General features: G+C 42.7%; 5 protein-coding genes across 16 annotated transcripts in view; 4 read left to right on the top strand and 1 right to left on the bottom strand.

The window, feature by feature from the left end:
- The window catches only part of LOC106611252 (coiled-coil domain-containing protein 85C-A-like), an 84,337-nt gene extending 70,241 nt beyond the window's left edge, over positions 1 to 14,096 (bottom strand). Inside the window, exon 1 of one of the 2 annotated variants that reach the window (XM_045723610.1) lies at positions 12,582 to 14,096. In XM_045723610.1, the coding sequence (XP_045579566.1) occupies positions 12,582 to 13,287 (706 nt within the window). In that variant the 5' untranslated portion in view covers positions 13,288 to 14,096. The remainder of the gene's footprint in view (positions 1 to 12,581) is intronic. The other variant, XM_014211269.2, reaches the window with a different exon arrangement.
- A 1,825-nt stretch (positions 14,097 to 15,921) lies between these two features.
- On the top strand, positions 15,922 to 31,163 carry LOC106611251 (HHIP-like protein 1). Its single transcript, XM_014211265.2, has 12 exons — positions 15,922 to 16,724; positions 20,278 to 20,510; positions 20,640 to 20,793; positions 21,031 to 21,290; positions 26,246 to 26,389; positions 26,599 to 26,745; positions 27,120 to 27,301; positions 28,261 to 28,387; positions 28,588 to 28,733; positions 28,963 to 29,044; positions 29,803 to 29,885; positions 30,218 to 31,163. Exons 1-12 carry the CDS (start codon positions 16,434 to 16,436, stop codon positions 30,835 to 30,837), a joined length of 2,469 nt encoding a protein of 822 aa, XP_014066740.1. The 5' UTR covers positions 15,922 to 16,433; the 3' UTR covers positions 30,838 to 31,163.
- A 15,841-nt stretch (positions 31,164 to 47,004) lies between these two features.
- On the top strand, positions 47,005 to 53,130 carry LOC106611250 (leucine-rich repeat-containing protein 57). 3 transcript variants are annotated; one of them, XM_014211262.2, is made up of 6 exons: positions 47,005 to 47,216; positions 47,565 to 47,811; positions 49,404 to 49,539; positions 49,736 to 50,004; positions 50,117 to 50,302; positions 50,927 to 53,130. In XM_014211262.2, exons 2-6 carry the CDS (start codon positions 47,728 to 47,730, stop codon positions 50,966 to 50,968), a joined length of 717 nt encoding a protein of 238 aa, XP_014066737.1. In that variant the 5' UTR covers positions 47,005 to 47,216; positions 47,565 to 47,727; the 3' UTR covers positions 50,969 to 53,130. The 3 variants fall into 3 exon arrangements, with proteins under 3 accessions (XP_014066737.1, XP_014066739.1, XP_014066738.1); XM_014211264.2 differs by having other exon boundaries at positions 47,020 to 47,216; positions 47,696 to 47,811; XM_014211263.2 differs by having other exon boundaries at positions 47,020 to 47,216; positions 47,493 to 47,811.
- A 111-nt stretch (positions 53,131 to 53,241) lies between these two features.
- Positions 53,242 to 85,136, top strand: LOC106611249 (tyrosine-protein kinase receptor TYRO3). Of its 2 annotated transcripts, none has more exons than XM_014211260.2 (19): positions 53,242 to 53,689; positions 57,085 to 57,268; positions 61,234 to 61,334; positions 61,476 to 61,646; positions 64,574 to 64,660; positions 64,846 to 64,961; positions 65,483 to 65,663; positions 67,222 to 67,364; positions 70,198 to 70,336; positions 71,187 to 71,310; positions 71,692 to 71,786; positions 72,029 to 72,124; positions 75,151 to 75,234; positions 75,662 to 75,754; positions 76,633 to 76,754; positions 78,038 to 78,147; positions 82,692 to 82,851; positions 83,181 to 83,317; positions 83,515 to 85,136. In XM_014211260.2, the coding sequence occupies exons 1-19, from the start codon at positions 53,632 to 53,634 to the stop codon at positions 83,933 to 83,935; spliced, it is 2,622 nt and encodes an 873-aa protein (XP_014066735.1). In that variant the 5' UTR covers positions 53,242 to 53,631; the 3' UTR covers positions 83,936 to 85,136. The 2 variants fall into 2 exon arrangements, with proteins under 2 accessions (XP_014066735.1, XP_014066734.1); XM_014211259.2 differs by having other exon boundaries at positions 71,184 to 71,310.
- Positions 85,137 to 86,443: 1,307 nt separating this feature from the next.
- LOC106611247 (MAX gene-associated protein) lies at positions 86,444 to 121,672 on the top strand. Of its 8 annotated transcripts, XM_014211251.2 has the most exons (25): positions 86,914 to 87,433; positions 89,417 to 89,493; positions 98,664 to 100,606; positions 100,699 to 102,820; positions 104,270 to 104,357; positions 104,448 to 104,558; positions 104,765 to 104,890; positions 105,037 to 105,150; positions 105,425 to 106,155; positions 106,448 to 106,727; positions 106,897 to 107,045; positions 107,142 to 107,271; positions 107,445 to 108,052; positions 108,474 to 108,774; positions 111,877 to 112,167; positions 113,052 to 113,989; positions 114,234 to 114,356; positions 114,659 to 114,770; positions 114,840 to 115,246; positions 115,902 to 116,039; positions 117,931 to 118,042; positions 118,128 to 118,472; positions 118,621 to 118,779; positions 118,889 to 118,972; positions 119,070 to 121,672. In XM_014211251.2, the coding sequence occupies exons 3-25, from the start codon at positions 98,736 to 98,738 to the stop codon at positions 119,960 to 119,962; spliced, it is 10,233 nt and encodes a 3,410-aa protein (XP_014066726.2). In that variant the 5' UTR covers positions 86,914 to 87,433; positions 89,417 to 89,493; positions 98,664 to 98,735; the 3' UTR covers positions 119,963 to 121,672. The 8 variants fall into 8 exon arrangements, with proteins under 8 accessions (XP_014066730.2, XP_014066728.2, XP_014066726.2 ...); XM_014211255.2 differs by lacking the exons at positions 86,914 to 87,433; positions 89,417 to 89,493 and adding an exon at positions 86,444 to 86,475; XM_014211253.2 differs by lacking the exon at positions 89,417 to 89,493 and having other exon boundaries at positions 86,910 to 87,053.
- The last annotated feature ends 212 nt before the right edge of the window (positions 121,673 to 121,884 follow it).

The following is a 121,884-nucleotide window of genomic DNA, read 5'->3' as shown; positions in this document are numbered from 1 at the left end:
CCAGGAGACTCTCTCTCTCTCTCTCTCTCTCACCCTCTACCCCTACTGGAAACCCCAGGAGACTCTCTCTCTCTTCTCTCTCTCTCACCCTCTACCCCTACTGGAAACCCCAGGAGACTCTCTCTCTCTCTCTCTCTCTCTCACCCTCTACCCCTACTGGAAACCCCAGGAGACTCTCTCTCTCTTCTCTCTCTCTCTCACCCTCTACCCCTACTGGAAACCCCAGGAGACTCTCTCTCTCTTCTCTCTCTCTGTGGGAAGTGGGGGCTGAAACGTTACCTGAAAGTTGAAACAGGACCCAAAACCCAATCCGACCCCAAATGGAGTGGCAGATTGAGCCCCCTCTGTCCCTAGGTTGGCTAGCTGGGGGGTCTGGATGGTCTCATTTCTAGACGCCTTTTTTCTGGAACGCTCTCCTGATTGAAATGTTCATGCCTTTCCAGATGAACAGAGCCGCAGAATTACAGAGTCAGAGAGAAATATAGAGGCCGTAACTGCCGATTCATTCCACAATGACTTGCGAACAATTTGACTGTTGTAAAACAATAACAGACACACACTATAGTAGAAAGAGGGCCACAGCTGTTACAGCAGTTTTGGCACGAGACTGGCTAGCTGGATAGTGTGACATATTTGAAAAGCTTTTAATTTCATTGCTGTGTCTGGATGTGTATTGACTTTCCCATTAAGCCTAATCGTTGTGGGTTTCAGAATGATTTACGGCGCTAAGTGCCAAGGTGGGCTAAGTGAGTCGGGAGAATGAAACCAATAATTAAATACTACATGTACAGAAACAGACACTTTTAAAAAAATCTATCCACAAATACAGTGCCTTCGGAAAGTATTCAGACACATTGACTTTTTCCACATTTTGTTACGTTACAGCCTTATTCTAAAAAAATATATATACATATTCTTCAGCAATCTACACACAATATCCCATTATGACAAAGTGAAAATAGGTTTTCAATATTTTTGCAAATATATATTTTTAAATACCTTATTTACATACAGTTGAAGTCGGAAGTTTACATACACTTAGGTTGGAGTCATTAAAACTTGTTTTTCAACCACTCCACAAATTTCTTGTTAACAAACTATAGTTTTGGCAAGTCGGTTAGGACATCTACTTTGTGCATGACACAAGTAATTTTTCCAAAAATTGTTTACAGACAGATTATTTCACTTATAATTCACTGTATCACAATTCCAGTGGGTCAGAAGTTTACATACACTAAGTTGACTGTGCCTTTAAACAGCTTGGAGAATTCCAGAAAATGATGTCATGGCTTTAGAAGCTTCTGATAGGCTAATTGAAATTATTTGAGTCAATTGGAGGTGTACCTGTGGATGTATTTCAAGGCCTAACTTCAAACTCAGTGCCTCTTTGCTTGACATCATGGGAAAATCAAAAGAAATCAGCCAAGACCTCAGAAAAGAAATTGTAGACCTCCACAAGTCTGGTTCATCATTGGGAGCAATTTCCAAATGCCTGAAGGTACCACGTTCATCTGTACAAACAATAGTACGCAAGTATAAACACCATGGGACCACGCAGCCGTCATACCGCTCAGGAAGGAGACGCGTTTTGTCTCCTAGAGATGAATGTACTTTGGTGCGAAATGTGCAAATCAATCCCATAACAACAGCAAAGGACCTTGTGAAGATGCTGGTGGAAACAGGTACAAAAGTATCTATATCCACAGTAAAACGAGTCCTATATCGACATAACCTGAAAGGCCACTCAGCAAGGAAGAAGCCACTGCTCCAAAACGCTATAAAAAAGCCAGACTACGGTTTGCAACTGCACATGGGGACAAAGATCGTACCTTTTGGAGAAAACAAAAATATAACTTTTTGGCCATAATGACCATCGTTATGTTTGGAGGAAAAAGGGGGAAGGTTGCAAGCTGAAGAACACCATCCCAACCGTGATGCACAGGGGCGGCAGCATCATGTTGTGGGGGTGCTTTGCTGCAGGAGGGACTGGTGCACTTCACAAAATAGATGGCATCATGAGGGAGGGAATTTATGTGGATATATTGAAGTAGCATCTCAAGACATCAGTCAGGAAGTTAAAGCTTGGTCACAAATGAGTCTTCCAAATTAACAATGTCCCCAAGCATACTTCCAAAGTTGTGGCAAAATGGCTTAAGGATAACAAAGTCAAGGTATTGGAGTGGCCATCACAAAGCCCTGACCTCATTCCTAAAGAAAACTTGTGGGCAGAACTGAAAAAGCGTGTGCGAGCAAGGAGGCCTACAAACCTGACTCAGTTACACCAGCTCTGTCAGGAGGAATCGGCTAAAATTCACCCAACTTATTGTGGGAAGCTTGTGGAAGGCTACCCGAAATATTTGACCCAGGTAAAACAATTTAAAGGCATTGCTACCAAATACTAATTGAGTGTATGTGAACTTCTGACCCACTGGGAATGTGATGAAAGAAATAAAAGCTGAAATAAATAATTCTCTCAACTATTATTTTGACATTTCACATTCTTAAAATAAAGTGATGATCCTAACTGATCTAAGACAGGGATTTTTTACTAGGATTAAATGTCAGGAATTGTGAAAAACTGAGTTTAAATGTATTTGGCTAAGGTGTATGTAAACTTCCGACTTCAACTGTAAGTATTCAGGCCCTTTGCAATGAGACTTGAATTTGAGCTCAGGTGCATCCTGTTTCCATTGATCATCCTTGAGATGTTTCTACAACTTGATTGGAGTCCACCTGTGGTAAATTCAATTGATTGGACATGATTTGGAAAGCCAGAGCTCCGAGACAGGATTGTGTCGAGGCACAGATATGGGGAAGGTTACCAAAAAATGTCTGTAGTATTGAAGCTCCCCAAGAACACAGTGGCCTCCGTAATTCTTAAATGGAAGACGTTTTGAACCACCAAGACTCTTCCTAGAGCTGGCCGCCCCGGCCAAACTGACCAATCAGTGGAGAAGGGTCTTGGTCAGGGAGGTGACCAATCAGGACTTTATGGTAGAGTGACCAGCGGAAGCCACTCTTCAGTAAAAGGCACATGACAGCCTGCTTGGAGTTTGAAAAAGGTACCTAAAGACTCTCAGACCATTTTTTTTTTTTACATTTAAAAAAAACAAAACATTTTTCTTTATTTAACCTTTATTTAACTAGGCAAGCCAGTTAAGAACAAATTATTATTTACAATGACAGCCTCCCCTGGCAAAACCATTACCCGGACGACGCTGGGCCAATTGTGCGCCACCCTATGGGACTCCCAATCACGGCCGGTTGTGATACCGCCTGGAATCAAACCAGGGTCTGTAGTGACGCCTCTAGCACTGCTATGCAGCGCCTTAGACCACAGTGCCACTCGGAAGCCCACAAAACAAGATTCTCTGGTCTGATGAAACCAAGATTGAGCTCTTTGGCCTGAATGCCAAGCGTCACATCTGGAGGAAACCTGGCACCATCCCTATTGTCAACATCATGATGATTATCACTTGGCTGGAAAACAACATCAGATTTAGGATAAATAGCGTCAGCGTAGATGAGGCCCATAAATTGACATCCACATGTTTTATATAAATCCAAAGACTTAACAGTGTTTTTTCTGAGACTTAACAGTGTTTATTCTGAGACTTAACAGTGTTTATTCTGAGACTTAACAGTGTTTATTCTGAGACTTAACAGTATTTATTCTGAGACTTAACAGTGTTTATTCTGAGACTTAACAGTGTTTATTCTGAGACTTAACAGTGTTTATTCTGAGACTTAACAGTGTTTATTCTGAGACTTAACAGTGTTTATTCTGAGACTTAACAGTGTTTATTCTGAGACTTAACAGTATTTATTCTGAGACTTAACAGTGTTTATTCTGAGACTTAACAGTGTTTATTCTGAGACTTAACAGTGTTTATTCTGAGACTTAACAGTATTTATTCTGAGACTTAACAGTGTTTATTCTGAGACTTAACAGTGTTTATTCTGAGACTTAACAGTATTTATTCTGAGACTTAACAGTGTTTATTCTGAGACTTAACAGTGTTTATTCTGAGACTTAACAGTGTTTATTCTGAGACTTAACAGTGTTTATTCTGAGACTTAACAGTATTTATTCTGAGACTTAACAGTTCCATATGGTGACATGGTTCATAGGAGAACATAAGACTACAGTATTTACTGTTGAGGGTTCAAGCCAGGCCACATTCTCCTATTACTGTACATACTGTAGGTCATGGGATGTTTGAATAGACTGTACTCAATGTTCAAGCTTTCATGGTTAATGCTCCCATTTAGGTCAAGACATTCTTTCAAAAATACTGAATAAGATTTCTGCAATCAAGAAATAATCTAGATTTTTCATTTTTCCCCCAGATATTTTATTTATTTTGATCTGCCACGGGGGTCATAACGCACAAATATTTCAGCTCAACATCCTAACTAAACTCAGTGTGCAGGCGAGAGACGGGTTTCTCACATTGAGCCATCATTATAACGTGAGTTGGTGAATCTATAACGCTACTGTATAGTTAATGAGGAAGTGACCTAGATGGTGTAACATTTCAATTAAAACCACCGGTGTGTTTATTCAAATAAACAGACGCATACTGTCTCCTGTGTTACTGAAGGACGTTTTATAGAGAATGTCACCAATGTCAGGTATGTGTTAGTTGAAGCTACCTAGATTCAAATTCAAACTCTTCACCAACTGATAACAGCCACTGTAAAAAGTCTTATCTCCAGAGAGGTATCCTTGGTTGTTCACAAGGGTGGGGCCTGAGCTTGCCATTGTGCAGATTGCCTGTAGACCTTGGTCAAATACATTATGTATGAGAAAGGATTTGATTTGCCATGGTTTAAGCTCTCTCCATCTCCAACCCAGCTAGCCAGAGAGAGACAGTCACCACTCAGGCCTGGGAGGGAGAAACAGGACACATTTCCACATGTTGTTAGGTTACAGCCTTATTCTAAAGTGGATTAAATAAAAACATATCCTCAGCGATCTACACACAATACCCCATAGTGACAAAGCGAAAACAGGTTTTTTGAAATATTTGCAAATGTATTACAAATAAAACTGAAATACCTTATTTACATAAGCATTCAGACCCTTTGCTATGAGACTCGAAATTGAGCTCAGGTCCATCCTGTTTCCATTGATCATCCTTGAGATGTTTCTACAACTTGATTGGAGTCCACCTGTGGTAAATGAAATTGATTGGACATGATTTGGAAAGACACACCTGTCTATATAAGGTCCCACAGTTGACAGTGCATGTCTGAGCAAAAATCAAGCCATGAGGTCGAAGGAATTGTCCGTAGAGCTCAGAGACAGGATTTCCCCTTACTGCCACAATGGCTTGCATATTATAATGCATATACTGTATATTCCTTCGTCCCATTCCTCCAGCCAAATTACATGTAGGCCTTTGAAAATATGAGCAAATCAGCCATTCTATGCAGTATTCTATTATACACTGAAGAGTGTGAAGTTAGAATCAATGTGTTGCATTGAGTAGATAGGCTATGTGCACACTGCCCACAAAATGAGGTGGAAACTGAGCTGCACTTCCTATCCTCCTGCCAAATGTATGACCATATTAGAGACACATATTTCCCTCAGATTACACAGACCCACAAAGAATTCGAAAACAAACCCATTTGTGATAAACTCCCATATCTATTAGGTGAAATACCACAGTGTGCCATCACAGCAGCAAGACTTGTGACCTGTTGCCACAAGAAAGGGCAACCAGTGAAGAACAAACACCATTGTAAATACAACCCATATTTATGTTTATTTAGTTTTCCTTTTGCACATGATATGACATTTGAAATGTCTTTATTATTTTTGAAACTTTTGGGAGTGTGATGTTTGCTGTTCATTTGTATTGTTTATTTCACTTTTGTTTATTATCTAGTTCACTTGCTTTGGCAATGTAAACATATGTTTCCCATGCCAATAAAGCCCTTGAATTGAATTGACAGGAGGAATGAGGACTTGATAGGGAGGGCGAACAAGTGCAACAGGGGAAGAGAGAGAGAGACAGAGAATAAATGAGAGTAAATGAGTGACTGTGTGACTGTGTGACTGTGTGAGTGAGTGAGTGACTGTGTGAGTGACTGTGTGAGTGAGTGAGTGAGTGAGTGAGTGAGTGAGTGAGTGAGTGAGTGAGTGAGTGAGTGAGTGAGTGAGTGAGTGAGTGAGTGAGTGAGTGAGTGAGTGAGTGAGTGAGTGAGTGAGTGAGTGAGTGAGTGAGTGAGTGAAAGAAAGAAAGAAAGAAAGAAAGAAAGAAAGAAAGAAAGAAAGAAAGAAATAAAGAAAGAAAGAAAGAAAGAAAGAAAGAAAGAAAGAAAGAAAGAAAGAAAGAAAGAAACCCATTGATAAACGTTTGGGGGGTAGTGGGTGGAGGAGGAGAAGGGCAGCTGGGAAGCAGGGCACAGAGCTGAACACAACAGAGATGGCTGAACAAAGACCTCCACAGGCGCATACAGCCTCACACACAGCCCCCAAACCTGACTCTACAGTGCCTGATCAAACACATCATCCAGGAAGTGAGCCAGGACCCGAGACAGGGCAAAACCAAACACACACAGAGCCATAACTCAGAGCACACAGAGCCATAACTCAGAGCACACAGAGCCATAACACAGAGCACACAGAGCCATAACACAGAGCACACAGAGCCATAACACAGAGCACACAGAGCCATAACACAGAGCACACAGAGCCATAACACAGAGCACACAGAGCCATAACACAGAGCACACAGAGCCATAACACAGAGCACACAGAGCCATAACACAGAGCACACAGAGCCATAACACAGAGCACACAGAGCCATAACACAGAGCACACAGAGCCATAACACAGAGCACATAGAGCCATAACTCAGAGCACACAGTGCCATAACACAGAGCACACAGAGCCATAACACAGAGCACACAGCTTAACAGCACAAGTGTTCCAGCAGGACCATTAGACAGGAGGACCAAACCAAGAGGCAAAGCCAACCAAACACACCATAGTCCTAAGAGCAACCGGAACCCATGCACCAAAAATATCTCAAGGTGCATTAAAAGTACAGTATTACTGAATACTGATGATTCTGCCCTAATGGAGGTACAGTAATCAGACACAACCCAGCAAAGCTCAGTGCTTTCAGGGCCCCACCACACCTCCCCACTGTACTGCTGGGTGTCTCAGCCAAAGTCAACCTCCCCCTCACCTCCCCTCTCTCCAAACAAGATAAGAGTTATCACTGCATTGCCAACTATGTAGACTGTCTAATCACCTCAAAACGGTATGAAGTGAACAGAGTAGGGGAAAATATTTAGCCAGTTATCCGTTACGACCAAACCCTTTCCTGAAAGGCATTCTTGTAATGGACAAGTTTATTATTCCTGATTATCATTATGAAATAATTAAAACAACTTCTAAAGTGTATAAGTGAGTGGGAAAGCTTAAGAACAATAGAACAAAAGAGTGAAGTCATTGCAATTCCCAGACTGTAGAAGAGACAACAAAAAAAGCAAGATGGATGGACAGAGAACCCTTTTCAGAGAGAATCCTGTTTAGTCTCATGAGAACTACTGTAAGCTTTTAGTCCAGTGATGTGTTTAAGTCATAAATAAACATAAAGCTGTGTACTTGCTGATTGACAAGCACCTTAGTGGTGTACAGTAGGTTGTATATAAGATGGTCTCACACTCAAGCACACACACGGTGTGCCACCTTTGCGATAGAACAGGCCTGAATTCTTCAGGGTGTCGGAAACGTTCCACAGGTATGTTGGTCCATGCTGATGTGATGGCATCACTCAGTTGTTGCAGATTGGACGGCGGTACATTTATGCTGTGAACAGCCCGTTCCATCTCATCCCAAACATGTTCTATTGGGTTGAAGTCTGGGGACTGACCAGGTCTGGGGACTGACCAGGTCTGGGGACTGACCAGGCCAGTCAAGTAAACTGAACTCACTGTCATGTTCCAGGCCATGTGTTTCCACTCCTGAATTGTCCAGTGTTGGTGATGGCGTGCCCACTGGAGCCTCTTCTTCTTGTTTTTAGCTGATAGGAGTGGAACCCGGTGTAGTCGTCTGCTGCAATAGCCCATCTGTGACAAGGACCGACAAGTTGTGTGTTCCAAGATGCCGTTCTGCACACCACTGTTGTACTGCGCCGTTATTTGCCTGTTTGTGGCCCGCCTGTTAGATTGCATGATTTTTGCCATTCTCCTTTGACCTCTCTCCTCAACGAGCTGTTTTAGCTCACAGGACTGCCGCTGAAAGGATATTTTTTGTTTGTCGCACCACTCTCTGTAAAACCTAAACACTGTCATGCGTGAAAATCCCAGGAGGGGGGTCATTTCTGAGATGCTGGATACGTCGATCGATCCACACTCAAAGTCGCTTAGGTCACTTGATTTGCCCATTCTAATGTTCAATCGAACAGTAACTGAATGCCTTGATGCCTGTTTTATATAGCAAGCCACGGCCACATGACTCATTGTCTGTAGGGTAAAGGGGAACCTAATAAAGTGTGCCTAATAAACTGTCCGGTGAGTGTATATAACACACACACACACACACACACACACACACTGTAACTGTAAGAGGGCCGACTGCCACTTTTAAGATGAGAGGAGTGTATAACACACACTGCTGTGAGAGAGAGTGCCCGCGCCAAGCCTTTTCCTCTGAGGCAGCGTTGAAATGAATCCTCTGATTTTACAGTCGGACTAATCTCAACCAGTGGGCTCTCTCACCGTACATATCCCTCTACACACACGCACGCACGTGCACGCACGCACACGCACACACAGAGACAGAGAGAGAGAGAGAGTCTAAAACTGTGACTGATACCCCTCCCACATAGCCCGGTTAGTACATAAAAGCATAAAAGTAAAACTGACAGCGACACTGGGGCACCTCGTTCCCCTCAGCTTCAGCGGCTGATTTAATAGGCCAGAGAGCAGAGAGAACCAATAAACTGGCTATAACGCTTTGATTGATCCCACCATGACCACTGCATCACACACAGATGAGAGAATGCTGGAGGAGAAACATTAGTCTACACCCGTTGTGACACTGTGACAATGAACCAACCAGAATACAACAGCCAGCCAGGCTCTGACCGAGCAGCTTGTGCCAAAACCAGACCACATTACTATTCACACAACAATGGCACTATGATTAATACAGTTTGTCCATCATAGTATTATTAACAAAGGCCACACGCAGGGCTGTATGCCCACTGTAACAATGGCTTTGTCACAGCGACCACCAGCCAGTCACAGACCTGACACTGCAAATTTCACACATTGGATGCGTTCCAAATGGCACCCTATTCCCTATTTAGTCCACTACTACTGGTCAAAAGTAGTGGACTAAATAGGGAATAGGGTGCCATTTGGGACACAATCACATTGATTAGCCTTAGCCACATGGACAAAAGAGACATGTCTGTACTGTAGCTGTATTGATGAGATGGTCTGTACTGTAGCTGTATTGATGAGACGGTCTGTACTGTAGCTGTATTGATGAGATGGTCTGTACTGTAGCTGTATTGATGAGATGGTCTGTACTGTAGCTGTATTGATGAGATGGTCTGTACTGTAGCTGTATTGATGAGATGGTCTGTACTGTAGCTGTATTGATGAGATGGTCTGTACTGTAGCTGTATTGATGAGATGGTCTGTACTGTAGCTGTATTGATGAGATGTGATGTATGTCCAGCCAACTGTCCTTACTGTAAGAGTAGCATATGGGCCACAGAGTTTATCATCTGGTGAAAAGAGGGGTTGATGGAGTAGGGAGTAGGAGTAGTGGAAAGATAGGATAGAGGTAATTTAGAAGGAGTGAGTGGAGAGCAGTGGATAGCGATAAGTGCATATCTAAGATAAGATAAAGACTTGGTTTATAGGGAGGATCCATTAGGAGACTGGGTCCTTTCAACTTTTCAACACAGCTAGATTACTATGTTAAACATAGCTTGTCTAAAAGTTGAATAGAGTTTGACTACTATGAGGCCTGGCGTGGGTCCTACTTACTGCTCAGGCAGTGCACTGTAACAGAAAACTGTCAATTATACGCTAATTTGGGGTATTATAAACAGTAAAATACTCTGAAACGTTTTACTGCTGCATACTGTAAATTATGGTGCATTGTGGGAAAATGTTGTGGGTGTGGAAATAATTGCTGTAGTTCCAATGGTACTGGAATTTTTGGAGAGCCAAAAACCTTTTGACCACTACTGGGTGCATGGTATTGTTGTTTCTGGCTCATTAACATATTTTGAGGCGTGCCTTGAAGAGGATATATTTGTTGCACCCATGAGTGAGAACGCTGTACCAACTTAACTCATAAGTGGTTATAGTGTCCCACAACTTGTGTAGGGGACAGATTGGTGTAGCAGCAAGTCGTAACCCTTTCCTGCAGTCAACAACCAAAGGTTCTCTCTTTGGCCTCATGGGTGAAATGTACATAATTAATACTTTTTTAAATTAGCTATGTATTTTGTTATATGTGATGTATATAAAGTGTAATATTGGGATGCAAACTCAAAATGTAATACATTTCAAAGCTTTAAAATGGTTGAGCATTTTTGGGTCTGGTTTGCCTTGTAGTCACTGCCAGTTTAGTAAACCTTTGTTAAGGCCTCTAGAAGTACAGGTGATATAGAACACCAAATATTTATTCATGTACTGTAATGTGTAAACACTTTACCTAGCAGCCAACCTGCTCTCACCAATCCCTTGTAATTCCAGTAAAATACTGTAAAATACAAACCCCTCCCCTCAATGAACCCATTCATTCAATCATTTATTAAGATTACAGTATACAGTATAATATTACATTTTACGGTGTGGTACTGGGTGTCATTACACAGTACTTGCTTTGATACTGTATGTATATTACAGTCAGTGTACTGTAATATGAAATCCAGAATTTGACTCGCCACTGAGCTGCCTGTAAGCTACTGTCAAATTCATGTTTTTTTTTAAATAAACACCACAGTGTGGATCCCACCGTGAAGCATGGAAGAGGAGGTGTGATGGTGTGGGAGTGCTTTGCAGGTGACAGTCTGTGATTTATTGAGAATTCAAGGCACACTTAACCAGCATGGCTACCACAGCATTCTGCAGCAATACGCCATCTCATCTGGTTTGCGCTTAGTGGGACTATAATTTGTTTTTCAACAGGACAATGACCCAAAAACACATCTAATTGAGATGGTTTGGGATGAGTTGGACTGCAGAGTGAAAGATAAGCAGCCAACAAGTGCTTAGCATATGTGGGAACTCCTTCAAGACTGTTGGAAAAGCATTCCAGGTGAAGCTGGTTGAGAGAATGCCATGAGTGTGCAAAGCTGTCATCAAGGCAAAGGGTGGCTACTTTGAAGAATCTTAAATATAAAATATATTTTGATTTGTTTTTGGTTACTACATGATTCCATATGTGTTATTTCATAGTTTTGATGTCTTCACTATTATTCTACAATGTAGAACATTGTAAAAATAAAGAAAAACCCTGGAATGAGTAGGTGTGTCCGAACTTTTGACAAGTACTGTACCTTGGTGGTCAGGGTGTGTGGAGAGGGGTGAGGGTGGGGAACCCACTGGAAATACCCACATCCACATATCTCTACATCTCTTATCTACTACTCAACACTAACAGCAGCAGTAATGTAAACTTCCTCTGAACCCAGTCAGCCACCATGTTATTACTATGTAACAGGGCATGACAGAAATGCCTAGTTCACCTTCCAAGGAGGTGTTTATGTATAGCATACTAGCTGACCATGAACCGATAAATAAGCATTTATCACATTTTACACTAGGTTGCACATGAGTCTCTTGTGATATGAAATAAGATACAGGGCAAGGTGTGGTTATGGGTGCACAGATTAGATTGAAATGCAGACCGCATTCAAAGGTGGGAGGGACATTGTTTTAAGACAGTCTGGTTTCGGGGTGATAGGTCCTTATCGGACTCTCCATGTCTCCTTGTGGACCATTAACAGGTCAGGAGGTCATGATGACCTGGGCATGTTCCAAACTGGCCTGACTCCTTCCTGATAAGACTGCTTTTATCATGATGTCACTGGAACACTCTGATGTCAGAGGTGTGAGTTATGGGCATCAGTGTGACAAGTGGGGTTCTATCATTCTAAGATGGCTCCCTATATAGTGCCCTACAAGACTCAAAAGTACCCCTAATGTATGTTTTTTTGGGGCAGGGCTTCAATTCAAACCAATTCTATCACACACTTACAAGTAACTTGTGTTCTTGATGATATGTATATTAAACTCTCACTCACTTTCTCTACTCACACAGCCAGCTAGGGCAGATTTCAGAATGGATAATATCTGTAGGCTATACATTTAATACATCTGCATAGAAGGACAGCACTAGGCCCCCTACCAACCATTCACACATTGGAGTCCTATATATCAAACTAAAGATGTAGCCTATAAAATGAAGCTTCCCATCATCTTCAATAATAAGGCAAACTGCACAAGTTGGGGGTCTTGTGGCACTCTAGGGAAACTCACCCACACAGATTCTATAATTCATAGGATTTTATGTCTTTCTATGGACTCACCATGCAGTTCATTAGGGATGCTCCTGTGGATGTGTGACACCGGCGACAGGTCGTCCATAGACCTCCGCAGGGATGCCATCTTCCCCTCGGTCGGCGTGTGGATGTGGTTGTGGTCAGGACTACCGGCACTGCCGGTGCTGGAGGTACTACTCCCGTCCCCGACGTCCCTAATGGTTCTGGTGCCCCCGTTCAGGTTGGTCAGGCTGGACTGGGAGTCTATAGAGCTCCGTGACCCAGCTCCGTTCCTCTCCTCCTCCAACATCAGAATGATCTCCTTCAGTTCCAGGTTCTCCCGCATCACAGAGTCCTGGTTGGCTTCCAGATCCTTCAGCTTCTGATGGTACACCCCGACATCCTTCCACATCGATTCGGTGGTGTAGCGGCCGAAGTGTTGCCACTCCCGAGACAGCTTCTTGCCCTTCTGCCTGTCGTCGTCCAGGAAACAGCAAAGCTCCCGGAGCTCGTGGTTGTCGTCCTGTAGCTTCTGGTTGATCTCCTTGAGGCTGCGGATCTCGTGAAGGTGGACCTGTAGTCTCCGGTTCACATCTTTCATCATGTTCCCGTGCTCCACCATTAAGTTCATTTTCTCGTTATCCGTTCTCCGTAGCCTCCTGATGAGCTCATCTTTTCCGAGCCTAGAGAGCTCCTCGTCCGTGAGTTTTCTCAAGTCATCCAGCAACGGTCCGTCTGGGGCATTTCTGTCCATGTTCCCCTCCTGGTGTTGGCTGCTACGTGGGTTCGATTGCACTCTACAGTGTCCGAATCTATAGGATGTCTAACCGAGCCTAAACGGTGACTTTGTAAAGAAAATAAAATCCATGATAGATGAAGTTATTCCAATGCGACATGAAGGAAGGATAACGATGAATTCAACAGGCCAGGAATCTGTAGCCTAATAAAAACGCGTCGGAGCTAAGCAAGTCACCCAAATAGGCAGGCAAGTAAGCAGGCAGGCACGCAGCCGTACCGAAGATAATCCCCTTGTAAAATTCAGCAAAATCGCAAAAAGCATATTTTCATTTTCATTCCGGTAACTGCTCTCAGAGTGGAGTTTGGAGAGACACCGTGCCCGCTTTTACGCACCGGACAGACCGGAAGAGAAGTGGTTCTCTTTGGACATCTGATTCGCCGAATTACTTGAAAAGATCTCCCACAGCCTCGCTGATCCACAGCAAGCACTGCATCAACTCGCAATGTCAGAGCTTTTGTGTCCACAGCGCAGGTTTGCTTTCAGCCAGGCAATATTCATTCAAAAAACAGAAATGTTCACGCTAACAAGCGCAGACGAGCTCATAAAGCAATTCCTCCGTTACAAGCAAGGCCGACATGCACTAAAGTGACAGTATTCTGATCAAATTATGTCCTCAATCAAGGCAGCAAGGTTGGAATCAGACTTCGTTGAATTCGCCCTCTGATCTCAGCATCCTGTCAGCTTCAAGCTTGACGCAACCAACTCAAGAAGATTTGTTCGGGCGACCAATCAGGGACTAGTAGAAACCAGTAACCTAGTCGTTGGAGCAGGTAGATAAAAGTAGAGCCTTGTAGTTTGACTCCACTGTTCAGTCTTCTTAAAGGGCCAGCTGGCAGATTTCATGAGGTGAACATCTCCCATTGGAGTTTCAGAAAGTAAACTGAAGTGCATTTGTTCGTAAACAAAAAATGAGTGGGCCTATTTGGAATGCAAATTAATACGAGGCCATAGGCCTATTGCCCATCATTTTCTGGATAATAAAAAAAACGAATGAAATACTCTTTAGGCTACTGGCTAATAATAGAGTTATAACAGAGTAGCCTATGCCTAACTTTGATACTATGATATGTTATGGAATGTGACAAATGGGAGTCTAATTAACAAATACAAATAGTATATTGTAGAACAATTATTAGCTATGGCTGTAGATACAGATTTTGTGTCTTCTCATTATTTGCCTGGGAGTTTGATGCATAGTTATTATGCATATATGCATATATTCTTCCTCATTCACCCCAACTTAAATTACCACAAGTGTTGACTGTCAGGATTTTCAGGGGGGAGAGGCCACTAAGAACTATAGGCCTATGACATTGATCTTAAAGCTTAAAAGCTTTTTTAAAAATCATATTGTGTCATATTTGTACTGTGTACTTGAGCTTGTGTCCTCAAAAGTGACTACACATTTTACCAGAAAGGTGAGATTTGAACCTTTATTGGAGTATGCAGCATTACTAGTTATTTTTTATGGTCCTCATGATAAATAATTACTTTAGAGGATTATGTAGATTACATTTTAGATTACATTTAGTTCCTACATTTAAGAGGTTAATAGCTGACCATAAATAGTATGATCAATAATAAAATAATGATACAATAATGTGAAAGTTGTTGATAGTTTACTAAAGTTCAACAAGTTGTGGGGCCATGGGTTGGGGCCATGGGTTGGGGCCATGTTGGGGCCATGGGTTGGGGCCATGTTGGGGCCATGGGTTGGGGCCATGTTGGGGCCATGGGTTAGGGCCATGGGTTGGGGCCATGGGTTGGGGCCATGTTGGGGCCATGGGTTGAGGCCATGGGTTGAGGCCATGTTGGGGCCATGGTATGAGGCCATTGGTTGGAGCCATGTTGGGGCCATGGGTTGGGGCCATGGGTTGAGGCCATGGGTTGGGGCCATGTTGAGGCCATGGGTTGGGGCTATGTTGGGGCCATGGGTTGGGGCCATGGGTTGAGGCCATGGGTTGGGGCCATGTTGAGGCCATGGGTTGGAGCCATGTTGGGGCCATGGGTTGGGGCCATGGGTTGGGGCCATGTTGGGGCCATGTTGGGGCCATGGGTTGGGGCCATGTTGGGACCTTGTGCCAAAACAATATTTCAAGAATATTGTGTGAACAGGTTGCCATCTAGTGGCAAAGACAACATTGCACCAAAAACTGCAACGATGTTGCAACAAGACAATTGCATAAATGTTTTATTCCACCATGAAACACTATAGGCTACATTGTTGCAAAACCTCTTCATGCATACGATGCATAATTTTGAAAAAAATCCTGAGAATATCCGGACCAAATATAAATAAATGCTAGAACGAAATGGTTCTATCAAAGAAATACAATTATTGGTGTGGAATTAGAAATATATATTATTTGCATTCATGTGGAACATAATAATAAATTATCTAATTTAGCTATATTAATACTGTATTAACATATCTAAATGAGATTATTAGAATAATACAAGAGTGAGTTAATTGACTGACAGTAACAGAAGTCATATTTAGCATCTCTTAAGAACAGACACCAATTGATGTCATCCACAGAAGTGGAAAAACTCCGGTGGATTTGTCTTCTGTTTATTTCATTAGCCCTCTTCTCAATGTTTTGATGCCTATCTGAAAACACAACCGTCTCAGACAGGACTGTTACCATGACTTCCTCTCCTATTGTTGTGTTTTGTGCGGGTATCAAGGCAGACAGGGGATATGAATAGTAATAGTGGAGCAAAGATGAGTTACGTCTGCGATCAAGCACACTTACAAAACGGAGGAAACAGACAGCAAAATACTCTGCTGCATTTCTTAAGACGGGGCCGGGACGGGTAGCACGAGAACTCTAAACTAGCCTAAAGATAGGCTACAAAGAGACGGAGACGACGTAATGTCTTGCGCGGTGGAATAACACATTAAATGGACTGCATTCCGTCGAAAGTTGATTATTAAAGAAATAGAACAAAGTGCAGTGAACCGATCGCTCTCTCTCAAACACACAAGGCGTCTACGGGACTGTAGAACCGGAGGGAGCCTCGTTTTTTGCTGGTTTGCATACATTTCTGATCCATGAGGTTCAAGTGGGGCACTTTAATTGACCTGAAGCAACGTCAGAATGTTGTATTGTTGTGATTTACTCGGCCGTGTTTGGCACTCACCGATCATTCGGTTATATTTGTTGGCATTTTTTATAGCACCTGTGTTCTTACACCCACAATGTTTGGATTTCAAGCCCCCCTTCAAGCCTAAAGATGACCTCCAGTTCTGCGCAATGTACAGGAACTTCGGCTGCTGCGACTCTGCCAAGGACAAGGAATTGATGGCTAAATTCTATAAGATCATGGACAATTTCGACTATTATGGATATGCCAGCTGTGCTGGGTATGTGCAGGACCTTCTCTGCCAGGTAAGCAAAGCGCGGGTAAGGTCGTTACTTGGTTGTTTTCAGAATTACATCATCCATCTGTTCTTGGCAAGTCCCGGCATGTTTGTAGAGGCATATTCTTGTTATACGGCGGCACTTATTAGAAATAAAATGGTCTGATCTGACTTTCGTTTTTAGGCACTGGCATAGCCTGGCACACACACCCACAAATCGGGCTTTAGGACCCCCAACCCAAAGCTTTGTTGGGGTCCCCGAGGCCTCCCAGATAGCATATGAACACTTCATAAGCCATTATTTATTTTTATTACAGGAAATTAGCTTTAAAACTTAAAAATGTATGCTCTGCCTCATGGCAAAATGTGTAGAATAGCATGAGATTAACTATAGAACGGGTAGAGGCTTTACGGACATGCCTGGTGCCTAAATTTATGATTTTTGTGCAAAATGAAGAGGTTTGTGGAGCAGCGAGAGTCAGGTGGAGACAAACAAATTCAGTTCAGTCAATCATCCCGATGAGCCCTTCCCAGCTAGCTAGTTTATGCTTGTGGATAGAAACTTAAGCGAGAATTTGAAACTTGTTTGCCAAAGTTGGAACTTTGGAGTGTTGAAAATCATTCCGTTTTTACCGGAGTCTTCTTTTATATAAAAACATAACAGTAGACGTTAAGGCTATAGTTGTACATTTTTTGGAGTGATGTCACCCTTGCCACACTATCTAGCAACACTGAACAAAAATATCAATGCAACATTTTACTGAGTTACAGTTTATAACCTTTATTTAACTAGGCAGGTCAGTTAAGAACACCTGTTGGGGCTACAGGTTAGCAATGAACCCCGAGTCGGGATTGCTAACAAGGCTGGAAATTCAAAACATCAAAAATCTAATAATTTCAATTTCTCAAACAATCAACTATTTTACACAATTTAAAAGATAAACATCTCCTTAATCTAACCACATTGTTCGATTTTCAAAGAGGCTTTACTGCAAAAGCATAAAGTTAGATTATGTTAGGACAGTACATAGCCACAAAAGTACAAACATCCATTTTCAATTCAAGGTCAGGCGTCACCAAAAGCAGAAACCAGCTAGAATTATGCACTAACCTTTGTCAATCTCCATCAGATGACACTCCTAGGACATTATGTTATACAATACATGCATTTTTTGTTCCATCAAGTTCATATTTATATCCAAAAACAGCATTTTACAGTAGCGTGAAATTCAGATTTTTTCTTCTCTGAAATGCTTCCGGTGAACATAACAAAATTACTATTCGAAAACATTGGTAAATTATAATATTGTCATTCAAAGAATAATATATTATCATCTCGTAATTGCTACCGAATGGCCAGATCTCAAAATAACTTTACTGGGAAATCACATTTTGCAATAAACGGGGTGCTATGCTAAGAACAATAAGCTATGCTATACAGTTAGCATCATCTAATATCGATAATAACATTGTAAATATCCCCTTACCTTTGATTATCTCCATCAGAAGGCACTGCCAGGAATCCCAGGTCCGGAACAAATGTGGTTTCTTTTGACAAAGTTCATAATTTATGTCCAAATAACACCAAGTAGTTAGCGTTCATTATGCTCCCACAAAACGTGGTGGGGGGGTGTAAAATCACGCCGAAAAGCTAAAAAAACCTAGTAAATAATCTATTTACGTTCGTTCAAACATGTCAAATGTTGTTTAGCATTAATCTTTTGGTCCATTTTTAACGTTAAACATCAGTAATATTTTCACACAACCTATCCTATGTCTAGATAAACAATAATGACAAACTCACGCTTCTCAGATTTATGCGCAGGCGCAAAGAAATGAAGTGACGACATGTCAACTTCCTTGCATTCTAATTTGCTCTCTGTTTATCATAGACGCTTCAAACAACTTTATAAAGATCGTTGACATCTAGTGGAAGCCGTAGGTGTTGCGAAATGAATCCTTTCTCACTATGGTATCTATAAAACAATGACACTAAATAGTACAGTCACAAAATTCACATTTTTTTAAATCTATTTTTCACAGGTTTTTGCCTGCAATATGAGTTTTGTTATACTTACAGACACCATTCAAACTGTTTTAGAAAATTCAGAGTGTTTTCTATCCGAATGTGTTAATAATATGCATATCCTAGCTTCTGAGTTGGTGTAGGAGGCAGTTAAAAATGGGCACATATTTTTTTCAAAATTTCTCAATACTGCCCCCGAGCCCCAACAGGTTATTAAGAACAAACTCTTATTTTCAATGATGGCCTACCCAGCCAAACTCGGACGACGCTGGGCCAATTGTGCGCTGCCCTATGGGACTCCCAATCACAGCCGGATATGATGCAGCCTGGATTCGAACCAGGTACTGCAGTGACGCCTGTTGCACTGAGATGCATTGTCTTAGACCGCTGCGCTACTCAGGAGACCATATAAGGAAACCAGTTAATTAAAATACATAAATTAGGTTCTAATCTATGGATTTCACATGACTGGGGATACAGATATGCATCAGATATGCACCTTTAAAAAAAAGGTAGGGGCATGGATCAGAAAACCAGTCACTATGTGGTGTGACCACTATTTGCCTCATGCAGCGCCACACATGTCCTTCACATAGTTGATCATGATGTTCATTGTGGCCTGTGGAATGTTGTCCCACTCCTCTTCAATGGCTGTGTGAAGTTGCTGGATATTGACGGGAAATGGAACACGCTGTCGTACACGTCAATCCAGAGCATCCCAAACATGCTCAATGGGTGACATGTCTGGTAAGTATGCAGGCCATGGAATAACTGGGACATTTTCAGCTTCCAGGAAATGTGTACAAGTCCTTGAGAAATGGGGCTGTGCATTATCATGTTTAAACATGAGATGATGGCGGCGGATGAATGGCACGACAATGGGCCTCAGGATCTTGTCACAGTATCTCAGTGCATTAAAATTGCTATTGATAAAAATGCAATTGTGTTCGTTGAAGAAGCCGGGTGTGGAGGTCCTGGGCTGGCGTGGTTACACGTGGAGTGCGGTTTTGAGGTCGGTTGGACGTACTGCCAAATTCTATAAAACAACGTTGGAGGTGGCTTATGGTAGAGAAATTAACAATAAATTATCTGGCAACAGCTCTGCAGTAAGCATGCCAATTGCAAGCACCCTCAAAACATGAGACATCTGTGGCATTGTGTTGTGTGGCAAAACTGCACATTTTAGAGTGGCCTTTTATTGTCCCCAGCACAAGGTGTGCCTGTGTAATGATAATGCTGTTTAATCAGCTTCTTGATATGCCACACCTGTCAGGTGGATGGAATATCTTGGCAAACGAGAAATGCTTACTAACAGGGATGGAAACAAATTTGTGCACACAATTTGAGAGAAATAAACTTAAACTGCTAAGATGCATGTTGTCATGACAAGCGTATCTCATCAAATCGAAAGTGTATGTGCTTCACAGAAACAGGCAAAATGTATAAGATGACAGGGGGGCTGCCCAAATGAAAGAGTTTGGTTGGTCCCTGACTCCCTTCTCACTTCTCCATTTTCTCCACCTTCCTCGTTCCCTTTCTTTTTCCCCTCCTTCAGGAATGCTCTCCATATGCAGCTCACCTCTTTGATGCTGAGGACCCCAGCACCCCTATCAGAACCCTCCCTGGCCTCTGCCCTGACTACTGCTCACAGTTCTGGCTCAAATGCCGTTCCACCATCACCTTGCTCTCCGACGACCCGCAGCTAGCCGAAGCCGAGCCGGACCAGGACCGCTTCTGCCAGCACCTGGAGCTGGAGGACCCAGACTACTGTTACCCACACCTTCTCAGGTTGGGCTTCAAAGGGTTTGCTTGGAATTGGGGGTGGGGTAGGGCAAATGTTCAAAATTGTTATGGGATTCTTATTGACTGTACAGTTTAATTGATTGAATGAAAAAACTTTTGTACACACCTCCTCAGCAACGAACAGCTGACACAGAACTTGGGCCGGGTCCGGGCCGACCCCGAGGGTTGCCTGCAGCTCTGCCTGGAGGAAATAGCCAATGGCCTACGGAACCCCCTGGCCATGGTTTACGCCAACGACGGAACACACCGCTTCTTTATAGCGGAGCAGGTGTGTGTGCTCACTTTACTTTAACAGTTTTTGTATTGCATTGTGGTATAATAGGGGCGGTTTCTCATGCAGACACAGATTAAGCCAAGTCCTGATCTGGCCTCAAAAATAAATTCAATGGAGAAAAGTTTAATCTGCATCCTGGAAACCGCCCTATTGATTTTGTGTATTTTGTTGTATGTATATGTTGGCCTCACAAAAATGAATTTCCGTAATAAAGTTATTATCGTATCGTAGGTGGGTCTGGTGTGGACGTACCTGCCCGACCGCTCCAAGCTGGAGAAGCCGTTCTTGAACATCACCAAGGCCGTTCTGACGTCGCCCTGGGAGGGGGACGAGAGGGGCTTCCTGGGCATGACCTTTCACCCCAACTACAAGTACAACAGGAAGCTGTATGTATACTACTCCGTGGAGATTGGCTTCGATGAGAGGATCAGGATCAGCGAGTTCCGCGTCTCCCTCAGCGACATGAACGTGGTGGACCACGGGTCTGAGAGGTACAGTTATGTGCAGTGTGTTGAGTTGTGTTCTGGCCCCAAAAATGGCTGCTGAATGTGCCCCATTAACACACATCCTGATCATTCTTTTTCTCCATGTTCTGTAAAGGGGTCTACACACTCTACGGAGGCAGCCCTTACAGAAAAAACAGGCTTCTGGCAAACTGTTGCGGCAAACCTTTGGGCCAGCTCATATTTTCACATGCAGTTAATTGTGTGGTAAACTGTTGCGGCAAATTTGCGTCGACTTGTGAACTTCTGGCAAACAATTCTGCGAAACTTGTGGCAAACATTCTACCGTTTGCTGCAAATTTGCTGCAAACTCAATATGAATATGTAAATTAGATCAGGTTTTTGGTTACTGTGTGTTAACAACATTGAAATGTTGTATCTACATATACCAATCACATATCGCTTTAAAGGAACTTGCTTCTCACAGAGAACTGAACATATGAAATGTACTAAATATACTAAACAACATGTATTCAATGTCTTAACAGATAAAAATAAATCAAATACAACTTGAAATCGTCTGCATGCTAATGAAGATTAGAGCAAAGACTGGATATTTCCCAAATAAATAGTTTATTTAATATTTTTATGTAGCTACAACATTTACATGAGAGAAATGTGAACACCATGGGTATGTTGACCTTACGATATTTAAAGGGGCAACTACAGAACTTACATGAGCCAAGTGTTAACTGAGAAATAGCTTTCAACCAATGGAAGTGTAAAAGATAATAAACAACATTTTAATAATTAAATCAACAAAAACTCAATCAAACCCAGTTCAGAACTATTGCCTTTTTGAGTGAACTTTGGAGATGGCAGCCCTGTGGAAGTCCTTCGTCCAAAGCTTGTTGAATGTATGCACTGAAACAATCAGTAAACACCAAACTAAAACAAAATTAGGATACTGAAAACAATTGCTGAAAACATTTTCTATTTTGGCATCTTGAAAGGTAGACTCAGCAGCTAATGGGCGGGTTTGGCTTTGTAAAAACGAGGTCAGCTGTTACAAAGTTGCCTTGATGTTGCTATGCTTCTAACTAAAACTGGCATTCTATATATTTTTCAGCAAGGAAACAATGTTTCTGCCTTTCATAAATGCTATATAAACAAACGATGTTGCTAGCATAAACTGGGACTTAAGCCTACTAAATCTACCTTTAAATGTGTGGTCAACTGTTCCTAGAGAACCACAGTATACAAGATTTCAGGTCTCAAAACAATTGATCCAAATGAATCAACTAATTATGATATTCAATCTAGACTGTAACTTCCTTATTAAGAGACAGTTGTCTACTAGTTGTCTCTTCATCCTAGCTCAGGTGTATAAGGCTTGGGTGGAAGAAAAGCAACATAAAATTGAGTTATGCCTAATATGGCAATTCATATTATTTTTCCAAAATGAATTATTGTTAACTGACATCTCAAAGCCATCCATGCAAGAATCCTTGACCTGGTGCACACATATTTCTCTGTCTTCAGTTTGATTGAAGCCCTCAATCGGTCTTTTTTAGTTGTAACTGATTGCTTCTAGAAAGAGAGAAGGAACAACACATGATCAAGATGTGCTAGCTACTAGATTAAAGCAATGAAATATCTAATTGTTACAAAGAATGAATGTATGGGCTACATTTATGAGCATGGTGTAATATTAGCATTATATTTGTCTATTGTTGTATATTTATTATATTTATTATATTATATTTATTATATTGATGAGGATACATTTTTTTAAATCAATTTTAGAATAAGACATAACAGAATATATATATATATATATATATATATATATATATATATATATATATATATATATATATATATATATACACATACATATACACAGTGCATTCAGAAATTATTCAGACCCCTAACCTTTTCCACATTTTGTTATGTCTTATTCTAAAATGGATTTAAAAAATGTATCCTCATCAATCTACACACAATATCCATAATGCAAAGCAAAAACAGGTCTTTACAATTTTTAGCAAATGTATTAAATATAAAAAACGGTAATACCTTATTTACATAAGTATTCAGACCCTTTGCTATGAGCCTGGAATCGTACTACACTGGCTCCGACGCTCATCGGATGTGGCAGGGCTTGTAAACTATTACAGACTACAAAGGGAAGCACAGCTGCGAGCTGCCCAGTGACATGAGCCTACCAGATGAGCTAAATTACTTCTATGCTCGCTTTGAAGCAAGCAACACTGAAGCATGCATAAGAGCATCAGCTGTTCCGGACGACTGTATGATCGTCCGGAACAGTAGCTGATGTGAGTAAGACCTTTAAACAGGTCAACATTCACAAGGCCACAGGGCCAGACGGATTACCAGGACGTGTACTCCAAGCATGCGCGGACCAACTGGCAAGTGACTTCACTGACATTTTCAACCTGTCCCTGACTGAGTCTGTAATACCAGCATGTTTCAAGCAGACCACCATAGTCCCTGTGCCCAAGAACACTAGGGTAACCTGCCTAAATGACTACCGACCCGTTGCACTCACGTCTGTAGCCAAGAATTGCTTTGAAAGGTTGGTCATGGCTCACATCAACACCATCATCCCAGAAACCCTAGACCCACTCCAGTTTGCATACCGCCCCAACAGATCCACAGATGAAGCAATCTCTATTGTACTCCACACTGCCCTTTCCCACCTGGACAAAAGAAACACCTATGTGAGAATGCTATTCAATGACTACAGCTCAGCGTTCAACACCATAGTGCCCTCAAAGCTCATCACTAAACTAAGGACCCTGGGACTAAACACCTCCCTCTGCAACTGGACCCTGGACTTACTGATGGGCCCAGGTGGTAAGGGTAGGTAACAACACATCTGCCACGCTGATCCTCAACATGGGGGCCCCTCAGGGGTGCGTGCTTGGTCCCCTCCTATCCTCCCTGTTCTCTCATGACTGCATGGCCAGGCACGACTCCAACACCATCATTAAGTTTGCCGATGACACAACGATGAGACAGCCTATAGGGAGGAGGTCAGAGACCTGGCCGTGTGGTGCCAGGATAACAACCTCTCCCTCAACGTGATTAAGACAAAGGAGATGATTGTGGACTACAGAAAAAGGAGGACGGAGCACGCCCCCATTCTCATTGACGGGGCTGAAGTGGAGCAGGCTGAGAACTTCAAGTTCCTTGGTGTCCACATCACCAACAAACTGTCATGGTCCAAACACACCAAGACAGTCGTGAAAAGGGCACGACAAAGCCTATTCCCCTTCAGGAGACTGAAAAGATTTGACATGGGTCCTCAGATCCTCAAAAAGTTACATTGACTCTAAAGTCACATTGACTCTATACCAGTACCCCCTGTATATACTGTAGCCTCGCTGCTGTTATTTTACTGCTGCTTTTTGCCTAGTGGTTAGAGCGTTTGGCCAATAACCGAAAGGCATTATCATGCTGAAACATGAGGTGATAGCAACGGATGAATGGCAAGCTAATGGGCCTCAGAATCTCTTCACAGTATCTCTGTGCATTGAAATTGCCATCAATAAAATGCTATTGTGTACATTGTCCGTAGCTTATTCCTGCCAAAACCATAACCCCACTGCCACCATGGGGCACCCTGAACACAACATTGACATCAGCAAACCGCTCGCCCACACGACACTGTCTGCCATCTGCCCGGTAAAGTTGAAACTGGGATTCATCCATGAAGAGCACACTTCTCCAGCATGCCGGTGGCCATCGAAGGTGAGCACTTACCACAGAAGTCGGTTGTGACGCCAAACTGCACTCAGGTCGAGGACACAGAGGAGCTTCCCTGAGACGGTTTCTGACAGTTTGTGCAGAAATTATTTGGTTGCGCAAACCCACAGTTTTATCAGCTGTCTGGAGGGCTGGTCTCAGATGATCATGCGGGTGAAGAAGCCGTATGTGGAGGTCCTGGGCTGCCATGGTTACACGTGGTCTGGGGTTGTGAGGCCGGTTGGACGTACTGCCAAATTTTCTAAAATGACAATGGAGGCGGCTTATGGTAGAAAAAATAACATTCAATTTCTGGCAACAGCTCTGGTAGACATTCCTGCAGTCAGCATGCCAGTTGCATGCTCCCTCAACTTGAGACATCTATGGCATTGTGTTGTGTGACAAAACTGCACATTTCAGAATGGCCTTTTATTGTCCCCAGCACAAGGTGCACATATGTAATGATCACGCTGTTTAATCAGCTTCTTGATATGGCACACCTGTCAGGTGGATGGATTATCTTGGCAAAAGAGAAGTGCTCACTAACAGGGATGTAAACAAATTTATGCACATTTGAGAGAAATACACTTTTTGTGCGTATGGAACATTTCTGGGATCTTTTATTTGAGCTCATGAAACATGGGACCAACACTTTATATGTTGTGTTTACATTTTTGTTCAGTGTAGAATCCCCCCCAAAATCTCATTTGTTGAGAAGTAATAACTAATGCTACATGGTAAAAATAGCTGGTAGCCATGTGCCATTTCTCCATGATATGATGATTCTATTTTTAGCTGATATGGGAGCAAGGTTGTAGGTTACCCTGGCGAGTAGACAATAAGAATATTTGCCAGTGCTAATTATTTATAAATCTTGTTATTTCATATGGAGGAGATGTGGGAAGCTTAAAGGCCTGCTTTATTGCTGTTTTTAGCCAGCTGGCTAGCAAGCTGCTTGCGGATATATCTACAGCCTAAACTTTCATTACATAGGCCTAGCTATTCCTTAAATATGCAGTTAGTTTTCTTTCAAATTGAAAACATTACACATGGACCGGCGAGGTATCATGTTTCCAAAAGGTGTCTGCTTCTCCAAAAATCGGACAGTGTCATTGCACAGGAATTCAATGGGAGGTTTCTCTATAAGACGTTTTGCTCAAACAAAATCTATGCCAATACTTTTACTGTATGATTTTCTTTCACTGATTTCTCTGTGTCCAACACTTTCTCAGGATCATTCTGGAGGTTGACGAGCCTGCGTCCAATCACAATGGAGGAATGGTGATGTTTGCTGATGACGGTTACCTGTACATTTTCACTGGAGACGGGGGCATGGCTGGTGACCCCTTTGGGAAATATGGAAACTCTCAGAACAAGTGAGAGAAGAGAGGAAAACTTGTGGAACTCACATTGAATCATATAACTTGAACAATTAGTTACAGCTGTTAACATTAACACTGTTGCTAATAATACGTTGCTTCCATTTACATAAAAAAAAACATTAAAAACCACAAAGACAATCAGTAATCATACTTACAGAAAGACACAGTGTTATGTTCCACATTAATGCTGCTGTCTTCTGCAGGTCAGCCCTGTTAGGCAAAGTTCTCCGGATCGATGTTGATGACAATGACAGAGGTCCCCTGTACCGGATCCCTTCTGACAACCCGTTCGTGCATGAGCGTGGGGCGCGCCCTGAGGTCTATGCTTACGGGGTGCGCAACATGTGGAGGTGCTCCTTTTTCCCACCACTTTACAACGTAATATGCTTTCATTCATGAAACATTACACTGACAACTAAAAAAGTCTGGTAAGAGTTTACATTAGTGCATGGAATAAATAAGTAATAACTTAGTTATAAAGTGTAAACTAGTTGTAATTATTTAAGTATATATATTTTTTTTGGTGTAATTATTGCATTTTTTAAAGGTATTTTCTGACTTTATTGAACACATAGAGAGAGGATGACAGTGGGGAAAGATAGAGAGAGGTTGTGTCAAAGGGAAGTAGGTCAGATTCAAACCTATGCCGACACGGTAGACCGCTAGACCTAGGCCACACTTAAGTTGTTTTATTGGTCGACTTGTTCTTGTTTCTCCCATGGAGGTGTTCTGTGGACCGGGGGGACCCCCTGACTAAGGAGGGCAAGGGACGCATCTTCTGCGGGGACGTGGGACAGAACAAGTTTGAGGAGATCGACATCATAGAGAAGGGAAGGAACTACGGCTGGAGGGCCAAAGAGGGGTTCTCCTGTTATGACAAGAAGCTGTGCACCAACAGCTCTCTAGGTGGGCATCCTGTAGTTTAGCCTAATCCAAGATGAGTTTGTGCTGTATAGCCAACTCCAATGCTAATTTTCTTGCCGGCATCCTGTAGTTTAGCCTAATCCAAGATGTATTTATTTATTATTTCACCTTTATTTAACCAGGTAGGCCAGTTGAGAACAAGTTCTCATTTACAACTGCGACCTGGCCAAGATAAAGCAAAGCAGTGCGACACAAGCAACACAGAGTTACACATGGAATAAACAAACGTACAGTCAATAACACAATAGAAAAGTCTATATACAGTGTGTGCAAATGAAGTAAGATTGGGGAGGTAAGGCAATACATAGGCCATAGTGGCGAAATAATTACAATTTAGCAATGAAACACTGGAGTGATAGATGTGCAAAAGATGAATGTGCAAGTAGAGATACTGGGGTGCAAAGGAGCAACAACAACAAAAAATCACAATATGGGGATGAGGTAGTTGGGTGGGCTATTTACAGATGGGCTATGTACAGGTGCAATGATCTGTGAGCTGCTCTGACAGCTGATGCTTATAGTTAGTGAGGGAGATATGAGTCTCCAGCTTCAGTGATTTTTGCAATTCGTTCCAGTCATTGGCAGCAGAGAACTGAAAGGAAAGATGAGTTTGTGCTGTATAGCCAACTCCAATGCTCATCGCCATGCTGGAATCCTGTGGCTGGGTCACGGTGTGTTTTGTTCTGTGATTTCCTTCAGTTGTTTTATTTTGAACTGTACTTTATTTATCCTTAGACAGTAATGGAACCAGAGTGGGAAGAGATGGGAAGGGTGGACGTGACGTGGGGATTGAACCCCGGTCTCCAGGGTCATTATGTGCTTAGAATGGAAGTGCTCAGGAGGGAATAAGCAGGAAATCCGGGAATCCTCCAGATCAGGATTTCTGGAAAATCACAGGCTCTGCACGAAGTCTCTTATCTCCTGCTTCTGTTCTCTTCCAGATGATGTACTCCCCATCTATGCCTACCCTCACAAGATGGGCAAGTCTGTGACTGGTGGTTATGTGTACAGAGGCTGTGAATACCCCAATCTGAACGGCATGTACATATTTGGAGACTTTATGAGCGGGTAAGACTCCGTGTACGTGTTCATCATTTTAAGTTCAATCCAAATCCTAAAAGGGTTTATGGATGTTGATACTGTATAGCAGGTGTTTTTTTTAAAATATATATTCAGAAGGTTGTGTTTTATGTTTTCGTATATAGCCTATAAGGAAATCAAACAGAAAAATGTAATACATTCTAACATGTAGAGTCTCTTCCCTATAGGCGTATGATGAGCCTCCAGGAGAATAAGAACACGGGTCAGTGGGACTACCATGAGATCTGTATGGGTATGGGTCTGACCTGTGCCTTCCCTGGCTTAATCAACAACTACTACCAGTACATCATCTCATTTGCGGAGGACGAGGCAGGTAGGAGGAGTCACATTAAAGCTATCTTTGTTTGCCCTTGGTCACAGGCAATGGAAAAGGTTTTTTAAGCATCAGGTCTCTAGGCTGCAGACATTATGCCATTTTCCCAAACCAAGATTAAGCCTAGTCCTGGACTAAAAATCATGCTCATTAGAGAATCAAATCAAGTCCAGGAAACTAGATAGATTTGAAATTACTGAAGGTGACTTTTTTTTTTCTGTCTCAACAGGAGAACTGTACTTCATGTCAACTGGAGTGCCCAGTGCCACATCTCCCACCGGTGTGGTTTACAAACTGGTGGATCCCTCAAGGTAAGGATTTAAAGCCATAATCTGCCATTTCAACAGCCTGACCCTGCCACTGTTTGGTTAGGTGAGGTTTTAACTAAGTTTAGTGGCCAACTGCTCTTCTCTTGAAGATGGCAGAAGCCAAGCAACACTGTCATAGACACTCTTTTTAAAAGAGACAAAGACTAAACAAATCTGTGAAACATGTTGAGCATCAGTTCATGATTACTGATCTGGTTATTTTAAATCAGAAGAATGTGCCTGTAGTTGTTAATCTGATTTCTATGGTCAATTCAGTCTCTCTGTGTTCTGTGTTCTTATAGCAAAACTGCTGATGAACGGTATTCTTTCTCTGATTTGGTGATTGTTGAGATTTTCTTACCCTCTGTCGAGGTTGGCTCACCCTCCCTTTCACCAGATTTCTAGGTGAAAGAAGTGAAAGAAACGGTGTGAAACTCTCTTTCTCACACTCCCTCTCTCTCTTGTTCTCTCTCCCTGATGGCTGCTGCACTATATACGATTGTGTCAAGTTATTTGTTTTTCACTCACTCATGAAGCTGATTTTAATTAGTCTCTACCACAGCAATGTTTGGAAAGGGAAGAGTAGAATAGGCCTTTAGCCTTATTTTGGCAAAGAGACCAGCTGAAACCTAATCAAATACATCTAAAGAGCCAAGGTCTCAACAGTCTGATGAAACTGGTGCAAACCTCTTACTTCTCACACTCTGATTTAGTTTTCTTCCCTGCTGAAGACTTTTCTTTTTGTCTTTTGTCTGTTTTAGACGGGCACCGCCAAGACAATGCCACTATGACCCGCTGCCTGTCAGAGTGAAGAGCAAGCTTATCAAATTCAAACCGAAGGAAAGTGAGTATGCTGGCTGTCAACATTAATCTCTGTCTATCTGTCTGTCTGTCTGCTTTTATTTAGTTTGTTTTATTTTGCCTCCTTTGCTCAATCAAGCACTTATGTCAGTAAAATACACACTAGACCTCACTGCTTCAATTAGATTATTCACTTCATCGTCAATTCACAGATCATTAAGTCATTTGAGAGATGTTTTTAGGCCTCTGAGAATGCCAGATTCCTATTAAACTTTTATTACACTGTAGATAGGCCTACATGCTAGTTATAACCTAATCTCCCACAACTATACATTCGGCTTGTCCATGTAGTTATCCAATCCTTATATTCTACAGCATTAACAGGAGTTGAACTACCGACCAAGCGACCAAATCTCTCCATGCAAGAAGAGCCCGTCAGACCCCATCCCACTGAGTATGCAGTAAGCGAGTCCGACAAGGACTGGCTTCAGGAGCTCATGGACATTCTGAAGGAGCAAGAGGCTGCTGCCGTCACCACCACACTTCCTCCAACCACAACCAAACCACCCAGGCACACACGACGGAAAAATCGCAGGAAGAAGGGCAAGCATCGGTCAGAGAGCGGGTCGGCGTCAGCAGCTGTGCCACAGAATGGGGTGGTGAGACTGGCGGGGGACGAGCAGGGGCGGGACGACCGGGGGAGGGTGGAGATCTTCGCCAACGGGGAGTGGGGAACGGTGTGCGACGACCTGTGGAATACGAAAAATGCAGCAGTGGTTTGTCGACAGCTGGGGTTCCGGTTCGCCCTGAAGGCGTCCAAGCACTCGGAATTCGGAGAAGGGAAGAGTCTCCGGATTCTTCTGGATGATGTACAGTGTGAGGGGACAGAGGAGAGCCTGCTGGGCTGTCAACACACAGGTGTAGGTATGCATAACTGTGCCCATTACGAGGACGCGGGGGTGATATGCGGGAACTCGGACTACGTAGATGCCTAGAAATGAGAGTCCATTGAATTTATTCCTGACTGTGTCCTAAGTGATTATAACTAAAACCAAGGAATATTGTTGTCTAACTTTTGTCTAATTGTTATCAATGGTGGCACTTATAGGTCTACCTCTTTCATTAAGGTAATATAATGCTGATTTAATTGTTGCGTTAAAGTCTTAAAGGATTTCTATTTGAATGGAAGGTTTTGCTAATGCAAGACATTGTCTTCTCTAAAGCAAATTCATCTAAACAGTATTTCAATGAATGTATAAGGAATACCAGGTTATTTAATACTCACTCATGATCACATGCTGAAATAAATTATCCAACCAGACTCGCAAGATATGTGCTCAGTTGGCATGGAAAAAACATACAGTATATATATACAGTACCAGTCAAAAGTTGTGACACACCTACTCATTCAAGGGTTTTTCTATATTTGTACTATTTTCTACATAGTAGAATAATAGTGAAGACATCAAAACTATGAAATAACACATATGGAATCATGAAGTAACCAAAAGAAGTGTTACACTTCTTCAAAGTAGCCAACCTTTGCCTTGATTGCAGCTTTGCACACTCTTGGCATTTTCTCAACCAGCTTCATGGAATGCTTTTCCAACAGTCTTGAAGGAGTTCCCACATATGCTGAGCACTTGGCTGCTTTTCCTTCACTCTGCGGTCCAATTCATCCCAAACCATCTCAATTGGGTTGAGGTCGGGCGATTGTGGAGGCCAGGTCATCTGATGCAGCACTCCATCACTCTCCTTCTTGGTCAAATAGCCCTTACTCAGCCTGGAGGTGGGTTTTAGGTCATTGTCCTGATGAAAAACAAATGATAGTCCCACTAAGCGCAAACCAGATGGGATGGCGTATCGCTGCAGAATGCTGTGGTAGCCATGCTGGTTAAGTGTGCCTTGAATTCTAAATAAATCACTGACAGTGTCACCAGCAAAGCATCCCCACACCATAACACCACCTCCTCCATGCTTCAAGCTGGGAACCACACATGCGTAGATCATCTGTTCACCTACTCTGCGTCTCACAAAGACACAGCGGTTGGAACCAAAAATCTCACATTTGGTCTCTTCAGACCAAAGGACAGATTTCCACCGGTCTAATGTCCATTGCTCGTGTTTTCTTGGCACAAGCAAGTCTCTTCTTCTTATTGGTATCCTTTAGTAGGGGTTTCTTTGCGGAAATTCGACCACGAAGGCCTGATTCACACATTCTCCTCTGAACAGTTGACGTTGAGATGTGTCAGTTACTTGAACTCTGTGAAGCATTTATTTCGGCTGCAATCTGAGGTGCAGTTAATTGCCAATTTCTGAGGCTGGTAACTCTAATGGACTTATCCTCTGCAGCAGAGGTAACTTTGGGTCTTTCTTTCCTGTGGGGGTCCTCATGAGAGCCAGTTTCATCATATCGCTTGATGGTTTTTGCAACTGCACTTGAAGAAACTTTCAAAGTTCTTGACATTTTCCGGATTGACTGACCTTAAAGTAATGATGGACTGTCGTTTGTCTTTGCTTATGTGAGCTGTTCTTGCCATAATATGGACTTGGTCTTATACCAAATAGGGCTCTCAACTGTATACCAACCCTACCTTGTCACAACACAACTGATTGGCTCAAACGCATTAAGAAGGAAAGAAATTCCACAAATTAACTTTAACAAGGCACATTTGTTAATTGAAATGCATTCCAGGTGACTACCTCATGAATCTGGTTGAGAGAATGCCAATTGTGTGCAAAGCTGTCAACAATAACGAGGCTATATACAGGGGGCACCGGTACAGAGTCAGTGTGCAGGGGTACAGGCTAGTTGAGGTAATCTGTACATGTAGGTGGGGGCGAAGTGACTGCATAGGTAACAAACAGTGAGTAGCAGCAGTGTACAAGCAGTCTAATGGCTTGGGGATAGAAGCTGTGGAGGAGCCTTTTGGTCCTAGACTTGGCGCTCCGGTACCGCTTGCACAGCGGTAGCAGAGAAACATTCTATAACTTGGTTGACTGGAGTCTGACAATTTTATGGGATTTCCTCTGACACCGCCTATTATATAGGTCCTGGATGGCAGGAAGCTTAGCCCCAGTGATGTACTGGGCCGTTCGCAGTGCCCTCTGTAGCGCCTTACGGTCAGATGCCGAGCAGTTGCCATACCAGGCGGTGATGCAACCGTTCAGGATGCTTTCGATGGTGTAGCTGTAGAACCTTTTGAGGATCTGGGGGCCCATGCTAAATCTTTTCAGTCTCCAGAGGGGGAAAAGGTTTTGTTGTGCCCTCTTCACGACTGTCTTGGTATGTTTGGACCATGATAGTTTGTTGGTGATGTGGACACTGAGCAACTTGAAACTCTCGACCCGCTCCACTACAGCCCCATCGATGTTAATGGGGGCCTGTTCGGCCCGCCATTTCCTGTAGTCCACGATCAGCTCCTTTGTCTTGCTCACATTGAGGGAGAGGTTGTTGTCCTGGCACCACACTGCCAGTTCTCTGACTTCCTCCCTATAGGCCATCTCATTGTTGTCGGTGATCAGTGTTGTGTCATCAGCAAACTTAATGATGGTGTTGGAGTCATGTTTGGCCACGCAGTCGTGGGTGAACAGGGAATACAGGAGGGGACTAAGTACACACCACTGAGGGGCCCCAGTGTTAAGGATCAGCGTGGCAGACATGTTGTTGCCTACTCTTACCACCTGGGGCGGCCCTTCAGGAAGTCTTTGATCCAGTTGCAGAGGGAGGTGTTTAGTCCCAGAGTCCTTAGCTTAGTGATGAGCTTAGTGGCCACTATGGTGTTAAACGCTGAGCTGTAGTCGATGAATAGCATTCTCACATAGGTCTTCCTTTTGTCCAGGTGAGAAAGGGCGGTGTGGAGTGCGGCTGAGATTGTGTCATCTGTGGATCTGTTGGGGCGGTATGCGAATTGGAGTGGGTCTAGGGTGTCTGGGAGGATGGTGTTGATGTGAACCATGACCAGCCTTTCAAAGCACTTCATGGCTACTGACGTGAGTGCCACGGGGCGGTAATCATTTAGGCAGGTTACCTTCGCTTCCTTGGGCACAGGGACTATGGTGGTCTGCATGAAACATATAGGTATTATAGACTCGGTCAGGGAGAGGTTGAAAATGTCAGTGAAGACACTTGACAGTTGGTCCGCGCATGCTTTGAGTACATGTCCTGGTAATCCGTCTGGCCCAGGGGCTTTGTGTATGTTGACCTGTTTAAAGGTTTTGTTCACATCAGCTACCGAGAGCGTTATCACACAGTCATCCAGAACAGTTGGTGCTTTCGTGAATGCTTCCGTGTTGCTTGCCTTGAAGTGAGCATGAAAGGCATTTAGCTCGTCTGGTAGGCTCGCGTCACTGGGCAGCTCGCGTCTGGGTTTCCCTTTGTAGTCCGTAATAGTTTTCAAGCCCTGCCACATCTGATGAGCACCCCAACAGATCCACAGATAATGCACTCTCTATTGCACTCCACACTGCCCTTTCCCACCTGGACAAAAGGAACACCTACGTGAAAATGCTTTTCATTAACTACAGATCAGCGTTCAACACCATAGTGCAGGGTTCCCCAACTGGCCACCCGTGGGTCAAATGTAGTTTTCAGATTTTTTTTTTTTAAATGATAAAAATATTTTAGGGTGAATTTTCATTGTTGGACATAAGACTGTAAAAACACCAGAAAATCATCTCTAATTATGTTTGTCAAGTATATTGGTTTGAGCTGTTTGCGGTCAATTTGCAGTCTACAAATTATTTGTAATTATGTTCAGGCCCCCGATCATCCAGTCTGGATATTTATTTGTATTGGCCCGCGGCTGAATCTAGTTGATGATCCCTGCCATAGTTTAGAGATGAGCTTGGAGGGCACTAAGGACACTGGGATGGAACACCTCCCTTTGGAACTGGATCCTGGACTTCCTGACAGGCCGCCCCCAGGTGGTGAGGGTAGGCAACAATACATCTGCCTCGCTGACCCTCAATACGGTTAGTCCCCTCCTGCACTCCCTGTTCATCCACGACTGCGTGGCCATGCACGGCTGCAACACCGTCATTAAGTTTGCTGGCGACAGGACGGTGGTAGGTCTGACCACCGACAATGATTAGACAGGCTATTGGGAGGAGGTCAGAGACCTGGCAACCTCTCCCTCAATGTGAGCAAGATAAAGGAGCTGATCGTGGAATACAGGAAAAGGAGGGCCGAGCACTCCCCCATTCACATAAACGGGGCTGTAGTGGAACAGGTCGAGCTCTTCAAGTTCCTTGGTATCCACATCACTTAGAACCTATCGTGGTCCAAACAAACCAACACAGTCTTGAAGAGGGCACGACAACGCATTTCCCCCTCAGGAGGCTGAAAAGATTTGGAAAGGTAGCTCAGTTCCTCAAAACGTTCTACAGCTGTCGAGAGCATCCTGACTGGTTGCATCACTGCTTGGCACGGCAACTGCTCAGCATCCGACAGCAAGGTACTACAGAGTGTAGTGCGTATGGCCTAGTACATCACTGGGGCTGAGCTTCCTGTCATCCAGGACCTCTATTCCAGGCGGTGTCAGAGGAAGGCCCTAAAGTCATAGGCTGTTCTCTCTGCTACAGAATGGCAAGCAGAACTGGGGGGCCAAGTCTGGGACTAAAAGACTCCTTAATAAGGCTAGGCATCCCGCTAGCGGGACACCTGTCGACAGCATCCGGTGAAATTGGAGGGTGCGCAATTCAGATAAATAATCGTAATATGAAACATTTATGAACATACAAGTATCTTATATCTTTTAAAAGCTTAAATTCTTCTTAATCTAACTGCATTGTCCGATTGTCACGTCCGGACCATAGAAAGATGTTATTTTCTATGGTAGGGTAGGTCAGGGCGTGACAGGTTTTTCTTCTTCTATGTTTTCTATTTCTATGTTTAGGTTCTAGTTTTGTATTTCTATGTTGGGGTTTTGTTTGGGATGATCTCCAATTAGAGGCAGCTGGTCCTCGTTGTCTCTAATTGGAGATCATACTTAAGTAGGGGTTTTTCCACCTAGGTTTTGTGGGTGATTAATTTTGAGTTGTGTATGTGTTCATCTCTGCGTCACGGTTTGTTGTTTTTTCATTCAGTGTATTTATGTATTGTGTAGTTTCACAGTATAAATAAAATGTGGAACGACACACACGCTGCACTTTGGTCCTCTTCTCCTTTCGACAGCCGTGACACCGATTTACAATAGGCTTTCCAGCGAAAGCATACCATGCGATTGTTTGAGGAAGGCGCCCCACATCAACATATTTTTCAACCAGCACAGGCTTCATAAAATCACAAATAGCGATTAAATAAATCACTTACTTTTAAAAATCTTCTTCTGTTTGCAATCCCAAGGGTCCCAGCTACAACATGAATGGTGATTTTGTTAGATAAAATCCTTGTTTATATCCCAAAATGTCAGTTTAGGTGGCGCCATCAATTTCAGTAATACATTCGTTCAACATGCAGACAAAGGAGTCCAAAAAGCTACCGCTAAACTTTGTTCAAACAAGTCATACTAGACAAGACAAACGTTTCTATTTAATCCTCGGGTACCTTAAAATGTAATTAAACTATACAATTTAATACGGGAAGAAGTATGTTCAATAGAAAAGTAAAATTAGCAGGTGCGCCTCTTCTTCGTCGCGCACTGACAGACTGATTTTCCACTGGAAATCTGTACCAAAACTCCAAATTCTTCCTCGTTTTGGAAGAAACAAGCCTGAAACCTTAAGCAAAGACTGTTGACATCTAGTGGAAGCTATTGCAATCTGGGAGCTAGAATTGCATAGGACCCATAGCTTTCCATTATAAGAGCCTGGGACCTCAAATGTAAATTTCCAGTTGGTTTTTCTTTGGATTTTCGCCTACCATATCAATTGTGTTATAGTCTCATACATTATTTTACAATTTCTACAAACTTCAAAGTGCTTTCTATCCAGGGCTACCAATTATATGCATATCCTGGCTTCTGGGCCTGAGTAACAGGCAGTTTACTTTGGGCACATCAGTCAGGCAGAAATTCAGGAAAATAGACCCTAGCCCTAAGAAGTTTTAACAGCTTCTACCCCCAAGCCATAAGACTGCTGAACAGTTAATCAAATGGCTACCCAGACTATTTGCATTGACCCCCTTATTTTATTGTTATTATGTTTTGCACTAAGTCTCTTGCACAGTCTCGATGTACACTCACTGGACTTTAATCACACACTCACACATACTACACTGACACTCCAACACACACATTAATATTTACGCACACACATATATTCACACTCTTCACGTACGCTGCTGCTACTCTCTGTTTATTATCTATGCATAGTCACTTTACAGTGACAGCAGTCTGAAATAGCCCAAATGTACCACTTTTCAAACTCCTAAGTCAATGACACCCTGCTCATATGAATCAGCCTGCTGTCGTTGTGAGAGTGACCCCTCTTCCGCTTTGACTAGGGTCATTGATATGCCAAGCATTAAGTAACACAGCTAGTGCCAGGCTTTCCCTGCCAACAAGAGACAGAGTGTGTGTAGTGGAAAGAAAGGCAACCTGTAGATTTTTTTAATTCACTCTACTTTATTGCTGTTGGCTCTGATCCTATGGCACTCAGTCTGTAGTCAAGTGTGTATCTGAATTTGTGGATTTATTTATATTCTGCTTTACACTAATTATGCTTTTGAGCTCTGGGTCCACAAAGACTTGCTAATAAAGTGTTTATTCTCCAGTATTTTTCTCTCTCTGGTTTCATAGACCCCCATCAACAATGACAATTTGAGAGAGAGACCTGTGGTCAGACAGGGGACACCAAACAAAAACATTAGGGTCATATTCACTAGAAACCATAACCTCGGCAGCTAAGAACGAAAATCTGGCACCAGGTACTCGACTATTTTGCTACAATACTATTTATGTTATGTGCGTCCGTCCACAAGAAATGACTAGGAACGAAACGGAATAAATTGGAAGGAAACAGGAAGGGACTATGTGGATTTGTCCAATAAGAAACTTGTGTGCATTAATCAATACAACCCAGGGAATATTTAGTTTAAAGTGAAAACACATGTGATGCTACACTGGGGGGTACACTCAAATGACAAGTTCCAGATACCACTAGGTGACAGTGTTGCCTTACACTTTATGAAACAACAGGTCCATTGTACCTCATAATAACAAGATTTATTTACAAAGATACCATTAGTTAGGACAGACATTGCACATTGAGGGGGGATGTTGTAAACTAACACAAAACATTTTCAGTCCACACAATCTTCTTGTCATGTATATACAGTGCATCTGGAAAGTATTCACACCCCTTGACTTTTTCCGCATTTTGTTACATTACAGCTTTATCCTAAAATGGATGAAAGAAAAAAAAATCCTCATCAATCTACACAAAATATCCATAATAACAAAGCGACAAAGTCTTGGAGGTTCCAAACTTCTTGCATTTAAGAATGATGGAGGCCACTGCAGAATGTTTTGGTACCCTTCCCCAGATCTGTGCCTCTACACAATCCTGTCTCAGCGCTCTACGGACAATTCCTTCGACCTCATGGCTTGGTTTTTGCTCTGACATGCACTGTCAACTGTGGGACCTTATATAGACAGGTGTGTGCCTTTCCAAATCATGTCCATTCAATTGAATTTACCACAGGTGGACTCCAATGAAGTTGTAGAAATATCTCAAGGATGATCAATGGAAACAGGATGCACCTGAGCTCAATTTCGAGTCTCATAGCAAAGGGTCTTAATACCTACACTACCGTGAAGAGGCGACTCCGGGATGCTGGCCTTCTAGGCAGAGTTCCCCTGTCCAGTGTCTGTGTTCTTTTTCCCATCTTAATCTTTGATTTTTATTGGCCAGTCTGAAATGTGGCTTTTTATTTGCAACTCTGCCTAGAAGGCCAGCATCCCGGAGTCACCTCTTCACTGTTGAAGTTGAGACTGATGTTTTGCGGGTACTATTTAATGAAGCTGCCAGTTGAGGACTTGTGAGGCGTCTGTTTCTCAAACTAGACACTCTAATGTACTTGTCCTCTTGCTCATTTGTGCACCGGGGCCTCCCACTCCTCTTTCTATTCTGGTTAGAGCCAGTTTGTGCTGTTCTGTGAAGGGAGTAGTACACAGCGTTGTACGAGATCTTCAGTTTCTTGGCAATTTATCGCTTGGAATAGCCTTCATTTCGCAGAACAAGAATAGACTGACGAGTTTCAGAAGAACGTTCTTTGTTTCTGGCCATTTTGAGCCTGTAATCGAATCCAGAAATGCTGATGCTCCAGATACTCAGCTAGTCTAAAGAATGCCAGTTTTATTGCTTCTTTAATCAGAACAACAGTTTTCAGCTGTGTGAATATAATTGCAAAAGGGTTTTCTAATTTTTATTTCACCTTTATTTAACCAGGTAGACAAGTTGAGAACAAGTTCTCATTTACAATTGTGACCTGGCCAAGATAAAGCAAAGCAGTTTGACACATACAACAACACAGAGTTACACATGGAGTAAAACAAACCTACAGTCAATAATATAGTAGAAAAATAAGTCTATATACAAAGTGAGCAAATGAGGTGAGATAAGGGAGGTAAAGGCAAAAAAGGCCATGGTGGCGAAGTAAATACAATATAGCAAGTAAAACACTGGAATGGTAGATTTGCAGTGGAAGAAAGTGCAAAGTAGAAATAGAAATAATGGGGTGCAAAGGTGCAAAATAAATAAATACAGTAGGGGAAGAGGTAGTTGTTTGGGCAAAATTATAGATGGGCTATGTACAGGTGCCGTAATCTGTGAGCTGCTCTGACAGCTGGTGCTTAAAGCTAGTGAGGGAGATAAGTGTTTCCAGTTTTAGAGATTTTCGTTCCAGTCATTGGCAGCAGAGAACTGGAAGGAGAGGCGGCCGAAGGAGGAATTGGCTTTGGGGGTGACCAGAGAGATATACCTGCTGGAGCGCGTGCTACAGGTGGGTGCTGCTATGGTGACCAGCGAGCTGAGATAAGGGGGAACTTTACCTAGCAGGGTCTTGTAGATGACCTGGAGCCAGTGGGTTTGGCGACGAGTATGAAGCGAGGGCCAGCCAACGAGAGCGTACAGGTTGCAGTGGTGGGTAGTATATGGGGCTTTGGTGACAAAACAGATGGCACTGTGATAGACTGCATCCAATTTGTTGAGTTAGGGTATTGGAGGCTATTTTGTAAATGACGTCGCCGAAGTCGAGGATCGGTAGGATGGTCAGTTTTACGAGGGTATGTTTGGCAGCATGAGTAAAATAGGCTTTGTTGCGAAATAGGAAGCCAATTCTAGATTTAACTTTGGATTGGAGATGTTTGATGTGAGTCTGGAAGGAGAGTTTACAGTCTAACCAGACACCTAGGTATTTGTAGTTGTCCACATATTCTAAGTCAGAACCGTCCAGAGTAGTGATGCTGGACGTGCGGGCAGGTGCAGGCAGCGATCGGTTGAAGAGCATGCATTTAGTTTTACTTGTATTTAAGAGCAGTTGGAGGCCACGGAAGGAGAGTCGTATAGCATTGAAGCTCGTCTGGAGGGTAGTTAACACAGTGTCGAAAGAAGGGCCAGAAGTATACAGAATGGTGTCGTCTGTGTAGAGGTGGATCAGAGACTCACCAGCAGCAAGAGCGACATCATTGATGTATACAGAGAAAAAAGTCGGCCCAAGAATGGAACCCTGTGGCACCCCCATAGAGACTGCCAGAGGCCCGGACAACAGGCCCTCCGATTTGACACACTGAACTCTATCAGAGAAGTAGTTGGTGAACCAGGCGAGGCAATCATTTGAGAAACCAAGGCTATTGAGTCTGCCGATGAGGATGTGGTGATATACAGAGTCGAAAGCCTTGGCCAGGTCAATGAATACGGCTGCACAGTATTGTTTCTTATCGATGGCGGTTAAGATATCGTTTAGGACCTTGAGCGTGGCTGAGGTGCACCCATGACCAGCTCTGAAACCAGATTGCATAGCGGAGAAGGTGCGGTGGGATTCGAAATGGTCGGTAATCTGTTTGCTGACTTGGCTTTCGAAGACTTTAGAAAGGCAGGGTAGGATAGATATAGGTCTGTAGCAGTTTGGGTCAAGAGTGTCCCCCCCTTTGAAGAGGGGGATGACCGCAGCTGCTTTCCAATCTTTGGGTATCTCAGACGACACGAAAGAGAGGTTGAACAGGCTAGTAATAGGGGTTGCAACAATTTCGGCAGATCATTTCAGAAAGAAAGGGTCCAGATTGTCTAGCCCGGCTGATTTGTTGGGGTCCAGATTTTGCCGCTCTTTCAGAACATCAGCTGACTGGATTTGGGAGAAGGAGAAATGGGGAAGGCTTGGGCGATTTGCTGTGGGGGGTGCAGTGCTGTTGACCGGGGAAGTGGTAGCCAGGTGGAAAGGATGGCCAGCCGTAGAAAAATGCTTATTGAAATTCTCAATTATAGTGGATTTATCGGTGGTGACAGAGTTTCCTATCCTCAGTGCAGCGGGCAGCTGGGAGGAGGTGCTCTTATTCTCCAAGGACTTTACAGTGTCCCAGAACTTTTTTGAGTTTGTGTTGCAGGAAGTACATTTCTGCTTGAAAAAGCTAGCCTTTGCTTTTCTAACTGCCTGTGTATATTGGTTTCTAACTTCCCTGAAAAGTTGCATATCACGGGGGCTGTTCGATGCTAATGCAGAACGCCACAGGATGTTTTTGTGTTGGTTAAGGGCAGTCAGGTCTGGAGAGAACCAAGGGCTATATCTGTTCCTGGTTCTAAATTTCTTGAATGGGGCATGCTTATTTAAGATGGTGAGGAAGGCATTTAAAAAAAATAACCAGGCATCCTCTACTGAAGGGATGAGGTCAATATCCTTCCAGGATACCCGGGCCAGGTCGATTAGAAAGGCCTGCTCGCTGAAGTGTTTCAGGAGAGTTTGACAGTGATGAGTGGTGGTCGTTTGACCACTGACCCATTACGGATGCAGGCAATGAGGCAGTGATCGCTGAGATCTTGGTTGAAAACAGTAGAGGTGTATTTAGAGGGCAAGTTGGTTAGGATGATATCTATGAGGATGCCCGTGTTTACAGCTTTGGGGTGGTACCTGGTAGGTTCATTGATAATTTGTGTGAGATTCAGGGCATCAAGCTTAGATTGTAGGATGGCTGGGGTGTTAAGCATGTCCCAGTTTAGGTCACCTATCAGCACGAGCTCTGAAGATAGATGGGGGGCAATCAGTTCACATATGGTGTCCAGAGCACAGCTGGGGGCAGAGGGTGGTCTATAGCAGGCGGCAATGGTGAGAGACTTGTTTTTAGAGAGGAGATTTTTAAAAGTAGAAGCTCAAATTGTTTGGGTACAGACCTGGATAGTAGGACAGAACTCTGCAGGCTATCTCTGCAGTAGATTGCAACACCGCCCCCTTTGGCCGTTCTATCTTGTCTGAAAATGTTGTAGTTAGGGATGGCGATTTCAGAGTTTTTGGTGTTCTTCCTAAGCCAGGATTCAGACACGGCTAGGACATCCGGGTTGGCAGAGTGTGCTAAAGCAGTGAATAAAACAAACTTAGGGAGGAGGCTTCTAATGTTAACATGCATGAAACCAAGGCTATTACGGTTACAGAAGTCATCAAAAGAGAGTGCCTGGGGAATAGGAGTGGAGCTAGGCACTGCAGGGCATGGATTCACCTCTACATCGCCAGAGGAACAGAGGAGGAGTAGGATGATGGTATGGCTAAAAGCTATGAGAATTGGTCGTTTTGGACGTCCGGAACAGAGAGTAAAAGAGCAGGTTTCTGGGGGCGATAAAATAGCTTCAAGGTATAATGTACAGACAAAGGTATGGTAGGATGTGAATACATTGGAGGTAAACCTAGGCATTGAGTGATGATGAGAGAGATATTGTCTCTAGAAACATAATTGAAACCAGGTGATGTCATCGCATGTGTGGGTGGTGGAACTGAGAGATTGGATAAGGTATAATGAGCAGGGCTAGAGGCTCTAAAGTGAAATAAGCCAATAAACACTAACCAGAACAGCAATGGACAAGGCATATTGACATTAAGGAGAGGCATGCTTAGCCAAGTGATCAAAAGGGTCCAGTGAGTAGTGAGGTCGGTTGCGGTCAAGGCGATTCAGACAGATAGCCGGGCCGTGGGTAGCAAGTTGGCAGAAGATGGTCTGTTTTTAGCCACCTCGTGCGTTTCCGTCGGTAGATTAGTGGGGTTCCGTGTGGTAGAGGGGACCAATTCAATTGGCAAAAATAGTTATAGTTATAGTGGCCCAAGAAAATTGACCGATAGACCTATTCAGATAGCAGCCGATAAGACAGCTAACGATTAGCTGGCCGCAGATGGGCGTTCAGGTTACGTCGCGATGGAGGGGCCAGTTGGCTAACTCCCTTGGGCAGATAATGTCGGTAGTCCAGTCATGAAGGCCCGATGGGGCTCCGCATCGACAGTAAAACGGGTCCGGATATGTGATTGTAGCCCAGGAGTGGCTGATGGAACTCTTCAGCTGGCTAGTTCCGGAATAATTGATGTTAGCTCCGGGACCAACATTAGCCAATAGTCACTCGGATAGCAGCTAGCTAGCTGCAAGATCCAGGTGTAAATGTCCAGAGCTTGCGGTAGAAATCCGGGGATATGGAGAGAAAATAGATCCGGTATGCTCTGATCTGAATCGCGTTGTACAAAACTGCCGATAGCTTTTCGAGCTAAGGGATAGCTGATGACCGCCAACCGTGGTAAGCTGAATTCTAACGTTAGCTAGTGAACTGGCTAACTTCTGGCTAGCTTCTGTTGTGGATTTCAGATTTGAGGTAAATAATCCTTTTATTTTATTTTTTTAATTGGTCAGGCGGGTTGCAGGAGAGTGTTTTGAAGTTGAGTTTTTAGAAAAAAATATAAAAGATATGCGAAGAAAATATATAAATATATATATAGACGGGACACGACAAGACGAATGATCAATTAGCTTTTTAAAATGATAAACTTGGATTAGCTAACACAACGTGCCATTGGAACACAGGAGTGATGATTGCTGATAATGGGCCTCTGTACACCTATTTAGATATTCCATTAAAAAAATCTGCTGTTTCCAGCTACAATAGTCATTTACAACATTAACAATGTCTACGCTGTATTTCTGATCAATTTGATGTTATTTTAATGGGCAAAAATGTTTGCTTTTCTTTAAAAAACAAGGACATTTCTAAGTGATCCCAAACCTTTGAACGGTAGCGTACATATAGTACCAGTCAAACGTTTGGACACACCTACTCATTCCAGGGATTTTCTTCATTTTTACTATTTTCTAGATTGTAGAATAATAGTAAAAATAAGGGATTTGAATGAGTAGGTGTGTCCAAACGTTTAACTGGTACTGTATGAAATGAGTAAAACGGTATGTAAACATTATCAAAGTGACTAGTGTTCCATTATTAAAGTGACCAGTGATTCCATGTCTATGTACATTGGGCAGCAGCCTCTAAGGTGCAGGGTTAAGTAACCGGGTGGTAGCCGGCTAGTGGTGGCAATTTAACAGTCTCGTGGCCTTGAGATAGAAGCTGATTTTCAGTCTCTCGGTCCCAGCTTTGATGCACCTGTACTGAGCTTGCTTTCTGGATGATAGCAGTGTAAACAGGCCGTGGCTCAGGTGGTTGATGTCTTTGATGATTTTTTTGGCCTTCCTGTGACATCGGGTGCTATAGGTGTCCTGTAGGGCAGGCAGTGTGCCCCTGGTGATGCATAGGGCTGATCGCACCACCCTCTGGAGAGCCCTGCGGTGCAGTTGTTGTACCAGGCAGCGATACAGCTGGGTGTTCTCATTTGTGCATCTGTAAAAGTTTGAGGGTCTTAGTGGCCAACCCAGATTTCTTCAGCCTCCTGAGGTTGAAAAGGCAATGTTGCGCTTTCTTCACCACACTGTCTGTGTGGGTGGACCATTTCAGATTGTGAGTGATGTGTACGCTGTGGAACTTAAAGCCTTTCAGCTTCTCCACTGCGGTCCTGCCGGTGTGGATAGGGGTGTGCTTCCTCTGCTGTCCACAATCAGCTCCTTTGTTTTGTTGACGTTGAGGTCGTTTTTCCTGGCACCACTCCACCAAGGCCCTCATCTGCTCCCTGTAGGCTGTCCCGTCATTGTTGGTAATCAGGCCTACTTCTGTTGTGTTGTCTGCAAACTTGATGATTGAGTTGGAGGTGTACATGGCCACGCAGTCACGGGTGAACAGGGAGTACAGGTGGGGGCTGAGCATGTACCCTTGTGGGGCCCCTGTGTTGAGGATCAGCGTAGTGGTGTTGTTGTTTCCTACCTTCACCACCTAGGGGCGGCCCATCAGGAAGTCCAGGACCAAGTTGCACAGGGCGGGGCTCAGACCTAGGGCCCCGAGCTTAAAGATGAGCTTGGAGGGTACTATGGTGTTGAAGGCTGAGCTATAGTCAATGAATAGCATTCTGACATAGATATTCCTCTTGACCAGATGGGATAGGTCAGTGTGCAGTGCGATGGCGATTGCATCATCTGTGGATCTATTGGCGCGGTATGCAAATTGAAGTGGATCTAGGGTGTCAGGTAAGGTGGAAGTGATATGATCCTGGAGCAAGGTCCCACGCATTAATTTGTAAGGTTGGTGGCGTCGTCAAACTTTGAAAATATGTAGCTGTGAAAAAGCAAAGATGCATAGTCAATATTGCCAGGGGATCTCAGTTAGCTAGCTAGCTATATTTTAGCGAGGGGATCTCAGTTAAGTAGCTAGCTATATTATCTGCTGTAATTAACATTAGCTAGCTAACTTAGTATGTCCAGTCTCGTATTCGTAGAGGCTAGCTAGTTAGCTAGGTTGTGCTAGCTGATAAAGCATTGTTTTGTCTACATTAAGATAGCAAACCTAATTTCACCCCATTCCCACAACTACCAAGTTCTTATACAGCTACCAATATAATGGAACCTGTAACTCAACTTTTCTTAGCGTTTCTCCTTCTTTGGTGGGGTTTATCGGGGGTTGGCATCCAACGTTATGGTGCATTACCGCCACCTACGGTACTGAAGTGTTGGCCAGAGACGGGGAGAAACTAAATCCTACCTGCCAGCCACGTTGCTCTTAAAAAAGATAATAAGATATAGTCTCAAATATTTTGTTAAGTTCTACTCAATATACTCTTTAAACTAATTTCCTGTATCCCCTTCTCCCTCATATTAGATTGCATCCTCTCTCTTTCCCTCTGATACTGCCCACACTGTAGCAATATGCTCCACGGTCTGTTTCCTAGCAAAAATGACACTTTCCTGTTGGATGCTTTCCTATCACATTTAAAGTCTTATTCAAGCGGCTGTGTCCCACCTTTAATCTTGTAAAAATAGCCTCCTCTCTTCTGCCCCTTCCTGCCATCCTCCCCTCCCTGAGTTTCCTCTGTACTTGAAATAAAGGTTCAATAAATAAATGCCTGCCCTTAGTATCTCTATTCCACTGCTCCTGCCATCTCTGCACCATCACTGTCTGTATCAGGCTTTTTGGCTCTGCCTTGCGCATTGACACTACAGCACCAACATCCCGACTACTAAGTGATTGTTTAGCCAGTACATTAACTGCCTCGTTCCCCTCCACCCCCACATGGGCTGGGACCCAAGTAAATCTTATCTGTATACCCATCAGTCTAGTCCTGCCATGGGTTGGTAGTAACTCATAAAACAGGTCATGTCTGCTACGTGACCTAAAGGACTGCACTCATCAACACTGTACATGAAGGCAGAGCAAATAACTACTGTCTGGCTTGACTTCCTTCACCTACTGAAAGGCCAACAGTATGGGCATCAGCTCTGCAATATATACAGCCAGATGATATGTAATACATTTCCTGACTGCCATCCCACATTCATGCACTACAAATGCTGACCCAGTACGTCCTGTTCTTGGATCTTTTGAACCATCTATGTAAATGGACACAAAATCCTGATACACAGTAGCCAGACGTCTATTAATCAAATCAGATGGATCAACACCCTCCCTATCTTTCTGTAGTCTCTCCAACACTTCTCGATCAACTACTGGATACGGGAGTAGCCATGGTGTATTTACAGGAATAGCTTTTTTAGCGATTTTTATTTGCAATTCTACTTTCAAATTTAACCCGCCGATGTAGTTGTTCCTTTTCCATTTGATGAATGAATGGCCTCTGAATTTGTTCTTGCTCTACTGCCAACTAGCGGATTGGCTGAGCGAGCCACATACAGACATATGCATTGACGTCAAGCTGTTAGCTTCCTAACGACATGTTTATTGTTCGAGCAGCACTATGTCCTAGGCTTGTGTTTAGGTTCGACTAGTCCAATAACCCTCATAGTTATCTGTTCCTAATATATAAGTTACAATTTACAGACAAGTATTGCACGAGAAGGACAAATCAGCTCCTGAGGTAAGTAAACTAAAATCCCAGATTGTCTAACGTTAGCATAGCTAGCCAGCGAGTTAACAGCCTCAACAATATCTACCATCCTTGGGAAAATATTATTTAAAAGAACAAATAGGTATGACCCTTTGCTGTTATAGTACTAGATAAATTACTCCCAATTTCAATAATATGCATGAATGTCTCAAAGCTTGCCTCAGACAGTACTAGTAGTAGGGTAGCTAACGTTAGCTAGATAGTGCTAGCTTCTTACATCATGTTCCTCCTTTTCTTGTTTATCAGCAACTGTTAACGGATAGTTAAACGCCGGCAGCAGCAATTAATGATTGATTTGTATAATTGATCTTTTATAAGGGCCGCACTGACAACCAGGGAAGTATCTATCTTAAAGGCACAACCCCAGTATCTGTCACCATCATCACAATAATAGGCTAGCTGATTACATAAGCGTGTGACCAACTGTAAAGTTGAAGATCATCACTTAGGAGAGCCGCATCAGCGGGAAACTACAACAAAGATGGGAAACAGTGCGATCAAAGCCCATCTGGAAAACTCACAGAAGACTGGGATCTTTCAGCTGACAGGGAAAGGTCTCCCTGAGGTAAGAATTGCATGCACACACAGCCCATTATAGTCTGCTTGTTAAAATCAGCACTCCACGGCAGTCTGCTAACTGGTGCTTCGTTTATTTAGCTGAATTCCATTCAGTTGTTGTTGTAGTCGACGGTTTGAATGTATGTATACTGAACAAAAATATAAATGCAAGATGTAAGGAGTTGGTCCTATGTTTCATGAGCTGAAATAAGAGCCCTAGAAATGTTCCATATGCACAAAAAGATTATTTCTCTCAAATTGTGCACACATTTGTTTACATCCTGTTAGTGAGCATTTTTTGCCAAGATAATCCACCCACCTGACAGGTGTGCCATATCAAGAAGCTGATTAAACAGCATAATCATTACACAGGTGCACCTTATGCTGGGGACAATAAAAAGGCACTCTAAAATGTGCAGTTGTCACCCAACAGAATGCCACAAATGTCTCAAGTTTTGAGGGAGTGTGCAATTGACATGCTGACTGCAGGAATGTCCACCAGAGCTGTTGCCAGAGAATTTAATGTTAATTTCTCTACCATAAGCTTCCTCCAACGTCATTTTAGAGAATTTGGCAGAACATCCAACCGGCCTCACAACCGCAGACCACATGTAACCACGCCAGCCCAGGATCTCCACATCTGGCGGATCGTCTGAGGCCAGCCACTCGAACAGAAACTGTGGGTTTGCAAAACCCAATTTCTGAACAAACTCAGAAACCGTCTCAGGGAAACTCATCCGTGTGCTTGTCGACCTCACGACTTCAGTGGGCAAATGCTCACCTTCACTGGCACGCTGGAGAAGTATGCTTTTCACGGATGAATCCCAGCTTCAGCTGTACCGGGCAGATGGCAGACCGCTTGTATGGCGTCATGTGGGCAGGTGGTTTGCTGATGTCAATGTTGTGAACAGAGTTGCCCCATGGTGGCGGTGGGGGTATGGGCAGGCATAAGCTCCGGACAACGAACACAATTGCATTTTATCGATGGCAATTTGAATGAACCGAGATACCCTCACGAGATCCTGGGGCCCAATGTCGTGCCATTCATCTGCCACCATCACCTCATGTTTCAGCATGATAATGCATGGCCTCATGTCGCAAGGATCTGTACACAATTCCTGGAAACTGAAAATGTCCCAGTTATTTCATGGCTTGCATACTCACCAGACATGTCACCCATTGAGCATGTTTGGAATACTCTAGATCAACGGGTACAACAGTGGGTTCCAGTTCCAGCCAATATCCAGCAACTTTTCACAGCCGTTGAAGAGGAGTGGGACAACATTCCACAGGCCACAATCAACATCCTGATCAACTATGTGAAGGAGATGTGTCGCACTGCATGAGGCAAATGGTCACACCATATACTGACTGATTTTCTGATCCACTCCCCTACCTTTTTTTTAAGGTACAGTGCCTGTGACCAACATATTCAGTTTTGTATTCTGTCATGTGGAGTCCATAGATCAGGGCTTAATGAATTCATTTCAACTGACTGATTTCCTTATATGAACTTTAACTGAGTAAAATCTTAGAAATTGTTGCATGTTGTGTTTATCTTTGTTCAGCGCATTTCTTCCCCCCACTAACATATTTCAGTTCCCCGAGGAGCTCCAGAGGTTGACTGGAAACCTACGGACTGTAGATCTGTCTTCCAACAAGATTGAAGTGCTGCCTGCCGCCATAGGAAATTTCCTTCAGATGAAGAGTCTGACTTTAAATTGTAATAAACTCAGTAAGTGGTTGCTACATCTCCTCAGATTCTGTCTTATACTACAGCATCTGTTGATGACAAATTATTAACCCTTTGCTTTCACTGAATAATGAATGCCCATTAGGTGCATTGATTATTGATGTGAATTCCTCTGCTTCAATCAGTCTCTATAGCTAGGCTATATATTAAGTTAGTGTGTCTGTTTTGTGCTACATAGCAAGTCTCCCAGATGAAATTGGGAAGCTTAAGAAACTAGAGACCCTCTTGCTGAATGGGAACCAACTGACGCAGCTCCCTAGCGGTGTAGGGCAGTTGAAAGCGTTGCGCACCCTCAGCCTGTCTGGGAACAAGTTCCGGGAGTTTCCTGGCGGCCTCGGCTCCCTACGACACCTGGACGTCCTGGACCTGTCCAAGAACCACATCCAGGCTGTGCCTGCTGAGGTAGCGGCCCTGCAGGCCATCGAGATCAATCTCAACCAGAACCAGGTAATCAGGTGTTTATGGGTGCATCTCAAATGGCACCCTATTCCCTATATAGTGAACTATTTTTAACCAGGGACCTAATCTAGAATCAAATCTATATAAATTATGATCCCAGATTTCAGTAGTGTCTGCGGAGGTGTCCACCTGCCAGAGGCTAAAGGTGCTGAGACTGGAGGAGAACTGTCTAGAGCTTGCCTCCATCCCTGTGTCCATCCTCACCAGCTCCCAGGTGTCTCTGCTCTCTGTGGAGGGCAACCTGTTCGAGGTGAAAAATATGCGGGACCTGGAAGGGTATGAGAAGGTAAGGCGTGAAACAAATTCTTGTTTCTTTAACTTGCTGCCTACTGCCAAATGAATGGTCATGGTTACAGCAAGGAACAGTCATGCTGCTGCACTAAATCACTAAGCTGTCTTTATATCTATTGTAAACTAAACCACTCATGAGTTTCAAAGGCATTGGTTTGAAATATATCCGTCCCCCATGGTTGACGTAATTTGTTTGTGATCAGTGTGGAAACAAGACTCTTTCCCCAGAGTGGTGGACTACCTCAACAATAATGGGATTTCCTGTTCAACATAAGGAGGATCATGTGAATAAAGTTGTGGCTCAGACAGCTCTAGTATTCTTTCCCAGCCATAATCCCTGCACTTGACATAATCAATGGTCAAATATAGCCCCTGACACTAAATACATCTATGATGATATTACAGTGTTGAAATTATTTTGTGAAGCTTAAAATGACAATTGAATTTCCCAAGCTTGGAATAATCAAGGTCTAATCTGATATGACCACTTACCTATTATAATAGTTAGAACTTGAACCAACCATTCAGTGCTTACACAAATAGCTAATCTCTTCAGTTGTTATGCTGTCCGTAGTGTCCCAGATGTGACTAATGGCGATCTCATTTGTTTACCCCACAGTACATGGAGCGCTTCACTGCAACCAAGAAGAAGTTTGCCTGAAGAGTAGTGAGAGGGAGCATCCCCCTGAGTCCAGCTTGTGCACTACACCCAAGCACCCTCCCTAGTGGTTGTCTTACTACAGTATATATGGCTTCTGCACTACAGCAACAGGTTACAACAGAGCAAGAACCACAGTAGAATGAGTACTGATTGACAGCATGCTATGATCTGTGTATGACAGCAACAGGATACCATGGATGGTTATAGAGAACTATGTGAACAGTGGACGATAGACAGTGCATTCACTTACGATATTCATAGAAATTGCATCTTGAATACTAATTTATGAACGAAAACCTAAGCGGGTTATACTTAAATAGTATAGTGGGCCAAAATGTCCCTCTACATACATTGGCTTTTAACTGCATATAAATGATCAAACAATACAATTGTTGTAGAAGTCAAACACCTCGGTTCAGTATCAAGCAGTGTTTTGCCTGTCAGATAGTATTTGTGCCGTGACCAGCAAGCGAATGAAAACTGTAGTACAGAATGTCAGGCTTACCCTGTGGATCTGGAATGGGACGTCACATTTTTTTTGTAGCTCTGGTCCAGAGTGTTTATTTTCAGCTGAGGAAAGCTGTTTCATCAGCATGCCACACATAAAACCCTGGACCAGAGCTAGATTTTCTGGTACCGTGAAAGAATGAAGAAAAGCACAGCCTAAATGTAAACAAATCTATACTGAACAAAAATATAAATGCAACAATATCAATGATTTTACTGAGTTAGTTCATATAAGGAAATCAGTCAATTTAAATAAATAAATTAGGCCCTAATCTATGGATTTGTCATGATTGGGCTGGGGCATAGGCCCACTCACTTGGGAGCCAGACCCAGCCAATCAAAATGAGTTTTTCTCCTCAAAAGGGCTTTATTAAAGACAGAAATACTCCTCAGATTCATCAGCTGTCTGGGTAGCTGGTCTCAGACGATCCCACAGGTGAAGAAGTCGGATGTGGCGGCCCTGGGCTAGCGTGGTTACACATGGTCTGCAGTTGTGAGGCTGGTTGGACGTACTGCCAAATTCTTTAAAACGATGTTGGGGGTAGCTTATGGTAGAGAAATTAACATTAAATTCACTGGCAACAGCTCTGGTAGACATTCCTGCAGTCAGCATGCTAATTGCATGCTCCCTCAACTTGAAGTCTATGGCATTGTGTTGTGTGTCAACTTACACATTTTTAGAGTGGCCTTTTATTGTCCCCAGCACAAGGTGCATCTGTAATGATCATGCTGTTTAATCAGCTTCTTGATATACCACACCTGTCAGGTGGGTGGATTATCTTGGCAAATGAAAAATGCTCACTAACAGGATGTAAACGAATTTGTGCACAGAATTTGAGAGAAATAACCTTTTTATGTGTATGGAACATTTCTGGGAACTATTATTTCAGCTCATTAAAATGGGACCAACACTTTACATGTTGCGTTTATATTTTTGATCGGAACATTTGGCTCTTCACAAGCATACTCTTATTGCTTTTGAATGCTCAGTAGTTAAATTATTTGGACTTGATTTGTATTCATGTGTTATTTCAGTTGGTCTGTTGAACACATCCTTACTATTTTAGTAATTTAACTCTGTAAATAATTTGTAGACATTTTAAGAAGTGTGTGGGATTGTATCAGATAAAATCCACAAAACAGGATCACCTCCACTGTTCTAAATTTGACCCTCAAAGAAGTGTTGATGGATCCTCTTCATATTATTTTATCGGGCAAGGCTCTAGTAACCTTTATTACTAGATTGAAGACAACCTCACAAAGAGGATCATTCATATCTATTTTCTGATCAGTGTTGCTGATCAAGGGTGCACTTTCTGTGAAAGGAGGAGTTGCATTAGGCTGTCATTAACAAATGTAATTTATCAGGTGTATGTAATTTAATTGTAACAGAATACTCTCCATGAATTGTGTCAATATACTAACACTGATTTATGTAGAATTACTTAACTTTGTTTCATTTGAATGCTTTTATTTAATTTTCCTTAAATATGATTCCATTTTTTGCACAGCTTTGTGCAAGAGTGTACAGTATTCAGACCAATTCATATCAGGTTGCCACAACCTTAATTTTGTGAAAGGAAAGTACACGCAGTAATTTAATAAACCCCGATCTCATCGCAAGTTCTCCTAATAAAAATATAATACATACAATTGCTTATGTGTCGCTGTGCCTTAGTTAAGTTCAATAGGTGTTGTATTGATACTGTGTTTCATACCACTTCATACTGGGAGTCTTATTTCCTGCGCTCTCTCTAGGCGGCGGTAATGTACATTAACATTCCTCAAGAGAGCAGCACTTCGTCCGCTTGTCGTATGAGGCTAGAACAACAACGTGTATATCAGCCTAGAAGACAAAAGTCCACCAACTTATTTAAAGAAGTGTAGCCGGTTATTCACGACGGGAAAGAAAACAATATACTTTGTCTATCATCCCGGACAGGAATTTACTGACAATCTGGTATTGGTGAATTGTGTATCAACGCCGTTGGATAAATCACTGGCGAAAAATCTCAAGCGGTCACTTTCTAGTGTGGAAACCTTTGGAGCCCCGAAAATACGTTTAGTTCAGGGCATCGACTCATTCGACTGTTCAGCACTTGGGATAAGTATATTTGTGGAAAATAGCCTCAAATTGTGAACCAGATGATGAAAAGATGACCATTTATCTTTGGATCATAGTCTTCTTGGCACAAAGTAGTAGAGCAATCCCTGGTAAGTTGGAAAAGTTATCCCTATACTGCAGGACACGGCTACGTTTCAATGTGTAATATATTATTTTATATTGTTACTCAGTACATTTGCGCGGTAAGCGTTTGTCAACACGTCGATTTTAGCCTTTTTCAAGGGTGGATGATAGTCTCGAGACACCGGTGTGTTGAACAACATTAGTGTAAGCAACAATCGTGGAATCGACGGTTCGCCTTCAAAGTAAGTCCCCTCTGAAACATGCAACCTGATAAAAATAGTGAAAACCATCCACAATTGGACTAGATGATAGTGCCAAACAAGGTTAGAATGTTATTACATAAATTCAACAAAAGACAATCATTTAGTTAATTTGACGAATATAAAATCTGTTTCTGTTTTATATTACTACTGCGTTGTTGGGAAAGAGCACTGCTGCAGCAGTGTGACATATATTTAACTATGTATATATTTATTGCATTATGGATGTATTATACTTCATAACGGCATTGGGGGCATACTTATGTTTCAGCCTTACCTATGGATTGTGCACCCATGAAATCTGCTTACTCAGTGACACCAACAGTCAATGTCCTGTCCACCACTATGTAGAGTTTACACAAATATTAGCTTCTTATTACAGGACATTGACTGTGATAAATCACCTTTCCAGTCAGTCTTTTGTGTATTGGACATTCAAATACCCCCATGAAATGTGGTATCAGTCTACTCCGTGACAACCCCACAACACCATAGCAGAGTTCAATTGGTGGCATTCTGAGTTGTAGTGATAATGTCAAGTCATCACAATGGGTCGCCATAGCAGTTGACATGGAGCATAGAGTGATTAATGTGACAACCGTAACATTAAGTTGTGGAATTATGGACTCCTTACAGCACGTGTTTTAAATGTAATGTGTATATAGATTTATTTAACTAGGCAAGTCGGCAAGACCCTGGGCCAATTTTGCACCGCCCTATGGGATTCCCAATCACAGCCGGTTGTGACACAGCCTGGATTTGAACCAGGGTGTATGTAGTGATGCCTCTAGCACTGAGATGCAGTGCCTTAGACCAACACGCCACTCGGGAGACCAATGACTGTCTACGGATTTTTGCTCCTCCCTTGTCCTTGATTGAAGAATTAAGGTCACTGATTAGTAAGGAACTCCCCTCACCTGGTTGTCTAGGTCTTCATTTAAAGGAAAAACCAGCAGACACTAGGCCCTCCATGGAATGAGTTTGACAGCCCTGCCTTACAGTAATACCAAATGGAGATTAATGGCATTCTGTACTGATTCCGCAAATAGCTGGCTGTGCAATACTTGGCATTGAATAGAGTTGTGATGGATATTGTCCTTGATTATGAATTCTGTCATAAAGAATTCAGTTGTGGTATCTACTGTATGTATGTTTGTTTTCCAAAGCAGTCGTTTCAGGGCAAAGCATTAATCAATTCTGCGACAAAGGAATGATAGACTGTTGGTTGTATGAGTTGACAAGATACATTCTGTCTGTGCCCTCGAGCAAGGCACTTAACCCTAATTGCTCCTGTAAGTCACTCTGGATAAGAGCGTCTGCTAAATGACTTTTCTGTCAACATTTTACATTTCAAAGTACTTGTTTAGAAAGCTCTAGCTGAGTGATATCATTTTATTCATTATACTTGTTGTGAAATTATTTTGAATTAATCCTTATTAATGAACTCATCTAATTAACTGTATGCTGTCACTGATTAGGTTGATACCCCATTTCATGAGTGCACAATCCATAGGTTAGCCTGTACAATGCAATATGAATGTCCAATACACACAATAGACTGACTGGGACAGTGATTTCCTACAGTCGAGTTCTGCAATAAGAGCTGAGATGCTAATATTTGTGTAAACTCTACATAATTGTGTTCTGTAGATGTCACTGAGTAGGTTGGTACCACATTTCATAAGTTAGGCATTACAGTGCATGTAAGTATGCCCACAATCGAATTCTGAAGTCTAATACCTTCACAATTTGATTTCAAGCTTGTTTTTTGATCGTCACGTGCACTAGTACTATAAAAATATATTTTTGGGGGTCAAAATAACGAATTATCTTTTGTTGAATTCCAACATTGTTTAGCATTCTATAATCCAATTGTGGCATGTTTTCATATTTTTTTTTATCCGTTTGCATCGGTTTCAATTGGGGACTTTTATTTTCAAGGCAAACCGCCAATTCCACTATTGTTGTTCACCACACAAGTACAAGGGACCACAGTAGAGAAGTTTTGCACAAAATTCAGTAGGATATTCTCAACCTTGTTCTCCAAAAATTATAATACTGAAGTCGGTCTGTTTCTTGTAACAATGTTTATCATAAGAGCAAAATAACCAGTTCAAACTGAGCACCTTTCTCACTGAGATTTGGTCCAATGTGGCTCTGTTGGTAGAGCATGGTGTTTGCAACACCAGGGTTGTGGGTTCGATTCCTATGGGGGACCTGTATGAAAATGTATGCACTCACTACTGTCTTTTGCTCTGGCTAAGAGCGTCTGCTAAATGACTAAAATGTAAAGGTCATTTCCCTTTTCCTTGTCCAGACCAGACCTTGGTCAAATACATAGTCAAGTATTTAAGGTGTGCTTGATTGATTTACACTTTTTGGGACTATTCCATTGGATCCAAATATGTATAAGTATTTTACATAGGCCCATGTATTTGAAGGCTTCCCCCAACCCCCTCTTATATAGCATTTGGGTAACAGGTCATTGGACTGGACATGTACTAATGAGACATTCATTACAGAGTGAAGGTGTGGGAGGATAGGGAGGCCTACAGGCTACATTTAGCTTGATTACATGGACACTCCCCTGCCTCTGAGCACTGCAGTATAATATGGTCATTGATATTACTTCTCTGGCCGTTGGTCTGTTGCAGGCAGCTAAACCCAGCAACAGCAGCTGTAGTGAGCTGCCACAGTGGAGAGCTTTCAGCACTCTACAGCCTTGTATGACGTCTGCTCTGTCTGCACCCAGGCTCAAGTCGGAGCATGCAGATACTCGGCCAAGATGCATGCAATGGCCCGAGCAACACAATGGAGACAAACCGTTCTAAAGACAAAAGACTCTTGCAAAAACAACTCTTTTTCAAATATCTTTGGAAAACCATTTTCATGTGTCACAATTTCTACTTCAACATTTTTTATGCCTGCACATTACAATAACTGAACAAACACCATTTTGTAGGCTACCTTTAAGGGGTATCTAGCTAGCTCTCCTGTAATGCTCACCGCTGCATATGTGTTGGAATCTGATGGAGCCTCAGATCCCGTCCATTATATTTTCTGAATGGCATTTAGAGAAGTGAAGAAGAAATGCCTAGGACTTAGGCTTTTAATGAATGACCCATTCAAGTCTCTGGTGACTCCTACCCCTTGACCTTTAGGACTCAGGTTTACCAAGAACCCCGCCAACCTCACGGTAACCCAGGGCAACATGGTTCGCCTGGGTTGTTCCATCGAGGGCCTGCGTGAGCCGGAGATCGTGTGGATGAAGGATGGGGAGAAGCTGTACAGTACAGACCAGATGTACATCCCACTGGAGCAACACCACTGGGAGACCTTCCACAGGTCAGTGCTTCAGTAGTCCTGACCTACTATTAAGTAGTGTTACCCTTACCACTTTATAGGCTGATTGGAAGATGTCCTCAGACCTTCCATCATATTCATCATAGCATCACATTTGTGTTGCATTTCACCAGAAATGATTGGGAAGCTGTCTTACAAAGCACAAGAAAACTAACCTTGGAGTGTTGCAAAGCACTTAGCTCACAACCCCTAGATCAGCTTCTCAAGAGGTCAGGTGTCCTGACAGTTCTTTACTATTTCGAGAGAAGGTGCTAGTACATTGAATCATTAAGCTAGAAAAACAACATAGTTTTTATCTTTAAACCATGTGGCTGCTTGCATTGCCTTTTACTCTTCAAGATTCTTTGCCCTTGTGTAAATTCAAACTTAGATCAGTCTGCCTTAGATATGCTGTGGATGTTTGGAGGTACAAATACAGGGAATAGCCAACAGCATGTAGGCAGGCACGGTATGTTATGGTATGAGTTTGTTCAGTGTTATGACGAAACATGCAGTGTAATACCGTAAATAGAGTTAGTGATGCTGTCCCTGGCTTTGACTCAACATCAGACCTGGGTATTTGAAATGATTCACATAGTATTTGAACTCAGGTCTGCTCAACATGGCGGAACTGAACTTGTAGTTTTGGGTACTGGTGGTGGCGATGTGGGTGAGGCTTAATAATTGGCTTGGGGAGGCGTTGTCCCTGGCAGAAAGAGAAAAAAACCTGTAAATAACATGGCTGAAGTGGAGAGATGGGGGTCCACCCAGCAGGTAAACCAGGCCCCAAAGAGGGGCAGGCTGGATTGGAATGCATTCAGCTGCCTGTGACTGAGTGACCTAAAGCTTGGTGCAGACTGCTAGACCTAATGGTTAAGTGCACTTGCATTGTCAGTGGCAGCCATTTCTGTTAATCTCATGCACATGCGCTAGGCACTGAAGCTCAAAGATCTTCAGTTTGACCTCTCTGAAGTCTGAAACGTTTTTCTTTCTGTGTGCTAATGCTCATCACACAACAATGTCCTAGATACCACGGACATCCACCATATGCTGTGTCTAGTCTAGGGAACAAGAATGACATGATTGATAGAATGATTAATATCTATGGTCTAGTGACTAGTCCTTCATTGGTTGTTGATTGGAGTGGTGAGTTTGGATCCGATTGTTGTCAGAAGTGGGATACCATACACGGGTTAGGTGACAATGTCACAAACGATGCGTGCGCGTCGATGAGGCAGAAATCTGTGTGTTATGATTCTGGACAGTCAGATACAGTGGCAAGAAAAAGTATGTGAACCCTTTGGAATTACCTTGATTTCTGCATAAATTGGTCAGCAAATTTGATCTGATCATCATCTAAGTCACAACAATTGACAAACATAGTGTGCTTAAACTAATAACACACAAATTATTGTATTTGTCTTGTCTATATTGAATATAACATTTAAACATTCACAGTGTAGGTTGGAAAAAGTATGTGAACTCCTAGGCTAATGACTTCTCCAAAAGCTAATTGGAGTCAGGAGTCAGCTAACCTGGAGTCCAATCAATGAGACCAGATTGGAGATGTTGGTTAGAGCTGCCTTGCCCTATAAAAAACACTCACAAAATTTGAGTTTGCTATTCATAAGCAGAAGCATTGCCTGATTTGAACCATGCCTCGAACAAAAGAGATCTCAGAAGAACTAAGATTAAGAATTGTTGACTTGCATGAAGTTGGAAAGGGTTACAAAAGTATCTCTTAGTCTTGATGTTCATCAGTCCACAGTAAGACAAATTGTCTATAAATGGAGAAAGTTCAGCACTGTTGCTACTCTCCCTAGGAGTGGCTGTCCTGCAAAGATGACTACAAAAGCACAGTGCAGAATGCTCAATGAGGTTAAGAAGAATCCTAGTGTCAGCTAAAGATTTACAGAAATCTCTGGAACATGCTAACATCTGTATTGACGAGTCTACAATGCGTAAAACACTAAACAAGAATGGTGTTCATGGGAAGACACCACGGAAGAAGCCACTGCTGTCCCAAAAAAAACATTTCTGCACGTCTGAAGTTCGCAAAAGTGTACCTGGATGTTCCACAGCGCTACTGGCAAAATATTATGTGGACAGATTAAACTAAAGTTGAGTTGTTTGGGAAAAAAAAAAAAAGACAGCATACCAACATCAAAACCTCATCCCAACTGTAAAGTATGGTGGAGGGAGCATAATGGTCTGGGGCTGCCTCAGGGCCTGGACAGCTTGCTATCATCGACGGAAAGATAAACTTGAGACTTCATCAAGACATTTTGCAGGAGAATATAAGGCTAGCTGTCTGCCAATTGAAGCTACACAGAAGTTGGGTGATGCAACAGGATGACAACCCGAAACACAGAAGTAAATCAACAACAGAATGGCTTCAACAGAAGAAAATACGCCTTATGGAGTGGCCCAGTCAGTCCTGACCTCAACCCGATTGGGATGCCCTCAAGAGAGCACTTCACACCAGACATCCCAAGGATATTGCTGAACTGAAACAATTTGGTAAAGAGGAATGGTCTAAAATTCCTCCTGACCGTTGTGCAGGTCTGATCCACAACTACAGAAAAAGTTTGGTTGAGGTTATTGGTGCCAAAGGAGGGTCAACCAGTTATTAAATCCAAGGGTTCACATACTTTTTCTTACCACTGTAGCTAGCAACAATGACGACAACAAGCTTCCTTATGGGTAATGGTAGGTGGCTTGTTTCAGCTCATTGTATCTTGTTATTGATACCATGTTTTGAGGTGTTTTGACTCATGTCTAGCTAGCTAATCAACAATTGTAATAATGTATTTGAGAGACAAGTGCTCATTGTGCAAACGTATGAATGTTTTCAATAAAGATTTGGAGAGAAAATATACTGGTTTACAAGTTGTCAACAATCCTTTGATTCTAAGCAAACCCCGCCTGTTTTGCTCCACAGTTGCGCATGCATCGATTTTGTTGCTAAACAACTGACCGATCTATGAGTGAGTAGGACCTGTCAATGCAGGCAATGGTTTCCTGAGTGACTCCTAATACAAATACACAGTGTAGTCCTGCTGAGTGAAATTTTCCCCAAGCTAGTTTATTGCTCCAATTAGTTATTGTCCTACTTCCAGTATTTAAAGTACTTAAGTCGTTTTATGGGTATGTTTTACTTAAGTAGTACTTTAAAGTATCTGAAATCTACTTTACTATTTATATTTTTGACTACTTTCACTTCACTACATTCCTAAAGAAAATGATGTACTTTTTACATACATTCTCCCTGACACCCAAAAGTAGTCGTTACATTTTGAATGCTCAGCAGGACAGCAAAATGGTCCAATTCACGCACTTATCAAGAGAACATCGCTAGTCATCCCTACTGCCTCCGATCTGGAGGACTCATTAAACACAAATGCTTAGTTTGTAAATTATGTCTGAGTGATGGTGTGCTCCTGACTATCCTTACATTAAAAGAAAAAGTATGTCTGGTTTACTTTATGGAATTTGAGATTTGTTACTTAAGTATATTTTAGCAATTACATTTACTTTTGATACTCAAATATATTTCAAACCAAATACTTTGACTTTTACTCAAGTAGTATTTTACTGGGTGACTTAACTTTTACATGAGTCATTTTCTATTATCTTTTACTCAAGTATGACAATTGGGTACTTTTTCCACAACCGCCTACTTCATCTCTCAACTCCAGGGGTTCTTTATCTTTATTGTTATATTGTCAATTTTTCTTCTGCTACCCAGTTATATGTAATGGGCTTTTACCTCCATTCAGCCTAGTGGGTTTCCCCTCATCTATCAGTTCTAATCCACATCTTTTTAGGAGAGGTGTTTTTGGGCGTGCTCAGGGAATAATTTGGTTTATAGAATTACTACATCATTTTTAAATGTGATTTCTTTTTTTTGCATCATGTTAAGTACTAGGGGAATCGCTGAGTGTGTCTGTCTGTCCGGGTGGTTTCAGTGTGAAGTCTGTCCAGCAGCAGGATGCAGGGAAGTACTGGTGTGAGGTAGAGTTCCGAGGCTCGACCATCTCTTCGGAGCCCGCCTGGATAACAGTAGAGGGTAAATCAATCAATACGTTGAAATCAATAAATGTTGTCCTGTCTCTTTCTTTCAACACAACGGCCTTTTTTTTTTTTTCCAATAACATGATAAAATGTATTATCCTGATATCGTGGTCATACTTTCTGGTTCTTTCTCAAGGTGTCCCCCACTTTACACTTGAGCCCCAAGACGTAGCTACGATCCCTGGCGTGCCCTTTAACCTGACGTGTACTGCTGTGGGTCCCCCGGGCCCGGTGGAGGTGCTGTGGTGGCTGGGAGGAGTACAGGAGGGAGACGTCACTTCCTCTCCATCTGTACTCCATGTTAACGGTAAGTCTCTACCAGGGCTGTTATTCAATCTTTCCTTGATTCCTTGCATCATCTCCTCTCACCTTCTCAAAATGCATTGTGGGAGATCTGAGGTTCCTCCCCTCAGGCCCTCTCCTCCAATGAGAAGGTTTTTAGGAGGTGGTGAAGAGTGATGATTTGACTACTGAGCAAGATCCTATTTCTGCTGCTTCTCCCCTCCCTCTGGCTGGTTAAATCAACAGTGATATGATGAATCATAAGAATGAGTCAGATCAGAGTGTGTCATTTTCACATACTGTAAGTTCAATAAGGTGGACTGCCGTCTATCTGTTGTAAGAGTGCCATTAGTCATTACAAGGAATGGATTATAGATTTATAGCATTCTCACTGGTCCTTGAGCTCTGCCCATGAGTTGGAAATAGAACTGTTTGAATGCTAGAACTAAGCCAAAGGTTATTCTCAATGGGTGGAAGGCTACTGAAGGGCTGTCTTGCTCTTTCTTGCTTTGTCACGAAGGGTGTAGCCCAAGGCTCAATCCTAGGCCCCACACTCTTCTCAATTTACATCAACAAATAGCTCAGGCAGTAGGAAGCTCTCTCATCCAATTATATGCAGATGATACAGTCTTATACTCAGCTGGCCCCTCCCTGGATTTTATGTTAAACACTCTACAACAAAGCTTTCTTAGTGTCAAACAAGCTTTCTCTGTACTGAACCTTGTTCTGAACACCTCCAAAACAAAGGTGGTTTGGTAAGAAGAATGCCCCTCTCCCCACAGGTGTTATTACTACCTCTGAGGGTTTAGAGCTTGAGGTAGTTACCTCATACAAGTACTTGGGAGTATGGTACACTGTCCTTCTCTCAGCACATATCAAAGCTTCAGGTTTAAGTTAAATCTAGACTTGGTTTCCTCTATCGTAATTGCTCCTCTTTCACCCCAGCTACCAAACGAACCCTGATTCAGATGACCATCCTACCCATGCTAGATTGGAGAGACATAATTTATAGATCGGCAGGGAAGGGTGCTCTCGAGCGGCTAGATGTTCTTTACCATTCGGCCATCAGATCTGCCACCAATGCTCCTTATCGGACACATCACTGCACTCTATACTCCTCTGTAAACTGGTCATCTCTGTATACCCGTCACAAGACCCACTGGTTGATGCTTATTTATAAAACCCTCTTAGGCCACACTCCCAGCTATCTGAGATACAGTTGAAGTTTACATACACTTAGGTTGGAGTCATTAAAGTCGTTTTTCAACCACTCCACAAATTTCTTGTTAACAAACTATAGTTTTGGCAAGTCGGTTAGGACATCGACTTTGTGCATGACACAAGTAATTTTTCCAACAATTGTTTACAGACAGATTATTTCACTTATAATTCACTGTATCACAATTCCAATGGGTCAGAAGTTTACATACACTAAGTTGACTGTGCCTTTAAACAGCTTGGAAAATTCCAGAAAATGTCATGACTTTAGAAGCTTCTGATAGGCTAATTGATATCATTTGAGTCAATTGGAGGTGTACCTTTGGAGGTGTACCTGAGGTGTACCTGTGGAAGCATGTGCGAGCAAGGAGGCCTACAAACCTGACTTAGTCACACCAGCTCTGTCGGGAGGAATGGGCTAACATTCACCCAATTTATTGTGGGAAGCTTGTGGAAGGCTACCTGAAACGTTTGACCCAAGTTAAACAATTTAAAGGCAATGCTACCATATACTAATTGAGTGTATGTAAACTTCTGACCCACTGGGAATGTGATGAAAGAAATAAAAGCTGAAATATGTGAAAGGACAAATGTCTTGACCTGAGATTGGAAATGTGTTGTAATTGGTTGAAAACACATAAGTGTACAAGTTTTTTTTTGACACAAGCCAGTCCTCTGTCACATCCCATCCACAGAAGTAAATTGACTGGATTTGTCATTAGTTGTCTGTTTATTCCGTTCTCGTGATATGCAAGATTTTCATGTTAGTGTCTCTCTTCTTTAATTTCTCCTTTATGTTGAGCTGGTTCTGTTTCAGTAATAAGGAGCCTCCTACAATCTGCCATGTAACTGGACCTGCCTGGCCCTTTCATCTCATTCATCGCAAACAACACTGCTGACCAGAACCTCTCATTATAAGGTTGTGTCCCAAATGGAATCCTATTCCCAATGTAGTGCACTACTTTTGGCCAGGGCCCATAAGACTCTGGTCAAATGTAGTGCACTATATAGGAAAAAGGGTTCCATTTGGGCGCATACAAATAATTTGCTGCTAAGTGCCTACTCTGAGTCAGGAATGCGGCAGCCATATAGTCAACTTAACAGGCTTTGATGTTTTCCTATCTGACTCCGAGACTGATGTTTCCCTGGAATGTGAGAGTAACCAGAAACGTTTCAGCCCAGCTGATGGTTCTCTGTTATGACTCTGACATGTTTTTTTGTGATTGTCAGTCAGTTGATGAATAACCAGGCAGTGTCCCACAGTGCCTGGTAGTAATCACTGTACAGTACACACAAACACCCGCCTTTCTGTAAACATATTTGTCATGAAGGATTAGCCCAAGGACATGTATTTAATGGAGGGATACAACAGGCTTATCAAGACAGTTTAGGAGTTATTCATTGTGCTTGCCTTGTTTCCTTGTGTAGTTTCAGTAGCTGGTTTGTTCAAATTGGTAGTGCCAAAATCTCTTTGATCCTTATGAGCCAAGTGTACTACAAATACTCACAGCACTTCATATACAGTACTCCACTCTGGTATGCATTGCCTACTGTCCAGTGTGTGAGAATTGCTCATTTACATTGGAGAAAGACTGTTGGTCAGGCATGATTGCAGGGGACTGGTTTAACACTCTCTGTTGGCATAAACTGGCAGCTTACCTTTTAAAAGGGCTCTGGCATGCTGTTGAGTACACCACATGAGTGCACCATGTCTCCCTCCTCTGTTCCCTGTAGGTGTTAATAACAGCATCAAGTTCTACTGTGAAGCCAAGAATGCCAGAGGTATCTCAGTATCTCGAACAGGCACTGTGCACATTAAAGGTGAGAAATTCATGAATCATGAGTGTGACTAAGTCATTTTTTCAGATTAGAATACGCTGCCTGATGAAGACCAATGCACGTTACAGTATGCTGTTGTAATTTATCTAGGCTTATCGGCCTCTAGTCCAGCTTCTGTTCAGAGTTGGATGTTTGTAAATCTAAAACCCTTATTTTATTGACTGCAGTCCTCCCAGCAGCCCCTAAAGGTGTGCAGGTGGTCCACATGGTGGAGGACAATGTCACGCTGGCCTGGAGCCCTGGCTTCACTGGACACTCTGACCTGTCAGCCTGCACCATCCAGGTACAGTAACTAAGACTGAACCAACATGACTGAGATGTCCTATGTCAGTACTAAATTCATATAACAAAGAACCCCTTGACCTAATTCTTACATTTAGATTTTCAATAAAGCTACCATAATATGCAGTGGATAAATTAGTTGTTATTACTAAATGTGGTGGATGTTGTCAGTGCTACTTTAAGATGGGAGTGACAACCATCAGAATTCCATTAAAGCCTTGGATGAATGTTTGGCCTAGACTGAGATAATGAAAACCACATACCCGTTCTTTTAAAATGAGACACCCTGAGTATTTAGACCTCGGTTTCAATATTGGAATGAAAGAATTTGGCAATGGAAACATGACCATTTTTAAAGAGATACTTTGAGATTTTGGCAACGAGGCCCTTTATCTACTTCCCCAGAGTCAGATGGACTCATGGATACCATTCTTATGTCTCTGTGTGCAGTATGAAGGAATTTAGAGGTAGTTTTGCCAGCTAATGCTAAACTACCGCTAACTTCCTTCATACCTTTTACAGATGTCTAAGAACTCTGGGAGGAAGGTGGAAGTTCGAGACCAGCGTGTGAAGGTTCCACCGTTCCAACAGATCCTCAGTGGGCTGAGCTGCTACTCCAACTACAGCGTTAGAGTGTGCTGTGACAATGAGGTGGGGACATCCCCGTTCTCTGGATGGCTGGACTTTCAGACACCAGAAGCAGGTGTGCATCCAGTCACTAGAATAGATGATGACATATCTGGGGCTGAACAGGGCTGAGTTCCAAATGGCACCCTATTCCTATGTGCCCTGGTCAAAAGTAGTGCCATTTGGGACTTAGTCCTTTTGTTCATCAACAGTTGTTTTTGTTGTTGTCATTTTCTACCAACTGCACTCACATCACCAGCTGGACATCAATAGCATGTGACGATCCATGCAACAGTATGGCGAGTAGCAACCTTTTCACAATGGGAACATAATGAATCTCTGTGTTTGTGGCCCTCTGTGTCTCACAGTCCCACGGACAACCTTTCAAAGTTGTTACTCTGTCAAAGTAAACATGAAACATTTAGAGGTGGTTAAGCGGACACAGATTAACCCTAATCCTGGACCAAAAAGAATTTGAAGGAGATTCTATTGAGTTGTCTTTTTAGTCTAGGACTAGCATTAGCTTAATCTTTGTCTGGGAATCCACCCCATAATGTTCATATAGGATACGGTCTAAGTTGATATGCAGTTTTAAATGAGGGTTGTAAAGATAAGTGGTACAGGCGGCTGAGTTTAGAGGTGATCATGGGAGCTAGTCTGAGGGGAGCAGTGGAGTGGGGGTTTCTGGTGGCGACCTTGTTTGTATGTTTGTAAACTGCCAGTGCTGGACACAGGCCAGTGGATTCCAGTCCCACTTGTACAATGAACCATTGTGCATGCCCTCAATCCATATCAATGTGCTGCAGTGCTGAACTAAACCCTGTTGTCTCATTGTCGACACACACTGGTCAAGGAGGCCACTGCAGGAATGATTGGGTCTCATTTTAGGGTGACCTGAAGCCGGCCTCAATTTGCTTCAGGATTATCTACTTCCCCAGAGTCAGATGAACTTGTGGATACCATTTTTATGTCTCTGTGTGCAGTATGAAGGAAGTTAGAAGTAGTTTCGCAAGCTATTGCTAACTAGCAATGACTGGAAGTCTATGGATATCTACTAGCATGATAGCAGATATCCATAGATTTCCAGTAAATACCCATAAACTTAGTCATTGCGCTAAAGCTAGTTAGCATTGGCTCGCAAAACTACCTCGAACTTCCTTCATACTGGACACAGAGACATACATTTTTTTTAATCCACGAGTTCATCTGACTGCTGGAGTAGATAAAGGGCCTCATTGCCAAAATCCCGAAGTATACCTTAATCTTGGCCCTTTACCTTATATCCGATTCAGTGTGTTTAATAGTCACATGTACAGGGTTGCAGGTGTGATTGGAGGGTACAATGAAAATCTTAGGCTCCGAGCTCCAACATGCAGGACTAAGTTAAATAAAATAATGTTTTTTTTTAAAGACAATCTGTAGCAGCGATGAATAAATAAATGTCCAAATGTTTGCAGATGTGGAAGCAATACTGCTTATACCTATCCAGACCCTTTAGATCTGTTAACGTTTTTAAGGATTAGGACCAAGGGAGTGATCACAGCATGGACATATACAATGGCAACCCCTTATTGTTCTTTGATGAAATGTAAAGTATTGTCATGACATTGTCCCTGTGTCTTCTTTCTTCCTAGTGCCCTCTGCTGCCCCCCGGAACCTGACCTTTGAACTAACTGAACAGCAGCTGTCCCTAAACTGGGCGAGCTTGGACGACAAGGAGCTGCAGGGGAAACTGATGGCCTACAAAGTCCAGTGGAACCTGGGAGGAGAGGGACAGGTTCAGACCCATACACCTGTACACACTCAAGAAATCTAGTATACACCTCAGATGGTAGCAAAGCTGCAGGAAGAAAATAGTCTCTGGCTGTGCAGATCAATGCACATTTCAGTAATTTAATATGCCAAATTCTCAGTCACGGTAGACATTGGTCAGTGAAGCATATAATAACCACAGCCAACCGACACCAGTCTTCAGCTGCTGTCAACAATCTACTACTTCTTATTCATTACAATCCCTATGTTTCTGTTATTATGGAATGTGGTACATTACAGAATGACTACGTTCACAATCCTATGTTCATACCAGAAGTTGCTATGGCCATACTAGGGGTTTAGTTGTTTTTAATATGGACATTGCTATAGAAAATGGTTCAAAAGTATTTTTACTCTCCTTTCTATGACTCCCAATCTGTCAGGTGTTCAGGTGAAATATCTAAACCCTTTGAGCTAGCTACATGTGTTCTTTTTCTTGGCCACTAGAATTGTATAATGACCATACAGTGCCTCCAGAAAGTATTCACACCAAGATGTATTGTCACTGGCCTAGACACACAGTACCCCATAATGTCAAAGTGGAAATACATTTTTGAAAATGTTACACATTCATTAAAAATAAAGCTGAAATGTCTTGTATCAATAAGTATTCAACCCTTTTATTATGGCAACACTAAATACGTTCAGGAGTAGAAATGTGCTTAACAAGTCACATAAGTTGCATGGACTCACTCCATGTCATGATATTTGAATGACTACCTCATCTCTGTACCCCACACATACAATTACCACAAAGACCAGGGATAAGGGCACCTATTGGTAGATGGGTTAAAAAAAAATAATAAAGAAGACATTGAATATCCCTTTGAGCATGGTGAAGTTATTAACTACACTTTGGATGGTGTATCAATACACCCAGTCACTACAAAGATACAAGCGTCCTTCCTAACTCAATTGCTGGAGAGGAAAGAAACCACTCAGGGATTTCACCATGATGCCAAAACATTTATTACAGTTTATTAATGGCTGTGATAGGAGAATTGAAGATGGATCAACAACATTATAGTTACTCCACAATACTAACCTAATTGACAGAGTGAAAATAAGGAAGTCTGTACACAATACAAATATTCCAAAACAAGCATCTAGTTTGCAACAAGGCATTAAAGTAATATTGATAAAAAATGTGGCAAAGCAATTCACTTTTCCTCCTGAATACAAAGTGTTATATTTGGGGCAAATACAACACATTACTGAGTACCACTCTCCATATTTTCAAGCGTATCTTATATGATTGTAATCGTTAAGAACTGGGCAGTTTATTAGGATATAAAATAAATGTAATGGAGCTAAGCACAGGCTAAATCCTAGAGGAAAACCTACTTCAGCCTGCTTTCCACCAGACACTGGGAGATTAATTCACCTTTCAGCAGGACAATAATCTAAAACACAAGGCCAAATCTACACTGGAGTTTCTTACCAAGAATGGGAATGTTCCTGAGTTGCCGAGTTACAGTTTTGATTTAAATCTACTTTAAATATATGGCAAGACCTGAAAATGGTTGTCTAGCAATGATTGACAGTGCTTAAAGAATAACGAGCAAATGTTGCACAATCCAGGTGTGGAAAGCTCTTAGAGACTTACCCAGGAAGACTCACAGCTGTAATCGCTGCCAAAGGTGCTTCTACAAACTATTGACTCAGGGATGTGAACACTTATGTAAATTAGATATTTATGTATTTAATTTTCAACAAAAAAAATCAAAATTCGAGGAACATGTTTGAATTCAGGCTGTAACACAACCAAAATATGAAATAAGTCAAGGGGTATTAATAAGGATCGGACCCTTTTTTTTTCAATTTTCGCCTAAAATGATATACCCAAATCTAACTGCCTGTAGCTCAGAAGCAAGGATATGCATATTCTTGATACCATTTGAAAGGGAAAAACTTTGAAGTTTGAACTTAATGTAGAAGAATATAACACATTAGATCTGGTGAAAGATAATACAAAGAAACATATTTTTGTTTTTTGTACCATCTTTGAAATGCAAGAGAAATGCCATAATGTATTATTCCAGCCCAGGCACAATTTAGATTTTGGCCACTAGATGGCAGTGTATGTGCAAAGTTTTAGACTGATCCAATGAACCATTGTATATCTGTTCAAAATGTTGTATCAAGATGGCCCAAATGTGCCTAATTGGTTTATTAATACATTTTCAAGTTCATAATTGTGCACTCTCCTCAAACAATAGCACGGTATTCTTTCACTGTAATAGCTACTGTAAATTGGACAGTGTGGTTAGATTAACAACAATTTAAGATTTCTACCCATATCAGATATGGGCAGACGTCCTGGGAAATGTTCTTGTTACTTACAACCTCATGCTAATCACATTAGCTCAACCGTCCCGCGGCGGGGACACTGATTTAATACTTTCTGAAGGTACTATATAAGGATTAACTCAAAAGGTAAACAGCAACATCTAACGTTATGAGACTTCAGTGACACAGTGCCCTTAAAGATCATGAGCATTTGTGTTGCTGAAATTGTAACACCAAATTAATCTGCAAAATGTATTCCAAGTCATCTTGCATGGTCTTCAATGTAATCTTCTCTCATAATGGAGAGAATAAAAAAATTATTAATTAAAAGGTCACATTCATATTTTGTTCCTGTGGTGCCAAAGCATAATGTGTGTCTCTGTGATAAAAGGCTAGCACTTACTTGGATCTAATTTGCAATGGAAGCTTTGTTTTTAAGTTTCTTAAACTCAAAGCAATATGTCTTAATAGAACACACATTGACATACGTTTTGGTTGTTGTGTTCCAGGAGGCGTTGCTCTTTAAAGAGAATATGGCCCACCTGTCTGGTGGAGGTCGTTTCTTCAACGCCACCTTCCAGGTGTCGGCGTGTACAGTGGCCGGCTGTGGGCCCTGGAGCCAGCCCGTACTGGTCATGCCCGCCTCAGGTCAGTGAGCCCTTCTGTCACTCAGCCACTATCAGTCCCTCTGTCACCGCTGGCTGTGTACACTTGACACTTACATGCGACTTCTACTATCAAAATATGAAGATCGCATTGAAAAGACAAACAAGTCACATTGTGGTCGGATTGTGTTCTGGCTGACCACTTCAGGTGGTCAGGGACACATTGCGGGTGGATTTCTCCTCAGTCTGGACGCAATCAGGCTACAGAAAGTGCATACAGTGGGAAACATCATCAGCACTTCACCAACACAAGTCTCCTGAAAACTTGTGTTTTGGAAGCGAAAGGCACCATTTTCTTCATTAAACATTGGAGAAAATACATTCCTAGCATGTGAGGAACGTGTTTCCTGGCTTCATAAATGCTAGCTAATTAGGGAAAAAATATATGTTTGGCTAGGGTTATGCTAACCTGTTTGCAATCCCTTTAGCTTTGCTGGCTGGCTACAGAGGTTAGTTAGCTATAGTAGATGGCTACTGCCATCAAGTTGTTGTGTTATCAAATTTAGCCTTTTCCACCGTTTGCATACTGGCATTTCAATATAAGCTAGAAAAAGGGAATCCGGACACATTTAAATGTAGGTGTAGACGTATACGGGAATTCCATTATCATAACTCTATGATCAGAATACAATCTGTATGAACTGTCGAGTCTAAAAACGGCCTCCGTCACTATCCACTATTTGTCCCTCTGTCACTATTATGTCCTCTGTCACTATCCACTAGTAGTCTAGTTGTTTTGAAACCTATGCTCCAAATTTGAAGGTGACACGGCTTTGTGTTGTATGTAAAGCTAGTTTGTTATACTGTGTGTGTGTTTATGTTCCACAAAGCAGTGGCAGCCCAGACTCAGAGAGGCCATATGTGGGTGGGTCTGTTGCTGGGCCTGCTGGTGGCCACCATGGTAGGGCTTCTCCTGACAGTCCTAGTGCACCGCAGAGGGAAGGAAACACAGTTTGGGTAGGCTATGATTGTCTCTCTCTACTAGAATACAGCCATTCATACTGTATATATCTGTAGACATTTTTTGGGTGAGAAGGATTTATATGGGCTGAAAGCAGCGCACCACCCCCTTCACATACAGGCAGATTTTTCTGCATTATATACCAGAATCCGAGGCATTGTTTGAATACTTTGACAGCATCCTTCTTCACTTTTTTCTTCTGAGCTGACATGATTGGATCAGATTCCCTTCAACAATGTTTTGGTCTGATCGGTGGAATATCTCTAGGAAGGGAGGAAGGATGCATTTTAAAAGTATTTGAACACAGGGGCAATGTATCTACAAGGTTACAACACCAACATAAAGATGGGATAACAGGGCTCTGCTTGTCCTTGCAGGTCTGTGTTCAAGCCACCGGGGACTGAGAGCACGGTCTCCTTCACTGCAGCCAGGTCATTCAACAGGACCTGCTCTGAGCTCCCAGAATCCACCTGTAAGTAAAGTCAGTCATGTTTGGCTCGTAGACTCCACAAATAAATGTTTCTCTATTGACACATAGGGCACAAGCACTACAGTGCGGGTTGCATCCTAAATGGCACACTATTCCCTATATAGTGCACTACTTTTGACCAGAACCTTTTGGGCCCACTACATAGGCAAAAAGGTGCCTCTATTGACCCGTACTGTAGTGGACCTGGGTTGTGAATAAGGAATTGTATCTCTGTCTTCCACCAGTGGACAGCTTGGGTATCAACGACGATCTAAAGGCCAAGCTTCAAGACGTTCTGATCCCAGAAAGGCTACTGACCCTCGGACACATCTTGGGAAAAGGTTGGTGGGACATCCTCTGTTATTTTCACTTAGCTGTGCTCAACAGATAAAGTACATTTAGATAGAAAACCTTTACAATGTATTGTTTGATGCTGCAATGTGCAAAATCAAATCAGTTTATTGGTCGCGTACATAGATTTACAGATGTTATTGCAGGTGCAGCGAAATGCTTGTTTTCTAGCTCCAACAGTGTAGTAATATCTAGCAGTAATATAATACCCTCACACCCACAGTGACCATGCGTACATTTCCCAACCAGAAACAACAGATTACAGGAAACATCTGCACTGAGCTAAAGCTGTCACTTTCAATGAGTGGGACACTAATCCGGACGCTTATAAGAAATCTCGCTATGCCCTTTGACGAACCATCAAACAGACAAAGTGTCAATACAGGATCAAGATTGAGTCTTACTACACTAGCTCTGACGTTCGTCGTATGTAGCAGAGCTTGCAAACTATCAAGGATTGCAAAGAGAAACCCAGCTGCGAGCTGTCGAGTGACGCGAGCCTACCAGTCCAGCTAAATACGTTCTATGTGCGCATCGAGGCTAGGAACACTGAACTATGCATGAGTGCATCAGCTATTCCAGACGACGGTGATCACCCTCTCCGTAGCCGATGTATGACCTTTAAACAGGTTAACATTCACAGGGCCATCCGGATTACCAGGACAAGTACTCAGAGCATGCACAGACCAAATGGCAAGTGTCTTCACCGACATTATCAACCTCTCCCTGTCCAAGTCTGTAATACCAACATGTTTTAAGCAGACCACCATAGTCCCTGTGCCCAAGAACACCAAAGTAACCTGCCTAAATGACTACTAACTTGTAGCACTCACGTCTGTAGCCATGAAATGGTTTGAAAGGCTGGTCATGGCTCATATGAACACCATTATCCCAGACACACTGGACCCACTCCAATTCGCATACCGCCCCAACAGATCCACAGATTATGCAATCTCTATTGCACTCCACACAGCCCTTTCCCACCTGGACAAAAGGAACACCTACGTGAGAATGCTGTTCATTGACTACAGCTCAGTGTTCAAGCTCATCACTAAGCTAAGCACCCTGGGACTAAACACTTCACTCTGCAACTGAATAATGGCCTTCCTGACAGACCGCACCCAGGTGGTGAGGGTAGGCAACAACACATCTGCCACGCTGACCCTAAACACAGGGGCCCCTCAGGGGTGCGTGTTCCAACACCATCATTAAGTTTGCAGAAGACACGATGGTGGTAGGCCTGATCATCGACAACGATGAGACAGACTACAGGGAGGGTGTCAGAGACAAGTGCCAGGACATCAACCTCTCCCTCAACGTCAGCAAGACAAAGGAGCTACAGGAAAAGGAGGGCTGAGCACGCCTCCATCCACATCGACAGGGCTGTTGTGGAACATGACGAGAGCTTCAAGTTCCTCGTTGTCCATATCACAAAGGAACTTGGTCCACGCACATCAACACAGTTGTTAAGAGGGCACGGCAATGCCTCTTCCCTCTCAGCAGGCTGAAGATATTCAGCATGGGCCCGAAGCCACTCCTGCGTGGTCTTGGCTGTGTGCTTAGGATCGTTGTCTTGTTGGAAGCTGAACCTTCGCCCCAGTCTGAGGTCCTGAGCACTGGAGCAGGTTTTCATCAAGGATCTCTCTGTACTTTGCTCCGTTCATCTTTCCCTCGATCCTGACTAATCTCCAAGTCCCTGCCGCTGAAAAACATCCCCACAGCATGTTGCTTCCACCACCATGCTTCACTGTAGGGACGGTGCCAGGATTCCTCCAGATGTGACGCTTGACATTCAGGCCAAAGAGTTCATCAGGCCAGCGAATCTTGTTTCTCATGGTCTGAGAGTCTTTAGGTGCCTTTTGGCAAACTCCAAGCAGGCTGTCATGTGCCTTTTACTGACGAGTGGCTTCCGTCTGGCTACTGTACCATACAGGCCTGATTGGTGGTGCTGCAGAAATGGTTGTCCTTCTGGAAGGTTCTCCCATCTCCACAGAGGAACTCTAGAGCTCTGTCAGAGTGACCATTGGGTTCTTGGTCACCTCCCTGACCAAGGCCCTTCTCCCCCGATTGCTCAGTATGGCCGGGTGGCCAGCTCTATGAAGAGTCTTGGTGGTTCCAAACTTATTCAATTTAAGAATGATGGAGGCTACTGTGTTCTTGGGGACCTTCAATGCTGCAATCAAAATGTTTTTGGTACCCTTCCCCAGATCTGTGCCTCGACACAATCCTGTCTCGGAGCTCTACGGACAATTCCTTCGACCTCATGACTTGGTTTTTGCTCTGACATGCACTGTCAACTGTGGGACCTTATATAGACAGGTGTGTGCCTTTTCAAATCATGTCCAATCAATTAAATTTACCACAGGTGGACTCCAATCAAGTTGTAGAAAGGATGATCAATGGAAACAGGATGCACCTGAGCTCAATTTCAAGTCTCATAGCAAAGGGTCTGAATATTTATGTAAATAAGTTTATTTTGAATACATTTGCAACAATTTCTAAAAACCTGTTTTTGCTTTGTCATTGTGGGGTATTTTGTGTAGATTGAGGGGGAAAAATGTAATCCATTTCAGAATAAGGCTGTAACGTAACAAAGTGGAAAAAGTCAATGGGTCTGAATACTTTCCGAATGCACTGTATAGTACATATCTACCTCAGCTACCGCCGACCCTTGCACATGGACTTGGTACTGGTAACCAGTGTATATAACCAAGTTACTGTGTATTTATTCCTGGTTATTTTTCTATTTATTCCTCATTATTATAATTTTTCACTTTCTATTTTTTCTCTCTGCATTGTTGGGAAGGGCAAGCATTTCACTGTTGGTCTACACCTGTTTACGAAGCATGTGAAAAGATTTGATTTGAAATAGAGAGCATTTACAAAAGTCTGGCATGGCCTATAACCATAACTGTGTATTGCTAAATAACAACACAGACAATGTCTGTATTATATTTTGGAATATGTTGAGTTGTTTGAGGAGTAACGTGCCAGTGATGTATCTGTGTCTGTTTAGGTGAATTTGGCTCAGTGCGTGAGGCCTTCCTAAAGATGGAGGACAGCAATGTACAACAGAAGGTTGCAGTGAAGGTGCTAAAAAGTGAGACTTTAGACTTTACATTTTAACAGCCTCTTATATAATAATAATTTATCAGATTTATATAGCGCTTTTCTACCAACGTAGGAACTCAAAGCACTTTACATAGTAGGGGGAAACTCCCCTCATCCACCACCCACCTGGGTGATGCATGGCGACCATTTTGGTGCCAGAATGCTCACCATACATCAGCTATCATATGGAGAGGTGAGGAGTGATGTATACCAATTAGGAATGAGGGGGATGATTAGATGGCCACGATGGGAATTTAGCCATGATACCGGGGTTAACACCCCTGTTCTTATGAGTGTGTCAGTGGATATTAGTGGATATTACATTGAAACACATGATAATTGTAGCTGTATAATGTGAACTAATAAGTCCTTGGAAGTTATGATTATTGTTATGTTCTCTGTCCTTTTTACATCAGCGGATATCAACTCATCATGTGATATTGAGCAGTGCCTGAAAGAGGCTGCTTACATGAAGGACTTCCACCATCCCAATGTCATCCAGCTCATTGGTTAGTGAAGACACATTTTACTTCCGTCGACTCACTTCAATTAAATCTAACTTTATTTATATCCTTAGGGGCAATTAAGAAAGGCATTGCCAGATTTCAAATACTAACAGCTTGCACATATAATACAACCACAACAACAAGTAGGCTACTTAGGATCAGAAACTGAGTGTTTTAAGAGTTGCCCATCAATCAATGTGCTTTGACCACCTAGCCTTATGGAGGCCCTAAGCGAGATTTGGTTGGGGGGGCCCCCACCTCACGGCAAAACATTTGTGTCCCCCCTCTTGACGTGGAGAGTAAAACATATTACGCTTTAAGTTAATTTCCTCCAATTCTGCACATTTTGCCAAGGGGTATAGAGAAAACGTTGCAGTTTTAAATGAAGTTAACTGCAATTCTACAGATTTTACAATGGCCTGACATTTTTATTTATTTACATTTTATAATGAGTTTCATGCAATTCTACTCATTTTGCCATGGGGTGGATATCTAATATGATATGAGTGAAAATGACAAACAAAATCAATGGGGGCAACCTGGAGGTCAGGGTCCCTGGGCGAATGCTCTGTCAGTATTCGGCCATGATAGCTGGCTAGACAAACTACTCATCTAAAAATTGTTAGTTGACATGGCTAATTGAGTGACTGTCAGTAACTGACATAACAAGAAAAACTGCTGATGCACAACCACATTTTTAAATTGCACCTGGTGTATTCTACTAATCTTACTCTCATTAGTGAGTTCCTAAAAACGAAAGGGGGGGGTTTAGCAGCCTGCGGCCCTAAGCGACCACTTATGTCGCTTATGCCTGGAGCTGGTCCTGGCTTCGACTGACTTGTTCTGCTGAGTTGTTGATTGAATATATTTTTATTCTCTAGGAGTGAGTTTGCACAGGCGGCCTCAGCAACGGTTGCCCATCCCCATGGTTATCCTGCCCTTCATGAAGCATGGGGATCTTCACACCTTTCTGCTCATGTCCCGCCTTGGAGATGAGCCCTTTGTGAGTGTCACCTATACATTTTATCCATACTAAAATAGATACCCAATACAGGGACACAAACACAGTTTATTAGGTATACCCATCTAGTACTGGGTGGGACCCCTTTTCCTCCAGAACAGCCTAAATTCTTCAGGGCATAGAAACGTTGCTCAATTGGTATCAAGGGACCTAACGTGTGCCAGGAAAACATTCACCACACCATTACACCAACAGCCTGTACCATTGACACCAGGAAAGATGAGGCCAGGGACTCATGCTGCTAACGCCAAATCCTGACTCTGCCATCAGGAACTGGGATTCATCGGACAAGGCAATCTTTTTCCACTCATCAGTTGTCCAGTGTTGGTGATTGCCTTCCCATTTTAGCCGCTTCTTCTTGTTTTTAGCTGATAGGAGTGGAACCCGGTATGGTCGTCTGCTGCAATAGCCCATCTGTGACAAGGACCGACAAGTTGTGTGTTCCAAGATGCCGTTCTGCACACCACTGTTGTACTGCCCCGTTATTTGCCTGTTTGTGGCCCGCCTGTTAGCTTGCACAATTCTTGCCATTCTCCTTCAACCTCTCTCATCAATGAGCTGTTTTAGCTCACAGGACTGCCACTGACTGGGTGTTTTTTCTCTCTTGCACCATTCTTGGTAAACCTAAAACACTGTCGTGCATGAAAAGCCCAGGACGACACGCCTGTCACCGACAAACATACCACACGTAGGTCACTTGTTTTGCCCATTCTAATGTTCAATCGAACAGTAACTGAATGCCTGTCTGCTTACTTTTATATAGCAAATCACGGCCACGTGACCCACTGTCTGTAGGAGAGCACCATTTTTGTGAACAGGGTGGTTTACCTAATAAACTGGCCACTGAGTGTATATTGATACAAACAGTAACACTAACAGTAACTTTATACAACGGGTGGGTCTAATCCTGAATTCTGATTGATTAAAACCGTATTCCAGCTGGTGTCTATTCCATCATTCCCACCAGTGACGTTAAAATGCCTATTTACTCTGTTCCATCCACTGTCTCATCAGCCCATCCAGGCAATTTATAAACTTGATCTCCACTATAAAATATATGCATCTAGACATTATCTTACATTCAAGGTTAGTTGTCAGTTTAGATGCATGTTTTAAATCATTCCATAATTTCCTGTTATAGACTGTACTGGAAAGACGAGTCTTAGTGTGGGGTCAAATATTTTTTTCCCAGGACACTTTCTAATTGATGCTTATCTTCAAATCATATTTTAACAAAGTAATGTTGCGGTCTCTCCCTCACACAGACAGTGTCACTGCAGATGCTCATTCAGTTTATGTTGGACATCGCTCGTGGAATGGAGTACCTGAGCAACAAAAGCATCATACACAGGGATCTGGCTGCACGCAACTGCATGTGAGTGAATTACCAGCAGAGTAGACAGTGACTCCATCTCAAATGCCACCCTATTCCCTATAAAGGGCACTACTTTTTATCAGAGCCCTATGGGCCCTGGTCAAAACTAGTGCACTAAATAGCAGGGTTCATACACATTTTGACAGATGGAATATCATAACCTTTCCAAGACTTCTCCATGACGTTTAACCAAATTTCCATGAACAACAATTGGCGGTGTCTATGTACGTATGAAAAATATGCGTAATGTGGTATCAACACTGGGAGGCTGCTCTCTGATCACATGTACTATCTCCTGTTGTTGTGAAAGGCACTTAACCCCCACAAAGTAAAATACCGGTTAGGCAACTATATAAAACACGTGGTCAACCCTAGTCTGGAGAGCTACTGGGTGAAAGCTTTTGATCCAGCCCTGCTCAAACACATCAGAGCCAGTTTATCAAGGTCCAGTTGGGTAGCTAATCTCTAAAATGTGGTTTGTTAGAGGGGGGCTGGAACAAAAGCCTTGTACACCCATTAGCTCTCCTGTAGGATGGTTGACCACCCTTGATGAAAAATATTACAACCAAATACATTTTATGCCTTTTGAAATAATTCGCTCATTCAATATATCAAAGATCAAGTGGCTGTTGTTGGCTACAAATCTTTTTATTCAGCTGAAGCAAACCCACACATTTTCTTCAGGAAATGTACCTTTTTTAGTTAAGTTTCTAAGCTAACTTGGTGTTTACTCTGAAGGCTGACTAGCATCTTGAGTTGAATGTCCCATACAGTGGATGCCCAAAAAAATTACTGTTCGCGATTCACAAATGATTATTATTATGATTCACATGATTCGATTCATTGCAACTGAACCAAAACCCAACTATTACAATGTTGAAGTGAATAATTCCTTTCATCCCAAAAAATGGTTAGCCTGTAGAAAGTTTTTGGTGACATGACGAAAACATGAATACATGCTAATAATAGTTCAACAGTTAACTAGTGCAGGGGTCTTTCACTCGGGGGGCCCCCTTCCAGCATTGGGGAACATCCCGTGATCTGGACAGTTCTTACAAGTTATAAACACCTCTCTAAGGTATGCAATGACTGACAAGAGGAACTGATGATGCACTACCCAATTTCGAAATGTCACCTTGTGCATTCTACTATTACAACTTTCAAGAGTACGTTTAAAGCCGGTTTGAGTTCCTTAAAAACATTTTTTTATATATCTACAGTGCCTTCGGAAAATATTCAGCCCCCTAGACTTTTTCCACATTTTGTTACGTTACAGCCTTATTCTAAAATTGATTAAATAAATAAAAATATTCAGCAATCTACACACACTACCCCATAATGACAAAGCAAAAACATGTTTTTAGAAATTTTTGCATAAGTATTCAAACCCTTTGCTATGAGAATCGAAATTGAGCATCCTGTTTCCATTGAAGAATCCTTGAGATGATTAAAGTCCACCTTTGCTAAATTCAATTCATTGGATATGATTTGGAAAGGCACACACCTGTCTATATAAGGTCCCACAGTTGACAGTGCATGTCAGAGCAAAAACCAAGCCATGAGGTTGAAGGAACTGTCCGTAGCGCTCAGAGACAGGATTGTGTCAAGCCACAGATCTGGGGAAGGGTACCAAAACATTTCTGCAGCTTTGAAGGTTCCCAAGAACACAGTGGCCTCCATCATTCGTAAATTGAAGATGTTTGGAACCACGAAGACTCTTCCTAGAGCTGGATGCCCGGCCAAACTGAGCAATCGGGGGTGAAGGGCCATGGTCAGGGAGTTGACCAAGAACCTGATGGTCACTCTGACAGAGCTCTAGAGTTCCTCTGTGGAGATGGGAGAACCTTCCAGAAGGACAACCATCTCTGCAGCACTCCACTAATCAGGCCTTTATGGCAGAGTGGCCAGACGGAAGCCACTCCTCAGTAAAAGGCACATGATAGCCCGCTTGGAGTTTGCCAATGGGCACCTAAAGACTCTCAGACCATGAGAAACAAGATTCTCTGGTCTAATGAAACCAAGATTGAACTCTTTGGCCTGAATGCGAAGCTTCACATCTGGAGGAAACCTGGCACCGTCCCTACAGTGAAGCATGGTGGTGGCAGCATCATGCTTTGGGGATGTTTTTCAGCGGTAGGGACTGGGAGACTAATCAGGACTGAGGGAAAGATTAATGGAGGAAAGTACAGAGAGAACCTTGACGAAAACCTACTCCAGAGCACTCAGGACCTCAGACTGGGGCGAAGGTTTACCTTCCAACAGGACAACGACCCTAAGCACAAAGCCAAGACAATGCAGGAGTAGCTTCAGGACAAGTCTCTGAATGTCCTTGAGTGGCCCAGCCAGGGCCCGGACTTGAACCCGATGGAACATCTCTGGAGAGACCTGAAAATAGCTGTGCAGCGATGCTCCCCATCCAACCTGACAGAGCTTGAGAGGATCTGCAGAGAAGAATGGGAGACTCCCCAAATACAGGTGTGCCAAGCTTTTAGCATCATACCCAAGAAGACTCAAGGCTGTAATCGCTGCCAAGATATGTATGTATAGCACCAGTCAAAAGTTTGGACACGCCTACTCATTCAAGGGTTTATCTTTATTTTTACTATTTTCTACATTTGCACACTCTTGCTAAGAGTGTGCAAAGCTGTCATCAAGGCGTGGCTACTTTGATTTGTTTAACACTTTTTTGGTTACTACATGATTCCATATGTGTTATTTCATAGTTTGGATGTCTTCACTATTATTCTACAATGTAGAAAATTGTTTAAATAAAGAAAAACCCTGGAACGAGTAGGTGTCCAAACTTTTGACTGGTACTGTATGTACAGTTGAAGTTGGAAGTTTACACACTTAGGTTGGAGTCATTAAAACTTGTTTTTCAACCACTCCACAAATTTCTTGTTAACAAACTATAGTTTTGGCAAGTCGGTTAGCACATCTAGTTTGTGCATGACACAAGTAATTTTTCAAACAATTGTTTACAGGCAGATTATTTCACTTATAATTCACTGTATCACAATTCCAGTGGGTCAGAAGTTTACATACACTAAGTTGACTGTGCCTTTAAACAGCTTGGAAAATTCCAGAAAATGATGTCATGGCTTCAGAAGCTTCTGATAGGCTAATTGACATTATTTGAGTCAATTGGAGGTGTACTTGTGGATGTATTTCAAGGCCTACCTTCAAACTCAGTGCCTCTTTGCAAGACATTATGGGAAAATCAAAAGAAATCAGCCAAGACCTCAGAAAAAAAATTGTAGACCTCCACAAGTCTGGTTCATCCTTGGGAGCAATTTCCAAACACCTGAAGGTACCACGTTCATCTGTACAAACAATAGTACGCAAGTATAAACGCCATGGGACCACGCAGCCGTCATACCGCTCAGGAAGAAGATGCGTTCTGTCTCCTAGGGATGAACGTACTTTGGTGCAAAAAGTGCAAATCAATCCCATAACAACAGCAAAGGACCTTGTGAAGATGCTGGAGGAAACTGGTACAAAACTATCTATATCCACATTAAAACGAATCCTGTATCGACATAACCTGAAAGGCTGCTCAGCAAGGAAGAAACCACTGCTCCAAAACCACCATATAAAAAAACAGACTACGGTTTGCAACTGCACATGGGGACAAAGATCGTACTTTTTGGAGAAATGTCCTCTCGTATGATCAAACAAAAATATAACTTTTTGGCCATAATGACCATCATTATGTTTGGAGGAAAAAGGGGGATGCTTGCAAGCCGAAGAACACCATCCCAACCGTGAAGCACAGGATGGCAGCATCATGTTGTGGGGGTGCTTTGCTGCAGGAGGGACTGGTGCACTTCACAAAATAGATGGCATCATGAGGCAGGAAAATTATGTGGATATATTGAAGCAACATCTCAAAACATCAGTCAGGAAGTTAAAGCTTGGTCGCAAATGGGTCTTCCAAATGGACAATGACCTCAAGCATACTTCCAAAGTTGTGGCAAAATGGCTTAAGGACAACAAAGTCAAGGTATTGAAGTGGCCCTGACCTCAATCCTATAGTGAATTTGTGGGCAGAACTGAAAAAGCGTGTGTGAGCAAGGAGGCCTACAAACCTGACTCAGTTACATCAGCTCTGTCAGGAGGAATGGACCAAAATTCACCCAATTTATTGTGGGAAGCTTGTGGAAGGCTACCTGAAACATTTGACCCAAGTTAAACCATTTAAAAGCAATGCTACCAAATACTAATTGACTATATGTAAACTTCTGACCCACTGGGAATGTGATGAAAGACATTAAAGCTGAAATAAATAATTATCTCTACTATTATTCTGACATTTCACATTCTTAAAATAAAGTGGTGATCCTAACTGACCTAAAACAGGGATTTATTTCTAGGATTAAATGTCAGGAACTGTGAAAAATTGAGTTTAAATGTATTTGGCTACGGTGCACAATTTTAAGACGCAGCCTGTCACTTTACTCTATTTCTTAACTGGAACAGAATTTACTAGAGCTTGGTTCTGCCTCAGGGTTAGATTGTGACCATCTTCACTCCTTTATTCATAGGCTGAGTGAAAACTTGACAGTCTGTGTGGCAGACTTTGGCCTTTCAAAGAAAATCTACAGTGGTGACTACTACAGACAAGGATCCGTCTCAAAGCTGCCTGTCAAGTGGATAGCACTGGAGAGCCTTGCTGACAATGTCTACACTACTCAGAGTGATGTGGTACGTTACGTACAACCAGACGCACCCTCAGTGGTCATAGCATCACTTTCAAAATTATAGTGACACTGTAAGAGCAATATTTTAGTTGGGGATCCCTCTTCAAATCAGCTTTGTGGAAAGGGTTACATTTGTTTTGTAATGTAACTCAATACATCATAGATAAAATGCAGATTTTGTTTTCAGATGTGTCAATTGAATTTTAGCATTTTTAAAACCATGTAGTGGCCTCAGATGTTCACTAAGTCTGTTTCATCGATAAGATGTTTTTCGGGAACTGTCAATTCGTTGCCTTTAGTGCCCCTAGAAGTTAACTGATTGTTTCCCACCAGTGGGCATTTGGAGTCACCATGTGGGAGATCATGGCACGTGGACAGACCCCCTACCCTGGGGTGGAGAACTCTGAAATCTACGAGTACCTCATCAAGGGAGAGAGGCTCAAACAACCACCTGACTGCCAAGATGACATGTGAGTGATCCACTGGATGTGGTAGAAAAAAACTCAGGCATTGACAAATCGTGATGGGTTCTATTATACTTTTCAAATGACTTAAACAATTAAATTATCATTGGTGCCAGAAAATTGTATATTTTACTGTATTTAACCTGGTACCTCATTGAGAAGACTTTTACAATAATGATCTGACAGTTTGAATCTTTTTCCAGTTACGAGATCATGCATAGCTGCTGGAGCCCTGTTCCCAAGTGCCGCCCCAGTTTCCAGCACCTGATTGACCAGCTGGAGGGGCTATGGGCCAGCCTGTCCTCAGGGCCTAATTTTATGAAGGAGGCCCTTCTCTACGTTAACCTGGAGAGTGACGAGGGGGAGCCAGGGTCACTGGGCCCAGGGGAGGACCCCTTGTGGTCAGCAATGCCCTGGCAGTGTGTGGGAATGGAGGAGGATGAGAAAGACTGGCTCATGGTGTCTTCTGGGGCAGCTCTGGCTATTGGTGGAGACTACCGCTACATCATTGGCCCTAACTGCAACTGTACTGAAGAGGAGGGTGGGAGGCAGGGTACCTCAATGGATACCTTGCAGCAAGAAGTCAGGGATGAGGAATATGAAGACACGATCATTAATGTGTGATTTATATTTTGAACAACATGCTGCCTCCCTTGCCCTACAGATTTCAGACTGACCAGTTGGTTGTGGATGGTTGGTCACTCACTACTGCCCTCCAGTGAAGTTTCTGAAAACAACTTACCAGCATTACTTGGATTGAAGTGCATATCTCAATGAACTTTCTACCCATTTTATTGCCAGTCATTTGCAGTGTCATTTTGTACTTTAAACTAAGGACTTCACATCGACACACACAATCAGCCTTATGATTACATTGAACAAAGAACAACACTACTGATATTTAAAATTATACATTTGACTGATAAACAGAACTTTATAATGGAAGATTCTATAGTATTAGGCAGCATTTGATTAAAAAAGCAGTCCCTATGTCCTTAGTGTACACTGTACTGTAGCGGGTAGGTATTGAACATTGGTATTTGCTGCTTTGCGAACGAACTCCCTTATCTCTATGATAAGCATCTCCTGTCCAAAAGTGTGCTACACGTTCTTAATCTGTATTCTCATTTAACCTTAGAATAACATTACACGGGACCACCACTGTAATAATCCCCTAACATTGTGACTGAGTTATTTAGAATTATAAACTGGGTGTTTCGAGCACTGAATGCGGATTGGCTGACACCCGTGGTATAGCAGACCGTATACCATGGGTATGACAAAACATTTATTTTTACTGCTCTAATTATGTTGGTAACCAGTTTATAATAGCAATAAGGCAGACCTCAGAGGTTTGGTATATGGCCAATATACCACACCTCCTCATGCTTTATTGCTTAAGCATACCATTGAGATTTTATGGAAACAGGAATATATGCAGAACATTGTGTATGTATTCAAGAAAAATACCAGAGTGAATATGGATATGTGTTAAGACATTAGCCTGATGAAATGTGAGCTTGTCGTTCACTGATGTTCAAAGTGCTTACACACACCCTTGATTTAGCTTTTGGAGCATTCCGTGTATGGGATATCAAGGGACATGTTTTAATATTTTAAATGTAATTTTTTGTATATTGTGTTAAAATTATTTCCAGAGATACAACCTAGAGAATTAAACAGAGACTGCTGGTGCTTTGTGTTGTGATTCTCTCTGTCCAGTACATCCCAACCAGCAGGTTTATAGTTGTTTTAGAGTTGTGCATCAAGCTACAATGTAATTCTCACCTGAAGTGTAAGTAAATAAAGTATTGGTTGTCTGTGATCGTATGATATATTTTTCTTTGCACCTTTTGGGTGAGCATGGAATAAAACCCATGTGCAGTCTAACTTCTATGTGCCCCATCTGAATAAATGAAGGTCAAGAAAGTTCTATTGTAAATTGTCAGATACTGAGATGTCTTATCACAACTTCAAAAGGTAATTTCAACTGCCTCAAATTGAGTGCAACTGTCTCTTAACTTTAGCCTTCATCCAAAACCACTACTGTGTTGATCTCATGCGCTGTCAGTCTGATTAATCAGGCAGCAATACACAATTAGTATATACAGCCCGAAACTAATGTTTGCAAAATTGTTTAAATGTTCCTTATAAGCCAGAATTGAATAATATTACATTTAAACATACTGTACTGGTTGTCTGTGCAGTTTGTCCTTCCACTTCTCTATTGAGACAATATCTACAGGAAAGTATTGTTTAATGAGAGCTGGTAGTAGGTATATGGTTCTCGATTGAGTTTCATATTGGATATTCTGTTCTCTTTGCCATGGCATGCTTGGTTTAATAGCTATTGACAATGAAAATAATCCAGGGGAGGCTGGAGAACAATCCACCCTTTTAAAAAGGTTTTTTTAAGTCCCCACCCCCACACAAAAAAAGTGTGGATTGTTCTCCATCCTCCCATGATTTAGAATATACCATTTTCATGGCATAGAATATTGACATGTAAACAACATTTCCACAATGAGCACTTGTCCCTCAAATACATCTTTACAGTTGTTTCTTGCATTTTTGCCATATTGTCAAAACAAAACATGGTATCAAGAACAAAATTAAACTAGCCACCTGGCTATCCATAATCTTGACAACTCAGACTTCTGCTCCATTGAAACATGCACATTGTTTTTATGTCAGCTAACCCATCTATAGCTATTGAATAGAACCAAATATCCAATATAAAACTAATTTTACCTCTGTGCCAATACAAACCATATAACTACCTGGTAAACAATACTTTACTGTGGATATTTTGTCTCAAATTTCAAACAGCTAACAGACAAACCACACAGACAACCGGTAGAGTAATTTTTAAAGTAATTTTATTCAACAATCTAGCTTGAAAGGAACATGACACAATTTTGCAGGCATTAGTTTCGGGCTGTATATACCAATTAATATGGTATTACAGCCTGATTAATCAGACTAGACCTGTCTGTGTTTGCATCAAAATGAATGAACATCCCCAGGCCCATCCAACAGCGTTAGACTCAGGAGTGGCTATAAATTCTGTAAATGCCAATCAGCTCGCTAGGTAACTACTGCGGTCTTTACCGCGTGCCAAGATGGATCCGCTAGTCCTACTGTTCTCCTCTCAACAATGATAGGTAACTACAGCTGTAAACAATGTCTTGCGTCGTCGGCGCTTATGACTAACTACAGATCCATAGGCAGTAGGCAACGTTACCAAACCACAGAACAAAATACAAGGTTGCTGGTAAATTCGTGCATTGAACATTTTAAGGTGGTATGCTAGCACGTGTGGCTTCCCCTGAACCAACATGCCCACAAGCATGGTCCGTCATTACACTACAACTGTACAGTCGCTCATGCGCACACCATATCGACATGTTTAACTCATACCTTAGATCCTATTTTTCTACCCCAACCTTCGTCTTTGTTTAAGGTCCCCTACCAAAAAGCGGGGAGTTTCAAACCTCCCCATGGCGGCGTTTGGTTCGGTACCACCACAGCATGCATTTTCACCCTCGGTTTTGAATCATGTGACACAATGGCGCAAAGTCTGCGCAGTAGGACGTGAACGTGCCTAAGTGACGTTGTTCTACAGCACGCATGTTTCCTCCAGCTGGGGGATGCGAGTTTAACTAAGGAAAAATAACTAGAGGATTATACAAAGAATCGACGATTACCATCGCATATTTTGATCTGCTCAAAAGTGCATAAGGTAAACCATGTGTTTAGTAAAACACACGATCCTGCCGAGAAAGACCGAGATGAATTTGCAAGCTCCAAGTCCTCTCTTTCTAGCCTGAGGAGAAGCCCACCATGTTGACTTGGGAATCACACGCAATTGATTTCTATCGTGTTGTGCACGCGCTGGTGTGTTGTTACAAGTCTTGCGTGCTTAGGCCTGCAAGGCCCGAGCCACGTTTTTAGTCGTCGCAGTGCACGGCATCGAGGCTATTGGCAGAGAAAGATCTCGATTCATCGTCTTAATCCACTCATAGTAGTACGGTTGGGAAAGATAACCTACATTACATTCCTGCCACCACTTGGTGTTATCAGCAAACCACAATGTATGCTACCACGGTCCGCCGCAATACAGTAGGTCCGCCAGTTTTGTTTGTTTACTTGTGTTGTCTCGTGTGGAAATGCAAAATGGCCGCCGCTTTTATAGAGGTATTTAATTTAATGATTTATTATTGTGTTTTTGAAATGGAAAAGGTTTTTGCCAGTAGTAACATAGTACATCTCTTAAATTACTATCAAACGCTTATGTTAAAGGTTCAAGTAGGCAGCTATTTTAAGATCTAAACTTGACCCAGAAACTATTATTAAAGAAATTACAGTGTCTGCGACATGTTTGCCAGTGTTTCCATTTTCGATCAAAAGATTGTGTGATATCAACATCAAATTTTGTGTGAGTAATATGATTTTCGATTAGAGAATTTTCAGGCCAAAGTTTGCCATTCATTATCTTCAATAGGCCTACATTAAGGCCTAGCCCTAGCCAGCAGATTCCGACCCTGTAGTTATAATTGTTTACACTGAGTTGCACTGGGGTCGGAATGCAATCATGTGCTGTATCCGAACACCCATACTAGTGTACTACATACTTAGGGTGCATTTGTAAATTCGCTCTGGATTCCAGAGCGCTCTTGTCTGAGTGTGCCAGAGCGTAGAATAACTGATGAATTGAACCCGTTCGATATGACTGGTGTCAGTAAATTTTGGGGAAAAAGTTATTAAATTGTTGCAAGCAGCACAGTTGGTCACCCACGCTCTACACTACATGAAAACAGCCTAACTAGCTCTGCTAGGGTGAGTAAAATGGTCAGTGAGGTATTCTCTCATTTGTGTCTGGAAGTAGCTAGCAAGCTAGCCAACTTTAACCATTTAGCTTGGGTGCTTGACTGCCGTTGTGAGCTCAGAATGCTCAACCCTACGCATCGGCCAGAAAGTCCAGTGTGCGCTTCGAAGGCTCCGAGAGCGCGAAACTCTGAATTTAAACACCTAGAGCACACTCTGGCACTCCAGAGGGATTTTACGAGCACACCCTTAAACTGCATAGTATGTACTCATTGTCGCATACTATTTATGATGTAAAGTTTAGTAAAAAGTTTGCCTGGTTAAAGTTGGCAACGGCTTCACATATATAACTGGCTAGTTAGGTTAAATAGGAAGTTGTCGCTCAACAACAGCAAGCTTATCAAGTCCTACTAAAGCACTTGGGTAACGTTAGCTACGTTGTTTAGCTAAAGTAAAGGCATGGCAGGCTGCAAATAACTGTTTTCAGAGATGTACGATTAAATAGTCGTGATCATTTTAACCTTTCTGACGCAGGCGTTCCGCTAGCGACCCACCTCGACAACATCCGGTGAAATTGCAGAGCGCCAAATTCAAAATACAGAAATAGTCATAATAAACATCCATAGAAAATACAAGTGTTATACATAGGCTTAAAGATGAACTTCTTGTTATTCCAGCCGCTTTGTCAGATTTCAAAAAGGCTTTACGGCGAAAGCATACCATGCGATTATCTGAGGATAGCGCCCCGTTTACAAAAGCATACAAACTAGAGGTCGACCGATTATGATTTTAACACCGATACCAATTATTGGAGGACCAAAAACCCGATGCCGATTGTTTTTTTGGTTTATTTATTTATAATAATGATAATTACAACAATACTGAATGAACACTTATTTTAACTTAATATAATATATCAATAAAATCAATTTAGCCTCAAATAAATAATGAAACATGTTCAATTTGGTTTAAATAATGCAAAACAAAGTGTTGGAGAAGAAAGTAAAAGTGCAATATGTGCCATGTAAAAAAGCTACGGTTTAAGTTCCTTGCTCAGAACATGGGAACATATGAAAGCTGGTGGTTCCTTTTAACATGAGTCTTCAATATTCCCAGTTAAGAAGTTTTAGGTTGTAGGTATTATAGGACTATTTCTCTCTATACGATTTGTATTTCATATACCTTTGACTATTGGATGTTCTTATAGGCACTTTAGTATTGCCAGTGTAACAGTATAGCTTCCGTCCCTCTCCTCGCTCCTACCTGGGCTCGAACCAGGAACACATCGACAACAGCCACCCTCGAAGCAGCGTTACCCATGCAGAGGAAGGGAAACAACTACTCCAAGTCTCAGAGTGAGTGACGTTTGAAACGCTATTAGCGCGCACCCCGCTAACTAGCTAGCCATTTCACATCGGTTACACCAGCCTAATCTTGGGAGTTGACAGGCTTGAAGGGGTGGGTATAATTTGTGGAACGTTCCAACAGGAATCTGTTCCAAAAAACATAAAGTAAAAGGTTGCCAACCAACAACGCATACAAGGTAGCAACGCATACAAACCTAGCTAACTAGCTGCCGAATAGGCATCAACTCACCACGTAGCTTATTCTTAATGTTTGTCTATAGGCAACCAGAGTTAGGACAGACATTTTTCGGAATAAAAGTTGATGAGTGAAAAATGCAATGAAATAGACCACTCCCTACCCGGTATCTTATTCTGCCGCTATACAACTTTGTATGCGTTGTTTTTTTGGCAACCTTGTTATTTACGAAGTTTTTGGAATAGATTCCTGTTGGACCGTTCCACAAATTATACCCACCCGGTTTGAAGTCATAAACAGCTTGAAACACAGCGAAGAGCTGCTGGCAAAATGCACGAAAGTGCTGTCTGAATGAATGCTTACGAGTTATGTTATGTCAATGTTATGTCATAATTACGTAAAATTCTGGCAAATTAGTTCGCAACGAGCCAGGCGGCCCAAACTGTTGCATATACCCTGACTCTGCGTGCAATGAACTCTAGAGATGTGACACAATTTCATGTTAGCAGGCAATATTTACTAAATATGCAGGTTTAAAAATATATACTTGTTTATTGATTTTAAAGAAAGGCATTGATGTTTATGGTTAGGTACATTGGTGCAACGACAGTGCTTTTTTCGCAAATGCACTTGTTAAATCAACACCCGTTTGGCGAAATAGGCTATGATTCAATGATAAATTAACCTCTATGGGCTAGGCGGGACGAATTCGTCCCACCTACGTAACAGCCAGTCTAATCCAGTGGCGCGATTTTTGAATCGTTTGAAATACTATTACTTCAATTTCTCAAACATATGACTATTTTACAGCTATTTAAAGACAAGACTCTCGTTTATCTAACCACACTGTCCGATTTCAAAAAGGCTTTACAACGAAAGCAAAACATTAGATTATGTCAGGAGAGTGCCCAGCCAGAAATAATCAGACACCCATTTTTCAAGCTAGCATATAATGTCACCAAAAACCCAAACCACAGCTAAATGCAGCACTAACCTTTTATGATCTTCATCAGATGACACACCTAGGACATTGTTATACAATACATGCATGTCTGTTCAATCAAGTTCATATTTATATAAAAAAACAGCTTTTTACATTAGCATGTGACGTTCAGAAAAAGCATACCCCCCGCAAACTTCCGGGGAATTTACTAACAGTTTGCTAAATTACTCACGATAAACGTTCACAAAAAGCATAACAATTATTTTAAGAATTATAGATACAGACCTCCTCTATGCACTCGATATGTCCGATTTTAAAATAGCTTTTTGGTGAAAGCACATTTTGCAATATTCTAAGTACATAGCCCAGGCATCACGGGCTCGCTATTTAGACACCCGGCAAGTTTAGCACTCACCATAATCATATTTACTATTATAAAAGTTTGATTACCTTTTGTTGTCTTCGTCAGAATGCACACCCAGGACTGCTACTTCAATAACAAATGTTGGTTTGGTCCAAAATAATCCATCGTTATATCCGAATAGCGGCGTTTTTGTTCGATGCGTTCCAGACACTATCCGAAATAGTAAAGAAGTGTCGCGCGCATGGCGCAATTCGTGACAATAAAATTCTAAATATTCCATTACCGTACTTCGAAGCATGTCAACCGCTGTTTAAAACCAATTTTTATGCCATTTATCTCGTAGAAAAGCGATAATATTCCGACCGGGAATCTGCAATAAACTAAACAGCCGAATTAAAATACTCCACGGGGGCTAATCGCGCACGCGCCTCACTCCATTGTCACCTAATGGGACACTTGAATAAGATGATAATCTGTTTCAGCCTGAGGCTGCCTCGTCAACCTTCATGATTTTCCCGCGTCCTGAGAGCCTATTGGAGCCCTGGGAATTGTCACGTTACAGCTAAGATCCTTACTTTTCAATAAACAGATGCAAGACGCACGACTCCTTGTCAGACAGGCCTCTTCCTGCATGAAACCTTGTCAGGTTTTTGCCTGCCATAGGAGTTCTGTTATACTCACAGACACCATTCAAACAGTTTTAGAAACTTCAGGGTGTTTTCTATCCAAACCTGAACAATAATATGCATATTCTAGCTTCTGAGTTGGTGTAGGAGGCAGTTAAAAATGGGCACATATTTTTTCCAAAATTCTCAATACTGCCCCCTAGCCCAAACAGGTTAACAGGCACCGCATCGATTATATGCAACGCAGGACACGTTAGATAAACTAGTAATATCATCAACCATGTGTAGTTAACTAGTGATTATGTTAAGATTGTTAGTTTTCTTTAAGATAAGTTTAATGCTAGCTAGCAACTTACCTTGGCTTCTTGCTGCCCTCACGTAACAGGTAGTCAGCCTGCCATGCAGGCTCCTCGTGCGTTGGATTGGATTAGTAACCGGAAGGTTGCAAAAACGAATCCCCTAATTCCCCCTGAACAAGGCAGTTAACCCCCGTTCCTAGGCCGTCATTGAAAATAAGAATGTGTTTTTAATCTGACTTGCCTAGTTAAATAAAGGTGTAAAAAAATATATATTTATATATATAAATAAAATCGGTGGCCAAAAATACCGATTGTTATGAAAACTTGAAATCGGCCCTAATTAATCGGCCATTCCGATTAATCGGTCGACCTCTAATACAAACATTTTACAACCAGGTAAAGGAATTACAAAAGTCAGAAATAGCGATGAAGATCTTCATATGGTTGCAGTCACAAGAGTCCCAGCTACACAATAAATGTTTGTTTTCTTCGATAAAGTCCCTCTTTTATATCCCAAAAACTCAGTTTTGTTGGCGTGTTTTGTTCAGTAATCCACTGGCTCAAAGGCGGTCAAAACATGCTGACGAATACATCCAAATAGTACAGGTAAAGTGCATCGAAACATGTCAAACGATGTTTAAAATGAATCCTCAGGTTGTCAATTGTCTAAATAATCGAAAATATTTCAACCGGACAGTAGCGTATTCAATAGAAAGGAAAAACAACAAAGGGCACGCACTCGGTCACGCGTGCAAACCAGCTCTGCATTCTTCCTCAGTTCACTGACAGAAACGTCTCATTCTTCTTCATTTTTCAGAAAACAAGCCTGAAACAATGTATAAATACTGTTGACATCTAGTGGAAGCCATAGGAACTGCAATCTGTGTCCTAACCCATTAGATACTCTATAGGCAATCAATTGAAAATACCCACATAAAAAAAATCCCACTTCCTGAATGAATTTTTCTCAGGTTTTCGTCTACCATATCAGTTCTGTTATACTGACAGACATTATTTTAACAGTTTCGGAAACTTAACCTCTATGGGCTAGGTGGGACGCAGGCGTCCCACCCGTGGTGCACTCCATCAACAGCAGGTGCATTTCAAGAGCGGCAAATTTGAATCCAAATAAATGTCAAAATTCAAATTTTTCAAACATACAACTATTTTACACCCTTTGAAAGATAAACATCTCCTTAATCTAACCACGTTTTACGATTTCAAAAAGGTTTTACGGCGAAAGCATAAATTTAGAGTATGTTAGGACAGTACATTTACAAGAGTTGTGTGTAATGTTTTGTCAATTCAAAGACAGGGTCACCAAAACCATAAAACCAGCTAAAATGATGCACTAACCTTTTACAATCTCCATCAGATGACACTCCTAGGACATTATGTTAGACAATGCATGCATTTTTAGTTCTATCAAGTTCATATTTATATCCAAAAACAGCGTTTTACTATGGCATTGATGTTGAGGAAATCGTTTCCCTCCAATAACCGGCAGTCAAGTCAACACCACAAATTAAATAATTAAAATTAGAAAACATTGGTAAAATATTATATTGTCATTTAAAGAATTATAGATTTACATCTCTTGAACGCAATCAACTTGCCAGATTTAAAAATAACCTTACTGGGAAATCACACTTTGCAATAATCTGAGCACTGCGCCCAGAAAAATACGCTTTGCGATACAGACTAGTCGTCATGTTGGGGAGATCTAAAATCGAAAATACTATGTAAATAATCCATTACCTTTGATTCTCTTCATCAGATGTCACTTCCAGGTATCACAGGTCCATAACGAATGTAGTTTTGTTCAAAAAAGCTCATCATTTATGTCCAAAAATCTCCGTCTTGTTAGCACATGATCTAAGCCCGCCGGACTTCACTTCATGAACGAGGGGAAAAAATATATTTACGTTCGTTCAAACATGTCAAACGTTGTATAGCATAAATCATTAGGGCCTTTTTTAACCAGAACATGAATAATATTCAAGGTGGACGAATGCATACTCTTTTATAACGTATTGGAACGAGGGTACCCAACATGAACTCGCGCGCCAGGTGTCTAATGGGCCATCATCGTTCCATGGCTCTTGTTCGGTCAGATCTCCCTCCAGAAGACTCAAAACACTTTGTAAAGGCTGGTGACATCTAGTGGAAGCAATAGGAAGTGCCAAAATATTCCTCAGCCCCTGTGTTTTTCAATGGGATAGGTTTAAAGGTAATACAACACATCAGGTATCCACTTCCTGTCAGAAAATGTCTCAGGGTTTTGCCTGCCAAATGAGTTCTGTTATACTCACAGACACCATTCAAACAGTTTTAGAAACTTTAGAGTGTTTTCTATCCATATATAGTAAGTATATGCATATTCTAGTTACTGGGTAGGATTAGTAACCAGATTAAATCGGGTACATTTTTTTTATCCAGCCGTGCAAATACTGCCCCCTAGCCCTAACAGGTTTTAAGAGTGTTTTCTATTCAAATATACCAATTATGCATATCCTAGCTTCTGGGCCTGAGTAACAGGCAGTTTACTTTGGGCACGCTTCTCATCCAGACGTCGAAATACTGCCCCCAAGCCATAAGAAGTTTAAAGGACAAAGCGACTTATATTTGAACACTACAGGAGACTCATTGCTCATCTTCTTTGCCATCTTCAATTCCTTTTTTTTTTACTTTCAAAGAACTCTCAAATCTCGAAGCCCTCCTTTTATCTAGTTTGAATACATTGTGGGTGTGAAATTCCCGAAATGTTGAAATTTCCTTCATACTAAAAGCATACTACATTTTCAAAATGTCACGCAAAAAAACTGTACTGAAACAGCCTACTATTTAGGACGCTAGTATGGGTATTCGGACACGGCCGTGGTTAACCTCTTACATCTAGACGTTCCGCTAGCGGAACACCTGCTCCAATATCCAATGATAGGCGTGGCGCGAATTACAAATTCCTCAAAAATACAAAAACTTCAATTTTTCAAACAAATGACTATTTTACAGCATTTTAAAGACAAGACTCTCCTTTAACTAACCACACTGTCCGATTTCAAAAAGGCTTTACAGCGAAAGCAAAACATTAGATTATGTCAGCAGAGTACCCAGCCAGAAATAATCAGACACCCATTTTTCAAGCTAGCATATAATGTCACAAAAAACAAAACCACAGCTAAATGCAGCACTAACCTTTGATGATCTTCATCAGATGACACACCTAGGACATTATGTTATACAATACATGCATGTTCTGTTCAATCAAGTTCATATTTATATCAAAAAACAGCTTTTTACATTAGCATGTGACATTGAGAACTAGCATACCCCCCGCAAACCTCCGGTGAATTTACTAAATTACTCACGATAAACGTTCACAAAAAACATAATTATTTTAAGAATTATAGATACAGAACTCCTTTGTGCAATCGAGGTGTCCGATTTTAAAATAGCTTTTCGGAAAACTTATCTCAATTAGAGGTCGACCAATTATGATTTTTCAACGCCGATACTGATTATTGGAGGACCAAAAAAAGCCGATATCGATTAATCGGCCGATTTTATTTTTATATATATATTTGTAATAATGCCAATTACAACAATACTGAATGAACACTTTTTTATTTTAATATAATGCATAAATAAAAATCTATTTAGTCTCAAATAAATAATGAAACATGTTCAATTTGGTTTAAATAATGCAAAAACACAATGTTGGAGAAGAAAGTAAAAGTGCAATATGTGCCATGTAAAAAAAGCTAACATTTAAGTTCCTTGCTCAGAACATGAGAACACATGAAAGCTGTTGGTTCCTTTTTACGTGAGTCTTCAATATTCCCAGTTAAGAAGTTTTAGGTTGTAGTTATTATAGGACTATTTCTCTTTCTACCATTTGTATTTCATATACCTTTTGACTATTGGATGTTCTTATAGGTACTATAGTATTGCCAGCCTAATCTCCGGAGTTGATAGGCTTGAAGTCATAAACAGCGCTGTGAATCAAGCATTGCTAAGAGCTGCTGGCAAACGCAGGAAAGTGCTGTTTGAATGAATGCTTACGAGCCTGCTGCCCAACTACCACCGCTGAGTCAGACTGCTCTATCAAATCATAGACTTAATTATAATATACTGCTCAAAAAAATAAAGGGAACACTTCAACAACACAATGTAACTCCAAGTCAATCACACTTCTGTGAAATCAAACTGTCCACTTAGGAAGCAACACTGATTAACAATAAATGTCACATGCTGTTGTGAAAATGGAAGAGACAACAGGTGGAAATTATAGGCAATTAGCAAGACACCCCCAATAAAGGAGTGGTTCTGCAGGTGGAGACCACAGACCACTTCTCAGTTCCTATGCTTCCTGGCTGATGTTTTGGTCACTTTTGAATGCTGGCGGTGCTTTCACTCTAGTGGTAGCATGAGACTGAGTCTACAACCCACACAAGTGGCTCAGGTAGTGCAGCTCATCCAGGATGGCACATCAATGCGAGCTGTGGCAAGAAGGTTTGCTGTGTCTGTCAGCGTAGTGTCCAGAGCATGGAGGCGCTACCAGGAGACAGGCCAGTACATCAGGAGACGTGGAGGAGGCCGTAGGAGGGCAACAACCCAGCAGCAGGACCGCTACCTCCGCCTTTGTGCAAGGAGGAGCACTGCCAGAGCCCTGCAAAATGACCTCCAGCAGGCCACAAATGTGCATGTGTCTGCTCAAACGCTCAGAAACAGACTCCATGAGGGTGGTATGAGGGCCCGACGTCCACAGGTGGGGGTTGTGCTTACAGCCCAACACCGTGTAGGATGTTTGGCATTTGCCAGAGAACACCAAGATTGGCAAATTCGCCACTGGCGACCTGTGCTCTTCACAGATTAAAGCAGGTTCCCACTGAGCACGTGACAGAGTCTGGAGACGCTGTGGAGAACGTTCTGCTGCCTGCAACATCCCCAGCATGACCGGTTTGGTGGTGGGTCAGTCATGGTGTGGGGTGGCATTTCTTTGGGGGGCCGCACAGCCCTCCATGTGCTCGCCAGAGGTAGCCTGACTGCCATTAGGTACCGAGATGAGATCCTCAGACCCCTTGTGAGACCATATGCTGGTGCGGTTGGCCCTGGGTTCCTCCTAATGCAAGACAATGCTAGACCTCATGTGGCTGGAGTGTGTCAGAAGTTCCTGCAAGAGGAAGGCATTGATGCTATGGACTGGCCCGCCCGTTCCCCAGACCTGAATCCAATTGAGCACATCTGGGACATCATGTCTCGCTCCATCCACCAACGCCACGTTGCACCACGAGCCTTAGGTCATTTAATATGGTCAAATCCGGAAACTATAATTTTGAAAACAAAACATTTATTCTTTCAGTGAAATATGGAACCGTTCTGTATTTTATGGAATGAGTGGCATCCATAAGTCTAAATATTGCTGTTAAATTGCACAACCTTCAATGTTATGTAATTATGTACAATTCTGGCAAATTAATTACGGTCTTCACACAGTTTGCAAAGAGCCAGGCGGCCCAAACTGCTGCATATATATATATATATCCTGACTCTGCTTGCACAGAACGCAAGAGAAGTGACACAATTTCCCTTGTTAATATTGCCTGCTAACATGAATTTCTTTTAACTAAATATGCAGGTTTAAAAAATATACTTGTGTATTGATTTTAAGAAAGGCATTGATGTGTATGGTTAGGTACATTGGTGCAACGACAGTGCTTTTTTTGCGAATGCGCTTGTTAAATCATCACCGGTTTGGCGAAGTAGGCTGTGATTTGATGGTAAATTAACAGGCACCTCATTGATTATTTGGAACGCAGGACAAGCTAGTTAAACTAGCAATATCATCAACCATGTGTAGTTAACTAGTGATTATGTTAAGATTGTTTTTTATAAGATAAGTTTAATGCTAGCTAGCAACTTACCGTGGCTCCTTATAGCACTCGCGTAACAGGTAGTCAGCCTGCCATGCAGTCTCCTTATGGAGTGCAATGTAATCGGCCATAATCGGCGTCCAAAAATGCAGATTACAGATTGTTATGAAAACTTGAAATCGGCTTTAATTAATCACCCATGCCGATTAATCGGTCAACCTCTAATCTCAATGCAGGGACGGGATATGGCACTGTAGGCAGTTTACCGGAAAACTTGCAGTATTTATATATTTTCAATGTATCACTGTGGATTAAGCTAAAATTTGGAGTACAGTGGCATATCCCATCCCTGCATTGAGGTACGTTTTCCAACCATTATCTCGTGCCGGCTCCACAGTGTCTTAATGTAACCATGATTGCGTTCTGACTCCAGTGCAGCTCAGTGTAAACAAGTGTAATGGTAGGGTGCGAATCTGCTGGCTAGACTGTCCCCAATCAATTTCCTTAGCTATTCGTAGTAAACTGGGGGTTTAATCAAAGGCATGTTCATGTGATATCGATTATTAATTTGCAAAACTGATTTACAGTTCTTTGATGCCCTTAATTTTTTTGTGTTCAACTTTATTGCCAATTGCTCATATTGATACATTTTGATTCATTTTTCTTTTGTAGTTTCATAATGACCGAATGTCTTCGCTATGATGCATGCATTTATTTTCATACTATTTTGTATCGTAATTTAGCCTAGTATTAATAATTTGTAATGAATTTGATATTTCCAAAGTAAACAAATGTGCTGAGAATTGCATGCAAAAGAGTGCATTCCCAGTGAGCAAAATTGGTTGAAAGAAATGTAGCTTTCTTTTTGTTGTTTTTAGGATGCTGAATGAAAACATGAAAGGACAGATGTAAGAGGGCATTCTAACCTCGAAAAGGACTGTGACAAGTTCATGGCTGCCAACAAGGAGAGAATAATGGTTCTTCATGAGGAGGGGGCTGCTGCCCCCATAGCACTGCCCTCGGCTGCCTCTCCCCCTGACCTCTTTGGTGTCCTAAACACAGGGCAAGCAAGTGCAGTTGTAGCCAATGAAGAAGCAAACATTCCAGCAACATCCACTCCAGGTTCTGCAATGGGTACTGGTCAAATGGCTTCTACATTGAACTCTGCTGCCAGGTTTAATAACCAACCAGCGAATTTACCACCAGAGATCACTTACAGCGGTATCAAGGTGATGTTGGACAATAACAACATGTGGAATGAGTTTTTCAAATGCAAAACCGAAATGATAATAACCAAACAAGGCCGGAGGATGTTCCCTTATTGCCGCTTTCGCATCTCTGGTTTGGAGCCCTTCCAGAAGTACACTCTGCTCATGGATATCAACCCTGTGGACAACAAACGTTACAAGTGGACTGGGCAAGACTGGCAAATGAGTGGAAAGGCAGAGGCCCATTTGCTGAGACAGGTTTTCATCCATCCAGACTCTCCATCTTCTGGTCACCAATGGATGCAGAACCCAGTGTCATTCTACAAGCTTAAGCTCACTGACAACACGATGGACCAGGAGGGCAATGTAATTTTGCACCCAATGCACCGCTACTTACCACACCTGCATTTGGTGTCAGCTGAAACGGCTACAGAGGATATTCAGCTCAATGGGCCTGACGTGATAACCTTCACCTTTCCCCAGACTGAATTCTTTGCTGTAACAGCCTACCAGAATGTACGCATGTCTCAGTTTAAAGCAGACTTCAACCCTTTTGCAAGTGGACCCAACTCCCGGGCTCTAAAGCTGAAAATGAGTCCCTCCAATGAGTCGGAGGATGAAACCAGATCTCCCAATGAACTCAAGCCTGTGAAAGGCTTGAATGGCCTGAAATCTTTGATGGCGGCAAAACGCAGATCTAAAGACACTTCAACAGTAGATAATGAACTCCTGAGCCCTGATGCTCAAAATGATTCCCTTGCAGATGGTGACAAAACTGATGGACCCAGCTCCAGGCTGAAATCAAATCCCTCCAATGAGATGAACAAAGACTCAGCCCAATCTCCCAATGAGCTCATGTCTGTGAAAAGCCTGAATAATCTTAAGTCTTTGATGGGGAAACGCACTTCCAAAGATACTTCAGCAGGAGGCCAAGGACTTCTCGCTTCCGATGCCCAAAATGTTATTCTTGCAGAGAGTGATAAGTCCGGAGTCCAAACAAGTCCCTCCAATAAATCAAAAAAAGACACAAACAGTTCTACCAATGACCTCAAGCCTGTGAAAAGCCTGAATAACCTGAAGTCTTTGATGGCAAAACGCAACTCTAAAGGCACATCCACAGTAGATCAGAGAGTCCTCAGTGAAGATGCTCAAAATGTTACACCTGTAGACAGACACACATCTGGAGTCAACGCTAATGGACCCAGCTTAAGCACTCCAAAGCTGAAATCAAGATCCTCCAATGAGTTGAAAAAAGCAGAAACCACATCTCCGAAGGAATTCAACCCTCTTAGAAGTAATCTGTCTTTGATGTCAAAATGCAATTCTAAAGACACTTCAGCAGTAGGTCAAGGACTCCTGAGCTCAGATGCTCAAAGTGTTACACTTGCAGACAGTGAAAAGTCAGGAGTCAAAATGGATAAACCCAGCTCCTGCAAGAAATCAAGTCCCTCCAATGAGACGAAGAAAGATGAAACAATATCCCCCAAGGTGTGCAATTATGTGAAATATTCCCGAAAGTCTTTGCGTAGAAAACGCAACTCCCAAAAGACTTCAGCAGCAGATCATGGACAAAAGTCAGTCAGAAACACAGAGTCCACTGAATTCGATTCTTGGTAAGTTCTCAAGTTCAGTAAGCTACATGTTAGCATTTTTGCTTCTTACTTTAAAATGCCCTTCTAATCTTTTACCTTTCTCTTCTGAGCAGTACAACAGGTCCTCCCCAAAGTAACTTCCCTGAGCTGATTCGGGAGTGTCATCTGAAAATAAGAAGGTGCAATGTTGAGATAACCAATACAACTTGCAGTGTTGAGCAAACAAACACTAAGGGCATGGTTGCCAATGGCAAAATTGTGGAAGTAGCTGTGAATGACAATTTCCCCCAGATTTCTGAACCTGAAGCCTTGTCCGGAAACACTATTGAAAAGGTGGGAACACTGCACAATGGGAATATGATTGACAGTGACAAGGACCTCTTCAATTCATTTCAGTCCCAGGAACCGGTCAAGACCCGTGGGTCAATCAATGGCCATTCAGCAAATGAAGTTGAAAACAGTCAAAAGGCTTCCCAGAGCTCCTCAGTGAGCGCTGAAGCAAAAATGACAGGTTTTGACGAACAGCTGCAGGGGAAGGCTAAACCACACAAACGACCTGAACCTGTGCCTTTGCCCCTTCTTGCACTCTACCTTCAACAGTTGAAGTCAAAAGCCAGATCTGTTAGGACCAAACCAAAATCTCCTCCGGTATTGCCTTCGTCTTCATCCCCATCTTCTGCTGTTCCAACCACCGATCCTGTTATTCCAGCCACCGATCAAACTGGCCCTGCCATGGACTCAACTGGCCCTGCCATGGACTCAACTGGCCCTGCCATGGAATCTACTGACCCTGCCATGGAATCTACTGACCCTGCCATGGAATCTACTGGCCCTGCCATGGAATCTACTGGCCCTGCCATGGAATCTACTGGCCCTGCCATGGAATCTACTGGCCCTGCCATGGAATCTACTGGCCCTGCCATGGAATCTTCTGGTCCATCCAGAGATTCTACTGGATATGCTGTAGTTCCAGCCAGTGGTCCTGCTGATCCAGCTATCAATCACATTGTTCAAGCCATTTCCCCCACTGTGCCAACCACAGACTATGCTGGTCTACCCACTGATATTTCAGTCCCAAACACAGATTTTTTGGTTCCTGCCACAGACTCATTGTTACCAGAACCTGACTCAGTTTTACCAACCGCTGATCATTCGTTTCTTGTCCCTGAGCCTACCTTATCCATTGCACTATCATCCCCCACCCCTGCAACTGTCTTATCACCATTCCCTGACCCAGTGTTACCAGCCCCTTCCTTGTCATCCCCAGCCCAAGAATTGCCACCCCCTTTACCTGTCACATTAAACCTAGCGACTGATTTATCATCACTTACCTCTGACCCTCCCTCAACTGATCCTGCACTGTCATCAACACCTAGTCTTGCCAACTTGGAACCTGAATCTACTCCCTCGTTACCATCCCCTGGTCCTTCGCGAGATGGCTTTGTGCCATCCTCACCTGCATCATTACCAGATCTTGAACCCCCTTTACGTTCCCCTGTTTCATTGAAACCGGAAGCCGCCGCCCCCTCCTTACCTGTACATGCCTCCTCATTCCCAGCCCTTGAACAATTACTGCCCCCTAACCCTTTTGTTCTATCCTCTGAATTTTCATCACATGGATCACTTTTAGGCCTACCTGCCCCTGATCCTTTTTTAACAATACCCTTTATCCCATTGTTGCCTTCTGCTCACCTTAACCCATTACCCTTTGAGGCAACCTCATTTTCCTCTACCTCTCACCCTGGCTCACTTGCTCTGGACACTGCCTTATCCCCATCTCCCTCGGACACTGCCTCATCATTCCAAGTCAATTATGAACCATTAACACACCCGTCTACACCGTCTCCACTCCCATTCCAGTTATCTCCCTTTTCATCGTTAGGTCCTGACCCATTGTCACCAACCCCATCACTGGCCGACCTCACTAACTTTTTCTCCATCGCCGAAGAGCTTGAGATAACTGAAGACTTTCCCAGCAGTGAGGCACCTCCTGTCCCATGTCCTCCTGTCCCACGTTTAAGTACCCCTAGCATACCAGTTAGTTCTACTTTACCGGTTGGTTCTAGTCAGCCAACCCAGAGAAATAAACCCCGGAGATCTAAGAAGAGATCTAGGAAAGGAGTGAAATCTGCCAAGGGTGATCCACTCCCAGTGATTGAGGGATCCACAGATGTCGCCATGCAGCCCAACCTGGAGGAAGTTGAGGAGCAGCTGTTCGTCTCTTTCACCTCCAAGGTACGGCGTAAATAGTCAAATGTATTTTTGTGTTAGTTATTTTGGTAACACTTTACTTACATTCATAACACCTTTATGAGTGTTACAGATCATTCACAAGAACCTTCGTAACACATGTATACACGTTACCCTAAGAGTGCATGTTTTTGGCTTATCTTGGGAGAGAACACATTGTAGGCCTAACATGACATTTACAATTGGTGCTCCTGGCCAGAACTGGCTCTAGGCCAGGCACTCTGTTCACTTAAAATCCACCTTCTCACGGATATTGTCAAAGAAATGTTCATAATTCAATGAGATAATTCCAAGGGCTATTTACCCAGTGGTATCCTGCCAAATTGAGAGATCACGAGAGAAGACGCACAAGGCTCAATGCACACAGTCACTAAATGTTAACCCTTTGCTACTCCCAGACTGTTATGTGAAAGGTGTTCTGAATGCCTTACGTATACCCCCTTCAAGTTAACTATTACCATTACTTCATGGTATGCCACACCACCTGTGTTTCCTTGGTTATTATTTAAGGGGGAGGGAGATCTTTAACAAGGAAATCCTTCTTTTGGTTATGTTTCTTATAGTCCACGGTTTATCCTTAGCTAAAAATTGCATTACGAAAATAGTACAGCATATTATAAGCTGTGCAATAACACATCATAAGGGTTCATACATGCTCACAACAAGTACCGTAATTTCCGGACTATTAAGCGCACTTGCATATAAGCCGCACCCACTGAATTAAAAATTTTATTTTATTTTGAACATAAATAAGCCGTACATGTCTATAAGCCGCAGGTGCCTACCGGTACATTGAAACAAATGAACTTTACACAGGCTTTAACGAAACACGGCTTGTAACAAAAATAAATAGGCTTTAACGAAACACGGCTTGTAACAAAAAAGAAAAAATTTGCAGTAAGCTTTAGTTGTCTTTTTGCACTGAGTCAATTCCTCACGCTGCTGTTTCCAACGTCTTATCATCGACTCATTAAGACCAAGCTCCCGTGCAGCAGCTCTTTCCTTTTCCAACAGCCAGATCAATCGCCTTCAACTTGAAAGCTGCATCATATGCATTTCTCAGTGTCTTTGCCATGATGAGGGTGAAAAAATGACTACCGTAATTAGAATGATGGGAAGTTTGAGAGCGCTCGATTTAATCTAAACAGTAAACAAAAAAGTTGTTTGACCTTAACCCGTTCGGCAATTTCATTGGTCTAATGAAAGCTTCATTCCGGCAAAAAACTGAGCATGTCACAATGTGTTTTTTTGGGAAAATAAAATTTAAAGCGGGAAAGATCCATATATTAGCCGCATCATTGTTTAAGCCGCGAGGTTCAAAGCCTGTGAAAAAAGTTGCGGCTTATAGTCCGGAATTTACGGTAACAAAGCATTAGCTATATCCATTGGATTTAAGGAAAGTGTCATATTTAAATAAAGTCTTGTAAATTACAGGAAGCACTTGAAGTCCACCTGGGAGAGCCTGCACTTTCTGAGACGATGACTGCGCAACCTCAGAAAACCCTAGAGGCCACAGAGAATGGTACAGAAAACAACCAATTTGATTGATCATGCTCCCAAGCTGCTGTTACCTGACGCCTGTTAAAGCAGTTAAACTATTTGTCTCTTTCAGTTGGAGGACTAGAAACCACAGAGGAAAGAATAGTAGCTTTCGAGAAGGTTCTTTTGGGTGACGTAAAAGTTATGAGGCATCGGCAGGTCATTCATCCTGTGTTGCAAGAAGGTAACACAAATAAATGGCTGTTAATGACAGCGTATATACTTTTTATTGTCAATAACTTCCTTGCACACTAGCATGTGACTCATGTTCCACTGTGATTTTCATGACAGTGATCATGTGATGTTTAATCTTACTCATGATGGTAGAATGCTTTAGTATGATGCATAGTCTATGCCTGAAGATTTCTGATCTGTCATCTGTGTTTGAAGTTGGGCTGAAGATGAGTTTACTGGATCCCACTCTGGTCATTGACCTGCAGTACCTAGGTGTTCGTCTACCTCTACCTCCACCCTTTTTATGTCCAGAACCAAACTCTCCAGGGTTGGCTTCTTCAAGTTAGTAGTTATTTCATGTTGGAGTTTCTGTTTTGTTCAAATTGTTGAAGGTATATTTTTAAGTAACCTGTTAAGGGTTTTATTAGGATAATTTAATACATTTTGAAAATAGCAATTGTTATTTGTCATACCTTTTTTTTCTTCAGGTGGTTCAGTCCCCTTTGTTTCCAGGACAGGCAAGACCACAGACTTGACCCAAATCAAAGGCTGGAGAGAGAAGTTTGTCCCCTCGGACTCGCCATCATCCTCCAAGCCTGAAGGTAATATTTGCATTCAAATCCTACATGTCCTCTCTGATTTGATAAGCGAATCCTCAAGACTTCATTCACATCAGCAGTTGTAACCTTTGACCTTGATTTTGTGTGAAATATTGCATGGTGCTTTAACGGTGGCAAAACCAGAGGGGACACGTTTTACCTCTGTCTTTACAAAGGCTTTACATTAAACAGTCTCAGCTATATCCCCTCTTGTGTTTTCTATACTATAGTGTACAATTACTGTGTAGTGCTTATTCAGAATGTTTTTGCTTTAAAGGTTGCCCAAGTTCAGATGTGGTCCCGAAGAACTTGTCGGCCTTCTGCAGTGACATGTTGGATGAGTACCTGGCTAACGAAGGTAAACTCATTGACGAGCGCGCTGCCAGTTTCACCCAGACCACCGTCGTCACTCCTGTGGTCTACCAGCTGCCCACCAAGAGCACCAGCTACGTCCGAACCCTAGACAGTGTGCTGAAGAAACAGGCACCGGCACTTTCTTCCACCTTTGTCCCCCCATCCAAAAAACCCAGACTGCCCCTCACATCCAAAGGACTTAAAAAATCTGAGAAAAGGCAACAAAAACAACAATATTCAAACCAGAATAGAACTAAACCAACTTCTGCAACAACCCCAACACCATTGCCCACTGAGCCACCACCACTATTGATGGATCATGGCGCCCCCATCTCCCACGATGACACAATTGAAACTGTAAAAAGGAGAAGGAGGAAGCTAAGGGTCAAGACTCCTCCACCAGCCCAAGACGTTCCTGTGTCCAGGCCAGAGGTAGAAGAGCCACCTCCCGCTGACCTGGCCCCTGTGGAAGAGGATGACTCGGACCCAGAGGCACAGCCTGCTGCCGAGACCAAGGTCGTGGTTCCTGGGCTGACCAAGGCCCTGCTCCGACAGAGGGATTTGGAAGATGGGGTTGTCTGGGAGGGCAAGCATCGGACCTGCATCACAGACGAGAGGGCGACGGTCGCCCTCACCTCCCTCTTCACCTCAACGGTAAGATCAGTTACACCCCTACACCATTACATCTGCTTATTGACTCATTTGTGTGGTCTCACATGAAGGAGCAAAGATGTGTTGTAGTACATTTTGTAGTTTCGATCTTGTTTAATAAGATTATTTTGTGAGTGTGTTATACCAGCTGTACGGTGGTATCCCTGAGAAATGTGCCACGCTAGCACTAACAGCGCAGGGCTCCTCCCTGCCTCAATGCGTTCTGCCGGCTGGGCTGTGTGTGTGCCAGCCTGGCACAGAACCGTCATATTTTACTTCCCACTTTTCTCTTCAGGGCTTTGTTTGTGAGAACCCTACAGCTCCCATTAGGATCATAAAGTGCAGAGCTCCTCCCTGCCTCAATGCGTTCTGCCGGCTGGGCTGTGTGTGTGCCAGCCTGGCACAGGACCGTCGTATTACCCACTGTGGAAAGATTGAGTGCATCTTTGGCTGCAGCTGCCTCAGGCAGAAAGTGGTCGTCCTCAAGAACTTAAAAGGACCAGATTCCAATGCGTCAGAGGAGGGCCTGTCCAAGAAGCGGAGGAGAAAGTGGAAGAGGATGAGGATGGCATATAGTGAGTGTCCTCTAGTTTAGAAAACCGCACAATAAAACATTGTTCTATGAATAGTAAAAAAAAGTTTCCATACAAAAACAATTTTGCTACACTACATTAGATTAGGTTAAATACGTGACAAAGTGTGTCCATCCTAATGTTGTAGAAAATGACATTTTGCATTAATTAGCTCTCAGGGAGGCTGAGACGGTATCAGAACCTGCTCCGCGTGTGAGAATGTTGTGGAAGCAGACGGATGGAGAGACGGACCCGGAGCCCCTCCGCGCCCCAACACCGGCCTACCTACCACGTCTTCCACTACAGGAAGAACCTTCAGTGGTGAGTCGTAAAAGGGTGTCTATCTATCCATAAGTGTTAGATACACCCCTGTAAAAAATGTGATGTATATTCTCACCCCCTGCCTTTTTTCTAAAGGTGTATTTTTCTCACGTGAGAGAGGAAGGAGGGACCATGACATGTGCCAGAGTGCGTGCATTTCAAAGCAAGAGCACAAACCGACCTGAGGTCATTGACGACCACTGCAAACCAATAGAATCTTCACCAGGTAAGTTCAATGAGTCAAATTTGACCACATTATTTTTTTTAACCCCAAACATCAGTGTCTGTCTGAGAGTATATTTATCAGTAAGTGAAACACATCAGTAATTGGTTGCTTCCAAAAATCATAGCCTACCCTGAAATGCATTTCTAATGGCTGTTGACTTTCTCTTGATGTAGTGAACCCTTCCAGTATGTCAGAGAAGTCGTTGTCCTGCCATGGTCCCGAGTACACGGAGCCCTCCAAGCGTCTGGAGATCGTGTCTAAGTCTAAGTGGAGGAGCCTGGCAGACAGGAACCTGGTGCTGCGAATCGTGTGTGAGCACATGGCCAAGGACCACCTCGACAACCCCTTCTGGGTCAAAGGTTACCTCATAAAACCTGTGTCTAAGACCCTGAGAAATGATGGCGAAAGCTGCTCCGTTCTCTACAAGGTACTCATCTCTCAGGTCCCGAGACCGGACGGAGTGGAGGAGAACAGTGAGGAGGAGGAATGGATGGGAGAGGAAGATGAAGAAGAACTAATGGAAGAGCAGAGAGAGGAGGATAAAAAAGTGGAGGAGGTACCTGTCGTGGAGGAGGTACCTGTCGTGGAGGAGGTACCTGTCGTGGAGGAGGTACCTGTCGTGGAGGAGGTACCTGTCGTGGAGGAGGTGGACAACAAGGCTGTGGGGCGTAGAAAGGATCTGAAATGGCAGGGCCTGCCTTTCTTAACAGGAATTTCTCCTGCTGGCCTCCTTACTGGCAACCTTAAGCTGCCAGAAATCTCAGACCAGGAACTTATCACGGTAAGCATTGTAATTACTTAGTTTCCCCCAAAACAAATCTAATAATCTGTTAATTTTCCTTCTCTTATTGATGTGGAATTGCACCCTATTCCCTATGTAGTGCAAATAAAAAATACATGTTTTATGGTCACATGCACCGGATAAGTGCAGTGAAATGTGTTGTTTTACAGGGTCAGCCATAGTAGTACAGCGCCCTTGGAACAATTAGGGTTAAGTGCTTTGCTCAATGGCACATTGACAGATTTCTCACCTTGTTGGCTCAGGTATTTGAACCAGTGACCACTGTAGTGCACAGGGCTCTGGTCAGAAGTAGTGCATTACATAGGGAATAGGGTGCCATTTGGGACGAACACTCTATCTAGCTCTGAGGAGAATACACACAGTCCATTGCTACTCAGTATTTCCCCCTGTGTGTCTTTAGGTGAATGGCAGGTCCTACCCCCATGCCAAGATACAACTGGGCATGATGGGAGCCATGCACCCAGCCAACCGTCTTGCTGCTTACCTCACGGGCAAGTTACGAAGGCCTGCCTGTCTAAAGCGGTCTATGGCGGCCGCCTCCTCCGTCCCATCACAAAAACACACCTCAGAAACTTCTACAGGTTCCACAGATAAACGGTCCTCTACAGGACAACCAGCCCAACTGGCAGCCACTCCTACCACCATGGTTACCACAAGTGTTCCCTCTACCACTCCAGTTGCTGCTGGCCCCAAGTTCATTGGTGAGAAGCACTCTTTGTAGTGTTTTTTTTAGCTTAGTTTATCATGCTACTGTATTTCAATGTAAGTTTGTTGCGCTGAAAGCTCCCCCCACCCCTCAGAGACATTGAATTCTGATTCATATAAGTAAATAATAGTCAGTCCATTGTGAAAGACAAGTATGGGAGACTGAACCTCTACCTCCATCTCTACTCCACAGTGACTAACCTGCCCCCCAGTGGGAAAGGTCTTCACACGCTTTGTAGTCAACCAGATCAGCTCCTCACAGCAGAGGCTGCCTGTAACTAGTGTTCCACCTCAGTTTCTGGGCAGTGTTCAGACACTTACTCTGCCCTCTTCCTCTCTGGTGGTAGTGAACCCAGGTGCCTGTCTCTCTCAGGGGGCTCAGATGGAGCAGAACACAGTGACTGCTGCTGTGCGGATTCAGGTTGTCACCATGGTCTACCCAACCAAACACCTCATGGGAGGGGTGGCTCCGCAGCCCTGGTATCTGCAGTGTCTGTTAGCTCCAAGGCCCCCTCAGCACCAAGATATTCCACAGGTACACACCCAGTCAGTCCTGCACCACTGTAGCTGTAACTAAGCTAACCAGCTCATCCCATTACTCCTCAGCCTCCCACAGGCTAAGCCCTGGTCCTGTGGCCTGCCACTCTCATGCTCTGTTTGTGGTGGTGACCAATGAGCTTTCCCGGGACTGCCACGCAGAAGAAATATCAGCCCGGCGCAGAGAAGCACGAGATTGAACTTCACTCAACTTTCTAGAGTTTTCCCCGTTAGTTAACACTATAAACGTTTCCCTTTACTGTGGGAATTGTGATCGAATCAACTAAATATTAGCCACATTCAAGGCAATATACAGAATCAAAATGAACTATGCAGGACTTCGTGCTTTTCAGCTAAAATTATTGTACAGAATTCTTGCCACCAACAAAATGTTGAATATTTGGGGCATACAATCATCGCAGCTCTGCAGATTTTGTTGTGAGGATACAGAGTCAATAGACCATTTGTTTTGGTTGCAAAGAAACTGAAGATCTCGTACAATGCTGTGTACTATTCCCTTCACAGAACAGTGCAAACTGGCTCTAACCAGAATAGAAAGAGGAGTGGGAGGCCCCGGTGCACAGCTGAGCAAGAGGACAAGTACATTAGTGTCTAGTTTGAGAAACAGATGTCTCACAAGTCCTCAACTGGCAGCTTCATTAAATAGTACCCGCAAAACACCAGTCACAACATCAACAGTGAAGAGGCGACTCCGGGATGAGTTGCAAAGAAAAAGCCATATCTCAGACTGGCCAATAAAAATAAAAGTTTAAGATGGGCAAAAGAACACAGACACTGGACAGAGGAACTGCCTAGAATACCAGCATCCCTGAGTCGTACATACATGCACTCAAACATATTCAGTTGGCCTTGCTGTTATGATTTTGTTGTCCTTGATGTCTTTTGACGGGGGAATTATTTCATTTTTCTCGTGGGGGGGAGGGGTGAGATTGGTTGAGGGGCAGGTCTTGATGAACTGTGGGCCAGTGGCTAATGGATCTGTCAACGTTCCCTTTAGCAGGGCGTTGACCCTGGTTTCTTCTGTGGGTCGCTCTGGATGGGAGTCTGTTAGATGACTAATGTGCTGAAGATGTTTAGCGGCTTCACTGCATAATATTAAATATTCAATCAAAATTCAATAGAAACTATGCAAGACATTGTATGAAAAATTAACTATGCAAGAGGTTTTGTTATAGGCAGAACACATTCGAGTAGGATTCTATTGCATTGACAGGTTCGACTCCTACTCTACACAGACTTGTGCGCCATAACCAACCAGAGCTGCAGTAGGCCTATATGCAAATAGACCATTGCCATATGTGGATCTGTGCCATTTACTTTGAACTAGACTGTGTTTACAGCATGAGCGGTCGTCAGTAGATGTGCTTGTTTTGAGATCAAAGAGAGAGCTACATGTAGCAACATGGGGGAGTTATTGCTTCTTACAAGAGCACAAAATGTGTGCATTTATAGACATCTTTGAAAAGCGAATCAGGTAAAGAGCTGATTTTTTTAGTCTTAAAGGGACAGTGTTGTATTTTGAGACCGGCTTGAATAAGCTAAGTAGACAATAGGCAGAGGGTAGCATAATTTGTGTGATTCTCTGTGATATTGGTTTGAGGAGAAGGTTCTTGCATAAAACAACACAACAACATTTTCAGTCATGTCCTTGTCTTTAGGACAAGTGCATAAACAGGTTAATGTCAAGCCCTGCTTGTTTTTTTTTCAAAAGTCTCATGGAATGTAGGCCTACATTGAACACCACACATTGGCTGCTACTGTAGGCTGAATGATAGAAAGGCTTTTTCCATGTTAAAATGTTATGGGATGCATTTTCTCCATTGTTTTTGATGGTAGGTCACTCTGGTAGGCCTTAATTATGATCAAATAGCCACAGTAGCCTACTTGACCACTGTTAAAACTGTAACGAAAAGCGGTTACAGCCTCAGTGTTCACAGTAAACTACTGTTAAAACTGTAACGAAAAGCGGTTACAGCCTCAGTGTTCACAGTAAACTACTGTTAAAACTGTAACGAAAAGCGGTTACAGCCTCAGTGTTCACAGTAAACTACTGTTAAAACTGTAACTTAAAGCGGTTACAGCCTCAGTGTTCACAGTAAACTACTGTTAAAACTGTAACGAAAAGCGGTTACAGCCTCAGTGTTCACAGTAAACTACTGTTAAAACTGTAACTTAAAGCGGGTTACAGCCTCAGTGTTCACAGTAAACTACTGTTAAAACTGTAACGAAAAGCGGTTACAGCCTCAGTGTTCACAGTAAACGCGCCGGAAGTTGCATAGAATTTTCACAACATTCAAGTTTGCGCTCAGCAGACCTGTAGAAAAAATGAGAGGGAACATTGGTGGTGACCTTCATCCTATAACCCCTGCCTGCCTATACCCTTCCCTGTCCATCTCATCCTGGGTCGATGCTGCGTCTCGTACTTCACTGTCACACTGGCAGATGTGATATGGGGATTGGTGTTTTTTGGGTTGAACATAGTTTCATGGTTATACCCATGTTTTCCATCATTAATGAAAAATCCCCCACTTTGTTTACAGGTGCAAACGTATCACCCCAAAATGCGTCCCCCATCAGTGGAGTGGTTACCAGTCCCCCGATGCTCTCTGTCCCAGGGACCAGTACCTCTGTCAGAATGCCGTGTCCTCTCACATCCCTGACCCCTATCATGTCCCTGACCCCTCTCACGTCAGGTCAGAGAATGGTGCTGCAGCCGGTAAGGAACGCCTCAGGCAACACCCTATACCGGGACCCCAACGGACAGCTGATTCAGCTGGTTGCCCTCAGCCAGCTGCAGGCTCTTAACCCCAACCTTGTCATGCACAACAAGGGTGAGTGTCTGACAGTTGATTCTATTCATGCCAAGGCATTGCTGCTCTTTCACATGCAAGACTGACTATGTTGATGACTATGTTATGAAACAATGACTTGGACATTTTAGGAAGACAGATCAAGGAATCCCATGTATAATAAGTAATCTCCAATGAATGAATGTTGCTTAAATACATACTGTTTTTCTGTAGCATGCAGTGTATTAGGATACAGATGAAATAAGTTGTGAACTTCATAGGGTGGTGAAAGTGAACAGTGATGAGCTTGATGCTCCTTTCCAATAAATATTGAGGGTCTTATTCTGGTGATATTATGATCGATGCTTGGCTGCCGTTTGAGAAATACATTTTTTCCATAATCTCATCATGTAGGCCATACCCCCACTGTATCTGCAAGCTGTTGGCTAGAGCACGTGCCAATACCAGAGTGGGCACATTCACTATATATAGTCGGGCCAAAGGTTTTGAGAATGACACAAATATACATTTTCACAAAGTCTGCTGCCTCAGTTTGTATGATGGCAATTTGCATATACTCCAGAATGTTATGAAGAGTGATCAGATGAATTGCAATTAATTGCAAAGTTCCGCTTAACCCGGAAACCAGCTGCACCAATGTGTCAACTGATGACCAAAGTCATCCTGCAGGTGCCCGGCCTGCCACAAGGAGTCGCTAGAGCCCAATAACACAGCCTCGGGAGGCCAACCTCAAGTTATTTTTATGTGCACTATGTCATTATGCACAGACGTTTATCCACAACAAGTCAATTTGATGGAAACATCTCTGTTGGGAGAATGCGCATTTTAGAATATTCAGATGAAAATCTGTCGCAAATTGGATGGAAACCTAGCTACAGCTGAACTTTATTATATTTTCTTTTCAGGTGGGATGATCAGTTTAACCATGCCTGCGTGCTTGACCACCATGAACAGCTCCACCTCCTCTCTCACCACATGGCAGAGCAAGGGCCCTGGTAGCTGTGCTTCCACCGTCAGTACTGTCCCCCATGTCACTTTCCCAAAGACCCAGACTGCATCCAGCACCACTTTCACTGCCCCTAAAACCACCCCTGGTTATGATAGTCTCTCACCCACTGTGACAAATGGCGGGACGTACACCTTGGAGATTGTTCCTCAGACAGGCAACAAGGAGCCCATCATCATCAAGTGTCCAATGGTGCCAGCCCAGGGCTCCTCCAAGGTGATGCCTGTAGTAGGGGGTGTTACTGGGCTGCAGCCTCACCATGAAACCACAGTAATTACTGTCAAATCCCCCACAAAGACGGTTACGAACACAGGTGTCAAAGCTGACAATATCTCCACAGTGACCCCCAATGTAGACTCTAATGTAGTCTCTGAGGTGTGTAGTTGGATGCGGCCTTGCCAGAAAACCAAAACGCCTCCTAAATCCACAAAACCCCCTAAAGGCCCCCAGTTTAAATTTATAAAAGCTGATGCTATCTCCCCAGCGGTCTGCAATTTAGACCCTAATATCCAGCCTGAGGTGGTTAGAGTGCTGCAGCCTCCCCCGAAACTCCTCAAACCCCCTATAACCCAGGTCACAAAGACAGGGATCAAAGATAACGCCATCTCCACAGCAGACTCCAATCTCCTTACTAAGATGGTTCATGTTGATGACCCCTACAAGACGTGGGCAGGAAGACCAAAGAAGAAGAGGAAGGAGGTGGAGGACCTGGTGGAGGATGAGTACGATTTGGATGATACGGACGAGGAAACGGATGAGAAGACGGACATCTCATCTGACGAGACCGATTCTGACGATTCAAGTGTTAATAAAGAGGAGCTCATCGACGTCATCAGTGTAAGAACCCTTTTAACTTCATACAACACGTCTGTTTTGAGACTCTGTTACCGAAATCTCATATTCTCTCGTTTTTAGACTAAACAGTAGTAGTCTTTTTGTGTATTTGTGTGGGTAGGTCTGAGTAATGTGTGTAAAACAGTCTGTTTTCTGTACCTCAACTACTGAGCCTTAGTTTAATATTCATGTCTGTAGTTTGCCATTTAGACTTCATGATAGAGCTTCATCCTGTTGCATTCTGTAGAAGCAGCTGAAGCACAACGTGGAGGAGAGGCATCGCCGTTTTGAGATCCATGGGTGCTTCCAGCGGCTGAGAGAGACACTGAAACTTGCCCAAAAAGCTGCCAAAGTGTATATCCTTAAAGAAGTAAGCGCCTATAAAGGGATGGTTAACTTTTTCTTAACATTTTTGCTTACTTTGACTTTATCCAAACCATTGTTCATTTTGTTCAATTTAATTATCCCTTTAATTAATGTGTCCAAAATAGCACCCTATTCCCTATATAGTACACTATTTTTGATCAGAGCCCTATATAGGGTGCCATTTAGGACTCAGACGAGGTATTTGTATATTTTAATAATGTGGCCGGTCAGAGCTGTGCTTTGTTTTGTTGAAGCAACCGTCGTCAATAGATTCAAAAGTCAACTAAAATAAATGTATGTTACCAGGCGACAGAGGAGATCCAAATCCTGACTAAGAAAAGTACCGACGTGGAGAAGCTAAGGAGTTCACTGACCCTGGAGAGAGCAGCTTATGTCAAGAAGATGTCCCAGTTAACTGGTAATAATGGACACTGCTGTAACATTTCAACATTCAACCAACATTGAACCAACATCTTTCCCTCCACAGGAGAGTCTGAGAAGCAGATCCTGAGGAACATCCAGTATGTCTGTTCCCAGCAGAAGAGTGAGGAGCTACTCGTCAACAGGAATATGGAAGGAGTTCCCAAAGTCTCCTCTGCTGTCTCGTCCTCTTCAGCTGTCTTGACCTGCAGTGAGGCCAGGTCGAGACCAAGACAGAGGCACATGGGAGGAGTGACATCAGAAAAGGAGAAGGAGGACAGGGAGGAGGTGATGGAGGTGGTGGACCTTCTGGAGGACACGGAGGAGGACAGGGAAGCGGTGATGGAGGTGGTGGACCTTCTGGAGGACACAGAGGAGGAGAAAACAGACAACTCCTCGGACGAGACAGAGGATTCTGCCGATGACGACAACAACAAAAACAACAACGTTAAAGGGGACGTCATTAACATCAGTGTAAGAACTGTTATACCTCATTATAAACTGGGTGGTTCGAGTTCTGAATGCTGATTCTCTGTGGTATATTTAAGCAATAATGCCCAAGGGGATGTGGTATATGGCCAATATACCACGGCTAAGGGCAGTTCTTATGCACGACGCAACACGGAGTACCTGGACACAGCTCTTAGCCGTGGTATATTGGCCATATATCACAAACCCCCGAGGTGCCTTATTGCTATTATAAACTGATTACAAATGTAATGTTTTGTCTTACCCGTGGTTTACGGTCTGATGTACAGCGTCTGTCAGCCAATCAGCATTCAGGGTTCGAACCACCCAGCTTATAACAGACCGTATACCACGGGTATGACGAAACATTTATTTTTACTGCTCTAATTACATTGGTAACCACTTTATAATAGCAATAAGGCACCTCAGGGGTTTGTGGTATATGGCCAATATAACACGGCTAAGAGCTGTTTCCAGGCACTCCTTGCGTCGTGCATAAGAACAGCCCTTAGCCGTGGTATATTGGCCATATGCCACATCCCCTCATCCCTTATTGCTTAATTATACAACACAGTTCGGTTTCTGTCTATTAAAATCTAATCTTTTTCTCTTGAGAATCATGTTTTTTGGGGAGTTTTTAACTACGACATCTGTCTTCCAGGATGTTGAAGAAAGCGCTGTAGAGGAGGAGGCTGTAGACATTGAGAGTGTGGAAGACAATGCACAGAAGAGCACCACTTCACAACTGAAGGCAAAATTCGCTAAAGAAGTGGAAGGAGAAACACGACCGAAATTAAGAGTATGTCCTCCCCTCAATTTTATTACAATGACATAAACAACCTTTTAATGCTTTCCTTCAAATATGGTTGTGCTGTGATTTCACTGTCCACGGTTATAATTTGCAGTGTTCTTGGTTCAATGTTACCATTAGCACTCGGACTTGCACAACCCATACGAGAGACAACGCTGTGCTGCGCTTCAGAAGAGCTTTAAAGCCCTTAACCTCCCTGGGCAAGGTGGGACGTTGCACCTAGTCAACCAGTGGAATTGCGTGGCGTGAAATACAAATACCTCAAAAATGCTATAACTTCAATTTCTCAAACATATGACTATTTTACACCATTTTAAAGACAAGACTCTCGTTAATCTAACCACATTGTCCGATTTCAAAAAGGCTTTACAGCGAAAACAAAACTTTAGATTATGTCAGGAGAGTACCCTGCCAAAAATAATCACACAGACATTTTCAAAGCAAGCATATATGTCACAAAAACCAAAACCACAGCTAAATGCAGCACTAACCTTTGATCTTCATCAGATGTCACTCCTAGGACATTATGTTATACAATACATGCATGTTTTGTTCAATCAAGTTCATATTTATATCAAAAAACAGCTTTTTACATTAGCATGTGATGTTCAGAACTAGCATACTCACCGCAAACTTCCGGTGAATTTACAAAATTACTCATGATTAACATTCACAAAATACATAACAATTATTTTAAGAATTATAGATACAGAACTCCTTTATGCAATCGCGGTGTCAGATTTTAAAATAGCTTTTCGGCGAAAGCACATTTTGCAATATTCTGAGTACATAGACCGGCCATCACGGCTAGCTAATTTGACACCCACCAAGTTTGGCCCTCACCAAACTCAGATTTACTATAAGAAAAATTGGATTACCTTTGCTGTTCTTCGTCAGAATGCACTCCCAGGACTTCTACTTCAACAACAAATGTTGTCTTGGTTCCAAATAATCCATAGTTATATTCAAATAGCTCCGTTTTGTTCGTGCGTTCAGGTCAGTATCCGAAGGGTGACGCGCGAGCGCATTTCGTGATTAAAAAAATTCAAAATATTCCATTACCGTACTTCGAAGCATGTCAAATGCTGTTTAAATTAAATTTTTATGCTATTTTTCTCGTAAAATAGCGATAATATTCCAACCGGGCGACGTATTTATTCAAAGGCTGAAAGAAAAAAATAGAGAATTCACATGAACGCACATCTCCAGTGTCACTGTTCTCAGCCTGACCACTCACAAAATCTCCTGCTGTTTTTCGCCCAGAGACTGGAGAGACGTCATTCCACTTTCTGGCGCCTTCTGAGAGCCAATGGAAGCCTTAGAAAATGACACGTTACAGCAGAGATGCTGTATTTTCGATGGAGATGCCACAGAAGGAGAACAAATTGTCAGACAGGGCACTTCCTGTATGGAATCTTCTCAGGTTTTGGCCTGCCATATGAGTTCTGTTATACTCAGACACCATTCAAACAGTTTTAGAAACTTCAGAGTGTTTTCTATCCAAATCTACTAATTATATGCATATTCTAGTTTCTGGGCAAGAGTAGTAACCAGTTTAAATCGGGTACGTTTTTTATCCGGCCGTGCAAATACTGCCCCCTAGCCCCAACAGGTTAAAGAGACTTTGGACCTTGGCGACCCAGCACCAAGTAATGTTTTCATCCTCGGGAAGGTAAGACTAAGGGTGCATCCCAAATGTCACCCTATTCCCTAGTGCACAAGTTTTGACCAGGTCCCATAAGGCCAATAACAAGTCAGTAATATTCAGCTGACTATTTCATTGACCTTGCTTTGTGACCGTGCCTCCCAGAACTGCATAATTTTATTTAGTAAAGAATCTCTTCAGGAAATATAAAGTATTGTCTCTGTTATTTAACAGGACCGAAAACAAGTCCTTGACCTGAGAGACAAATGCGAGCGCATTGAAAAACTGAAGAGCGGGCTGACCAGGGGGAGAGCTGGTGATATTAAGAAAATCTCAAAGAAATCTGGTAATGGGCCTTACTTTTCACCCCCTTCTCTCGTCTCCTATTTGGTCTCTCCTTCTTATAACACTGGCCTGTGTTCTCTCAACAGGAAAGACAGAGGAGCTCATCATCAGGAAACTGCAGGACATCTCGACCAAAAGGAAGTGGAGAGGGCCCTCCTCAACAGCGTCCTCGTCATCGGTCTCGCCCAATAAAACAATTTCACTCAGGAGCGCTCGACAGTCTGAGCCAAAGTCCCTGGCCCCCGGCCTCAAGTTAAAGGTCGTAGCCACCCCAGTCCCCCACTCGATCCCCCAAAAGCCTGCGCCCCAACGACCCAAGACAAGTCCCATCATCACACCACCTTCCAGTAAACACCCCTCAACGTGGCGTTCGCCGGGTGAAAGGACCAGACCTAACATCCTGTCTCGCAGAAAAATACAGCCTGCCCCAGGTGAGCCTCCCGTCCCTCTGACCCTGTTACTGTCTATCAGCACCCAATGGGCCAGGTTGACTTCAATAAGACAGACTGCTGGTCTAGAGACTGAACTTTCATGTGAAGAAATGAATCATTTAGATCCTTTTTTCTGCCTCCCCAACAGATTCCCCACCAGTTCATGCTGGGTTTCTCCCTCCTCAAATGCTGTCTATAGTGGGTGGAGTGATAACATCTCAGCAGGTGAGCGCCATGCAGCCTGCCCGTTCTCCGTTGCCGGTAGGACGCGTCACTGGAATCGAAATGCAACGGTCTCAAACACCAGGTAGGCTTGTAGTGACTCAAGGTACACTGCATTGACTCATAGTTGCGTTGAAATGTTTTCTGATTTGATTTGGATTCTTCTTAAATTTCTCACTTTTTTTTTTTTTTAGGTGTCGCTTCGGTCACCATCATTATCCCCTCAATGTCCGAACCCATTTCTCTCACTGGAACTCGTAATAACCGCAACCAGGGAGGTAACTTCCCACAATGTAGAAATCTTTAAACCTGATTTGAATTAGCTGAATGTGATGCCATTGACACAAAAAATTGCATTTGTTTCCTATTTTTCAGTTCCTCATTTCTCCGATGTCATTTCATTGGTTAAAGCGCGACAGAACCAGTCAGCCCCAGGTGTGTCAGGGGGAGCTCCGAGGAGGCCATCCCCAGTGAAGGATAGGGGCAGTGGGTTGGAGTACGGAGAGGTTCTGGGGAAGCAGCTGGACCACGCTGTAGACAGTGTAGGGATCAATGACACAGATGGAAACTCTGAGGAGGACGAAGACAATGAAGATGGTAATGGTGAAGACGACAGCCTGACATCTCTCCTCAACGAGATCTTCATCCTCAACCAGCAGATTACCACAGACAACAACAGCAGCCCCAGAGGTCCTCCAGTGGTCTCCCGCATACCACACACCGAGCCTGGGCACGTGGGGACTGTGAGGGTACCCACACCTCAGACAGACGGGGTGCTACCACCACCAAAGACAGAGAAGGCGATCATCGGAGATGGAGATGACGAGCGCTCCCTCAGCCCCTTGTTCCTGAGACTGGACGAGGACAAGGGTCAGGAAGAGACTTCCAAAGGCCCAGGTCTGCCAGTACCACAGGCAGAGGAACTTAAAGTTGGTTTTGGATCCAACCTGAAACCATCAGAGACCGCTTCTGTGTCTGCTCCTGCTGTCAATGGGCACAGCCAACAAGCAAAAGCAGGCACTACAAAAGGTCAAGATGTACTGCAAAAAGCACTGACCACGCCGCTGCTGCAGATGAAAGTTGGAGGAGTGGCCAGGGTGATGGAGTCCAATGAGAAGCTGGCGGATGCCCTGGCACCGCCACCACCACTTCAGATGAGCGTTGGAGGCGTGGCCAAGGTGCTGGAGTCCAATGAGAAGCCGGGGGATGCCCTGGCACCGCCCCCACTGCTGCAGATGAGGCCCATGCCAAGACTAGCCCCACGATGACTAAAGAGCAACCCTCGGACATAGAACTAAGCACCAACTCACTTAGGCCCAGGTCAACATTGTAGCCATCTCTCCTCAATACCCCCATTCACATAGGTCGTATTCATTTGGCACCAAACGGACAAAAACTGACAAATAGGGTGAGACTACTTGAACTTGTCCAATGAGAAACGTTCGTTTTCTGTTGCAAAGCATTTCGCTACAGTGTGACGTAATGAATATGACCCTTCTGGCTAAACCAATCATGGGTTAACTACATTTACGAACATACATTTAGGAGATCCTTGTGAAAAAAGTGATTTTGTTTTGTTTTAGAAGCGACACTACCTAACGGGCGTATCGGAAAGACTGACATGACACTGTTCTGACAGTCAGGAGTTATGTTTTTCTGTTCAAATCTCTGTTATCTAGACCTGTATTCATGAAGTGTCTCAGAATAAGAGTACAGATCTAGAATCAGTTTAACCTTTTAGATCATAATGAATAAGCTCACATGGATCTGATCCTAGATCAACACATCTCTAAGACACTATACAGGCCCTGAACTGTTGCTTTTCTTTCCCTCACTTTAAAGAGGAGATGCAATGAATATTGTATAATAATAAGCTGCCAGGACCTTGGTACATTTAAGGGTGTCGAGTATGTTCTGCCTTTAAGGTTTACACACATCGCACTGAATGTGGATCTGTTGTTTACCGATTGTTGTTCAGCACGCTGTTGACGTCTTGTCTGACTGCCGACATCTTCGCGCACGTTTTTATATGTAAAACCGGTTTGCACTCGGTTCACAGGTACTCTCAGCAGACAAATGCTATTGGTGTGTTCGAGCCCTTGGAGTATATTATTTGTTCTATCAGAGCAAGAGGATTTGTAGACAGACATCTGATGGTGTTCATAGTACAGTACTGTTGTGTGTGTGTATAGGGCCTCTGAAAAAATCCTGTCTCCATATTGGAGTGGGTGATCTCTATTTCTTCATGTTTGTAGTGACTTCACCTTTAAGGAACATTTCATCCGTAATTATATTCTTTTTGTATGGCACACTTTTCTACACTAACTACTAACCACTCAGTTTGCAGCGCGGACAACAAATCTCAACATAGAAAAGCCTTGATAAATATTATCATAATAGGTCCCTGTAGGATGGACAGGTCGTTGAATCTGCAGCGCTTGTGACCTTTTTCTAAAGCAGCTTCACTTCAGTGATGTATGTAATAATTAGACCCTGACATTCACTATAATATTAGTAAAAATCACTATGCCAGTGTTCTAAATGGCACCCTATTTCCTATATAGTGCACTACTTTTGACCAGGGCCCTGATCAAAAGTATACTATATTGGGAATAGGGTGCCATTTGAGAGAATTTGTGTATTCGAGGTTGAATTGGGGGAAATGAAAGCTATCGTTGCTGTAATAATTTTTATGCTGTTAAGAGGTAAAGCTTGCGGAATTAAAAGCCAGCCATCTTGTTAAACTACATCAAGACCTGTTTGTTAGAACCATATAATCTAGATTGAATTTCTGTAAAAACTATAAACTCCATTTTTTATAATAGGCCATGTAAATAATGACGTTTTTCCACTTTGAGGACGATGGTTGTTTTTTGTAAAGATATTTCTGATGTTTTTATATGGGGTCAATAATCGTTACGTTTAGGATGTTGACGTAAGAGAAAGGAAGATGCCTTGAAATAAAATATAATAATGAACATAGGCTGCCAAATTTACATTTCTGATGCAGTTACTTTCTGACTTTAAATATAATATTACTGTAAAGATTAAGTGACTTACTGTACATCCTACATTGGACATGTTTGAAAAGCATTTTGTTTTACAGGAATATTGTGAAAGAACATGCATGGGTAATTGGTAACTGATTGTTAAAATGCTAAGTACTCCTGCCTGGTTTCATTTGCCCTTT

The sequence above is a fragment of the Salmo salar genome, chromosome ssa09 (genome assembly GCF_905237065.1).
Source record: "Salmo salar chromosome ssa09, Ssal_v3.1, whole genome shotgun sequence".
NCBI classification, from domain to species: domain Eukaryota; kingdom Metazoa; phylum Chordata; class Actinopteri; order Salmoniformes; family Salmonidae; genus Salmo; species Salmo salar.
Note: the sequence above shows the minus strand (reverse complement) of the source record. Positions and strands in the feature narration are given on the sequence as shown.

Excerpts from the sequence above, each read along its gene's own strand:
- LOC106611251 (XM_014211265.2), top strand. The coding sequence starts at position 16,434 with ATGTTGTATTGTTGTGATTTACTCGGCCGTGTTTGGCACTCACCGATC. Across the intron at positions 26,746-27,119 it reads GGGGTGCGCAACATGTGGAG|GTGTTCTGTGGACCGGGGGG; the intron begins GTGCTCCTTTTT and ends TCTCCCATGGAG. Across the intron at positions 27,302-28,260 it reads GTGCACCAACAGCTCTCTAG|ATGATGTACTCCCCATCTAT; the intron begins GTGGGCATCCTG and ends GTTCTCTTCCAG.
- LOC106611250 (XM_014211262.2), top strand. The coding sequence starts at position 47,728 with ATGGGAAACAGTGCGATCAAAGCCCATCTGGAAAACTCACAGAAGACT. Across the intron at positions 49,540-49,735 it reads TTTAAATTGTAATAAACTCA|CAAGTCTCCCAGATGAAATT; the intron begins GTAAGTGGTTGC and ends TGTGCTACATAG. Across the intron at positions 50,005-50,116 it reads TCAATCTCAACCAGAACCAG|ATTTCAGTAGTGTCTGCGGA; the intron begins GTAATCAGGTGT and ends TTATGATCCCAG.
- LOC106611249 (XM_014211259.2), top strand. The coding sequence starts at position 53,632 with ATGACCATTTATCTTTGGATCATAGTCTTCTTGGCACAAAGTAGTAGA. Across the intron at positions 53,690-57,084 it reads AAGTAGTAGAGCAATCCCTG|GACTCAGGTTTACCAAGAAC; the intron begins GTAAGTTGGAAA and ends CTTGACCTTTAG. Across the intron at positions 82,852-83,180 it reads ACACTACTCAGAGTGATGTG|TGGGCATTTGGAGTCACCAT; the intron begins GTACGTTACGTA and ends GTTTCCCACCAG.
- LOC106611247 (XM_014211255.2), top strand. The coding sequence starts at position 98,736 with ATGGCTGCCAACAAGGAGAGAATAATGGTTCTTCATGAGGAGGGGGCT. Across the intron at positions 106,728-106,896 it reads GAGGATGAGGATGGCATATA|CTCTCAGGGAGGCTGAGACG; the intron begins GTGAGTGTCCTC and ends TGCATTAATTAG. Across the intron at positions 116,040-117,930 it reads AAACACGACCGAAATTAAGA|GACCGAAAACAAGTCCTTGA; the intron begins GTATGTCCTCCC and ends GTTATTTAACAG.